Here is a 139,330-nt window from a genome sequence, read left to right on the forward strand (position 1 = left end):
GTTCTTGTACCTCTCTTTCCAGACTGTCGCTAAGCTTCTCGCATATGTTCTTTCCCACCGACGTCTGACGAGACGGGAGTTGGCTCCAAAGCCGTTCCAGAGCGCGCCACTTCTTGCAGGGTGGAACACCACTGCCGCTACATATGCGGTTGAGGTCAGCTTGCTATAGTAGTCGTTCAGCTTCTTCCATCCGAGCTTGATGTAAATCTTCAAAACCCTGCGAGTTCTTGCGTCCATGTCATTGAACAGGTGAACCTCTTTCATGGTCTGATCTTCGTTCTCTTCGATTATAACTCCCTGAACTGCTAGTTCGAGGTGGTCAAGGAGCATCTCTACCACCGGGAAGTACTCATCGAACCCTCCTGACGTGGAGCGTTTACCAGCAATACCCTCGCCCTGGAGTTGCTTCGAGGCGATCTTGAATGGCTGAAGGATCTTCTGAACCGCAACAACGACCTTCCATTCTTCAAGGAAAGTTGTTCTTTCAGTATCGCTGGTTTGTCCTGTTCTTTGCCGCCTTTGCCAAGCCATCGTTCCTCGATGATGGAAAACATCCTGTTCAAAGCCGTACGCTTCAGCAGAGCGCGTGAGGCCATCGCCTCATCGGATTGCCAGCGAGTGCAGACGTTTTGAACCCACGTAAGAATAGGTTCAGTAGGAGCGGTTTGCCGTTGAGCTTCGTAAAGACCTCGAGAAGTTGACTGCTCGTTCGAAGAGCAATGCCAATATTGTGAAGTTTGCCAAATGGCCCAAACTTGCGGTACTTGTCCACTTCTTCGCCATTGATGATGTCGGGCAGTACGTCCTGATCCTGACTGCCTTCTGGGACTGTTTCAACCTCGAATCCTTCTTCCATGCTCGGCACACAGAAGTCGTCGTCGGTCGCCAGCTCATTGATAGCGTCGGACAACTGGCGCTGCTCTTCCTCTTCAGCCACAAAGTCCTTATCGCCCCAATGAGCAAGCAACTCGTTGAAATTATCCCTTTGCTGCCGTACATCATAGCCCTGACGGCCAGGTTCAGAAAATGAGGGCGCAGCGGATGCGACGCTCTTCCCTGTCGAAATCGAACTCAGCGGCAAGCGCTTCCACAGCCGTATCATTATTCGTAGCGTTGTCAAGCGTGTAGTACCCGATTCTGACGCCGGATAACAGTCAAGATTGTCAGCTAACGGACCCAAGAAGTGTTGACTGTGGTTCTATACCTGTCTTCAAGACCAAACGCGCATATTGTATCTGCAACTTCATCTGCAAGCGCTGCTCCAGTATGGCGTTTCGCGAGAGCCGGCAAAGCCAAGAGGATTCCCCATTGGTTCCAATCTTGGTCGATAAAGTGGGCGTTGATACCGAGGAATGATGTGTTTTGTCGGGAAGTCCAGCCATCAAAGGTAAAATGAATCATACTTCTCGCTCTTTGAAGCAGCTCGCAAAGCGGACCAAGAGCGCGATTATACTCATCTAGTAGCAGATTCACAAGCGTTTTGCCAGTTGGTATCTGGCCTTCCTGGAGAGCCGGGTTGTTGTAGAGAAGGAGTCGTCTGAAGCGCTCAGAGTTTACGACATTAAAGGGGAGGTTATGATATGTAAGCCAGTCGAGCAGGAGCAGTTGATTCATCTTCGGATCGAATAACGTATGCAGATTGCTGAGAAGAGTCTGATCTCGAGGGTTCGTCGGATCGGCGCGAAGCATATCAAGCAGGTTCCGTTCTGCACCTCCACTCCCGGTAACTGAGCCTGCACGTTGTCTAGAAGGTGGCTGACAAGTTAGCGGGCATGATCGAACGACGTGGAGATGGGGTACGGAGAGGTGGCACAAACCACGACTTTGTGCTCCTTCCTCAGATGTCGGACGACGCTTCCCCCAGTCGAAGCGATGAAGACGTAATGTGCTGTCTTCGGCCTGTCCCGGAGGAAGCATCTCTCGCAGATCCATACGATCTTGTGGGGCCGTGACCTGTTGTCCTTCATTCTGAATCCGAATTGCCACCACCACGTCCGTTCTCGAGAAGGGTCGTGGCAAATCGTGAGCCGGGAACCGCCCAAATTTATCAGTCGTCCAAGCTTCATAATCTGGAAACCCCATGGGTGCATATTTAGTTGATGCTGAACTGGTTGTCGGCTCGGAAGGCGGCGGCGTGGAGGAGGCGATCTCTATGTCCTCATCAAGCGCGTCCATGGTGGGAAACGTCCGTAAACAATGTGGGCGAGGTCAAATCGAAGGGTGCGAGGCTGATAAGGTCGAATCTGTATGAAGTCTACTCGGACAGGCTGAGGCCCGAAATAATTCCTGGTTGCGACGCGTACTGATTCCGTTGAACGGGAGGACTTGCAAACGCAAGAGACGGAGAGATCAATTTACTTTTGTCGACACGCGACGCGCGGCAACAAGATAGATATGACTGGCTGCCTGGGACCCCCGGTCGTTTGCCAGGGTGTTTGGCAGACGCGTCGGGCGGCAGCATCGTCACGCATCCAACCTACGCAGCCTACCCTGGACACCTTGTATGGACATGGCGAACGACGATCAAATCGATCGATTGGAGGTTGGATCGATACGATATCGATCGAGCAGGACTTCTAATCGATCGATCGAAATCGAAATCGATTCGATTAATCGATTCGATCAAATCGATTGTACGATCGATTTCCAAGCCTGGATTCATCAATCGGATAGGTTAACGTACATGCTTCGGGATCTACAACGCAAGAGGGACAGTACGAAGAAACCAGTTGACGTTCTAACGGATAACATGACACGATGGTTGTCCCATTATAAGATGATGGATCGAGCCCTTCTACTGCACGACTTTCTTGACGACCTCGTCGCATTGGAACAGTTCGAATATACCCGAAGCAGGTCAAAGAAGAAAGACATGCCTGCATGCCTCCGAGATTCTGACCTGCTGACCGGTAACGACTGGACAGTGATCAGCCACTTTCGGAATATTCTTAAGCACTTCGAAAATGCCATCAAGGCCCTCGAGGAGATGCCCAGATTCGGGTGCGTAAGGGCGGCAACCTCGTGGCATACGGAACAGCATGGGATATTATCCAAGCATTCGAATATCTCCTTGAACGATTGGAAGAGGCAAAGGAATTCGCCAAGGATGTGCCTGATTCCGAGCATTTCGCGATAAACGTCGAATTGGGGTGGAAGAAGTTGGAGAAATACTATATCAAGTTGGTTGAGTGCCCGGTATATTATGCTGCAGTCGCTCTCCATCCCGCCTTGCGACTGCAATGGTTTGAGGAGGCTTGGGCTCATCGACCTGAATGGGTCCTTGAGGCACGACGGATTGTTCGGGGCATCTGGGAACGCGACTATAAGTCATTAATTCTCAGCGATGACGAGGCTATTCCGATGGTTAAACGTCGAAAGGTTGACGACTTGAACGAGTTCCAACAGTTCCGACTGAGGCACCGGCTACAAGCTGGTCAGACGGCCACAACCCGTCGTGGGCCACCTACTGCCGATGAATTCGATCGCTGGACTGTTGATATCGGCGCAGATGACGGAGACATCACGGATCCGTTCCAATACTGGCAACTCAAAGAGTCAACGTATCCCAGACTTGCTCGAATGGCCTTTGATATGCTATCTATACCGCCAATGTCAGCAGAGTGCGAGAGGGCGTTCTCATTTGCTGGGCTAATGGTCACACGACTACGCAGCCGGCTTCAGGCTAACACGATCAATGCAGGCCAGGCAATTCGGTCTTGGCTGAAGGCAGGGCTAATACCCGACTACCAGGGGATTATTGATGCTTCAGTCGATGACGATGTCTTCCCCGAAGAGGTGCCCCACGAAGGACGAGAAGTTGATGGTGTTGAGGACCTTAAGTAGCTTACTAATAGGTAGGGTAGGGCATCAACTCCATCAATCAACGCAATCAATTCAACGAGGGCTTGGATTGCTCAACTCAACGAGAGGTTCGCTGATGTAAGCCGTCAATCTACTCAATTTGACTCTTTGGTTGAGTTGATTGAGTGGTTTGCCACCCTGGTTGCGGTGCAGAGGCGTGCAGAGAGAACTACGGCTAAGCCTCGGAAATTTATGTCGGACCAGATAAGTGTTGTCTTACGCTGGAAGACCTGATCTTTTGGACGTACTGTAATTAGATTTGATTCCCGTGTCTCGTACTAGGGGGCCGAATCCTTATTCTGATACCTGTAATGGAGACATCTGTTAGAGCGTTCCACTTTGCATGGTCAAGCGATTGGTTGCTTTCCACAGTAACTCATCTCGTTGTGGGGCTTAGGCGGACCTTGCCGACGGTGCTTGCTTATTATAATCTTCGGGTCTTGGAAGAGATGGGACCATGGGCCCTTTGATGTCCTTGATTATGCGTCCTCTCCGTCTTCCATTGTGTCCCGAACCTCTACTGCATGTACTCGAGGAAATGCGCACCGATCTGCCGTCCAGCCCGACAGCTGTTGCTCCTTGGGGGAACTGGCGGGACCTTTGCTCCGATGGATGACTCGCCACCACTTGGTATAACTGGATTCGCAATTTCCAAAGCCAGTGTGGTGTAGCCGCCTGGTCACGTGCCGTCGCGTGCCGGGAGCTCCCGAGACAGCCCTGTTAGCGAGACACGCTAACCTGGTAGCAGATTCGCGTCTCACGTCTGTCTTGTCGGACTCAAATGAGTCCCAATTCCCGCTTGATTTGCTTTGGCGTGCAGTCCAACGCATTCGGAATCTGTCAGCCAACGCCCTTGGTCCCTTGCCCGCCATGCCAAGGAGTGCCAGGAAGCGTCCAAGCGACGCGGTCGATGGTGCAGGCGGGGGCGAACAGCGTGGGTCTCGAGCCAAGCGGCCCGCGCTTGCAGCAAGCCAAGGGTCCCGCGCTGTCTCAGGCAGTGTCAACTCCAAAGAGTGCCCCTCTTTGCCGCAGGGTCCGTCGCCTACGCTGCCGGCAACGACAAACAATGTGGCAGACCCTGTGCCGGCTGGCACCCAAGAGCCTGACCGGCTCGACCTGACCCAGGAGGACGACGGACCGCTAAGGGAGCTTTACGGTTCCTATGGTCTGTTCCTCCGACTTGTCAAGCTCGAATCAAGCTGACCCTGGCCTAGATGGCAAAATCGTCGGTATTCGGTATTATTCGGGATACGCATCCCCCGGAGAGGCCGTCCTCTGCCACAGAGAGCCCCAGAATCAGGCATGCCACGCTTTTCTGAAATGATGGGAACAGTCGCTGACCTTGATCAGTACGACCCCAATGCCATTCGGGTTGACAACGTCATGCATTGCCAAATCGGCCATTTGCCCCGAAAAGTCGTCGAGAAACTTGCCCCGTACATGGTACTTGCCTTCTGTATATCTCTGCCATGCCTTGTCACGCGTACTCACCGACCTATAGGACTCTGGGGACATAACTGTGGAGGCGGAACTGACTGGTGAAAAGGGCATGTTTGACTGCCCTGTGCGCCTCGTCTTCTTTGGGCCCAGCGACCCAACCGAGCGTGATCGGATCGAAAAGGCACTCAAGGCAGACAAGCTCGTCAAGGCGACCCAGCTGAAGCACACTAGAAAGGAGGCCGAGGCCGTGAGGATCGCAATGGGATTGAGGGCCGGCGGCGCGAACTATGGCATCGGCACCAAGGAGTCAATCGCCGATAAGATGGAGACGACACTCGAGGAACTCATGAAGAAGAGTGACGTCGCCGAGTTCCGCAAGGGAGGGGACGCCATCAAGCCTTTCGCCATCGACGAGGAGCACTTGTCCAACATGCCCCTGGCCGACCAGCCAGCAGAACTAGCGTCGGCCCTTCTGCCGTATCAACTTCAGGTACGTCCACCATGCCTCAGAGCCTTTGGTTAAACTCAACTGACAACCCTGCAGGGCCTGGCGTGGATGACCTCCAAAGAAAACCCCAAGCTCCCGGCCAAGAAGACGGATAGACCTGTTCAGCTGTGGGCGCACAGTGCCCGAGGCAAGTATTGGAACATTGCGTCTGGATTCGTCACCCAATCCCCTCCCACGCTCTGCTCCGGCGGCATTCTTGCCGATGACATGGGGCTGGGAAAGACCCTCCAGATTATAAGTTTGATCCTGACAGGTGGCCCTGGATCAACACTCATTGTTGCCCCTGTCAGCGTCATGAGCAACTGGAAGCAACAAATCGAGAGACACGTCAAGTCCAACCAGGCACCGAGCGTCTTGGTCTACCACGGCGACAAGAAGCTGACAGCCGCAGAGCTCATGCGATACAATGTCGTCATCACGAGCTACGGGCGGCTTGCCAGGGAGCTCGACCCCAAGGTCCAACGGGCTCTCCTTGATCAATCCATCACATGGCGACGGGTCGTGCTAGACGAGGGTCACACCATCCGAAATGCCAGGACCAAGGTTGCCCTGGCGGCTTGCGAAATCAAAGCAAAGTCACGTTGGGTCCTGAGCGGAACCCCCATGTATGTGGCTTGCTCCTTTGGCGGACATGGGTAGCCGACTAACAGATTTCAAGCATAAATTCCGTCAAAGACTTGCACTCGTTGGTCAAGTTTCTGCACCTCACAGGGGGGATCGAGCAGGCCGAGATCTTCAACACGAATGTCACCCGGAAGCTGTCTGACGGCGACCGCAGCGGTGAGGCTGTTCTTCAAGCCCTTGTCCAGGACATTTGTCTTCGGCGCAAGAAGGACATGAAGTTTGTCGATCTCAAACTCCCGGGTAAGAAGGAATATCTACATCGAATCTCGTTTCATTCTTCAGAGAAGCAGAAATACGACTCGTTGCTGTAAGCCTCTTTTCTGCTGGCAGGCTTCGTGGCTCAGTACTGACATGCGACAGTTCCGAGGCCCGTGGAGCTCTGGCGGAGTTTCAAAACAAGTCCGATCGTGGACAGAAGGGTCGGTTCCAGAATGTCCTGGAGCGCCTGCTTCGACTTCGACAAGCGTACGTACAACGAGGCTCTCGAGCGACGGCGTTTCTGACTTGACCAGATGCAATCACTGGACGCTGTGCAGGGAGCGAATCGACGACCTGATGAAGCTGCTCGAGGATGAACAGGTCGTGGCCTTTAACGACAAGAACCGAGCGTTGCTGCAGGAAGCCCTTCGGCTTTTCCTCGAGAGCCAGGAAGAATGTGCCATTTGCTACGAGAACCCGGCCGGTCCAGTCATCACAAACTGCAAGCACGTCTTCTGCCGCGCGTGCATCACCAAAGCCATCCAGTTTCAACATAAATGCCCCATGTGCCGCAATCCTCTGACGGACGAATCTCTGCTCGAGCCGGCTCCAGAAGGTGCATCCGATGACAATTTTGATGCAGACACGCAGAGCTCAAAGACGGAAGCGTTGCTTCAGATTGTCCAGGCCACCATCAAGAAGCCAGCTTCCAAAGTAATAATATTCTCGCAATGGACGGCGTTCTTGAACATTGTTCAGAACCAATTGACAAATGCGGGCATCAAGTTTAGCAGAATCGACGGAAGCATGAAGACGGAGCAGCGCGATCGAGCAATCGAGGCGCTGGATACTGACCCGGACACGCGCGTCATGCTGGCCAGTTTGGCCGTCTGCAGTGTCGGTCTCAATCTTGTATCTGCGGACACGGTGATTCTTTCCGACAGCTGTGAGTTTTTGTGCTTGGCCCGTCTTCTCACGTCGCGGTCACTAACAACTCGAGCAGGGTGGGCACCGGCCATTGAGGACCAGGCCATCGACCGAGTCCACCGTTTGGGTCAGACGCGCGAGACGACGGTCTGGCGCCTCATCATGGAGAACACGGTCGAAGAGAGAGTCCTGGATATCCAGTCTGAGAAGCGTGAGCTTGTCGGCAAGGCGTTCCCGGATAAGAAAAAGGCGGGCGGGAAGGCCAAGGACACGCGGGCCACGGATGTCTTGAAGCTGCTGGCCTAGACGAGACGGGGGGTTGAGGGCTTGTTGAAGCGATTCACTCGCTGAGCATCATGTAGGTCTTTGGTAGAGTTGCTGTTCAATCTAGACTTCTGTCTTGCTTGTCTGATGCCGTGCGGCATGCCTTTGCCGGGGACAAGATGAAGCTTGGAGCGACTTAATACTGTACTCCGCACATGGGGGTAGATAAGATTGGCCGGCGCATGGTGGGGGAAAGACTTGTTGTCCCCGCTAAGTTTTGGGCGTGGATAAATCCATCTCTCGTGCAACCTCCAACCAACCGCCCAAGGCCCGGCAAGCACTTCGCATGCTCGCCGCACCAAGAATTCACCATGGAGACTCCTAGCTGGCTGCCGAGTTTCCTGCCTGGCACTGCCATTGACGGTACCTTGACGTGCTTCCTTTGCTCGAGTCGGCGCACAATCTAACCCGTCTGCAGACCTGGTCGGAGTCTGGCACGCTCACCGGACGTCGCTTATCCTCTGCGCATTCTTCGTGCTCGTTTCGATTCGGATCCTGCTGTACCGACACGATGAAAAGGTGGAACTCATCACCCTCAAGCATATTTATCATGAAAACGAGCCACGTACGGCCTCGGCGCAATCCATCAGCACCCCCCCCGAAAAGACAACCGCCACCAAATCCAACGGCCCACGAAGAATAAAGGGTGGCCTTGCCAAGAAACCTGAAAGAGAGCATGTCGACCTGACGCGTCCGATCAAGCTCGTGGTCTTCTTCTCATCCGTTACGACCAAGACCGACAAGATTGCTCGCGAGTACCTGACCAGTCTAGACAAGGCCGCCCAAGAGCTGTCCCTGGAGACAAACCGCCAGTTCCAAAACCCCGAGCTGCACGATCTCTCGGAAATTGATTTTGAAGACTTTTTTGTTTCACCCCCAAAGTCTCCCGACAATGCCTGCTTATTTTACCTCTTCCTCATCCCGAGCTACAACATCGACACCATCAACGACACCCTGCTGCAACACATGGAAGAGACTCACCATGACTTCCGCATCGACACGGCGCCTCTTGCGTCTCTGTTTGGATATTCGGTCTTTGGCTTCGGGGACAAGGAGGGCTGGCCCAACGAGGCAGAGGGGTTCTGCTTCCAGGCAAAGGAACTGGACAAGTGGATGTCAAAGCTGACCGGGCGAAAACGAGCCTATCCCGTCGGCATGGGCGACATGACGGACGACCACGCACAGCGGTTCGCTGAATGGGCAGCCGGTATCCGAGAGGTCGTCTGCCACTTCGCAAGAAATGCAAATCTGGGTGAGGGCGTCCGCGGAAGCGGAGACGCTGTTGAGAGCGACGAAGAAGACGGGGCGGATGAGGATGATGAAGAGGGGCTCGAGGACGGCCAGAGCAGTGAGGAGCAGACAACATCCAGGGCATTGGATGACGTTGAAGACCTGGGCAAGATGCTGCGCACGACCAAAGACGGTGAAAACACCGGGAATCCAAGGGCCCCGCTGGCTGTCGACTTCACCACATCCGGCTCGTCGACAAAGAAGAAGACTCAGGCCCAGCCCCCGGTCGTCAAGGAGATGGTGGCAAAGAACTCTCCCACATACGCAGCTCTGACAAAGCAGGGCTACTCAATTGTTGGGTCCCACTCCGGCGTCAAGATCTGCCGCTGGACCAAGTCGGCGCTGCGAGGACGCGGCAGCTGCTACAAGTATTCGCTGTACGGAATCAACTCGCATCAGTGCATGGAAACAACACCGTCTCTGTCCTGCTCCAACAAATGCGTCTTCTGCTGGAGGCACGGCACGAACCCAGTCGGGACGACGTGGCGCTGGGTCGTGGACCCGCCTGAGATGATCTTCGAGGGCGTCAAGGAGAACCACTACAAGAAGATCAAGATGATGCGCGGGGTGCCCGGCGTCCGCGCAGAGAGATTTGCCGAGGCCTTGAGGATACGGCACTGCGCGCTATCGCTGGTGGGGGAGCCCATCTTCTACCCGCACATCAACGAGTTTCTGGCTCTCTTGCATGCCGAACGAATCTCGTCGTTTCTCGTCTGCAATGCGCAGCATCCAGATCAGCTGGCCGCGCTCAAGGCCGTCACGCAGCTGTACGTGTCCATCGACGCGTCCAATCGGGAGTCTCTCCGCAAGATCGACAGGCCGCTTCACCGAGACTTCTGGGAACGGTTTCAGAGGTGCCTCGATATCCTGCGAGAAAAGCGCTTCCGGCACCGCACCGTGTTCCGCCTGACCCTCGTCAAGGGATTCAACGTGGAGGATGAGGCCGAGGGATACGCCCAGCTGGTGGAGCGGGGCCTGCCTTGCTTCGTCGAGGTCAAGGGTGTCACGTACTGCGGCACTTCGACGTCGAGCAACGCCGGGCTGAGCATGTCCAACGTGCCCTTTTACTGGGAGGTGTGCGAGTTCGTCAAGGCCTTGGAAAAGCGGCTCGTCGCCAAGGGCCTCAAGTACGGAATTGCCGCTGAACACGCCCATAGCTGCTGCATCCTCCTGGCCAGCGAGCGGTTCAAGGTAGATGGGAGATGGCACACTCACATTGACTACAAAAGATTCTTCGAGCTGCTCGAGGAAAGGGGCCCGGATGGCGAGTGGACGCCGGAAGACTACATGGGGGAGCCGACGCCGGAGTGGGCTCTGTGGGGGAACGGCGGCTTTGATCCTCGCGACCAAAGAGTGGATCGCAAGGGGCGAGAGATTGAGAACACGGTGGTACGCGAGCAGCCGCCGGGCGAGGTATGGTAGAGGTAGCCTCGACGAGCATCACAAGCTGGCGCAAACGGACCCAGTCGTGGAGTATAAGTCATGATGCTAGTGCGAAGAAGCTTCCCGTTGTGGTGTTCCCCCTCGTCGAGCTCTACACCAATGGCGGCTGTGAATCTGACCGCATACTGTTTACACAGAGCTCTATGCGAAGCTTGAAAGGCAACGATATGGTACATGAGAAGGCCGTCTCGCCCCCGTAGATATATGGACCCCTAGGATGTTGTTGGTTTCTTGGTTGCTGTTATTGGTGTAAGTTGAGTGGTGGGTTCCCCGTTTCTCGTTCTCCTAGAGTAATTGGGCTGTTATGAGGGTCAAGGTTCCCATAGTTCTGTTGATGGCATTGCATGCGCAGAGGGGCAAGACAACTAGTCGAGACCAACGTTAGGGATGTCGCCCAGGTCTATGCCAGAAGAGCGCGCGCGAATGTCCAAGCTAGAATCGTAGGCGATCATCTCGGCCAGGATGTCTAATATAGGCTGCCAAGAAGAGTCAGCGGCCGAGGTAGATCGGTTGGGGAAGATGTGGGGAGGAACCTTGGGCACGGTGCTGTCGTAGATCTTGATGAGGTCGCCTGGGGCTGGATACACCTTGAGGCCCTTGTAAAAGGCAAGAGCAGATTCGACGGCCATGGAAGCTGTGCGGAGATGGGTGTCAGCCTGCAAGCTACGGGAACGAAGAAGAAGGGCAAAAGGGCGCCATGACGTACGATCCGAGCTCAGAATTTCTCCGGCATTGACCTGCTCGTTGAAAAAGGCCTCGCGCTCCTCGACGCCGGCGGGGAAGCCCTCGTCCTTGGCCTCGTCGACCTTGGCCTTGAGGGCGTCGCGTCGGAGGCGCGTCGACGCCTCGGCCTCCTCCTTCTCGGTGCGGGCCTGGCGGCGCTCGTTTCTCCGCAGGTTGCGGCGGAAGTCGACGTGGGAGCGGCGGCGGTAGTCGAAGTAGACGGCGTAGGCTGGGGCCGAGGGCTCATGTCAGCGAAAAGAGACGGGCCTGCGTGGGCGATGCGCGCGCGTGGTAGTGGTGCTTTGTGAGCGGCGGCAGTCCCTGGGTCTCCCTTACCGACTGCTGCGGCCGCGACGGATGCGACTGATGCCGTCACGACGGTGGACGTCTGCACCATTCTGACGATGGGCGGGCTGGGCGAAAAGGCAAGGAAAAGCTGGCGCTGCGGGATGCGTCGAGGATCGAGGAGAAGGGGATTGGCGAATCAGTCGGTGTTTGGCTTGCCCAGTCGTTGCGCGAAGAGCTGAGGAAGCTTTGCTCGTCGTGGCTTCAATCGGAGCTGAACCTCTCTTTTTTTTTTCTTAAACTGGAGGCGATGCGAATGACGGTGTGCTGCTAGAGGACCGGAGAGGTACCGTACTCAGTGCCTGGCACTGTGGGGTAAGTTAGGGGAGACTCGGAACAATGATTCGGCGTACCGGCGAGACCTCGGATCAACCTGCTTGCTTGGTCGGGGTCCGTCGAGGGTCGGATGGTGAGACGGCTCTACACCCAGGCTCGAGTAGTACAACACCAACGCTTTGTCCATCGAGACATCATCGGCAGCACCTTGCTGCAGCTGCGTCGCAACCATGTCTGAAGAACGCAGCAAGATATCTCTCCGGAGCGGGCCCAAGCGAAAGGGCCGCCCGACGATTAGTGCCCCGAGGCAGATCTCGAGCCCCATGCCACAGGATGAGGCCCTCAAAGGCAGTGCGGGCAGGCCCGTCGAGCCCGTCCCCAGGCCTCGTCTGCGTCCGCCGCCCATGGCTGGAGGCAAGGTGCGAGGGAGACACTGATAGCCTCCATCCTTGCCAAGCCTTGCTGACTCTTTCCCAGACCTCGAACCTCGTCAAGCAGCGGTACTCGACGAGATTCAACAATATCCCGACAAGCCTCGCGCCCCCCATGCCCTCCGTCCCGGCAATGCCCACCCAGGATCGCCGGCCACCCCCATCCCGCATGGGCGCCGCCCCCGTCATCAATATCAAAGCGCTGCGAGACCCCAATCTCGTCCCTGACCAGTTCGTCTCGGCCGTGCTGGGCGACGCGACCGAGGATCAGATCCACGACTTTGAAGAGTCGCTGCGCAAGATAAAGGGCCGGGCCGCGGCCGATCTCCAGCAGAACCTGATGCAGAACCGCACCCAATTCATCAAGATCAGCAAGGAGGCGGAGAAGCTCAAGGGCGAGATGAGGGCCCTGCGTAACTTGATGGCTGACCTCAAGACCAACACGGCCGCTCTGCGGGCTGCGTCGCTCAAGAACAACGAGCAGGCCGGCGGCTCCGGACGTGCGCCTGCGGGCTTGAGCAAGCGAGACAAGCGGAGCTCGGTGGCGGACAGAAGCGCACTCTGGAACTCGCAGATGCAGGCCTTGTACAAGAACGTCGAGGGCTCGCAAAAGTTCCTACCCAACTCGGCCGGGCGCCACGTTGTCCAAAACGCCGGACCCTGGGTCGAGTTGGACAATGCGACGTACAAGTCTCGAAGGGCGATGCAGGTCTTCTTGCTCAACGATCACCTCCTCATTGCGTCCCGCAAGAAGCGCAAGGTGGACGCGCCAAACGCGGACTCGCGGGGACCCATGATCAAGCTCGTGGCGGACCGCTGCTGGCCGCTGCTGGACATTGAAGTAGTCGACATACCCGGCACGGGAGAATCGGCGGGGGGGCGGAACAAGCTGGCCGACGCCATCATGATCCGCGGTGGCGGCCAGGAGTCCTTCATCTATCGCACCGAGAAGCCGCAGGACTCGGAGAAACAGAGTCTCCTGCTCAATGTCCGCAAGGCGGTCGAGGAGCTGCGCAAAGGCCTGCGGTCCGAGATGGAGGCCAACAACAAGGCCCGCGAGACCATCAACTACTTTGCGTCCCGGGACCCCGGCCTGCTACAGAAGACGGAGCTGCTGGAAACGCTGTCGGATATCAAGGACATGCTCATCGAGGTGGACGGCAAGCAGCAAAACCTCCGGTGGGTCGAGGGGCAGATGGACGAGCTGGACATTGACATTGCCCTTCAGCGGGTTGAGCCGGCCGTGGCGCTGGTGGAAAAGCTCAAGGGCCTCGCCCGAAGCCTCAGGGGCAACGTGATGGCGCAGGACTTTATCAACTTCAAGGTTGAGGAGCGCGGCACCAAGCTGGCCGGCGTCATCCTCCGGGACCTGGAGACGACGCACACGCAGCAGCTCAAGACGAAGCAAAACGTCAGCTGGCTTACGAGGCTCGGCTTCGAGGACCAGGCCAGGGAAGCATACATCGCCGCCCGGAGTGGAATCATCCGCAAGAGAGCAAGGTGCGTACGGGACTCAAGGACGTCGCGGGATTGACGAAGGGCGCGGGCTAACCCAACAGATAGGCAGTGCATTTTCCAGGGGGACCTTCACCTCTACATCTGGCAGCTCTCATTTTCCTACTTCAACATCATCCATAACACGGTGCAGTGCTTCCAGAGCTGCTTCCCGCCGCCCATGATGAGCGCGTGCGTCAAGTGGGCCAAGGAAGAGGTGGATGCCTTCAACGCGATTCTGGCGAGGCAGCTGAGCAGCACGGAGCGTGGCGGGCAGGTATGGACGCAATGCATGGAGCGGGCCAGGGAGCATGCCAAGGTACTGTCGCAGGTCGGGCTCGATTTTCAGAGCCTCGTATGCCGGGGCCTGGACGACGAGGGCGCGGCTGCGGGCGGCGGGGACGGGTCCGACCCTGGCGTGGGACTGGGACTGGCCTCTTGAGGGGCCCAGGGGATTGACGACGGGTACGAGGGCGACGAAGAATGAAAGATGACGACTGGGAAGAGAGTGAGCCGAGCCGCAAGTGAAAATCGACCTGTGCGGATTCATGTACCGAGACGTTTCTTTTTGGATGACCGCAATCAGGCCTGCCTGTCGTGATGCCATCGGCGCCGGGCATGAGGGCATGATGAGCCACAGGGGGTCATTGGTGGCTTGTACACTCACTACGCAGCAAGATGTCATGGCCGGCACATGCGAGATTCCCCGGTGTTTCAGCAACGCCTTTCTTATTTGAAATGATGCTTTATTTAGGAATGGAACAAGACAATTGTGCTGTTTTTACACGTCGGACGGAAGCAGAACAAGGACTGGAATGCAGCGGTGCACAGGCGGTACCTACCTCGGGCAGCGTGCCTACGGATACCCCCCGAGGCGCTAGCAGTGGAGGGGAGGCTGCCAGCAGCCTAATAACAGCCAGACAGGTGGCACCTCGCCTCCCGGCTTGTGTCAGTGCTCCTGGGGGGGTAGAGGGTACTTGCCTATGAGCGGAAGAGCCGCTGGCAGGTCGAGTACCGCGTACCGGCTTGCTTCGATTCCCAACCAGAGCAACAGAAGGGGCAGGACGGGGAGCTGCAAAACCCACCGTCTCCGAATCCCCCTCTTCCCCCATTCTCAGCAGTAGCAAGCAGCCTCATCATCAGCAGCAGTATCAGTTCAGCACCGGCAACAGCAACCACGGCGGAACAACACCTGTCAACTCTCCACGACCGACGACCATCTCTCACCCCCACTCGCCACATCACGGCGGTGCAGCGGCAGCTTCGCAGCTTAACCTCCCTCGACGATTCTGCTCGCGCCCCCAAGGCCAGAAGCCTCCCTGCTGCCTCGCTCACTGCCCCCGCCGATCGCGACCCAGACGTGACGCCAACGTCATCTCTGCACACTTGCAGCATTCTCTTCCTTACCCTCGCGTTCCGCACTCTCGCTCGCACGGCACCACCACCATTGCAGCCGCGTCATGGATACCAACATGGAGGACGTCGGACGGGCGCCCGCTGAAGCATCGCCTGTGCAGAGCGAGCCCGCCACCATCCCCACGCTCGACGGGTGGATCGAGGGCTTAATGAGCTGCAAGCAGTTGGCCGAGGGCGACGTCCAGAGGCTGTGCGATAAGGTGAGCCCTTTGACGAGAGACGTGACGGGACGCGCAGCGCTGGGCACCAAGCCCGTCATCGGCCGTCGTTGTACCTCCCGGCCCCCGTGGCGGCTTGTCGCCCATGACGCTGCGCTCTCTCTGACGCGCCCGTGAGGGGTTGGGCATCCGTGCTGATCTACGATTGTATAGGCGCGCGAGGTTTTGCAGGAAGAGTCCAATGTCCAGCCAGTCGTACGTACCAGACGTCCTTACCCCTCGACTACGAGGGAAAAAACGGGACACTGACCGGCGTCGCGTTGACAGAAATGCCCCGTGACGGTTTGCGGAGACATCCACGGCCAGTTCCACGACTTGATGGAGCTGTTCAAGATTGGCGGGCCCAACCCCGATACCAACTACCTCTTCATGGGTACAGACTCTCTCTCCTTTTGCCCTCTCAGCCAAGCTCTCGATGCCCTTTCCCCCATTCCATCATCCCTTGGTCCCCCGCATCCTCTCCGCCCCACGATGCTGACGGACTTCTTAGGCGACTACGTGGACAGAGGCTACTACTCGGTCGAGACCGTCACCCTGCTCGTCGCCCTCAAGATTCGCTACCCCCAACGCATAACCATTCTGCGCGGGAACCACGAGTCGCGGCAAATCACCCAGGTCTACGGCTTCTACGACGAGTGCCTGCGCAAGTACGGAAACGCCAACGTGTGGAAATACTTCACCGACCTCTTCGACTACCTGCCCCTCACCGCCCTCATCGACAACCAGATCTTCTGCCTGCACGGCGGCCTGTCGCCCAGCATCGACACCCTGGATAACATCAGAGCTCTGGATCGCATTCAAGAGGTTCCCCACGAGGGCCCCATGTGCGACCTGCTGTGGTCCGATCCCGACGACCGATGCGGCTGGGGCATCTCGCCCCGCGGCGCCGGCTACACGTTTGGCCAGGACATCTCGGAGGCCTTTAACCACAACAATGGTCTGACGCTGATTGCGAGGGCGCATCAGCTCGTCATGGAGGGCTACAACTGGTCCCAGGACCGCAACGTGGTGACCATTTTCTCCGGTGCGCAGAACCCTCCCCCCCAAATCGCCTTGGCGGACAGGCAGTCGCCCGGGACAAGATGCTGACGAGTGTGTCATATCCAGCCCCCAACTACTGCTACCGATGCGGCAACCAGGCCGCCATCATGGAAATCGACGAGCATTTGAAATACACCTTGTAAGAACAACGTCGGATGTGAGACGGCCGGTGAGCGCGAGAACTGACCATGCACAGCTTGCAATTCGACCCGTGCCCGAGAGCAGGCGAGCCAATGGTCTCGAGACGTACGTGTTGTCCTTTTGGGTCAAGATGAGAGCGGAGAGCTAACTTGTCGCAGGCACACCCGACTACTTCCTCTAATGTTGCAACACCATGTATGCTCGTATGGAGCTCGCGTCGCCAGCCTTGCGGCCGCAGTATAAAAGAATAGACGGGTTGCCGCGGTTGGAGTCGAGACTACCTGACTGTGTACACTAAGTGTCCGTGCCAATATACAGGACACAGAGCAAGCAAACAGCCTTGACGAGTCTACATGTGATACGAGGAGGGGGGCAGGGGCGCTGCACAGACATGGCCAGCCTGGCGGGAGATTGGCGACGCACATTATAGAGTGGGCAAGGCGAGAAGGGAGGGAGGGAGCCCTCTTTATACAAGAAGACGAAGAGAGCAAGGCTTGTTGCAAGTGCAACGCCTTTATTCCACTGAACGCTCGAGTCCTCTATGTGAATCGTGATCAATGACTGACGCTGCCCGGCCCTGGACGCACATTCCCCTTGGCCCTCGGGATGCCGACTACTTGGTGGTCGGGCGATGGTGTAATGGGGCAAGATAATTTTGATTTGGAACAGGCGCCCACGCGGGTGCTCTGAAGTTATTAAAATCGTTTACTGAAACGCTATCGGGAGACTTGTCTATCCCCATGTCTATCCTTTTATATGCAACCAGCCAGGTTGCAACGCCCGTTTATCGATTGTATATACACACGCCGTCGTGCCGTAAATCATAATCAACTCTTGCGGATATGTCGTGAATCGTTACCCCCGCGCCGAGGCCTCACGCTGCTGCGCGATGTCACCCCGGAGCCTCTCATCCCAGGCCATTTGCTGCCCTTGCTGGTCGTCACTGGCAAAGCCGTCGTAGTTGGCCGACTTCTTTTCGGCGGCCGGGACGCCGGTTGAGTAGTGGCCGGGCTGGCTGCTGCCGTCGGGGATATGGAAGCGGCGATCGAAGCGGGAGACGACGTAGGTGAAGACGACGATAAGCTCGATGAGATAGCTGAAGCAGTAGAAGCAGGCCTTGTGGTGGAACCAGGCCGGGCTGTCGGCGGGCCGCTGGACAAAGGCGACGCCGGCGCGGAAGCCGGCTCCGAGAGTGAGGATGAGGGAGGTGAAGAGCAGCAGTCGGACCTTTGTGCGCATCGTGCCGGAGCCAAAGTTTTCGACCGAGTGGCCGCGTCGGGGCAGCAGCATGGCGACAAGGGCGATGGGGATGGGGAGGAAGGCGAGGACGGCGAGGAAGACGACGGCGACGAGCTGGACGTCGCGGAGCTGGGCGTGCTTGGACGGGTCGAGGGTGTAGAAGCTGTAGACGATGGAGACGATGACCATGACGAGGCACGCGACGACGGACGCGATGAGGGAGCGGAAAGCGATGCGGACAGGCCGACTCCATCCAAGACGGGGCTGGAAAGCACGCAGAACCCTCTGGACAAAGAAGAGGTTGACGATGAAGAGGGCAATGACACCGGCGTTTGCGAGGATGGAGGCGGCAATGGCGACGCGGGCGTTGCGCGGGTAGCAGGCCCAGACGATGCGCATGAGGTTTGAGGAGACGCGGGCCATGGAGAAGCCGAAAAGGACGGCGGAGAAGACGAACTTGTGGCCGCGGTGCTTGTTGAGCTGGAACATGGTCATGTTGACGGCGGCCGACAGGGCGAAGACGAAGGCGAGGACGGCGGAGACGGGGATGTCGAGCGTCGTGGTTGGCATGCCGCCGAGGGAGGCGCCTTGAGGGGGGTAGGGAGGGCCCTGTTTGGAAGAGTATGGTTAGACGTCGTGTCGAGACTGGGAAGTGGCGAGAGTGGCGGCTGGCTACGATGAGGATGAGAATGAGTCGGGGGGGGGGCGAACCTGTGCTCGCAGTTGCGCCATGGCATCTGGCTGGCCGCCGTGTTGGCCGCCGGCGGACATTGCTGCTGTGTCGAGGGAAAAGCTATGGGCCAGAATGGAGAGTAGTGGGAGAGGCGGAAGCTGTGTAAGTGCTCCTATTCTTGGTCTTCTCCTCCACCTTTCTCCTGGTGGTGTAAGTCGAGGGGTACAAGACGGGAAGAACTGGCGATGGAGCCCATTCATTCACCTTGGCAGCTTGGACATGGGAGGAATAGGGCCAGAAACAGGGAAAGCTTGAAAAGGGGGCCGTCATGGTGTCGGTTTTAAGCCAGCTTCTCCCCCCAAGGGGCGCCGGCCTCTGTAGGCGAGGGCGGGTCCGTCGGGGCTCGCGCATCGCCAGATCCGGTGTGGGGTTCGGGCCTGGAGCTACGCTTGTGTGGTGGTCACGCCGGCCCCGGTTCCTTTTTCTCGGGGGGGCCCCTTTTTGGTCATCTTCAACTGGCTGCTGATTTTACGTTTGCGCTTGGGAATGGGGGTCGGTGGCTGGGCTGCAGCGGGAGACTGATGTCATGGGGGCTCGTCTGTTGTCAGCTGGTGAAGTGGTGATGGCGACCTCAGCAGGCGAGATTTCGGCCCGCTGTCTTTTGTCGTGGCGCCCTCGGACATGCTAGCTGCCTGCCTACTGTACCTTGGCTGCATTGTGGGCGAGACCAGCCGGTCCGGTGGTCTCAGACACGGGCTCGTTGTACCCAGCAACAATGAAAAGAAAGATAATAAGAAGAGGCATAAGCCTCCGTCGGCTGTGTTCGGTAAGAAGAAGAGGAAGAAGAGGAAGAAGAAGCCGGTTGTCGTGATGGCAACATGAGGCATGGCTTGATGAAGAAAAGAGGCCAACCAGGCTGAAAGTAAGTAACAGGCAAGAAGAAATGCCAATGATGCTGGCTACAGTACCTACCGTAGGGATACAGTCCATACACACAAAGCTGTCGGCGGGTCGGAGGGCCGGAGGACCGGAATTTGCCGAAGGGTGGCCCTACTGTGCACGTACCTTGGCCGGAGGGTCGGCGCCTCGGGCTGCCGCGAGCGCCGATGATGGATGCCGGCGAGAAGCTTGACTTTGCAAGGTCAAGAACTACCGGCCGAGCAGGATAGTGCTCGCTGTTTCTTGGTAGCCGATGCCGATGGAGCTGTGGCAGTCGGACATTCGACGGCATATTTGCCTAGACATACGTATCGGGGAACCACCTGTCGAGGAAGCCGAGGATCAAATAGTAAAAGAAAAAACATAGGGTAACTGCTACTGGGGCGTGCGTGTTGATGACATCCCGTCTTGCTACAAGTTGCAGTCACACCAGCCAAAGGCAACGCCTCATGTCGAGGCTTCCAGCCTGCCTGCTCTGCGTGCTGCTGCTGCTGACCCGTCGTGAATGACCCGAGCTGGGCGGATACAGGGTAAGATGGCAAGACGTGATCTGGGAAAAGCGTCAAGTTGGGCCGAGTCTTGGACAGGCAGGACAGGTAAGCAGGCGCAGCAGCAGACGCTCTCTACGAGACGCCAACAAGACTTTCGACCTCAGCAGAGTCGCTGCGCTGAGACAGAGAGTGGCAGAGCCCGAGCCCCGACGGCGAGACACGCAGCGCCCTCGCCCATTGGCATCATGGGGGTCCCCGGGGTCGCTTGCGGCCGATTACATGCGTCCGACGCCTCTACGGAGTGCGAATACAGTCATATGCTGTCTGTACAGATGGAGCAGCCAGCCGCCTCATTCATGTATTTGTCCTGAAATGCGTAGGCGTGAAGAGCGCCGCATGGCACGGGCCTTGAGACAGCAGCGCCCATGACTTGCCTAAATATAGCGCCTTGGAAAGAATCCTCTCTCCAAGCTGCAGCGTCGAGCTGCGGAGAGTCCCAGCTGCGGAGAGTCCAGGAGCGCCATGCTTTTTTTTTTTCGTTGGCCGTCGCAAGCGCGACGTCGACGACGGAGCTGCCAAGGAAGACGCCGCCGCCTCGGGACCTTGCTTTTTTTTCATCGTCGTCGTCCTCTCGCATGATTTGCGTGTTTTCCCTTGGGTTTTTGTCATCTGGCGGAAAAAAAAAAGACGAGCAGTCCATGATACCCTGTGCCATTACCCGCTCGTGCGTGTCAGTTCAGCCCTTTTTTATTTTTATTTTTAAAACAGCCTGGAATGCGGCTCCGTGGGGAAGAGAGACGACGGGCCCTCTTTTGGGGTCTTGTACTTTCAAGGTTCCGGGCTGTTATAGATGTGCATGCAGGCGGTGCGGATGATGCGGTGGGAATATGCATGGCTAGGCTAGCAGCAGCACAATGCATAGAACAAACGCCTCGATACCTAGGTAGGGTAGGTACTGACTGTACAGTGCAGATCTTGTCATGGCAGGCTGTACGGGGTACGGAGCATGGGAATACGGATCCCAGGCACGGCTTCAATGTTGGATGCTGTGGGCGTCCAAAAGCATTGCCTGCATGTAGTGGGTGTGCATGCACAGCGCCCTCACCGGCTATTCACTGTTCTCACATTCACATTGCAATGGCATGATGTTTGATTTGCTCCCCTCTCTCGGAGTCAAGATGACGATGGTAATTAAAAGGCAAATTACAGCACACATGCGCTGAATGACACCCGGGCCCTTGGAGGTATCCACCAAGTACCGAGCCAGGCCCTGGCGCACGGGCGACGCACGCATGGCGCGCTCCGCGGTACCGGTCTCTACCTGTGGGGCCCGGCCATGCCGCTCAGCTGTCCAAGATTGCGCGCACCCGCGTCGTCTTCAGGGGGGTCTGATGAAACTGCTGGGGAGTGCTGGGTGCTGGGGAGTGCTGGGTGCTGGGGAGTGCTGGGTGCTGGGGAGTGCTGGGTGCTGGGAGTGCTGGGTGCTGGGTACTGGGTGCTGGTGCACTTTGCACACTGGACCTGCCGCCAGTCGCTTGATAAGCTATCCGTACTAACTACTTGCCACTGAGAAGAGACAATTGGCCCGTACGCCCTGAGCATCGGCGCTTGCTCTAGGCCAACTAACTAGGTAGGTATAGGAGGATGTTGTTTATACATGCTACAGAGCTAGGACAGACTGACGGCGGGCGCCAACACCTCCCGGGCCCCCCGGGGTTCCTCTCGGTGGCTCCCGTCCAGGGTACTTTGCAGGTACCTTGCCGTCCGTTCTTTTTTTGCGGATTCTCCGTGTTGCATGAGATTGTATTGGAAGCCCTTTGCTTTTGACATGCGGCAAGACTCTCCTCTCATAGGTACAGCTGCACGTACCTTGCTGCATCGAGTTGCGGAGTGCAGCCCACCAACGAGCAAGCGCCTTATCTGCTCGCAGCTGCTCCGTACTACCTACCACCGTTAGTATTTGGTAGCAAGTACGTACAGAGCAGGTACGGAGTATTAATTACTTACAGTACCTACCTAGGTAGGTAGTGCTTGTATTGTCGCCCAAGGCGCTCTCGACGGGTACGGACGTACGGACGGTTCTTGGCTAGTAGGAAACAACCACCAGCGCAACCCAACGCAAGAAACACCAACCCGCGCTACTAAACCCTGTCCGTCCAGCTCGCTCTCTTGTCTCTCGCGCCCACCCTCACTTTCCTCCGACTCTCCTCCTCTCCCACCACCACCACCGCCGCCACCACCTCCACCACCACCACCACACACTCCCACAGCACACAGGCGCGCGCGCAATCCCCACGCACGCCCTCTTTCTCTCTCTCTCTCTCTCTCTCTGTCTTTCTCGCCTGGACTGACGGCCTCTGTGCGCGCTCGTGCATCGTCGTCACCCTCCTGTCTCTTCTTGGACCGCCCCCACCCTTCTCTCTCTTGCTTTCCTTTCTTCTTCTTTCTTTGGCCTGGATTCCTCTTGCTTCTTCCGCTGCTTCTGCTGTCTCGCTCACCTCGCGCTCGTCCTCCCGCTGCTGGAGCCACGTCTCGACATCATCGCCTCCGCGTGCCCTGGCGACTGACTCGCTCCCTACTAGTCTAAGCCCTACTTTTGTTTGCCTGGCAGACCCCTGCTTCCTCTCTTCTTCCTCTTCCACTCTTCTGGCTGAGCAGTCTTCCTCTCCGGCGCCCGCACCGAGTCGAATTGCCCGCCACGCCTGCTCGGTGCACGCCTCGCCCCTTGAGCGACCCTAATAAGCCGACGACCCTCCGCTCCGACGCCCAGGCCACACTGTCCGTCCAGCTTTGGCCTCGCCTGACTCTGCGACTCTCCACCTCGAGCTCGACCTCGCGCCTAATTCCCAGCCGGCACTTTGGTTGCCTCGTTGCCATCAACGAGACAGCAAGCCGCACCATCGCTTTTCCTCCTATGCCGTCCGCCTCTTCTTCTTACGACTCGACGCCGCCTCGCCAACAACGCATCCTCGACGCCGACTCTCACGCTTAATTGTTTCGCCTATCAGTCTTTTTAATCTCGTCCTTCTGTCGAATATTTTGCCCGTTTTGGTTACCACTTAATCTGTCCAGCATCTCTCCGTCGGCAGCACCTTGCGAAAGCTCTTCACGACTCTGCAGCACATCCACTGTATGGCCTGTCAACGTTAGCGAAACCATTGCACGCCCGTCGACGCAGCCTCTTCGCGGTCCCCTTACCGGCCCTCGTCCGCCGTCTGGACCTCGTTGGCTCCTGCGCCGCCCAAGGCCACAATGCCGTCCTCAGTCACGCCTGAGGCCCGTTCCTGGCAGCCGCTTACAGGTGCAAGGAAAAGGCAGACTGATCCTGCAAGATCCATGAGATGCAAGGCCCTGGCTCTGCTCGCGGCCCTTCCGGTGCTGGCAATCGCCCAGGCCAACGACGCTTGCATCTCCTTGAAGGACTCTAGGGCTTGCACGGCCTTTCAGTCTGCCTCCGTGTCCAAGAACGGTGCCCTAATACAGACCTAGTAAGCTCAGGCCGCCCCCGTTCTCACTTCTCCTGTTGCTAAACCGGCTGCCGCAGTCCCTTTTTGCAATTCGTCTCCGATAGCGCGTCCTTCGACTATCAGTTGACAGATTACGTCAAAACATCTTATGTGAAAGACAAGTAAGCAATGTCGACGGCCCGCCGACCTGGCCATGACTGTGCCCTGCTCACACTGCCCTAGATACCAGAATGTCTTCGGCTGCGGCGGCATAAACTTTACCAATCCCGGCAATATGTACGCACGATACACGACCACGGTGCTGTGCAATTCTCTCGTCCAGCGTTCCGTCAGCGACTGCAAGTTGTCGCAGCAAGACTCGCGACCCGTGTGCGCCGACACGTGCGCTGAATTCGCCCAGAGCGAGGCCTTTGTCTCGGCAGACGAGGACCTCTGCACCAGTCCCAATTCAGACCTGAACAAGCTGATCAGGGCCGACTTTACCACGTGCTCTCTGCCCGACGGCGCCCTCTCGGGTCGGTGCGTCTCCGGCTCCGACAACGAGCCCGAAAACTGCGGCTTTGGTAATAGCACCGTCGGTCTCTGCTCGTACTGCGCGGCCGGCGGCATCAACTCGACCGACACGTGCTGCTACGGCGCCAATGCAGAAAAGCGCTGCCGAGGCGTCCACCTGCCCTCTATCACCCCGACCCTGACGTTTAGCACGCCGACGGCAACCTCTTCGCCGACGGACACGTCAGGGGCCAACACCAGCGGCACCGGCGGCGGCCGCGGCCTGAGCGGCGGTGCAATCGCCGGCATCGTCATCGGAGCTCTTGCTGGCCTGGCCATATTGGCCTTTCTCCTCTTTCTCTGCATCAGGATCATGAGGCGGAGGGATGGGAGTCAAAAGGGAAGCATCTTCAACCAGCCGTCTCCGGCTAGGAGAGGACCGGCCGTGTCACAAGCGAAGCCGACGCCCGAGGGCTACGAGGTGCTTCCCGGGGGGCGCGTTGCACGCATGTCGGCCTTGGAGGGGCACTCTGGCGGCTCGCCCCCCCATCACCATAACACCAGTCAAACTCGCCTCAATGACGACGAAGGCGCGTCGCCCGCGGTCGCCGGGTACGCTGTCGGGCACACCAAGAGCAGAGACTCACCCTCGTCGTCGGATGAGTACGGCGACAGCCCGCAGTCCGGGCCACGCGGCATACTTCGACCGCCGGCTGCCTCGCGAAGGAAGGGCTCCCTGTCGAGCGGGTCTCTGCTCGAGGGCCATCAATCACCCAGCAGCGGTGCCGAACACTCGTCACCCATTGGCATGGCCAGCCAAAACTCGGAGCAGTTGCCCTTTTTCAAGGACTACTACTCTCAAGACGACATTCACCCCGGGGACAAGGTGGCTGTTCTGTGGGCCTACCAGCCTCGGGCCGTTGACGAGTTTGCTCTGGAGCGCGGAGACATGCTCAAGGTGGCGGGCATCTGGGACGACGGCTGGGCGACGGGCGTCATGGTGGACGAGCGAGCGGAAGAGTGGGATGCCAGGCGACAGGCGCAACGCGACAGCGGCGTCTCTAATGCGACGGAGCCGCGCGGCAACTCGCCGATATCCACGCAGCGGGAGATGAAGGCGTTTCCGCTCGTCTGCGTCTGCCTTCCAGAGCATTGGAGGAAAACGATTGAGGGCGATGTCTCGACGGACTCGGCGCCCGCTGGTGCCGGAAGAGCCCCCGCGGACGGACACTGAGGCTCGGCCGTCTGCCTGGACTGCAGCATGGACGGATTGCAGCACCGACCCTCTTGTATATGGTCTCACGATGGCGACTCTTTTTTTCGCGCGCATTGGCTACGGCGGTCCTCTTGGAGTGGACGCCTGTCGGTGGGCGAGGAACGTTAACGAGATGTACGAGCTGCGATTCCCTGATTTGCCGGTATACCCGATGGGATGGCGGTTTTGACTTGATTCGATCCTTTAGCGTGGCTTTTCTGTTGTTTTCTTCGAATACCCGGTGCGAGCTTGAAAAGAAGGGCTGTTTTTAGATGACGAGGAAGAGGCTATGGAGTCGAGTCCTAATGAGGGTTGAGGCGACCAAGGAGCGAAGAGTTGTCGATGTGGCTGGTTGGTGGCCGTCGGGCTGCAGCCGGGAGGAGCCGAGGATGAAGTGCTGGAGCAGAGAGGCGGGAACTTGGATTTCATCTCTGTTGGCGGCCATGCGAAACCTAGAAACATTGACATAGACAGGCCGAGAGCCGAATCCGTCACCTAGTTTCGATAGCAAGAGGGATCCCGATGGCAGACCTGGCTGGCGGTGACTTGTCATGCAGCCTGTGCTTGGATGACTGCACGTTGCTTCGCGAATGCCGACCCTATGACACTAGGAGGCGACTGCATGCATATAGTACGAGCTCATTGGATGCGTGCCTGAGCCCTGGACTCGCAGGCCCGCTCGCCACGGCGGGGTTTTGAATTCTTCCGGCGGGGACGATCAGCGATCCAGCGATCCATCCACCCATCCATCCATCACAGCGGAAGCCTCATTGAGCTAGCAAAGCCAGCAGCAACGACGAGCAAGCACAAGGCAACTGAAAAAGCGCCCAATCCTCGGCCTATCCCACCCATCCACCGAAACGAAGCCATGGGGGACCCCTCGGCGAGCCCCGAAGCCCTCGTGCCGCGCTTCCAGCTCGAGCGCGTGCTCAACCAAGGTGCGTTCCCTCTCCCCCCTGCCCGCCCTCCCCCTTTCCCCCTCCCCGCCGGCCCCCTCCCGTACCCCTCGGGCATATCGAATTTGAGCGCAACTCGTGGACTGACGGGGAGCCGCACGCCACCCCGCGCAGACCAGGCGGGCCGGCGCGTCAGCATGCTCGGCGCCATCGACGGGCTGCCCGCGCTGCTGGTGCTGGAGCGCGCGCCGTTCCCGGCCTCCGGGGCGTACCTCGGGCGGCTGCCGGGGTGCCTGGCGCGGGTGCGCAATCTCGGCGCCAACGACGTCTACAGCTGGAGCATGGCGCGCACGGGCAGCGACGGCGGGGGCGGGGGCGGTGAAGGTGGCGGCGATGCGGACGACGGCTTCTTTGCCGACCTCAAAATCAACCTCATCTACCCGTGCACCGAGACGCACGTCAAAAAGTACAGCAAGCAGGGCGTGCGCTTCGTGGCCGAGACGCCCGAGCTGTACCGCGGCGCGGTGCGCCCCTACATGCAGAGCAAGCGGGAGCAGGGCCGCCTCAACTGGGTCTTCAACATTATCGAGGGCAGGACCGAGGTCGACGACGTGATATACAGGACCCGGCTGGGCGAGGCCGGCGACGAGGGCTTCCTGCTGCTGCCCGACCTCAACTGGGACCGCTCCACGCTCGAGGCGCTGCACCTGCTCGCCCTCGTCGAGCGCCGCGACATGTGGTCGCTGCGGGACCTGAAAAAGAAACACATCCCGTGGCTCGAGCACATGCGCGCCCGGCTCGTCTCGGCCACCGTGTCGACGTATCCGTCCATCCAGCCGGACCAGCTCAAGCTGTACGTGCACTACCAGCCCACCTACTACCACCTCCACATCCATATCGTCCACGTCGCGCTCGAGGCGGGGGCCACGCAGGCCACGGGAAAGGCCGTGGGGCTCGACAGCATCATCGAAACGCTGCGCGTCATGGCGGGCGACGCCGAGGCGGGCATGGACGGCATGACGCTGAGCTACATGTTGGGAGAGGCGAGCGAGCTGTGGACCGACGTCTTCGGGCCGCTCAAGACGACGAGCGGTGGAGCTTCTCAATAGCAACGACCAGGTCGTTGACGCCGGACCCGTGAGGGCAGTCTTTCCACTCGCCGCCGTCGCGGATGCAATAGACCTCGTTGTTAAGCCGCAGCGTGCAGCTAATTGTGACGTTGACCTGGCCCTCGTCAGTTTCCAAAACCATGTCGTCTGCATGCATGCCAACTCACAGCGGCCGTGCGCAGGACGCTGGTGCGGAGGAGCTCGAGGCCATGGGCGCCGTCGTCCCGCGTGGCGCATTCGTTGAGGGCCTTGAAATCGATGGCGTGTTCCAGGGCACAATCCTCGATGAGGGCACGGTTGGGGATCTCTTGATAGTCCTTGGTCAGGCACATGATGAAGCCGAGGTTGATCTTGGGATCGGGGTACAGCTCGCGGGCGCAGAGCTCGATGATGTTGCCCAAGCACTCGGACGGGCCATGCTTGCACTCGATGCCGTCGTTGGCAGTGGGACTGTGGGGGCTTGTCAGCTGCGAGGCCGTCGATAGAAGGTGCGAGGAGAGGGGGCAGAGTCGTACGTTCCGATGTAGTTGAGCTTGAAGTCGACTTTATCGTGTACCTGTTGCATGGCCGGGAGGATTAGCTGCCGCAGGGCGTCCTGTAAGTGCAGTAGTCAGCGTCGGCACGTCTGGGGCCGTAAAGAGCATGCATACGCGGGTGTCGGGGCATTTGCTGATGATGTGCGCCTCGAGAGGCACGAGTCCGCTTTTCTTGAGCGCACCGCCATCGGCGACGGGGGCGAAAGAAGGGTGCCAGGCAAAGGGGCGAGCGACGGTGTAGAAGCCGACAGCGACGATGAAGACAAGGAGCAGGAGCAGGCGGACGACGGGCCGGGTCCGGGTAGGCATGGCGGCGTTTGGATGGAGGATGTTGCTGTTGGTTGTAGCCTTGTCGTCCATGACGGGGGAACGACGGTGTGTTCCGTCGCGCGACAGAGAGAAGGCGTAAGTGGAACCGGGGGGCGCGTTTCGGTTGAATGTAGATCCGGTGGTGAGTTTGAGAATAGCCTTTGATAAAGTGGAGGGCGATGAAGGAGATGCGGAGAGGAGGGAGATGCGGAGGAGATGGGCGGAGGACAGCTGGCACGGTGAGTATCTGGTCAGGTGCGCCGGCATTGCTACGGCCCGCGTACAGTGTAATTGTACAGTGCGACACACCGCTACGGAGCCCCCATTTATGCTTAGGTACAAAGTACTCTGTACCGACCTGTTCTCCGCAGAATATATAGACTCGCAACAACAAGTCTTTCTTGGTCAAAGCACCGTCGCCTGACGATGCATCATCCAACGGGACCCCCACCAAAGGGGAGCATGTCGGTGATTTGCGACCTGGTAGCAGCCTCTCTCGTCCCAAGGTCGTCGTCCGACGGGCCGATGGCGCTTTGTCCATGGTCAGGCCATGGCACTCACTCTGCCTGACGAGGAGGACACGGCATGATTGCTCGGGCTTCGGCTATTGACGACGACGGCGACGACGACGGCGACGACGACGACGACGATGCCCTTTGTGCCCCGCATTTGGGGGCGGTGGAAACCCAGTGGCTGCAGGCGTCTGGCAGATTGACGAACCGCGACGAGGGACAGTTTGGTTGGGGTACCATCACGAGCCTCTCGGGACGGGTCGCATGTTGCATTGCTCGGCGGCGGGCTGGCCGACTTCTGGATCTACGCGTCGCTCTCGCACAGTTACTCGCGAGCCGTGGGCCCATGTCCCTCAGATTCGTGGGGGCAGCGACTTGCTTCGGCGTCCAACGGGATGGGCATGGACAGTTGCTGCTGCTTGTCCTCTCGGCTGATTGTTGGCTATTCTGCATGCCCCCAATTGCTGCATGTGCTCAAGCATAACCAGGGGAGCCGGCGTGACGAAGCCGTGCGTGCCTTGCATCATTGAGTTTTCCGGGCGGTGGATAGTCGCGGGAAGAGGTGGGGGCAGTGAAATGGATCAATGGCACCGTTGCCCACGGCCATGGACACGCCAAGTGCCTGGCCTGGCCCTGGTTGACGGGCAGCCTCACAACCGCGGGCGTCGGTTGTCCATGTTGTTGGGCTTCGTTGCTGGGCAAAGTAACAAGTACAGAGCGCCGGTGCTCGTTCAGCGCCTAGCCGGGTACTTGGTACCTCCAAGGTAGCATAGCGCGAGCCTCTGCACCGGTCCCACGTTGCATCCAGGCCTTTTAGGGCGCTAAAATGGCAACCTCGGCGGGAGGAGGCCTGGATTGGCCTGGCTTGGCCTGGCCGCCCCGGATCTGGACCTCCCCTCGTCCTCCTCCACTCTGCCCTATTCCTGGTAGCCAAGGTATGGATGGACCACAGACGGCCCTGTCCATGAGGAGCGACTGACGAGGGACCAGAGCGAGCGAGCGAGGGGCCAAGCAAAGAAACAAAACATTTGCGTGGGACGGAATCGTCAACCAAGACAGCCGGCACCATCACCACCCAAGGCGACTGACCAACCGACAACAACAGACAAAACGGCCCGTATGGGTCAACGCACGCGTCGAAGCGCATGCCGTGCAGGATTCCCGCATCATGCACCTCGCTGCCCTTTGTATATAAGGCCCGGCCGCCAGCTGCTTCTTCCTCCCTTGCCACGCGAGCCTGAGATGCCGAGCGTCGTTTGACGATTGCTTCCTCCGACATCGCCCCGAGCCCGCCATGGCCCCTCCCGCCGCCCCCTACTCCTCTAGCGGGAGCCTCGACGACTTTCTCGACCCCCTCCGAATCGACCTCGACCGCTGCCACCACCTCTCCCGTCTCTTCTTGGCTAACTTTGCCCACCTCGCCGCCGAGTCGCGCGACCAGTTTCTGCCCACGCCCATATCCGAGTCCATACTGCGACCCGTCGCCGACCACGGCCAAGGACGGTAAGCACTCGAAGCCGCCGCCCAAGACGACGCCAGAGCTGACCAAGCCTTTACCCAGGCACCTTGCTATAGACATGTGAGCTCCCAGACCCCGTGAGGTGTGAGACGGACCTCACGCGCTACAACTAGCTAACCTTGCCTGTCGCAGAGGCGGAACAAACCTCCGCGTTGGCTTCGTTCAACTCGTCGCAAAGCCCGATGTCAATGGCTTCGCTTCCAATGGGCAGGCCAATGACCACAACGGGCCCGCAGCCACATCATCACTCCCCTCGCCGCCTAGCCGCATCCAGCGCCACCTGGAAAAGTCGTGGCCCATATCCGATCAACTCAAGAGCGACAACGCCGACAGCCTCTTCCGTTGGATAGGGAAATGCATCGCCGAGGTGGTCGACGAAGGGTGTCGGGCATTCCAAATCTCTCGCGACGCGCCGCTGCCGCTCGGCGTCACCTTTAGCTTCCCGACCGAGCAGCGTTCCCTGTCCGAGGCCACCATCACCTCCATGGGCAAGGGTTTCGCCCTCCCGCCCGACGTCGAGCTCGGCGCGCGCCTCCAGCAGGGCTACGACAAGATGCGGGCGGCCACCCACCTCCCTCCTATCAGAGTCGTCGCCATCGCCAACGACTCGGTCGCAACCCTCGTCTCCTTCATCTTCAACTACGATGGCACCGCCCATCGCCGGGCCGCCATGGGCCTGATCCTCGGCACCGGCAGCAACGCCACGGTTCCCCTGCGGTCCAACCACCTTCATCCCAGCAAGCGGCCGCAAAAAGTGAGCGTCCTGCCCGGCGAGGCAGTCGACGACGTCAAGATTGCCGTCAACACCGAGTGGAGCATCAGGGGGACAGAGCCACCGATGCGCCAGCTGGGGTTCATCACCCCGTGGGACGACCAACTGAGCGCCAAAAACGAAACCCCGGGCTTCCAGCCGCTCGAGTACATGACGGCGGGCCGATATCTCGGGGAGCTGGGCCGCATCATGCTGCTCAGTTACATGACCGAGACGCTCGGCCTGCCGTCAAAAGTGCTGCCGCCGGCGCTGCTCGAGGCGCACAGCCTGACGACGACGTTCCTCAGCCACTTCAAACCGCTGGGGCCGACGTCGGCCCTCGTGTCCAAGCTGAGGACAACGTTCCCGGAACGCCAGCAGGAGACGGGGTTTGCGTGGACCGAACACCTGGCCGAAGCCCTGTACCGCATCGCCAAGGCCATCGAGCTGCGGGCAGCCGGCATCACGGCGGCCGGCATCTTGGCCCTGTTGACGCTGGCGGAGGAGCTGCCGGCCGAAGGGGCGAGCGCCGAGCCGTCCGCGGGAGAGTTCGGGGTGGGGTACACGGGCGGGTGCATAGTACCCTTCCAGGACTACTTGGCAGACTGCCAGAGCCTGGTGGACGGGCTGGTGGTGAAGAGATACGGCAGGGAGTCGCGAGTGCGGGTGGCGCTGAGCCCCTGCCACGACGGGGGGATAACAGGAGCTGGCATCCTGGTGGCTGCGGCTCTCAGTAGCCAGGAAGCCGGAGGTGCGAGCGGCGTATGACATGACACGTCCCGTACAGTACGTGGCTGTACGGATATATACGATGCATTCGACTTGAGACAGACGGCAAGGATGGACCAGTGTGGGACTCGTTTTAGGCCAAAAGGCTGTCTCACCCAAATCTGCAGCTGCCGCGCATGCCAGATGCATGCATGCTGCCTCGGCACCCGCCATGCATCTCGACCAAGAAGAACTACTACTTTGTACGAAGACACGAACTCCCTGTGCATGGTGGCAAGAAGCCAGGCTCAATGCTCTGTATACGAAGCAAGGAAAGGAGCCTCGAAGAGTCCGCGACATGGACCATGAGCGGACACGCGATGAGGCGTTAATTAATCTATGTGCCACGCCTTCTCTCTCCCTGACTCTTATTCCTTTTCCTGTCTCTGTCGTTTTTGGATTTGACTCCCTCCCCGCTCCTGCGAGGTGCGCTCTGGGCAAATCAGCGGGCAGCACGTCGCGAAGCAGCAGACGATAGCAATCCGAGGTGATACAGACTACCGGCCGTTGGTGGCTGCGGCATGTATGAGGGTCTCTTGAGCATTCCTAGAGCAAGGGCATGTGCAGTAGCGCCATTGCGACGGTCGTGATAGTCATCTTGCTCCGATGCCGGGCGCCGCGGCAGTGGGGGGCGTCTTGTTCCCGTCTATCCGTAGTCCGGCCCTTATTGGGGGGGGGGTGGGGACCTTTTTCTCCCCCATTTCCTTGTCCTTCTCTTTCTCCTCTCTCTATCTCGCTTCCCCTTCCTGACTATTCGCCCCCTCAGGTTGTTGACTGGCAGAGTGCAAGAGCCGGTCGCCGTCGACTGTCATCTTGGGTCCGTGTAAAGGCCAAGAGAGGAAGAGAAGAGAGAAGAGAGGCCAAGACGTGGGACGAAGCGGACAAGAAAAGGTAAAGCAGAGACCCCCCCCCCTCCCCTTTTTTTTGTTGAATTTAAAAGCAGGACTCACAAGCTCATCCGCCCGCCCGCAGCTCCGATGGCTGGGCTGGCAGACAGCCCTGCGGCGGGCGGTGCCTCGGTGCGCTCGCCGCCGACGGAGACTGCATCCGGCGAGGTCGGCCTGGACGCGGACCAGCTGGACCGGCTGTCGCGGTCGCTGCCCTCGGCCGGGGCGCTGCTCGAGCCGGAGCCGAGCTACCTCGCCGTGATCCGGCCCGTCTTGTCCAAGCAGCAGCAGCAGCCCACTGGCAGCAACGTCGCGACCGCGGCGGAAGCCAGCGACGACGACGTTGCGCCCATGTCCCCCTCGCCTTCAACCTCTGCCCCATCCCTGGTCTCTGCGCCCGCGCCATCGTCGTCTTCCTCCGACGGGCTTGACGGACCCCCCGGAGAGACGTCGCCGCTGCTGCGCCCACGCGCGGCCTCGCACGGCGACGACAACGACGACGACGAGCCCCTCCCCCTATTCCTCAACGACATGTCGCCGGGCCGCTTCTGGCTCGTCTTCTCGCAGGTGCTCGCCGCGCAGTTCATCGGGTGCTTCGACGGCACCATCATGGCCAGCTCGCACCCGGTCATCACGTCGTACTTTGGCGCCGCAAACTCGGCCTCGTGGCTGTCGACGGCCTTTCTGCTGGCCTCCACCGCCGTCCAGCCCCTGCTCGGCCGCCTGTCCGACGCCGTCGGCCGCAAGCCCCTCTTCCTCGGCTGCATGGCCGTCTTTGCCGTCGCCACGGCCTGGTGCGCGCTGGCGACCAGCATCGAGAGCTTCATCGTTGCGCGCGCCGTGTGCGGCATTGGCGCCGGAGGGGCAGTTACGCTCGGGAGCATCATCACCAGTGACTTGGTGCCCATCGAGTGCGTTTTTGCCCCCTGCATGAGAACAGCGCCGTCTGGGCATGATGCATGCTGACCTCGCCGATCCGCAGACGCCGAGGAGCCTACCAGTCGTACATGAACGTCACGTACGGCGTCGGCTCCGCGCTCGGTGCCGCGCTGGGCGGCGCCATGGCCGAGGCGCTGGGGTGGCGGTGGGAGTTTGGCGTCCAGATCCCGCCGCTGGTGCTCTGCGTCGGCGTCTCGGCCGTCGTCATACCGCGCGGGCTGGGCGTCGCGCGCCACGAGGGCGGCGGCGTGTGGCGGGCGCTGCGGACGTTTGACGCCGCGGGCTCGTTGCTGCTGACGGCGTCGGTGTCGTTTCTCATCCTCGGCTTGGTGAGTCCAAGGGCCCCATTTGAGACCATGGCCTCTCCGAGGCAGCCGAGAGGGAGCAGCGCTGACGAGGGAGAAACCAGAACCTGGGCGGCAATGTTCTTCCCTGTAGGCACACTCGCACCCCTATTCCTCGCGGCGCTGCTCCCCGAGTCGACTTCGCTGACCCAGCTCGATGACGGAAAGGGGCTCACCCCCTCGTCGTGACCTCGCTCGTCGTCTTCGCCCTCTGCTTCCCCTGCTTCATCGCCGTCGAGTCGCGTGTCGCCAAGCCCATCATGCCGCTGCACCTGATCCGCCGCTCGCCACGCGCAAACCTCATCTTTGCAAACTTCATCGCCGCCCTCGTCTCGAACTCCATCTTCTTCAACATGTGCGTGCCTTCCCCCCCCCCGTCTCCCCTGTCGTTGGCCTCCTTGTCCCCGCTGCCGTCTTCCTTTCCGGGAGGGGACTGGGAAAAGAGGAGAGAGAGAGAGAGAGAGAGAGAGAGAGATGATCTAAAAGGGGTCGCGAGAATGAGAGCGCGTGAGAGACAAACAGCCCCCTCTACTTCCAAGCCGTCCTCCTCTCCAGCGCCACCGCGTCCGGCCTCCGCCTCGTCCTCCCCTCCGTCGTCGCCTCCATCGCCGGCACCAGCACCGGCTTCGCCATCACCTGGTCGCGCCGCCTCAAGTGGCCCCTCGTCACCGGCACCCTCTTCTACCTGGCCGGCTGCCTGTGCCTGTGCCTGCTGCGCCGCGACCTCCCCTCGGCCCTCTACCTCGTCGCCCTCGTCCCCTCGTCCCTCGGCCAGGGCTTCCAGTTCCCCGGCACCTTCATGGCCATCCTCGCTTGCTCGCCGCAGTCGGAGCAGGCCGTCGTCACCAGCACCCTCATCCTATGGCGCAGCCTCGGCATGGTCCTCGGCGTCGCCTCCAGCAGCCTCGTCCTTCAAAACGCCTTGGTCCATTACCTCGACCGCTATGTTCAAGGGCCCGATCGTCTCCACGTCATCGCCCTGGTCAGAGCCTCTGTCGACGCCATCGCCCGCCTCGACCAGCCCTATCGACTCCAGGTCGTCCGCAGCTACGAGGCTGCCTTGCGCCTCACCTTTGTCTGCTGCGTCGCCATGGCCGCCCTCTCCGTCCTGCTCATCTGGCCCGTCAGGCTGCCGCGGCTGGCGGCGAGGAAGCGCCAGGCATGACAGAGGCAATAGATATGCTCTTGTGTATCATCGAACTCGCGGCCATAGATTCCCGTGAGATAAAGGGTGTTATGTCTGAAGTTTGATTGCTCTTCTTTACCCTCCTATCCTGATCCAGGTGATGAGACGATGCAAACCGCAATTTCTTGTTGTAAAGTGACAGGCTTCTGGCGCTCAGCGGAAAGCCCTTGCTTGGAGTCAATTTATTGCCAATTCCGTTCACGACAAATGCATCGCAGACTGGGCCCGCTCACCAGCCACTCAGTGGTACCCATTCACGCCGCCCGCCCGCAGAGCGTCCAGCTCATCCCTGACCTTCCTAAACTCATCCTGCGCCTGTCTCTCGCGCCGGGTCACGAGACTGACCTCCTCCCTCAGCGCCTCAAGCCGCCGGGTGACGGCCACGTCCTCCGAAATGGCCAGCGTCTGGAACCCGCCCAGCGCATTCCGCGCCTTCTCGAGTGCTTCCCATGCGTCCTTGACTTTGTCCTTCAGCATCTTTTGCCGCTTCTGGTAGCCGCCCAGGTGAAGAGCCAGCTTCTTTTCCATCTTGGTTCCCTCCTCGGCAGAGGCCATGATGGAGTCTTGGGCGGACTATAAGAGGGGCAAAGTTAGCATCCAAAATCATAGACGTCGTAAATGGCAACAAAGATCAGAGCAAAACTCACGTCAAATGCGGCGCGCATGGCGGACTTTTGCTCCTCTTCGTCGTCATTGTAGCAGCCCAGACCGAGCAGCGTCGAATCCGGCGCGCGGCCGTCAAAGACACCCTGTATCTCTGCAAGGCTGGGGCGAGGCTTAGTTTCCGACAGGATCAGGAGGCGCGCGTCGGCGAGGGCGCTGTCGTCGATGTGATCGATCGTGTGAGGAGTGCCCTTGAGTTCAGACCCTGGCAAGGGGTATTTGCTCGCATCGTGGGCCACGAGCGCTGCTGCCTCTCTTGCAATCATGGCCGCGGCAGGGTCCGTCATCTGATCGGCCGCCTTCGCCAGATGCGTCAAGTCGACAACCAGCGGCCGCGGGAGGCCGCGTTGCATGACTTGAGATCTCCGTCTTCGCTCCAATTCTTCTTCCGCCTCTCGCCTCTCCCGCTCTCTCCGGTCACGCTCGGCCGCATCTTCCTGCCGGGCTTCCTCGGACATGCCCGTTTCTTGCTGGTCATCGGGAATTTCGAATTCCCACTCGGTGTCTTTGGGCCTGGGAAGCGAGGCGAGACCCGCACGGACTTGGTTTCGCGCCGCCATCTCGTGCATTCTCACGTCCCGAGGGGTGGCGGAAGTCGGGGTCATGGCACCGTCCTGGTTCAAGGCGAATGTGTCGCGTGGGGTTCGCATGGGCGTTTGCCCCGGCCGGCCCGGCGTTGCGCCGACGCCGTTGGCGCCCCTCAGGGGTGTCGACATGGGATTCGGCGTAGCCACCGTCTGTTTCCGGGGAGCGATGCCCTCGAAGCCCGTCGAACCTGCTCCTTCATGGAGAGGAGTGTTCTCGCCGCCCAGCAAAGCCGACTTGGTCTCGTTGAGAGCTCGTATGTTTCGAATCTCGTTGGCAATGTGGTCTTCCTGTGCTGGCGCCTTTGGCGTCCGGATCGGAGCGTTGGTGTTGAGTGTGGAATACGAGTTGACCAAGCCTCGGGTCGCGTCATTGTCGCTCTCCCTGGCCATTGTGTTGGCCGCCTCGCCCATCTTGCCCATCTTGATTATTTCTTCCAGTTCGCCGTCGTTGACCTGCGGTGCCGGCAGGTTCAGGGCGCGACGCTTGCTATTCTGCTCGGCCTCACGCAGCTTCTGCATCTGGCCCGCCTTGATAGCCGCCTTTTGCGAGTCCGACATGCCTTCCTTTTCATTCTTCCTCCTTTTGCGTTCGCCATCTTCATCACCATCGCCCTTTCGCTTGGTTGCAAGCTGCTGCTTCCGAGGATCGAATGCCTGGCGCTGCAGTTCGTTGCGGGACAGTTCGTCGAGAGTGTCGTAGAAACCGGGTGCGGCCTTCTTCTCGAATGGGATGTCGGCGTTGTAGTCCATTTCGCCCTTCTTGCGAGTCACCACCTTGATGTTGATGCCGGCCGTCTTGAGCTCTCGGCGCTTCTGCAGCGAGGCCAGACGACGGGACTCCTCCTGCTGACGCTCGCGTGCCTTTCTCTTTGCTTTTTTGCCCTGCGTGTTGGCGAGGCGGGCTCGAGCCTCGCTCAGCATTTCCTTTTCGTCCTCATCGAGATCGATGGTGTCGGGGCGGGCGGGCTTGGTCTCCGGGTCTGGGTCGAGCTCGCCCGGGCGAAGCCTCCTGGTGTCAGCAGCGCTGGGAGCCTGCGTCTCGCCACCCTCGGGGCCAGTGAGGCCAAGAGTCGAGGACTCGCGGGCCTCGGCTTCGTCGAGGAGCTTTTGGTATCGCTCGAGGCACTGGTTGGCGGTGCGGCCGACAATGGGGGCAATGGTGCGCCACTGGGTGGGCATGATTTTTGCGAGGTGCAGAAGCTTCTCATCCTCTTCCTTGCTCCATTCAATCTTCTTGATGCTGGGGTCAAGCCATTCGTTCCAGCGAGCTTTGCACTGCTTGGGCGTCTTGCGCGCCAGCAGCGAGGACACGCGTGCCCACTGGTTGAGTCCATACTTGGAGACGGAGGCCTTGAGGATCTCGTCCTCGATGTTGGTCCACACCCCTCCCTTGACGACGGGCATTTTGGCGGTAGGCAGGTAAGCCGTGGTTGTTTAACGGAGGAAGTGGGAGTGGACAAAATGCGCCAAGACGAGGCTGTACTGTATGGAGTATGGAGTTCAGCTGGGCATTGCTGAGTCAGATGTTGATGACATAATCACAGATGATCGACTACCAGCCGTCGCCGTTGACATTTGCAAGTCACAAGAGAAGGACGACATGCCGAAGCATAGATGGACGAAACATAAATACATCAGCCAGTGACTGCCCCCCCGCTCCTTTGCGTCCTCAAGATTGGATGAGTCCCGATACATTTGGAATCAACGAACTTGTCCCGCTGTTTTGCTATGTCACGTGACTCCCGTCCTCAATCCCGATCGTCGGTCGAAACCGGTCTTGACCCAAGAGCTGTCCTGGCCACTTGACAAGGCGCCGGCTGCCACCAACTTAGGCGACATGCAAGCAGTGAGCAAAGTCTGTAGCTGGGGAAGCTGGCCGGCTCGCTGGAGCATCGATTTTCTCTGAGGCGGAGGCTGCGGTGAGCTCTAGTCTGACTCTGCGACATTTCCTGCCTCCATATCTGCCTCATGCTTACACACAGCGCTGTAGCTTGCCTGGGTACGCATCGCGGAGCATGACGCCATGTCGTCTCTTGCCTCTTGCCCATGCCGTCGCGTCTTGCCCAACATCGTGGCGCATGACGCCATGTTCGTCTCTGGCTTCACTCGCGTGGCATTAGCCCCGCAGATGCCTCTCCATGTATAAAGTTGCCTCGCTGAAACTGGGCTGGAGTTGCTACCTAGCTTCCAGTGTTCCTCATAGGTCCTTTGTACAGTTATGCTCAACCAAGTGTCTTTGGATTTTCCTCTTCTCCGACTAAATGACGTTTATGCGGTGGACAATCCGCGGCCGGACTCGTTGCTTTGTAAAAGCCTGAAAGGCATCCTCATGGCGGAAAAAGAGCTCGCTGCACCATGTCGGTATATGAGCCAATCCCCGGGTCTCCCGTTCAAAGTTTCAAACTACAGTCAAAATATGATTGGATGAGATAAACACAACTGTCTGCCAACGCATTCACACATCGCCTTTGAGTCGAGAATACCAAGAGCCCGGGCGGATATAAGCGACTGGGCAAGCAATCGGTTGAGGCAGTCATACGTACGAGTGGACGGCCAAGTGGACAGTCGAGCAGACAGACGGACAAGCTCACCTCAATCGCTAGGAATGAAAGAGACCACGACCGCGGCAAAGTAGAGGGCCCTGGCGCCAAACAAAAAAAGCCGACGACATAAACACTGGTAGCATCGCTAACCCACCACCACAGGAAACAACCAAGAACGGTCATGGTGAACCTCACAGCGAGCCAGAAAGGCAACACGCGCCATGAAGTCTTTGTAACTCCCCATCTCCCTGCCCATGTCCATTTCAACATGGTTGCTGCGGTAATAAGGAGTCATCGCCATCGGTGGACAGTGTATCCTGCAGAAACCCCTTCGGCGAGCCATCGATTCCATCATGAGTCCGGATATCCGAAGATCAACTGACACATCAGCTGCAAAATCGTCGATGGGCGCCTGATTGTGAAAACAAAGAGGTCAATACTACCGTGTGAGAGCTTGAAGAGATTACAAGACGCAATCCCTAGCGTTCTGCAACTGCTCGAAGAGCATTACTCGCCGAAACACTGCTGTCTCCATTATTGATGGACGGCTTCCTTCAAACATGTCTTCACCGGGTCAGGCGCTTCGGACAATTATCAACGTTTGCTTCATCGCCGCATCAGGGACAATCGTCCTCCGCGCACTGGGGATACGACGATCAGCTCTCCTACCTGGACCATGTGTTTGGCTGTACGTGGTGCTACGCAGATTTTGCATTTGGAGTTGGGGGTTTGCCTGATACTCGCCGACGCTTCATTACCTTGACTAGGTGGAAAGATGTGGGCAGCGGAGAGAGCCTCGACGACCCAAGATGGAAGTCGCATCTCCTTCAACAAACTGGGGTGCAACCTTTGATCCGGAAAATGGGCAGGGGCGTGTTGGCCAGGCGTTTGAGAAGTTGAGAAGACATGGAAATCCTGTCTTTTATGGCGACGCTCCGCCCATCAATCCTGCCAGCATAAAGGATTTATGGACGTATATTTATGAGAAAAATGACAAGTTGATACGAACTTCAACTTGTACATAGTGCAGAACTGATGATCGACCCTAGCTAACGGCATAAATTCAACCTCATTCGGCTCAGCTGGTATGGCCTCACGAGCTAGAGAGGACTTACACCAACCTCACTTTGGAGCTCGGGCCAGGACAGTTCCCATCTTGGAGTATGTACCTCCCGCCGAGACCACAAAGTCCTCGACCTGGAGGCCGGCCTTGGCCTGAAACACGCAAATGATGTCGGAGCCTCCAAACAAGAAGCACGAGATATCGTCTCCCTTCTTCACCACGTCGCCCTTTCTGACCGACAGCTTGACGGACGACACCATGGCCATGCCAATGGGAAGCACCGCAACCTTGCCCAGGACGGGGTTGTCAATGACCACGACGCCTCGCAGCTGCAGGAACTGGTACCCTGGGGTGTTGGGGGCGTCGGGCCCGCACATGATGCGGATGGGCCGGCACTGCGCGTCAACCTCGAGGTAGGCCGCTCCCTGGACGTTCTTGGCCTCAATCACCTTGCCCGAGACGGGCGCGTGCTGGCGGTGGTAGTTGAAGGTGTTGAGGAACGCGTGCATCCAGACGCCGCCGCCAAACTCGAGCGCGTGCTCGCTTCCCTGCAGCAGCGAGCTGATGGTCCACGGGAGGTTCTTGATGTTGACGATGCCCTCGGACTCGATGCTGATGATGCTTGCGTTTTCTACTGTAACGGGCTGAGCCCGTGAGGGTCTCGGCTCCGCTCTCGACAAGACCCACCGGAGCTCCGCTTATAAGCTCGTGCCATCTTCGAGAGCTTTCCTTTCTTTTCTTTTCTTCTTCTTTTCTCCTTAGCTTTAGGATACTCGTCGCAGTCGCTCAGCTAGTTGTCAACACACTCAGTTGAGACCGTTACATTATCCTAAAGCTCCGCTCATCGTTAAAGCCTTTGATCACAATCAATTGGCAGCGCTGTTCAGTTCCCTTTGTGGGTACGCGGAGTGGCAGTAGCTTGGGCAATCCTGTGTGGAACGCCCGCGACGAAAGTGCGTGTGTGTACGGCGCCAAAGCCAGCTTGGCTCGCGTCGCGTAGCTCTCATCTCCCGAGCAAAGGACGTGGAGCGTCAATCTGCTCTCCGTACGGCGTGCGGTTGAGCGAGAAGTACGTGATTGCTGCTTGGCTCCCAGTGTGGACGGCAGCAGCTGGACTAGAAGCCCTGTGCAGAACGTCCAGCCGTGTAGGAAGGAGCCTTCGAGGCGTTGATAGCGTTCGACCGTTGTCGAGATATCCCTTCCGTATCAGACTTGCTGTGTGATCAAGTCGCCCTCAGTCCTGAGAGACGAGGAAAATCTTCAGTCATGGAGGCAATCGATTCCCAGCAAGGTTCTTTTGAGCCTCAATCGATGATGCAAGCCCTGGCTGCAGTGATGGACAAACTAGAAAGTGTGTGTGCAAGCCAAGAGGCCGAACGCGAAGAGATGCGATCGCAGATCCGAATCCTCCAAACAGCCGTCTCAACTCCGACTCCGGCAAATGAACCAGTCGCTCCTATCGAACCGATGTCCGACAACACGCCTCAATCGATCGAGACATCCGAAAGAATCCCATCAAAGAGGGTAAAACCAACCTTGCCTGATCCGCCGAAATTCGATGGAACCAGGAAAAACTTCCGTCCCTGGTTCTTAGAGATGAAAGCGAAATTGGCTGTGGACCGACAGGCATTCGACAATAAAGAAGCACTCTTCGCCTATGTGTACTCCCGGTTGGCGGGAACAGCCCAGAACATGGCCGCTGCTTATTACGAACAGGGCGGTATCGATGGTGCTCGCTCCCCAGATCTGTTTCTCGACTACTTGAACCGTCGGTACGGGGACCCGAACGCAAAGGCACGAGCACTGGATCGACTTCGATCGTTGAAGCAGAAGCCTGATGAGAGTTTCGCCAGTTTCTTCCCAAAGTTCGAGAAAGAGCTTGCCGATAGTGGCGGTGGCGAGTGGGCCGACGTGGTGCAAATCAATTACTTGGAAGGAGCAATTAATAATAGGCTCAAGTCGAGTCTCGTCAGTGCCGTCAGTCTCCGAAGGATTTCAACAGCTACGCCGAGCTACTCTTGACGATTGGCTCGCGCCTAGATAGCCTCAATTTCCACCAACGACAACAAGGCCGCGAGCAGAGGTCAAGAAAGGAGTATGGTCGTTTATCCGAACCGCTCGAGTCCCGACAAAGCCCCGTCACCCGGATCGCCAACCACGTCGTCCCCCCCGTCCGATGATCAGATGGATTGGGAACCCGTGAAAGCAAATCGGTTGATAAACGGCAGGAGGGCCCCGGAGGAAAAGCAATTTGTTCCGTTGGAGGAGCGCAAATGTTACGAGTGCGGGAAGCTTGGCCATCTTGCGGCCAAGTGTCCCGGGAAGGAGCGGCGGCAGCAGAGAGTCAAGGTCCGTGTCGAAGAGAAGACAAGAAGCTCGAGAGCAAAGCACCAAGAGCCCGCGGAGAGTTCTAGCGGGGACCTCCGATGACCATTCGGAAAACGAGTAGCTCCTGACGAAAATCGCCGTCAGGAGCGCGCAAAGGCTGAGGCGGAATGGGCAACTCAGAAGGACGAGATGGACTGTGAAGGCCTCTACGTAAATTTCGGTATCAATCGAGAGTATTTCACCACGGCCTTCGTTGACTGTGGTTGCCTGTGTTATGGGACCATCAGTGAGCGCCTTGCCCGCAAGCTTCACCTGCCGCGTATTCCGATTAAACCTCGAGCGTTGGAGCAGGTCAACACATTCTCACCCGAGGCCATCTGTGCCGTGACCTACTTCGACTTCGATATCGACGGGTACCAGAAGAAAAGAGCTTTTTTCTACGTTGTGCGAGACCAGACCGATCCTGTGATTCTGGGCAAGAAGTGGTTGAACCAGGAGGATGTCACCTTGCGATTATCGCAGAACCTCTTGCATATCGGGACGCACGACCATTGGGTGAAAGGCCGAGACCCGAAGGAGGAGGAACGGTGCAACATACGAGGACAGGCGGCGTTCGTGTTCGCCGGAATGGTTCGCCGAGCAAGAAAGTTCAAGCATCGAGACGATGGAGTGCGGATCTTCGCCGCAAGCCTGAAAGACATTGAGAAGGCATTGACTCCGAGGAAGAAGTCAGACCCGAGAGAGAAGCTGCCCCGTCACTACCACGAGTACCTATCCGTCTTCGACCGCGACCAAGCGGACCAACTCCCACCGCGTCGTCCGGGGTGTGATCACAAGATTCAGTTAGAGAGAGGTCCTGATGACAAGGAGAAAGAACCGCCGTGGGGACCATTGTACGGCATGTCACGAGAAGAGCTCATTGTTCTGCGAAAGACTCTCACTGAGCTACTCGACAAGGGTTTCATTCGAGCAAGTAGTTCTCCAGCGTCAGCACCAGTTTTGTTCGTGAGGAAGCCCGGTGGTGGTCTGCGCTTTGCGTGGACTATCGAGGATTGAATGCGATCACCAAGAAAGACCGATATCCCTTGCCGTTGATCGAGGAAACTTTGCGGTCGCTGTCCAAGGCCAAGTGGCTCACCAAACTTGACGTTATCGCAGCATTTCACAAGATTCGCGTCGAGGAGGGAGACGAGTGGAAGACAGCATTCAGAACACGTTACGGACTCTACGAATGGCTTGTCACGCCATTCGGGTTGACGGGTGCTCCGCAACGTTTCAGCGTTACATAAACCACACGTTGCGAGATTTCCTCGACGAGTTCTGTTCCGCTTACATTGACGACATCTTGATCTACTCGAGCGGTTCGCTCGCAGATCATCGCAACAAAGTCAGGCAGGTCCTTGCTCGACTGCGAGATGCAGGCCTGCAGATTGATATCGACAAGTGTGACTTTGAGGCAAAGAGTGTCAAGTACCTGGGCTTCATCGTCGAAGCCGGGAAAGGTATCCGCGTGGACCCGGAGAAGGTGCAGGCAATTCAGCAGTGGCAGCGACCCCGTTCTGTCAAAGGCGTCAGAAGCTTTCTGGGGTTTGCCAACTATTACCGGCAATTCATTCCCAGATTCTCCAACATCGCCGCGCCTCTAACGGCGTTAACAAAGAAGGATGCGGTGTTTGCGTGGTCGAAGGAGTGCGACAAGGCCTTCGAGGAGTTGAAGGCTCTTCTGACCAGTGCGCCGGTCCTTGCGCAATGGGATCCGGATAGAGAGACGATTGTGGAGACGGATTCATCCGGTTATGTCACAGGAGGGGCGCTCTCGCAAAAGGGCGATGACGGCATCATGCGGCCTGTGGCCTTCTTCTCAAAGAAAAACGCACCGGCGGAGTGCAACTACCCAATCCACGATAAAGAGCTGCTGGCGATCATTCGCTGCCTTGAGCATTGGGACGCCGAATTGAGGAGTGTGAAGTCCTTTACCGTTTTGACGGATCATCTCAACCTCCGTTACTTCACCAAGAAGCAGCAACTGAGTGAACGTCAGGCGCGATGGGCTGAGACGCTATCGCGGTACAGCTTCACCATCAAGCATCGACCGGGCAAAGAAGCCGTCGTACCGGACACGCTGTCTCGACGAGAACAGGACATGCCGCACAGCGCCGAAGATGATCGGTTGCAAGGACGACGTGTTCAGCTGCTGCAACGTAACAAGGGTGGCCTGGTGACAAAAGTCAAGAGCGGTTATGTCACCAAGGGCGACACGGATCAACCCGATGACGCAACAACTGACCAAGACGACTCAATCGAAAACCCTTTCTCGGACCCGGAACTGCAGAAGTTATGGGACGAAGGTGTCAAGAAGCACAATCGTTATTGGCTCATCCGAAAGGCCGTACAGCAAGGCGAGAGGCGTCTGCCGTCGCATTGGGGACTGCCCGTGATGCTCTCGGAATGCTCGATTGACGATGGACAGCGGCTCTGCTGGCGAGAGCGAATTTGGGTGCCGAACCACGAACCCTGCGCACGCGGCTTATGCAGGAGACGCATGACTCAACGCTTGCAGGACACCCCGGACGGGACATGCTGAAGTCCTTGTTGAGCCGCAAGTTTTATTGGCCAGGCCTCGATTCAGACGTGCGTCAATTTGTGAGAAATTGTGATGTGTGTGGCCGAAGCAACATTTGGCGAGAGAAGCGTCGCGGTTTATTGAAGCCGCTACCTATTCCAGACAGGATCTGGTCGGAGCTGTCAATTGACTTTGTGACAGACCTGCCACCAACCAAGTCGAACGGTTCGACCAACCTTATGGTCGTGACGGACAGACTGTCCAAAAGTGTCGTTCTTGAGTCATTGAAGGACATCACGGCCGAGACGACGGCCAGAGCATTGCTACGGAACGTGGTGCAACACCATGGCGTGCCGCGCGCGATCGTCACTGACCGTGGCACGCAATTCACCAGTAGACTATGGCAGAGGCTCTGCGAGCTGCTACGCGTGAAGCAAAGATTGTCTACGGCGTGGCATCCGAGACTGACGGTGCAACAGAAAGGGCGAATCAGGAAGTCGAGAGATATCTGAGGATCTTTGCTGCTTATGCTCAGGATAACTGGGAAGAGCTGTTGCCAGCGGCCATGATGGCCATCAACAATCACAACTCGACGTCGACAGGCCTGAGCCCGTTCTTTATCACGCATGGGTATCATGTTGACCCGATACAAGTCAAGGAGAAGTTACGGACGGACGGAAGGTCCCCAGTGACCAGGGCTGAAAGCATTGTGCAACGATTTCGAGAGGCAACGGAATGGGCCCAGGCGGCAATTGCGTCAGCGCAAGAGCAGCAAGAGAAGAACGCCAATTCGCGAAGACAGCCGTCAGACCAGTTCAAGCCTGGAGACAAGGTATGGCTGCGACTTCGCAACATCCGATCCAATCGGCCATCCAAGAAGCTCGATTGGCTGTCGGCCAAGTACACCGTCCTGGAGACCATTGGGTCACACGCGTGCAGGCTGGACACGCCTCCGGAATACACAACGTGTTCCACGTGTCGCTCTTACGCTTAGCAGCGGACGATCCGCTACCGTCACAGACGTCGGATGACTACCGCCCACCGGCCATTTTGACGGACGATGGCGAGCTGTGGGAAGTGGAAGAGATTCTGGACAGGAAGAAAGTCGGAGAGAGTGGAAAGTGTTGGTGAAATGGGTCGGATGGATAGGTCCGACGTGGGAGCCAGTCAAGTACGTCGCAGACACAATAGCACTGGCTAGGTATGAAGAAGTTCATGGGAAAGTTGGATCGAAACCACCCCAATCGAAACGATCGAAACGGGGAGGAAGGAGGGGTTATTGTAACGGGCTGAGCCCGTGAGGTCTCGGCTCCGCTCTCGACAAGACCCACCGGAGCTCCGCTTATAAGCTCGTGCCATCTTCGAGAGCTTTCCTTTCTTTTCTTTTCTTCTTCTTTTCTCCTTAGCTTTAGGATACTCGTCGCAGTCGCTCAGCTAGTTGTCAACACACTCAGTTGAGACCGTTACATCTACCGAGTTGTCGTAGGTGCAGTCAGCTGGGTAGACAATGACTCTATCGTCGTTAGGCGAGTCGATGGGTCTCGCGCCGTGCTTGAGGTGGCGGGCAAAGAACTCGTTAAAGGTTCGGAATCCGCCCGAGGGAACCAGGGCTTCGTCGAAGTTGTACTTGGGCGAATTCTTAAACGTCTCCAGGGACTCTTCCGTGAGGGAGGCCGGCGTGTCCATGAAAAGCCCGATGAGCTGGGCGTAAACGACGATCCAGGAAGACAGCCAGGTCAGCGGCTGGCCGACCTGGTCCGGATAGATTGCCGTCTGGAGCCCCAGCAGCGGCGGCTGGTGGAAAATAAAGTAGAACATGCAGAGGATGTCGTAGATATCCTTGCCCTCAAAGTTCTCGTGCGGGATCCATTTGAGCAGATCGTTGGAAAAGACGAGGAAAGAGCGGGCGTCTTTGATTTTCAGCTTGTCCATGAACTGGGGAATCTGCTTCCGCGCTGAGACCACCGCCGCTTGAAGGGCACCCTAGTGGACCTCTTCGAGATAGCCGACGAGCACAATGATGATGGGGTTGTAGATGACTTGGTCGACATCAATGATTGGCACAGGCGCACGGGGGCGAGATGGCGGCGGCTGAAAGCCGATTTCGCGATCAGGAGCAGTGGGCAGACCAGACATCTTGTTCAGGTTCGAGGGTTTTTGGTGTATGCAGAAGTGCAGATGGAAAGCTGTCAACTATTGGGCTCGCTTTGGTGAGAGGAGATGGTCTCTGCCGAGATTGGCGAGTCCTAGGTGATTTATAGGTGTGGACGTGTAGGCACCGACATGGGATTTGAAAAGGCGAGCTTCAGTCCACCCGTGGCTTGTGATGTCTGCTGCCGAATTTTTCCGGCAGTTAATGACCCAGTGTGGCACAACATTGCCTGGCGAGTATGAACATCCACCGTCATATCCAGGCTTGGAAATCGATCGTACAATCGATTTGATCGAATCGATTAATCGAATCGATTTCGATTTCGATCGATCGATTAGAAGTCCTGCTCGATCGATATCGTATCGATCCAACCTCCAATCGATCGATTTGATCGTCGTTCGCCATGTCCATACAAGGTGTCCAGGGTAGGCTGCGTAGGTTGGATGCGTGACGATGCTGCCGCCCGACGCGTCTGCCAAACACCCTGGCAAACGACCGGGGGTCCCAGGCAGCCAGTCATATCTATCTTGTTGCCGCGCGTCGCGTGTCGACAAAAGTAAATTGATCTCTCCGTCTCTTGCGTTTGCAAGTCCTCCCCGTTCAACGGAATCAGTACGCGTCGCAACCAGGAATTATTTCGGGCCTCAGCCTGTCCGAGTAGACTTCATACAGATTCGACCTTATCAGCCTCGCACCCTTCGATTTGACCTCGCCCACATTGTTTACGGACGTTTCCCACCATGGACGCGCTTGATGAGGACATAGAGATCGCCTCCTCCACGCCGCCGCCTTCCGAGCCGACAACCAGTTCAGCATCAACTAAATATGCACCCATGGGGTTTCCAGATTATGAAGCTTGGACGACTGATAAATTTGGGCGGTTCCCGGCTTCACGATTTGCCACGACCCTTCTCGAGAACGGACGTGGTGGTGGCAATTCGGATTCAGAATGAAGGACAACAGGTCACGGCCCCACAAGATCGTATGGATCTGCGAGAGATGCTTCCTCCGGGACAGGCCGAAGACAGCACATTACGTCTTCATCGCTTCGACTGGGGGAAGCGTCGTCCGACATCTGAGGAAGGAGCACAAAGTCGTGGTTTGTGCCACCTCTCCGTACCCCATCTCCACGTCGTTCGATCATGCCCGCTAACTTGTCAGCCACCTTCTAGACAACGTGCAGGCTCAGTTACCGGGAGTGGAGGTGCAGAACGGAACCTGCTTGATATGCTTCGCGCCGATCCGACGAACCCTCGAGATCAGACTCTTCTCAGCAATCTGCATACGTTATTCGATCCGAAGATGAATCAACTGCTCCTGCTCGACTGGCTTACATATCATAACCTCCTTTAATGTCGTAAACTCTGAGCGCTTCAGACGACTCCTTCTCTACAACAACCCGGCTCTCCAGGAAGGCCAGATACCAACTGGCAAAACGCTTGTGAATCTGCTACTAGATGAGTATAATCGCGCTCTTGGTCCGCTTTGCGAGCTGCTTCAAAGAGCGAGAAGTATGATTCATTTTACCTTTGATGGCTGGACTTCCCGACAAAACACATCATTCCTCGGTATCAACGCCCACTTTATCGACCAAGATTGGAACCAATGGGGAATCCTCTTGGCTTTGCCGGCTCTCGCGAAACGCCATACTGGAGCAGCGCTTGCAGATGAAGTTGCAGATACAATATGCGCGTTTGGTCTTGAAGACAGGTATAGAACCACAGTCAACACTTCTTGGGTCCGTTAGCTGACAATCTTGACTGTTATCCGGCGTCAGAATCGGGTACTACACGCTTGACAACGCTACGAATAATGATACGGCTGTGGAAGCGCTTGCCGCTGAGTTCGATTTCGACAGGGAAGAGCGTCGCATCCGCTGCGCCCCTCATTTTCTGAACCTGGCCGTCAGGGCTATGATGTACGGCAGCAAAAGGGATAATTTCAACGAGTTGCTTGCTCATTGGGGCGATAAGGACTTTGTGGCTGAAGAGGAAGAGCAGCGCCAGTTGTCCGACGCTATCAATGAGCTGGCGACCGACGACGACTTCTGTGTGCCGAGCATGGAAGAAGGATTCGAGGTTGAAACAGTCCCAGAAGGCAGTCAGGATCAGGACGTACTGCCCGACATCATCAATGGCGAAGAAGTGGACAAGTACCGCAAGTTTGGGCCATTTGGCAAACTTCACAATATTGGCATTGCTCTTCGAACGAGCAGTCAACTTCTCGAGGTCTTTTACGAAGCTCAACGGCAAACCGCTCCTACTGAACCTATTCTTACGTGGGTTCAAAACGTCTGCACTCGCTGGCAATCCGATGAGGCGATGGCCTCACGCGCTCTGCTGAAGCGTACGGCTTTGAACAGGATGTTTTCCATCATCGAGGAACGATGGCTTGGCAAAGGCGGCAAAGAACAGGACAAACCAGCGATACTGAAAGAACAACTTTCCCTTGAAGAATGGAAGGTCGTTGTTGCGGTTCAGAAGATCCTTCAGCCATTCAAGATCGCCTCGAAGCAACTCCAGGGCGAGGGTATTGCTGGTAAACGCTCCACGTCAGGAGGGTTCGATGAGTACTTCCGGTGGTAGAGATGCTCCTGACCACCTCGAACTAGCAGTTCAGGGAGTTATAATCGAAGAGAACGAAGATCAGACCATGAAAGAGGTTCACCTGTTCAATGACATGGACGCAAGAACTCGCAGGGTTTTGAAGATTTACATCAAGCTCGGATGGAAGAAGCTGAACGACTACTATAGCAAGCTGACCTCAACCGCATATGTAGCGGCAGTGGTGTTCCACCCCTGCAAGAAGTGGCGCGCTCTGGAACGGCTTTGGAGCCAACTCCGTCTCGTCAGACGTCGGAGTGGGAAAGAACATATGCGAAGCTTAGCGACAGTCTGGAAAGAGAGGTACAAGAACATGGCTCATCGGCAATCCTGCGATGGTGTTTCAGCGGATACGACTAATAGTGGCTTGGACTATATTGAGCGTCGATTGGCGTTTAGTCGATCATTGGCTTGCCCTGAGCCTCGAGGGCGGCAAATTAAAGGACCAAAGCAGTCAACCGCCTTGCAAGAACAGGACGAGCTTGATCAGTACCTATCAGAGCCGCCGGTGGAAAATATCGCATACAAAACGGACCCAATCGCTTGGTGGAAGGACGTTGGTGTTGCGCGGTTTCCTCGGCTGTCTTATATGGCTGTTGACTACCTTACCATCGCGTCGTCTTCAGCAGGAACGGAAAGAGATTTTAGCAGCTGTGGGAGGATGATAACACCACTGAGATCTCGCCTACGACGCCATATTGTGGCGATGGCGCAGTGTCTTCGTTCCTGGAGTAAAGCTGGCATCTATCAGCCGACACTTCCTCTTGGTCTGCTTGAAGGGGACAATTGGAGGCAAGTTCTTCAACTGATGGGCAAGATCACCTAGATAGGGATGATTTTTAGTATTGATCGATTCGATCGTCGATCGATTCGAATCAAACAGCGATCGATCGATATCGATCGATTGAAGGTGACGATCGATAAAATTCGATCGATCAGGCTCGAAAATCGATCTATAAGATCGATTTCCAACTCTGGTCATATCATGCCTTGGAGCGGGCATCGATATGATGCACGGGCAAGCGACCCAAACCAGATTCAAACCCTCCTCACTTTCAGATTGAAAGAGAGCCCGAGGTCGTAGTTGTTGCCGTGATCCGTAGCAACGGCTGCAACGGCACAGAACTCCCACCTCGGTCCCGGAGTTTGAGTTCCGGGCGAGATGGCTTTTTGATTTGACGAGATGGAGCAGAACGCTGGGAAGTATCCAATCGGACCGAGCACCCGTTGCAGCGACGATCCGCCTTCCAAACCGGATGCTGGTCAAGGGGGAACGGCCATTGGGCGAAGTGACACACTGTTACTATCCTACCCGAAGGCGACTGTCGCCACCGGCCTGCCTCATTGTGAGTGCCTCATTGTGAGTGCCTCATTGTGAGTGCCTCATTGTGAGTGCCTCATTGTGAGTGCCTCATTGTGAGTGCTCAGTCGCCTACCTCAGGAAAGCCATCGATGGCGGGAGACGCGACTAGTAAAGGTGAAAAGGCCCCCACCTCGGAGAATTGCGTGGTTGATGACCGTGCCTGTGATTCGTATCAATAGCGATAGGCGTGTATGAATGGCACTGTTCGAAAGCACAAACGCCCAAGAGACGTTGATTTCACATGTCCATCACGCAGCTGCGGCTTGTCCAAGACCCCGGTCGCCAGGACAATGCTCATGATGGTCAGCGGCGCTTTCTTGCGATTATCGACAATGCTGATGACGTCAAAGGCGATGTTGCCCACCTCGCCCAGTACCACCGCAAGGGCCGCAGCGTCGGCCCCGAGGTTCTTGGACTCGAACGTCCTTGGGGTTGGCCGGATCCTCGGTCGCGTAGCGGTCTGGGACGGGAATGTTAAAGTCATAGCTAAGTTGGCGTAATCTAGCTTGCTGCGCTCTTCGGGATCGCCGTGTCCTGGAGGAGGGCGGCGTAGAATTCACCCTCCTTGACAAGAGTCTATCATGTGGAATTCATCGGCGAGTTGCCATCCTTTCCCAGGGAACCGTAGCCGCGTTTGGAGTCGCCGGGCGGGGAAGGTTCCTTCGCCTTGCAGTGCTTGAGGACAAGCTCTTGGGCGCGACTGACGAGAGAGTCCCTCTTCAAGGACACGGGCGCCCGCTCCACCCCAGACAGGCCGACCTGGAAGACGCCTGCATGGTTCAGGAGGGGATCAATTCCGCGACGAGCCAGCATCGCGCCATTATCAATGCACGGAGCATCGAGGCCAGAACCGCAATACCTGTCACAAACCTCGCCCTGCCCGAAGCAGTAGGTGCAGCTCCTAGGATACGGCTTGCATTCTTACACCTGCCGGCCTGACCATGTTGTTGATGGGAAAAGGCCAAAAGTACCAAATGAAAGCCGCCGCAGCGATCGACAGTGACCTATCCATGGGCAGCGACGCCCTCATCATCTGGAGGAAGCCAAGATAGTCGGAACCGTCCGTGTCCAGGCCGGGTCGAGTTCCTGGGAGGTCAGGGGGGCCGCCGGGATACTCACAGTCAAAGTCGACGTCATCCGGGCCGCTGTTCTCGATCATTTTGACGACATTATGGACGAAGTGGCGGCGGTTAGCCGGCTCCGAGGCCCGGCGCAGGACGTCGCAGGTTGCAGGGCCGGTGGAGAAGACTTAGCCACTAAGGGATGTGATGTTCTTCTTAGAGAGCTTGTTGAAGTCGTATCGCTGCTTCGCATTGTCGTTGACGGACACACTTAGGTTGGGGTTGGTGTCTGAAAGCCCCATGAATGTGTGTATAGTGCGTGTCTCCCAGGCTGGCTGCTAACATGCAGGGACCAAACCCTGGAGTTTCACAATATCGCCCTGCACGCATGATTCAAAGAAGTAATTGTCTTCACCGACCGCAAGCCACGTACTGGATATCATTCCATCGCGTCAAAATATATGCAAACGCTTGCCATTGCCGTGGAGTCGACGGCGTCCTTGGTTTACCGCTCCGAGGCCATTTGGACCGTCCACGAAGGGAACATCCATTGGTGATGCACTGTCCAGCGTATTACCGTATAATCGTCGTGTACGTTATCGAGTGCTATGTAGTCGACGCTTGCGAGCTGTTGGGTCGGGAGGTAGGTCAACGGTGCTATTTTTGTCGGGACAGGTTTCAAGCTGAAAAGGAAGTCGTCCTGGCAGGCTGGGCGCGCACGTGAAATTCTGTATAAGTAAGTACTCCGTACCCCCCGCAATCAGGGCCTGAGAGACCAATCTGGCATCTTTCCATCATTTGGGTTCCATGGAATCCATCGCTTCCGCTCTCGGTTCCATTCCGGCCGTGGTTTGGGGTGAAAGAGCCATTGCTGCTCTCGGGTCTCGAACTGTTTGCGACGCAAGTGTTGCATATCAACATCCCATACTCGCGCTAAGCATGCTACTGTAGAACTATATGCTCATCATCGAGGATGCAGACTACGAAGATGCTGTACAGCAGTTACGATCAGCAGGCTTCCGGGACTGGGCCTGGTCGTACGGCTCCATAGACCCCAAATTATACAAAGGGAGGTTACGGGAGGGTATCTACCGTCGCATCGTCCGCGAATACAGCAACCTAGACCGGAACTCAACACGCTTCCTATTCCCGCCAGACCGGCAGAACATGGCATCTCCTCCAGAACAGGAGTACACAGAATTATCTCCGGAGCATCAGTACCCAACCAAAGTGGTTCTACTCCCATCATCGTTCACCCACATTCGTATCAAGTCGGCTCCGGACGGTGCGCTTACTCGCGACGGCAATATCCTCTACCCGGATAGTTCCCTTCTCCTTCGAAGCTTCGTTCAAACACTAGTGCGGGAGCCCGTCGCGGGTACGTGGACGTCGAGTCTTTGCATGTGGGCCATCTCATACGTGTATGGGGAGCTCATTCTTGATGATGATGTCTTGGACTCGTGTGGTGACGAGGAGGCCAAGGCTTGGTTCAATGAGCGCATCCGGAGGTTCAGTGGTGGCATAGACGGCGTCACATGTACCAAGCGCCTGGGAAGAGTAGGCTACGATGAAGCCCTGGCTAGAAGAGGACCAGCCTGACATGCTGGACAGGAAGACGGCTGCGGCTCCTGTAGTTTATTGCAGCAGTGCGCCGACGACGCGATGGAGCAACGAGTCGGGTATGGGAGCTATAGGATGCTGGGATGATGATGCCAGTCGTCCCAAGCGGTCAGGACTCAGGAGAAACGACGGGTCAGTCTGCACGCGCGCTCAGTGGGGGGACGAGTTGGGGTCAGGCGATTGTTTTCTTGAGCGGCAACGATTCGGCGTAGGGATGCCGCGCTGCGTCATTGTGAGATCCTCGTCGTCTAGGTATTGAGATGGTTGGGTCTCGACGTGGTTGTTTTCTTGCCCATGATTGGCCCGGCGCCTGGATGCATTGTGGCGACAGCCGCAAGCCACCAGCCCGCGGCTGTCGCTTGGTACCGGCGCCTTCTCCGTATCTCCGCCAGCCCAAGGATCCGGACGCTTCAACCGCCGTGAGGCGTACAACAAATGGCTGCAATAAAGACAGACTTGACATCACTTGGCGTCGGTTGGCGAACCTTGGGCGCACAAGCACCCGGGCCATTGACTCCAGGTCTGTCGGGGGATGGTATGTCTTTGGGCTTCAGCTGTCAAAAAAGGCAGGGCCCTGGGACATGCTCACGGCGGAAATCCAGCTCGTCGTTGTTTGGCGTGAGCTGCGCGCGAACATGGCTCCAAACTGCATGAACCACCGATGAGACTGACGTTACGACCATGAGGGTGGCGTCTCCATGTCTGAGCTGGGGCGCACATTTCACGACGCCAGAACCAAAACAAAGCATGGCAGGAGGAGCTATCAAGATCGACTTGATTTTCAATCCGGGCCATCTATTGCACCGTTCTAGGCATATAGCTGCGGCTGACTGGTTCTCGGGCCATCAAGCGGAAGCACCATTTGCAAGGTTGTAAGCTGCCGCGCGTGTCATCGACTTGCTGGCTGGCGGCTCCAGCCGGTGGATGGCCCAAGCACCACCACCTAAAAAAGAATGGCTGCCTGTGCCCCCTCCCGCCGGACGCTTGCGCCGGATGCTTCAGCCGGACGCTTCAGCCGGCCCCTGGCGGCGCAGTAATTAAGTGCAACCGAGCCCAAACCTGCTCTCGCCAACGCTCTGCCCCCCCGACTACACGTCACCGAGCGTACTGCGTGTGCACAGTTTACTGCCAAGGCAAGGGCCCGACGCTTTTGCTGCATCGATAACTACAGTAAAGCTTAGCCGTTGATCGCCTGTTAGCGCCTCCGCAACGTGTTCAGGCTAAAAAGGACCTCCGCTGTTATTAGTTGAAGCTCCTCCGCAAGTCCGCTCCGTGCCCCGTCCTGCGGGTACTGCGGGTAAGTTACATGCCTGCCCACCTCGGACACGCCACAGCTGCCGTACCTGGGGCACAGGAACGACGCATTTACCTCCCCAGACGCCCCGTTCCCGTCTCATCCGCGACGCCAGCTGTTTACCCACCTCCTGCTCTTCTCTCTGACCTTGTCCCCTCCTCACAAAGGTGTCTGGAACGACTTCGTCCTCGTCTCTCAGCCGTCGCGCAACGAGACATGGGATCTTGCCATCGTTGTCTCGGAGCCCCGATGCTCTCTTCTGCTTGATCGCCCTCGCCGCGCCGACCAACCCGTCGCCGCTCCGGCGCATCCGTCTCGACAACCATGGACGGCGCCCGGCACCATCGCCAAGTGTCGCGGGTCGGGGAGCTGAGCCGTCTCGAGCCCGAACCCGTCGAGGCATCCCCTCTGCTCGATGCTGGCGCCTCGGAACAAGACGACAATGGGGCCTCGGACAACAATCCCAAGGCCCGTTGGAGTGGCTTCGACGACTTCGAGGGTCTGCCCTGGTGGCGCGCCCCTTCTGTACGCCATTGGCATGACCAAAGCCGAATGCCGTGTCCTGGAGTCTAATTGCAATGCAGGTCTTCTGGCTGCTCGCCCCATTCATCCTCTTCACACTGGCCTTTGGAGGCATCATAGTTCCCAAGCTTAACCTGTAAGCCAATTACCCTTCCGCTTGCCCGATTGGACTGCTGACCGCGCCACGCAGCATTCTGGATCTTGTCTGCCAGCGCTATTTTGCAGACAAGGCCCTCGCCGACCCCGAGCATCCCATAATCTTCGGCGGCGACAACCCGCAGTGCAGGATCCCAGAGGTCCAGAAGGATGTCGCGACCTTTATGCTCGTCCTCAACTTCGTCACTGGTGGCTTGAGCGCCTTTGTCGCCCCCAAGTTCGGCCACATGTCCGACAGGTATGGGAGGCGACGGCTGCTGGCGCTGGCCTCGTGCGGCGGCTTGCTGGCCGAGCTCGTCACCATTCTGGCCGCCAAGTTTCCCCAGACCATCGACTACCGCTGGCTCATCTTGGGCGCCGTATTTGATGGCATGACGGGATCCTTTACCGCCGGAAGCATCCTCAGCCAGTCGTACACGAGCGACTGCACCCCTCCGTCCAAGCGCGCCGTCTCGATAGGCTACGTCCAGGCCTGTCTCTTTGTCGGCCTGGCCTTTGGTCCTCTGCTAGCCGGCTATTTCGTCAAGTGGACCGGCAGCCTCATCTCCATCTTCTACGTCACCCTCGGCTGCCACGCCTTCTTCGTGCTCTTTGTCGGCTTTGTCATACCCGAGTCGCTCTCCAAGAAGAAGCAGCTCGCGGCTCGCGAGAAGTGGCAGAAGGAGAAAGAGGCTCGCGCCATGCACATGGGCTCCTGGCTGTCCGCCATCCTCAACTCGAATCCTCTGGCGCCTCTCCAGATTCTCTGGCCCACCGGCCCGGGGACCTCGACGCGCCTGCGTCTCAATCTTGTGGCGCTTGCCGTCTCCGATGCCATCATCCTCGGGGCCGCCTTTGCCGTTGGTCCCGTTCTCGTGTTGTACGCCGAGTACATGTTCAAGTGGGGTAACCTGGAGACTTCTCGCTTCATCTCAGCCCTGTCCATGGTGCGAGTCGTGGTCCTCATGGGCATCTTCCCCCTCATCAACTACGTTGGGCGCATTCGCCCCGCAGCCCGCCGGCACAAGCTGCTGGGCATTGTGCCGGTGGAGAGGAACTCGGGAGCCGACCGGCTGGATATTTGGATCCTACGATTCGCCCTGTTTTGGGAGGTTGTGGGATGCTTGGGATATGCCCTTTCCTGGAACGAGATGCTCTTTGTCGGTTGCGGCATGATCACTGCGTTCGGAGGGCTCGGGAGTGCCACAACCCAGGCGGTCGTGACAAAGCATGTGCCCGCGGAGCGGGTTGGCCAGATCCTGGGCGCCATTGGCATGCTGCACGCCATGAGCAGAGTCGTCGGACCGGTCGTCTTCAACGGCATCTACGCTGCGACCGTGGGGACGTTTCCGCAGGCGGTGTTCCTCGCGCTCTGCAGCCTGTTTGTCATTGCTCTTATTTGCAGCTTCGCCATCGAGCCACACGGTGAGTGCGGACCATCGCCCAAGGTTATGGCCGGTACACTGATTGGGTTGTCGCAGTTCACTGGGAAGAAGTCTCCGACGAGGCAGAGGAGTCGCTCAACCCTGCGCAGCAAGCCTTCGACACCAACGCCGATGCGCTGCGGGTTGCGGAGGATCAAGTCCGCGTTCAATAAGGGCCTTGGCTCGCGCCTCGTACGACTCTTGAGGAGATGACGATTTTTCTGTGTATTTTATTTGACGGCCAAGCGTGGATACTGTGGGCTCTGTTGCGCGTGGAGGCTAACTTGCCGCCCGCACGAAACCATGGTAGACTTTGGGTCCAGAGACCAAGGAGGCTTTGCGGATGAATGTCTTGGAGTATTTACCGGTTGGCTCTCGTCGGCAGGACAAAGACTTATAAACTATACTCAAAACACCTCCACTTGGGGGTGCCCCTATTTTGCTGGTGGTCAAATGGTATTTGCTATATTTGACAGTTCCTGATGAAATCTTTTAGCGTAGATGAACTTTGGACAATGACTGAAGTGTTGACTGTCTGTCCATCCATCGCCTTGGAGGGTTGCAAGGGGCTTCAAGGGATTGTCCGATGGAACGGTCGCCTCGACTGGCATGCCCTGCAAACCTTGATGTCCCGCTGATCAGCCCGATGAACCCCCCCGCGAGCCCCACTGGGCAAAATTGAACCCGCGTGCCGCCGAGACCGGCTCCACACACGTCACCGGTTGGGGGGCGAACGCGAAAACCCAACCAACAACTCTCACCGGCCGCGACGGTGCCCCCTGCGCCCTGATACGAGAGAGAACCCTCCATTACTCAGGCCTGTCGCGTCCGCTTGACCTTTTTTGGTGCATGGCAGTATGCTTGCCGCGCGGCCGCTGCTGCTGCGAGGAGCCAGGCCATTCGCGGTGCCTCAGATCGTCCGGCGCAGGGCCATGACGATGACCTCGGAAGGCCCCGTCAGCTTTGGGCCCTATGAGGTGACCAAGCAGGTGGGTAGTTGCGATTTGTACCTGGTTTGGATTGCAGAAGCAAGCTGACAACCAACTCCCGCCGCGCACAGGTCTTCCTCACAACACCGCTTTCCTTCGCCCTCGTCAACCTCAAGCCCCTCATCCCCGGCCACGTCCTCGTCTGCCCCCGCACCGCCCACGAGCGTCTCACGGACCTGTCCCCTGGCGAGACGGCCGATCTCTTCGCCACCGTGCAGCTCACGCAGCGCCTCCTCGCGCGCACCTACTTTGGCGACGCCGGCGCCGCCGCAAAGAGCAAAGAGCCCCCCTCCTCCTCGTCCGGCAGCAGCGATGAACCCGCGCGGCCGGCGGGCAGCTTCACTGTGGCGGTGCAGGACGGCCCGGAGGCCGGGCAGACGGTGCCGCACGTGCACGTGCACGTCATTCCGCGGACGAGGGACGACCTGGGCGAGGGGGCTGCCGGCGACGACGTTTACGTGCGGCTGGCGGCCGAGGCGGGCAATGTTGGTGGCGCGCTGTGGGACCGCGAGAGGCGGCCGGTGCCCGGGGGCGGCATGCCGAGCATCGAGGATGCCGACAGAGCCGTGAGGACGCCGGAGCAGATGCACGACGAGGCCGAGCGCTATCGAGCGACGCTGCGGGACATGGGCGTGGAGCAAGGGGATCGCTCGGCAGCAGGAGGCTCTGCTAGCATCCCCTCGAGATGAAGCTGAGATGCAGGTGGTTTTGAAGACTTCGCAGGCCACAGGGCATGCCTACAGTTATCTTCAAGTTCTGTACTGTGTGTTTGGCTTTGTCCAATGCGCGTACCAGCATTTTGTGCTGAGTGTTAGCATGCATCTCATGCCTGCGGGCCGCAGATGCACGGTTTGCTTTGGGTCTAATTCGGCTCGGGTTCCTCTCGGGGATGCCATCCGACACCGTCAAGAGCCCTTGGCAATTTAGTCCAGGGCAAGCCAATGGAAGGCGGATCACTCATCGACACACTAGATAGTGGCAACATAGCTACAGACCAGTAATGGCGGTGCCAGTGCCGCTATGGGGAGGGGGCCGGCATCTGCGGTCCTGGTCAGTCGCAGGTCCATCGGCGATTCTATTATTCTGTAATGTACAGCACAAAGGCAAGCAAAGAACACACAAATTCACTTGCCAGATCACAACTCAGTGGCGAGAGTGGTAGACGCCACGAACGAGACGCTGCAGAAGCCGTTCACGGACGCCGTCCAACGTTGGCCGGTGCAGCTCGTGCCGAAGGCCAGTCGATTTGCATCGCGGGACAGAAGCGGCGCAAGGTGCCCTACGCACGTCGCACATGGAGAAGCGCTCCGTGGTGCAACTCGCATCTGCCGCGGGAGCAGTGGCGCCCGGCATCATATTGCTTACACATATCCCCGGCTGTTGTTTTACATCGTATATGTACGAAGTAGGAAGCCAGAGACTTGCTGTCTCGACAAGCATACACGCGTGTGTATGGCGCCAACACACCCACATCTAGACGAGGAGGAGAAAAGGCCCGGTAACCAGCTGCCGCCAGCCGCACTTGCTGCGAGGCGACCGCTAGTCTGGGCGGGGTTCTGGAGGCTTGATGTGCGCTTTGCGTTGCAGGGCAGCTGTCGAGGCCCGGCCATGGACCGTGGCGGGACCAAGTTGCGTTTCATCACCAGAAGATGATCAGCCGGCCAGAGCAAGCCAGAAGTCGATATGTAGAAGGCACCTTGTCTGACACGGAAAAGAGTCGGTGAGAGAGGCAAGAGGGGGGCAAGAGGGGAGCGGCGAGTTTTGGTATAGCGTAAACAGCCGTCAAGAGAAGCCGTTGGTCATTCCGCCAGCCAGACAGACGAGCGATCCTCGTCTGAAGGGCAGCTTGGGGCTGACGGTGCAGGGTGGTCGCCGTGGCTCCGAGTGGATGGCGGCCGGTGATGGACAAGTCATGGAAAGAAACGTGCCCGATGTTGACGGCGGAAGACGGAAGTGGAGGGGGGTGTACCAAGTATGCGAGTGGTTGAGAAAAGACCCCACCCAGTGCGATGGAAGCCGTGCGCGGGAGGGCGGGAGCTAGCGCATGGCTGCCCCCCCCGGTCGACCTTGTTGAGGAACCTCGATGGTCCATGTTGGCCCCGCTGGCTCCGCTATCTCGCCCTCTCGTGGCCGGCCAGCGGCAACCACCCACCACCAACAGCTGGAGATGGTTGGTAGATAAGGTAACCAGAGACTGACCTGCCGTGTCGGGACCGGGCGGCTTTCCAGAGTGTCATTGCATGTATTGGGACGGATTCCAGAGGTTGCTGGCTGCCTGCAGGTCCCGCGACTTGGTCTGCATGTCGTGGGCATACGACGCACCCTCAGTCCAGTGCTTCTTGGTAGCGAGTCTCGTCTCGCACGACTGACGTGTGCGTGCAAGAACAGTGCGGCGTCGCTGCCGACGCTAATGTGGACAGCAGCAAGGTGTGCAGAACCGGAGCCGCCAACACGCTCCGATCTGGCCCGGTTGCACGGCGCCATCTCCGCCCACCACCTCTTGTCCCAACAAGCACCGGGCGGCGTCTGCACAGCGTCTGTTGCGGGGCCATGTTGGCCAAGGAGACGCTCCTTGATGCTGCGCTGGATCGACGAGGCGAGTTCTGTAGGCAAGAAGTGTGTGATGATTCGCGTGCAGTAGTGTATCAAAACGTCCAGTCGCTGACGTTGTCGTCTGACCTCGGGCCTGTGCGGGTGGTGGTGTGTGGAAAAAGGGAGAGGCTGATAAGGAGTCCATATATGCACTTAGGCGTGGGCGTTTGCTTGGCGTGTTGGGTCTCCACTGTACGGATATGCACGTATGCAGTCTTTCATGCAAGTGCATGGAGCACAGCATGCACGGTAGCATGCGGCTGGTGCCCCGCCCCGCGTCATTCTCCTACGCCCCTGTAATGCAACCTACGGGTTGGCAGGGGTTGGCAGGGGCTGGCAGGGGTGCAATAGCCTGTACGGACTTGACTCGACCTCGACGCGTCGTCGACTTTGGTCGCGCGCAGAGTTGCTTGGGCTCTTCGACGTGACTTGTTGGGCTTTGGTGGCCATATACCGGTATCTTGGAACATGTCTGCTGCCAAGGGCTCTGGTGTGCATGGGCTTGAGTCCGAGGTGGCCACGGGAGTGTCGAGGCACAGGCCTGCTCGGAGTATTACCCGGATCCAACTGCCACCATCAGGCAGGGCCGTTTGGCTGGCGGGGCTGCCCAAGTCAACAAACTTGCTCTCGGGTACGTACCCATTTGCCATCCAGCTGAGGCGAGATGCACTTAACCGGGTGGATGCCCCCCGGCATCGCAGCGCTGGCTTGCGGCCGGTCGCCCGCAACAGCGGGCACAATGCGCAGACAATCACCGTCGAGTCAACAATGCACTCAACGCCAGTCCGATTGCGGCCAACAGGCACCTTTGTCGCCCATGCAGCACCGAGTCGAGGCGACGGAAAAAAACATCCAGGGTTGGTTGACAGCTTTGTCGTCGAGTGTCTGAGACATGCTGCTGGCCGCACGGTGAGACATGGCAAAACGAGGCAGCAGGCTTTTTTGCATGCAGTCACCACTCACACTGTCTTGCCACATGCAGCTCCAATTGAGCCATCTCGCATGCTTCGCTTTTCTTCATAACCGCCCCTCGAGTTGCATGCGACACTAGGCCCGGTGGAGGGGGCGTGTGCATGGCGGGCGTGTGGATCCTCGCTCCTAGACGCCGATGGCCCGCCTGGCCTTGAAATACTCTCGCCGCCGCTTCCCCTCCTCGTCGCCCATCTCGAATCTTCTGCTCCTCCACCGCCAACCCATTCGCTTGTCCTTCTCCCCTCCCCCTCATCCAGCCCCGTGGCAGCTGCTTCTTTGCCTCATCTTGCAGAGATTTAATCGTCGCATCTCCAGTGTCAACACAAAAGCGCTTGTCTCGCTGCATCGCCTCGACACGGATGGAATAAGAAAACAAATATCTCAGGCCATCGCCCCACGCTCTCGCCCCACGCTCTCGCCCACAAGACACGCCACCCGACGACGTACACAAACACACGCGCTGACCGACTTGGTGCCTGTGTTTGCTGTCGTAAGCGCTCGCCTCGCGGAGAAGCCATGACCCTAACAAAGCAGGCCCGTCTTCGCAACCCCGACGATTTCCCAACTCTCCAGCTCTTCTTGCTGGGTAAGCCGACCGCCTCTCTACTGCCGCCCGCGCCTCGCTAACTTGCCACAGCCATTGTTCGCCTTGCCGAGCCCATTGCCCTGACCTCCATCTTCCCCTATGCCTGGCCTCTTGTCAAGAAGTTCAAGATCGGCAATGAGCAAGATGCATCCTTCTACGCCGGCCTCCTCATCTCCTCCTTCTCCCTCGCAGAAGCCCTCATGGGCATGTACTGGGGCGGCCTCTCGGATCGAATCGGCCGCAAGCCCGTCTTGATGCTGGGATGCGTCGGAACCATGTTGAGTATGATCATGGTAGGCTTCGCCTCCAACATCTGGGTCGCCTTACTCGGAAGAGCCATAGGTGGTCTTCTCAACGGCAACATCGGAGTCATCCAGACAATGGTCGGCGAACTCGTTACCAAACCTGAACATGAACGTGAGTCTCGTCTCCCGACCGGTCGCCGATCCGCAAATGTGCTGACCCACGTCCAGCTCGCGCCTTTGCCGTCATGCCTTTTGTCTGGAGTATCGGGACCATCATCGGGCCGTGCATCGGCGGCACCTTTGCCGATCCTCACTCGTCGTGGCCCAAAGCTTTCCCGGCAGGTGGCCTCTTTGAGCGCTTCCCCTACCTTCTTCCCAACCTCCTCTGCGCCGCTCTCCTCCTCATCAGCATCGTCCTGGGCTTCGTTCTTCTCGATGAGACACACCCTGACATGCAACCCCGAGTGCTGCTGCCGGCAGACACCTACGTCTCGGAGGAGACTCCGCTGATCGAGACTTCAGATGCCATGAAGCGCCCGGCGGTCGACTTGCGAGCGGAGACGTATGGCACTATGCGGAGCTTCAATGGCGAGCCTTGCGAGGACGAGCGGCCCGAGATGTCACTGGAGAAGGCTGGAATCGTCAAGACTGTCTGGAACAAGCGCGTCGTCGGCTTCATTGTCGCCTTGTCCATCTTCACCTATCACTCCATGACTTACGACCACCTCATGCCAATCTTCTTCGAGGACGAGCGTCTGTCCCCGGCGACTCTCGCCCGCATCGGCCTGGCGTCGCCCAAGCTCTCTGGCGGTCTGGGACTCTCGCTCCGCGACGTGGGCATGGTCATGGCTGTCAACGGTGTCATCGCCCTGTTCGTCCAAGCCGTCATCTTCCCCTTGGCGGCAGAGAGGGTCGGTGTGTACAGACTCTTTCTCATTGTCACAGTGTTGCACCCCATTGTCTACGCAATCGTCCCCCTGCTCCTCCTTGTACCCCAATCATACATCTTCCCCGCCATCTATGCCTGCCTCGCCATCCGCAACATACTCTCCATCACGCTCTACCCTCTCCTCCTCATCCTCATCAAGGAGGCTACGCCTTCCTCGAGCGCACTGGGCAAAGTCAACGGGTTGGCTGCCAGTGCCGGCGCCGCATGCCGCATGGCGGCCCCGCCCATTGCAGGCTTTCTCTACACCTTTGGCAGCAAGATCAACTTTACTGCCTTGGCCTGGTACGGCAGCGCTGTTGTCGCGGTGATTGGAGCCGTGCAATGCTTTTCGGTGCCACGCGAACAAAGCTCCGACATGTCCGAGGAGGGTGCAGTTGCACAGCACACGCAAGAATCAATGCCCATCATCACTGAAGTATCAGACGATGAGGAATAATGACACTGGGGTCCGAGAAAAAGTTATGAATTGCAACGGCACAGCCATATGCTACGATCCCTACCCATACCCCTGTTGAAGACTGCCGTCCACCCTCGCCACCTGCTCTCGTACCCGAGGCGTCGAGGAAACAGTTGACGATGTTACAGTTTCAATTTCGGCTACTCGGAGTTTAAAAAGGTTATGTTTGAGAGAGATGGGGTCTTGATGATTCTTTATGTGGCGCTTTTTGTCATGTTTGGGAGGTGCTTTGGCTAGGATATATCCATGGGAAACCGTCGAGAGCATGAAGCGCTGGCATGGTTTGGGGTTTGGAGTTTGACGCCAAAAGTGTATTCTATCTTGGCGGCTGCCTCAAATAAAGTGAGGCAAGCCAGGTATATAGCACGTTGACAATAATTGACGTAGTTCAAGCCAAAACTTGTGCGCGACGTGCCAGACGCTGGTGAGATGGCATTTGCGGATTGAAAAGCCGCGAAATGAAAGGCCAAGAAAGAATGCAACTGTCCAGGATGGTAGTACGGAGGGAGGTCGAATTTCGAGATCGTTTGAAGGGCGATTGGCTAATGATGGGAAACGAGACGAAATCACTCATCCGTTGCTCGTTGGAGACCCAAAAAATATATTAATAGTCTTGCCGCTTCTGGAAAAGTCGGCAGAAACGCCCGGAAAATTTCAAACGTCAACTGAAGCCACTTGGGGCAGAGAGTCAGTCCACCACCGACGAACAAGTCGATCCGCTCTAGGGTGTTTTCTTTCCAAAAGCGCGCGAAGCAATCCGTGGAAGGGCCGGCTTTCATCAATTAGATAGACAAAGTCCGAGTGCAAGGGAGGGGGCGGGACAGAGCAACGGGCGAGGACCGGCGGCGTCCCGCAAAATGCACGTCGACCAGCTCACCGAGGAAATGGAGAGGGCCATGAGCGTGTCCAAGCCAGCGGGCAAGGCTGGCGGCCCGCCGTCGCCGTCGTCGTCGCAAAGCGTCACCAGCGACAGCACCAAGCCGGCGCTGCCGCCGAGCATGGCGGCGGCCAAGGAAGACAAGGGGAGCAAGGGGAGCAAGACGGTGGACGAGGCGTGGGCGGAGCTCAACAAGTCGCCGCTCTTCATGACGGAGCTCGAGGAAAACGACGACATTGCGGCGCTGCAGGCGCTCAGCTACGAGGGCACGGCGCTGGAGAACGCGGCCGACTTCAAGGAACGCGGCAACGAATGCTTCAAGGTCCGGGGCTACGTCGACGCAAAGGAGTTTTACGCCAAGGGCATCGCCATCCTGGCCGCCGAGGAGCGCAAGCGCGCGCGCGGCGAGCCGACGACCGACCCGGCAGGCGAGCCGGACTCGGAGGAGGAGGTGGGCCGGCAGAGGGAGATGCTCGAGGCGCTGTACGTCAACCGCGCGGCCTGTCACCTGGCGCTCGACAACTTCCGCAGCTGCTGGCTCGACGGCGCCGCGGCGCTGCGGCTCAACCCGCGCAACGTCAAGGCGTGCTACCGCAGCGCGCGCGCTCTCCTGGCCGTGGACCGCATCGCCGAGGCCGACGACGTGTGCGCGCGGGGGCTCGCGCTCGAGCCGGACAACGCGGCGCTCACGGCCGTGGCGGCCGACATTGTCGCCCGGGCGCGCGAGCTCGACGCCCGGCGCAGGCGGGAGGCGGAGCGCGCGGCGCGTGACGCCCGGCGCGCAAAGCTCCTGGCCGCCGCGCTGGCGGCGCGCAACATCCCCACGCGCTCCACGGGCCAGGCGCCCTCCGACATGGGCGACACGCGGCTCGCCCTGGTGCCGGACCCGGACGACCCGCGCAGCACCCTGTCCTTTCCCGCGCTGCTGCTGTATCCGCTGCGCCTCGAGTCGGACCTCGTGCAGGCCTTTAACGAGACGCACTCGCTCGATGACCACCTGGCCTACATGCTGCCGCCGCCCTGGGACCAAGGCGGCGACGGCGGCGGCGGCGGCGGCGGCGGCAGCGGTGGGGAATATGCTACCCCGGACGCGGTGTCGTGCTACCTCGAGACGCGCACCGGCGGCCTGCTCAAGATGGGCAAGCGCGTGCCGCTGCTCAAGGTCCTGGCCACAGGCAAGATCGACGTCGTCGACGAGGTGCTGCGCATCTTTGTTGTGCCCGTTGCAAAGGCCGATGGATGGGTGGCCAAGTTCAAGGCGCAGAGGGCGGCCGAGAAGGGCGCCGCGTCGGCGTCCACGTCATGACGGGGGGATGAAGACTGAGAATGAGGCGGATGGATGCCCGACAGAGGCTGCACAGACGCGACTTGATCTGTCGAGACTGCGTACCCGTGTCTATTTTGAATGTCTATCAGACCCAAAAGATAGTCGGACTCTCGACACCCAAGAGAGAGCCCAGGGTCAGTGGCTTCCGCAGCGTGACTCCAAAGAAACAACAAAACCGGAAACGAAACCCTCTCTAGCTCTATTTCTTGCATCAGGTCTGCAATAACCGTCTGCTAGTCATCCCGCCCCGTTGCATTTGTAAACGCAGCCGGTCTTATCAGAGAGGCACTTTCTCCACTTCTGTGTGTCATGTCGCCAACGTCTCGCACAAATCCCAAGAAAACAAGAGACCTCATTTATCCACAGCATCTTCAACTCGCGTTTTCCGTTCTTGCGTGTCTGAGGTGTGTCGCATGGCCGCCCACGAGAGGATCCGCAGCGGCGCCCAAGCCTGTCGTTTGTAGCTCAACCAGGACCGCCGCCGCAGCGTATTCTTCTCTTGCGCTGCGGGCCATCTTTCCCTTCCGCCCATGATCGTCGTTTTCGTGTTTCTGCCGTACCGTGGCGTCAAACCCCACCCTGGCTGCCTTTGCTCTCGTCGGAGCGTACGCATCGTTCGAGCATTCTTGATCTGGCCGCCGCCGCTTGATGACCCAGGGCTCCGTGGCCGTTCCGGGCCCTATCACAGCCCGATTTGGGGAGTTGGGGACCTGGGTACGATAAGTAGGTTGGTACATCTGATGTTCACGGGTCGAGCGGTTGATTGGAGGGAGGCCAGTCTCACTGCCGTAGCGTGGGCGTCTCGTTCCCGTGTTGGCCTCCCCACGGACCGAGATTCCAGGATCAGGAGGCGGGTTGCAAGTGGCAATGCGAGGAGCTGCCCGGGCTAACGGGCGAGGAGAGGCTCCAAACCACGAATGTGCGTGGTGAACAGGCCTCAGAAACGAGTCTCCTTCAAGCCGACGCTGGCTCACAGATCCGTTCAGAGCCGCTTCCTTTCTCGATTCGTAGGCGTGACGGGATGCTTCAGCCTCCATCGTCGCCTCGACGACAAGTTGATGGCTGATGACCATGTCTCCGAAGAACTGAGAATCGGGCGGCGTGCATTCCAACGGGAATTCGGGGCCGAATAAGGGGATCAAAGCCCCAGCGATATCGTGGCAGAACGTTGCACAGACGGCTCGGGCACATCGATACGGCATCCAGTACCCTGGGATCTCGCATGAGCTCGAATCATGGCGCCGCGAAATGCACGACATACCTTGAGCGCTTACTGAGCCCCCGGTGATGCTGGGAGATATCTCTCGTAGCCCCGGGTTCTTCTCCAGCATCTGGGACGGTTTGGTCCATTCAAGAGGTCAGCGCCGTCGTTCACCGGAGTGTTGGATCTAATGGCCTACCTTCGGATATCCCAGACATTTGAAGAACGGCGTCATGCGGACGAGGCCTATGTTGTAGTCCCACATGACCTTGTAGGTGGCCTGTTGGCCGGGAACCCGAAACTCGTACTTGAAGGCTTCGGACTTTTCTTAGTTTGGGGGGGTGCCGAGGGTATCCGACGCAACTAACCTTCAATGCTTTCCCGGCCAGTCTTTTCGTAAAAGTTTTTCTTCGTACTGTTGTATGGGATGTGTTCACTGCACTGCTGTATTTGACCAAACGAGCTGATCTGATAAGCCACGATTTCCTGCATGATGTGTGCGCCGACATCTTCGAACGGCGGGAATCTAACGGGGCCCTGGGTTCTAGACTTGAGTAGCGATGCGGCGCTTCGGAGAACCGGCCTTCCGAGTGTCTGTCGGGCGTCCATCCTGCCTCTGGCAGCTGCGGTTCTGTCCAGGGCCGAGGCAGACATGGAGGCAGGAGTTGATTGAGGTGAGCAATGAGGGCCTGCATTGGGAGACGCAGGATTGAGAAGAGACTGGAGCGATAACATGGCGAACGCGGCGTTTGCAGGCCGACGAAGAACAACAGTGGTAAGCAACCAGCCGACAAGCTTAGCGTGTCGCCGACGAGGCACCGGGACAACGACACATGGGCAAGGCAAGAGAGGTAACGCTGCATAACAAGAAAGATTTCTCCTCGCCCAGGGAACATGGAGTCGAAACTATAGCGGGGACATGTCTGCCCTCAGCCATCCAGGCCGGGCAAACAAGTAGGGGGGAGAGCAAGAGGGCAGCTCCGTCGGCAGCGCTTCGCTTGTCTGAGCGAGCCGCGGCAAAGGCTCAAGTCACTCTGCTTCCCGGCCCAGAAACGGCTCGTAAGACAGCTCGCGTGGGTCTAACACGGCCGATGCCAACGAGGTCTGCCGTCCGTGGATCAGATATGAGCTCCGGGCTCCTGGTGCTGCTCCGTCATCTCCCTTCCGTTTGTGGGTCTCGGCCGCCCATGTCACGGACCCAACAGACGTTCATCCCAAGGCTGGCGCCCTCAATGGCTCGGTGAGACTCATCAGCCGCGACAAGACAGCGGCTGCTGGAAGAACAGCGATAAAGCGCTCTTCCGTGGAGGGTCTTGATGCCAGAGTCGATACCAGCTTGGCGGCATGGTCCAACGGCCGGCATCGCGCGCTGACGCATCAGACGAACGCAAGCATTGCTGGGACCCCTTTACCGCTGCCACCCCCTCTCCCGCTGCGGCATCGCATCAGCGAAAGAGTGGGAGCGTGATGGCTCCGATGGCGGACAGCGTACGCCCACACCAGGTCACCGTGGCCGGCCAAGGTGACACCTAATCAACGTGTTTCCTCCTAGCCATGGATGTGCTACTCGAGCGAGTTCAAGTCAGCATCCTGGGGCCGAAGTGTACAGGGGCTGATGCCCAGAGCATTCGTCGACGCGCCCCCTCAGGAGGGCTAGACAGTATGTAGAGGGGGCGGGAAAGAAGGTACAGAAACTTCCTGCATGTTGCACCGTGGTACCAGACGAGGAAGTCGGTTGTTTGACATCGGAGCCAGGAAGAGCTTTTCGACCTTGACAGCAGGGGGGGCGGGATTCTGCATGACGGGAAGCAGCTGCAGAAAGCGGCCGATGACACATTAGCAGCATTCAAAAGCCGAGCCGGCAAGCAGACTGTGCACTCGTCAGATGCGCCCGCCAGCCAATCAAGCGCTGAAAGCCGGGAGAAAGTGGCGCCATCGAGGTGTGGTGTGAGTGGCATTGAGAGCATGGGGTCTGGTTGGGCTGCCGGCCGCCGATCCAACGGCCTCGCCAGTGGTGCCGTGGGAAAAACTCGTCGTTGAGCAACAACAACAACAATAACAACAAATGGCACAGGGGCAGGTGCGGCGGCTGTGCTCCGTGTCTGCTGGCATCGGTGCTGTCAAGGCCGTCAAGCCCCTGCAGTTGTCGGCCGTAAGTCGAAGCCATCGCCAACTCGGACTCGGCCCGAAGGTTAGTCCGAGCAGCCCTTGACCTCGTACGAAGAACTTTGCGCCTCGCCGGCTGCTGCAAGCACCGAGCAGAGAGCTAGAACTCTCCGACTCCGCCGCGGTGTAGGCATGCACAATGCGTGGCGATGTGAGCTCTTATTTGGACTGCGCAAGTCAAAGAAACGATGCAGATGGCGTGGGTCCCTACTACGGGGTGCTGCCGATGGTATGGGAATAAAGCCTGCGATAACGAGCTGCATGCCACACATTCCGACATCTCACGCATGCCTCTCTGAAGCTCATCAACACGACATTCCAAAGCCTGAATTAGAATGCTTTTCCTCGGTACGAGCAGAATTCTGGAATAATTCTTCCAAAAATGGCCCGACGGCGACGCTGCTACATGGGGGTTCGTGAAGCTTAAACTATGCAATTTTGAAGCAAGACACGGGGTAGAACCAGATGACAGGCGCAAAGTGAAACATTTGCCATGGACACGTTACGCACAAAGGCCGTCGAGTACGACCAAGCTGTGCTTTCTGGTGGAAGACGACGGATGCGTCGATGCGAGCTATATCGCGAGCCGGGGGTTGAAGCAAGAAAACAAGCCATGCCGTGCTCTCTCGAGCTGCGTCATGTCGTTTGGCTCATTGAGTGGCGAAATTGGAGAGTGATCCTTTCGATTCGGCTGCAGGCGACCGTGGCAGAGTGAGAGACGGCTGCGAGGAGACGTGTTGCAAACAAGCATGCTGCAAAGGTAAGGTGGCACTGAACCGGATCAAGGGAGTGACGACGATGACTCGGATCTGCCTGCAACTGAGAGAGACGAGCGTCAGCTGGCCAATCCTTGACAAGAGCACCGCAAGGAGATTGCCACGGGCAGTCGGTGGAGGCAGAACGAGGGGAGGTGATGGTGGTGCTCGAACACGTGACAGGATAAAACCGGGGTCCTCTTCACGGATGCCTGAGGCAGGGATATGGCTCCCTCCCTTGCCCCGTGCCACCCTCCCTCGGCCCACCCTGGGCCACAGGCGCATTAGTGGCCCGGCGCGTCGAGAAGACTGTTTACACGAGAGACGCCGCTGCACCCACAACAACAACATATCATCCCGCTGGGCTTCTTTAGTCCGAGTCATGTGAATCGCTCCCATCGTGGCGCGTCCTTCTTTTTTTGCCTCGCGACTCTTTCTGCGAGCGCCTTCGATCTGCCGGTCGAGCCGCTCCTTTTCCCCACCGCCCGTTTCGTCAACAACTTCGCTCCCTTTTTCGACGACTCTCTGGTTGACCACCTCGAAAGTGCCATTGCGCAGGCACAACCGGCTCGCCTCGTCCAAGATGGACTCCGATCCCATGGACGAATCCGTATTTAGCCTGGGCGAGGAGTCCGACGGTTTTGTCCCAGAAAAGGCAAGTCATCTGCGTGCTCAATTCACCACGCCAGATCCGAGTGTTGCCAGCTGCCAGCCATCCCCCTTGGCATTCTCGCTAAAACAGCTCATGCCTCAACACTCCAACTGCCTGCGCATGATTCCTCGTCAATCGCTACGTGTCAAGCGGAATCACGGCATATTCATCGCACGCCACGGCTGCCCTCCGTGTTGCTGGTGCGGATGCGACAAGACTTGCGTCTTGACATAGCTGCTGACTCTCCATTTCTAGAAGGTTAAGCCCGCTGCCGCCAAGAAGATGGTGCAGCCAACCTTGAAGGCCAAACCTGCGGCCAAAAAGCGCCAGAAACCCGACAGCGACGACGACTCCTCCGTGGCTGAGGCTTCTGGCTTTTCCAACACGCCCCCGAGTTCCAAGAAGCAGAAGAAGGCCCCGCCAGCCAAAAAGGCCACCGGAAAGCCGTTGGCGGAACTCGAGAATGATAGCATGGTCATGGATGCTCCCTCGAAGCCCAAGACGAACAAGACTGCCACCGAGACGTATCAAAAGCTCACCCAGCTCGAACACATCATCAAGCGCCCGGACACCTACATCGGGTCCGTCGAAAAGACTGATCAGCAAATGTGGATCTTCAACAAGACGACGTCCCAGATGGAATATCGTAACATCACCTATGTGCCTGGCTTCTACAAGATTTTCGACGAAATCCTGGTCAACGCCGCAGACAACAAGCAGCGTGACAAGTCGATGACGGCCATCAAGGTCAACATCAACCGAGAGTCGGGAGAGATAAGCGTGGAAAATAACGGCAAGGGTATCCCAATCGTCATTCACGAAAAGGAAAAGATTTACATCCCCGAACTCATCTTCGGCCATCTCTTGGCCGGTTCCAACTTTGACGACAACGAGCAAAAGACCGTCGGTGGCCGTAACGGATACGGCGCCAAGCTGTGCAACGTCTTCAGTACCGAATTCACCCTCGAGTGCCAGGACAGCGAGCACGGCAAAAAATACAAGCAGACGTGGACGCAGAACATGCAGAAGATGCACAAGGCCAAGATCACTTCGGGCAAATCTGCAGACTTTGTCCGCGTCACCTTCAAGCCCGATTATGACCGCTTCGGAATGCCCGAGGGCATCAGCGACGACCTAGAGGCACTTCTGTACCGAAGGGTGTACGACATGGCCGGCACGATCCGCGGCGTTAAGGTTCATCTCAACGGGGAGCAGATCAAGCTCAAGGACTTCAAGGCATACTGCGATCTGTATGCTAAATCGATTGCCTCTGAGAGGAGCATGGAGGAGGGTGGTGCACCCACGTGCACCGTCGAGATTGACAAGGACAAGACCCATCCTCGCTGGGAGGTTGGCTTTACTGTCTCCGACGGCACGTTTCAGCAAGTGTCGTTTGTCAACTCCATCGCAACGACCTCGGGCGGCACGCATGTCAACTACATCGCCGACCAGATCACGGGTTCACTGCTCAAGGCTCTCAACAAGAAGCAAAAGGGGCACAGTTTGAAACAGACTCATCTCCGCAACCACATCTTTATCTTCGTCAACTGCCTGGTCAACAATCCCGCCTTTACTTCGCAGACAAAAGAGCAACTCACGACCAAGGCGACCCAGTTTGGTAGCAGATGCACGCTTGGTGAGGACTTCCTCAAAAAGATCGCCAGGTCGGAGGCACTGGAGAACATCATGGAGTTTGCCCAGAAAAAGGCCGACAAGATGATGTCCAAAAGCGACGGTAGCAAGCGCTCGAGGGTCAGCAACGCCAAGCTTGTCGAAGCCAATCTTGCGGGTACGAGGCGTGGCCACGAGTGCACGCTCATCTTGACGGAAGGTGATTCCGCCAAGGGCCTGGCTGTTTCTGGGCGAGCCATTCTCGACCCCGACCGTATCGGCGTGTTCCCACTTCGTGGAAAGCTGCTCAACGTCCGAGACGCGTCGATTGATCAGATCACCAAGAACCAGGAGATCCAAAACATCAAGCAGTTCCTGGGGCTGAAGCACAAGCAGGTGTACACAGACACCAAGAGCCTTCGCTACGGTCACCTCATGGTCATGGCCGATCAAGACCACGACGGTAGCCACATCAAGGGCCTCCTCATCAACTTCCTCCAGGTTCAGTTTCCCTCGCTGCTCCAGATCCCCGAGTTCTTCCGTGAGTTCATCACGCCCATCGTGAAGGTCTGGCAGGGCCCCAACCCAAAGAAGCCCACCAAGTTGAAGTCGTTCTTCACACAGCCTCAATACGAAGAATGGAAGGAAGCTCACAAGGCTGAGATCTCCCGATGGCAAAGCAAGTACTTCAAGGGTCTGGGGACCAGCTCCAACGAAGACGCCCAGGTGTACTTTACAAATCTCGATGAGCACTTGAAGGAGTTTCAGGTAATGAAGCCGGATGAGGCCGACCTTTTCGAGCTGGCCTTTTCCAAGAAAAAGGCCGATGCCAGAAAGGAGTGGCTGGGGAACTTTGTGCCAGGCACCTTCCTCGACCATTCCACCAAAGCAATCACGTATAGCGACTTTGTCAACAAGGAACTCATCTTGTTCAGCATGGCTGACAATATGCGATCAATTCCCTCCGTCGTCGATGGATTGAAGCCCGGTCAGCGTAAGGTTATGTACGCTTGTTTCAAGCGAAACTTGGTCAAGGACAAGAAGGTTGTGGAGCTGGCGGGCTACGTTTCGGAACAGACTGCGTACCACCACGGCGAGGCTTCGCTGCAGCAGACCATCATCGGTCTGGCACAGAACTTTGTCGGGTCCAACAACATCAACTGCCTTGAACCAAGCGGCAATTTCGGTTCACGTCTTGCCGGAGGTTCCGATGCTGCCAGCCCCCGTTACACGTTCACGCGCCTCTCGCCGTTTGCGAGGAAAATCTTCTCCGCGCTGGACGAGCCAAGCCTGAAGTACCAGTACGAAGACGGAGAACGCCTCGAGCCTGATGTGTACGCTCCCGTCATCCCCATGGTGCTTGTCAATGGCGCCGATGGTATCGGTACGGGATGGAGCACGTCCATTCCAAACTACCACCCGGTCGACATCGTCAAGAACTTGAGACGCCGCATGGGCCGTCTCGATGACAACGATTCCGAAGAAAAGCCATTCGAGCCCATGATGCCCTGGTTCCGGGGTTGGAAAGGCAACCCAGAGGCCGCCGGCCCGGACCGCTTCAAGTTCAACGGTCTCGCTCAGCAGAATGAGCAGAACCCCAACGAGGTCTTGATCACTGAACTGCCGATTCGCATGTGGACCGATGACTTCAAAGCAAGACTCGAGAAGATCATCAGTGGCGTCGACGGCGCGAGCTGGATCAAGGACTACAAGGAGTTTAACGACCACAAAACTGTGCACTTTGAGATCATGGTGGATGAAAAGTACATGGGCAAGGTGCTGGAGGAGGGACTGCTTGAGCGTTTCAAGCTCACCAAGCAGGTAGCAACCTCCAACCTGGTGGCCTTTGATACTCGCGGCCAGATTCGCAAGTACGAAAAGGTGGAAGAAATCATGGAAGAATACTACCATTATCGGTTTGCCATGTACACGGAACGAAAGGTACGTCGTCTGGAACATGGGGACGCGGCTGACCCGACACTGACATGACGCAGAAACATTGGCTCAGTGTTTATCACACCGACTACCGAAGGCTCAAGAACCAAGCGCGCTTCATCCAAGAAATCATTGACGGAGTCTTGGTAGTGAGCAAGAAGAGAAAGGATGTCCTGGTTCAAGAGCTTCGGGACCGCAAGTACGAGGCGTTCCCTCGCGGGCAAGTCGCCAAGAAGAAGAACGCGGAAGACGACATGGACGGCTCGGACAATGAGGACAAGGATGACGTTGGTGAGGGCGGCGCTCGTGACTACGACTACCTACTCGGGGTGAGACTGGCCCCTTGTTGAGGATATTGTCTGGAACTCACGCTGACACTGAACTCGATAGATGCCCATCTGGTCCCTGACTGCCGAACGCCTCGAAAAGCTCAAGGCCGCCATTGCCAACAAGAAGGCCGAGAATGACGAGCTGTCGGCCAAGAGCGAAAAGGACCTGTGGTGCGCTGATCTGGATGGGTTCTCGGTTGAATGGGACAACCAACTTGCCCTCGACGCGGAAATTCAGACGAGCATCCGCCGGATGGGGCGACGCGTGTCCAAGAAGATCGGCGCCGGCCGCGCGCGCAAGCCCAAAGGAGATGACGACTACGCGCCGGAAAAGAAGGGCAAGGGCAAGACAAAAGCCCCGGCCAAGGCGGAGACAAAGAGCTCGCAGAGATTTGCTGAAATGTTCAGTGCCAAGCCGAAGGTGAAGAAGGAAGCGACGCAGGAAGCCGTGGAGTTGTCTGACAACTTCTCGGACGACGACTTTGCGGCCCTCGGCAGAGGCAAGCCCACAGGCGCCAAGAAGTCTCAGCCTCGATCAGCCTCGCAGTCTCAATCACAGCCTCCATCGCAATCGGAGGAGCCAGAGGTCGGGCGCACCAAGCGGGCGGCCGCGTCAAAGGCCAAGACACTATTTGAGGTATCCTCGGACATGGACGACGACGAGATGCTAGGAGACATCGGAGCCATGGTCAAGGGCATATCCAAGCCGACAGGAGAGCCTGACGGGAGGCTCAGTCTCTATGCCATGAACCGGCCCGAATCTAGCCATGGCAACGGTGGCGCCGCAGCGTTGCCGAAGCTGAAGACGAAGGCATCCAGGTCGTTTGACGTGGACAGCCCTGACGACACCAACTATGAACTGCTGGCCAAGTCGTCGCCACACAAGACGGCAACAAAGGAGGACGTGGCCGACAGCTTCCTGTCCGACGATGACCCCATTGCGCCGTCCAAGGCACCGGCGGCAAAGCCATCGTCATCCAGAGCCGCGGCGTCCAAGGCAGACACAGGCCTGGTTCCAGTCAAGAAAGCTCGAGCCGGGCGTCCGGCCGGACCAAAGAGCAAGCCCAAGGCCGACGCCAAGCCCAAAGCAGCACCTAAAGCCACGATGTTGTCTCCCGCAGCCAAGGCATATGCGGTCAAGAGGGGGGTGAAGAAGAGCGTCTTGGACTTGGAAGACGACTCGGACGATGACATGGCGGATGCGCCGTCTCCCGAGCCGAAGCCTGCAGCACGAGGCAGGCCAGGAAGGGCGGCGGCTTCGAGGCGGCGGGTGGTGATCGACGACGACTCGTCTCTCATGCTGGAAGAAGCCGACGACGACAGCGACGACCCATTCGAGGTTGACGACGACGATGACTAGAGGTACAGCCGCCGAGAGGAAGACAGGTGCCAGTCCACGAGATGACCTGCCGCGGAGTGACGAGTGAATTGGCCGTGGCCACGTACTGGACAGGTCAAGGAGTGGCTTGGCGTTGGGGAGTGAGAGGTGGGGTGACATCATCTTGTCAAGGTGCTTATTTTTTATGTTTGCTCGTGCTAGATATTCTGGAACATGCCACTACCGGTCGCTGCCATGGACCAGTCGCGAAGGTGCTGGGCTGCACGGTGAAGTTGTAAGCCAAATGTGTAAGCGTACCAGATAGGCAAACCGTCGGCTGAGAGGCGAGTTTTGACGGCTATGGAATTTGGCCTACAGAGTAGCCATTGGCTAAGGTCCTCCAGGGGCCAACTTAGTGCTTACACACTATTAGGGTGGGGTCGAAAAGGCGTAGACAGATGTGAAAGTATTTCAATTAATGGAGGTGGCATATACGGAGGAAACAGGGCGTCAAACACGCATTCTACTGCCAGTGTGTGAAGCAAGAAAAGGGCTTAAACCACTACAGCGTCGTCACAACTGAGCGACTCCTGAATCAATATGTGTTTTACTTTCCCGGCTGAGCTCTATCGGGTCGATCTAATGCCATGTCTTTTTATATCCTCATCAGTCGTATTGTTCGCTCTCCACAGTGTTGCCAAATCAACATTATCTGGACTGTGGTGATGTCAAGAGCTGGCTGGGCGGTAATGGGCGCTTGATGTATGCGAGCCCAAGCGGCCTGCTGCTTGCTGATGTGGCAATGCCTGATTAGAGCTGTCTCTGCCGAGGCAGCCACGCGCCGTCCTCCTGGACGGCAGCGTGTCGCACAATGCATGGCCCGACGAGCCCTTGACCCCTACCAGAGGATTCTTTTGGCAAGTGGCCGCGTCAGCTCCTAGCTCCGGCCTGTGATGTATGTCGGAGAAAGTTGAAAGGCATGCACGCCCGATACAACATTTGTCCAACCCCCTCCCTAATAGTGCCGATTTCACGAACCTCCAGCCCTCGCAACGAGGGTCCTTGTCAATGGAGAAGCAGAAATCATGTCACTTCACTTAAGATAGTTTTATATGAGAACCTTTGAAATGGATCGCAGTTAGCCCAACATTGGCCGTCTCTGCCATTTGAATTTGAAAGTGGCAGGACGGGCAGAAGAGGCGCATTTCCAACCTTGGTTCCAGCGCATGCAGCCCGAGGACGGACTATAAGAAGGGGGGGTGGTGCCCCCGGCCATGATTTTCAAAGTCTTTCTTAACTTACAGGTTCTTCGTCTTCATTCTTCGCCGTCAAGTACTGTAGCTGCGACTTGACGCTGTATCAACATGGCATCCGTCTTTTATCCGCTGGCGTTGATATTGTTCCTGATTTTTGTCGGCTATACGTGGACGATGTCACCCCGGTTGCCACCTGGACCTGCACGATTGCCTTTCCTAGGGAATACTCTTCAAATGCCCAAGGCATACCCGTGGAAGCAATTCCAGCAATGGAGTAAGATATACGGCGATATCTTCTCCTTGCAAATCGGACAGATGACAATCATTGTTCTCGGAACTCACCAGGTTGCAAAAGACCTCCTGAGCAAGCGGGCCGTCATCTACAATTCCCGTCCTCGACTAGTGATGGCCGCAGAATGCGTAAAGAAAAATTTCGGAGCTGCTCTTCTACCTTATAGCGAAACATGGAGACAGCGCCATAAGATACAGATGACGTTTCTCAACACGCGCAAGTGTTGCCTATACAAGCCCCTGCAGCATCTCGAAAGCTGCCATTTACTCTTCAACCTGCTGTCTACCAACGATTTCGAGACAGAACTACATCGTTACTCCACCAGCCTCATACTCACGCTGCTATACGGTCGGCGCATCGTGACCGGGCAAGAGCCAGAACTTGAGCAGATCGAACAGCTCCTCTCGGAAATATTACAAAGTGCCTCGTTCGGAAATTGGCTCGTCGATGTATTTCCTCTGTTTAATGTTCTTCCTCGCATGCTAGCCAAGTGGAAAAGAATAGGGGACGACTTGCACCAACGGCAGTCTGAATTATACGAAGGTAGTCTCGAAGGCGCCGTGAAAGCCGCTCCGTGGAACTGGAGCAAGCAGAGCTACCTGATAGATAAACCTCCCGTATCCAGCAAAGAGCTCGCGTTCGTGCTTGGAGATATTTATGAGGCAGGGAGTCATACCACGACGGTCTCTCTAATAGTCGCAATCCTGGCATGCGTTTCTCACCCCGAAGCCATGCGCCGTGTTCAAAAGGAACTTGACGAAAGGGTTGGTACTACATGCCTACCAAGCCTTGATGATGCACCCAGTCTCCCATACACACGGTCCTTTGTGGAAGAAGTTCTCCGGTGGCGAACCCTTGCCCCTCAAGGTGTCCCCCACTCCCCACTCAGGGACGACGTCTACAATGGATATCTTATACCCAAGGGGGCCACTGTTATCTCAAATCAATGGTCTTTTAACATGGACGAAAAGGTTTTTTCGTCTCCAGACGACTTCCAACCTGAGAGGTGGATGGACCATGCCGACCTCCCTCTAGCAGCGTTCGGCTTTGGCAAGAGGACTTGCCCCGGACAGCATCTCGCTCGAAGCTCGCTCATGCTGGTCATTTCTCGCCTACTTTGGGCGTTTGACATCACCTGGAAACAAGGGCAAGGAAAACAGCCTGCACAAATTGATATAAGACAAGAAGGAATCGCTGTCAGACCTTGTTCTTTTGGGGCCGAGTTTAAGGTTCGGAGCTCCGTTCATGAGAAGCTTATACGGGCTGAATGGAAAATTTCTATGGCTGAAAACCTATCGGATCTTTTGAATGGGATCGGCCAGCGGTTCGCAGAAACTTGAAAGGAGTTGCCTCATAGCCGTCAAGTCTCAACTCAATCCCGATTTCAAGTTTCCGTCGATGACTTTACAGTTATTAGCCATGGCCGATTTCAACCCGGCACCGACTGCAACTTGGTACCGATTCGGACCACGTGGAGTTATATATAGCCATGGTTGTACGAGCGCTCGACCCGAAACAAGTCAAGCCGCGGGATATCTAATTTATACCTCTTAGGATACGGATATCCCTAGACCTTATATTATGCTTAAACATAACGTTATCGTTTGATTTCTTAGCTAGTCTATGCGCATGACTTTAACTAACTTATGCATAGCTTTAAGACTAAAGTAGCAACGGACGAAGGGCTGAAGCGGGTGGCCACGGGCTATAAAAGTTATATAAACGCGGTACCTAGGTTCTAGCCTATCGATGCCTCACGAAAAGAATAAGCGGAGGCACTTAAAAGAGCGTTGCCTAAGGGAAGTTAGCGAGGCGGTTAGCCGCTAAAAAGACAGCGTATATTATTAGTATCTTATTAAAGGGGGGCTATTACTAGTTATTAGGTCTTTATATTAAAGAAAGAGGGTATAGATTACGCTATCTTACCTAAAAGAAGGAGTCTATAGGTATAACTATATATATATATTATTATAGAGTAGGTAGAGGCGTATATATAGGTGCCGTCTATAGGATAATATTAATAAGCTATATAAAGCTCTTTTATAAAGGAACCTCTTAAGAAAGCTTATTATTATATCTTTTTAGCTAACTTTTTAAAACTAAGCTTAAAATATAAAAAAAGTATATACTTTATATCCTTATAAATAGCGTATTATACCCCCTTAAATATAGCCTTATATAGCTATTAATAGGTATATAATATACTACTAAAGATTATAAATTAAGCGAAGTTTTCTTTTATATAAGTAGAAAACTCTTCCTAGCCCTTACTAACTAAGGCTATATACCCCCCGCTAATAGGACTTAGCTTAGACCTAACCTAGGACCCTAGCCTAGGCCTAAGGCGGGCCCCTTTAACCCCCCCCTTAACCTAAGGGCCGAAATAAGTATCTTAAAAGCTAGGGCCTACTTAAGAGAAGCTTAAGAAAGCTAATACTTTTTAAAGACCTTAGAAGAAAGGCCTAAGGCCTAAGACTAAGACTAAGAGGATACTAAGATAGAAGATAATACCTAGCTTATACTAAAGACTAGCCTCTTTAAGCCTAGCCTAGCCCTATCTTAGGCTAGTTACTTCTAGCCTAACTAGCTTTTAAAGTAAATAAAAGGGTAAAAGAGAGCTACTCTTAATAGCCTTATTAGCTTTATACTTATCCGACCTATATTTTAATACTTATAGTAAACCTAGCCCTAGCCCTAGTACCCTTCTCTTAAGGACTTATTATTCTTAAGATATATAAGTAATAGCGGAATTTTAGGAAATTAAGGAATTATATAACGCTATATAATAAAGGGGAAGAAGGAATATAAGGTAAGATTTTTAGTAGAATTTATTAGTAGTATATTAGTATATAGAAGAGGTATTAAAGTTAATAATTCTCTATTTATTTATTAGCGGACGTCTAGTCTTTTATAGATAATTATAGCTAAATAGGGGTTCTTATTAGGACCGGGCTTTAGCTTCCTAGAAGTCCTTTATCCAACGGATTTAGTAATAATTTTTATATAACTATAAGTGTCTTAGTTCTTATATTATTTATATTTAAAGGAGGCTTATTATATCGGGGATCTTAGTATATTTTAAGCTTATTCTACGCTAGGCGTTATTTCTTCGACTCTAGATTAAACAATAACTAGTAACCTATTTAATATATAATAATATAAAAATTAACGAGCTTTTCTTACTTTATTAGATAGTAATTTTTCTATAATTAATATACTACTATTAGCTTATATAATCGGGAGAGAATACTATAGCTACTTTATTTATAGTAGGAAAATACGTTTCCTTATAGCCTCCCTTAAAGAGTAGATTTATATACTCTTTACTAATTTATTTATAGTAGTATATATATAAGGTAAAAACCTATTATAGGTAAACTACTCTTATACTTAGTAGGATATATAAAAACCTATTATTTTTTAGGAAAAAACTCCTTAGGTATATACTAATAGGGAAACCTATAGTAGGAAAAATCTATAGTTATATAAATTAAAGTCTTTTAAAGGTAAGGCTTATAATATCTAAGAAAATTCTAATTAATAAAAACCTAGTAAATAAATTTCTAGGAAACCTAATAAAAGGGAAAACCTAGTAAGGTAAAGATATAAAAAGTATAAAAAATATTTAAAGAACCCTTTTTTTAATTACTTAGGAACTTATTTTAAGGATAGAACGTATTATGCACTAGTCCCTTAGTACGGGGCTAGTACGTTAACCTTGCCGTCTGCCCGGATCCGGTGCGGGTCTAACGGGTAATTAAACGGACTAGCTACTGTACGTAGGTTTTAAACGTATTATACGGACTAGCTACCGTACGTTGTTACGCGCGTTAAATACGGACTAGCTACCGGTCTTGCGAGTTAAAGTAAGAGTAGTAATAACTGTCTATATTCTTCTCTGCCCGCCTAAAATCTAGCGGGTTCTCTATCCTCTATATATACTATAGCGAGCGTAAGACCTTACTCGGGGCTTTAACTAAGTAATATCTTAACCTTATAATCGTGCGATAGTGGTGCGGTGTCTTAGCGGCATTTCCTAGTGTTTTCCCTAGGTAGGCACGGGTATTTCTCTATAATTTCCCCGCTATATTCTCGTAGTAACTTCTTAGGGAAATATCAGTATAGTCCCTAAGGAACTTATTATTACTCGGGAAATTATAGTATATTCCCCGTGCAATATGTCCCTAGGGGAAATCTCCGTGAAATGTCCGTGCAATCCGCTTAGTTATCGTTTCCGGGAATTCCGGGTGATTTCCCGGAGTTTGCCCGGTGGCTTCCGGGTTCCTTCTTCCGCGGGGAGCCTTAGGGAGTTAGGGGTGTCTTCCTTAGGGGAAGCAGATATCGTTCTAGGTACCTAGATTGTCGACTATAAGGTATCCCGTAATAGAACGTCTTTAAATTTATAGAGTAATCTAGGTCTTAATTCCTTAGTAAAAATATTAGTAATATTATCTTTTAATTTAATATAAAAGACTCTTATTTCCCTTTCTTTTATACTTATTTTAGTATAATAATAAGCTAATCTTATATACTTAGACCTTTTATAGAATTCCGGATTTTCTATTAGTTTAATAGTAGTAGTATTATCTATTAGAATAAAAGGTATAGTATTAAGAATTTTAATAGATAGATCCTTAGTAATATTTTTAAAAAGTATATTTAAATAAATAGCTTCTTTATTTACCTCCTTAAGGCTAATATATTCTACTTTATAAGTAAAAAGGGTAATAGCTTTTTACTTAAAGTAAGCCTAGCTTATTATATTATTATATATAAAAAAATAGTAACTAAAAAGGATTTTCTATTTATTAAATTTAAAGCCTAGCTTAAGTTAGTAAAACCTTTTATATATAAATAAGTAAAAGGGATATTATAATTATATTTAATTACTCTTATAGTATAGTAGTTATATACTTAAGAGGACTACTAGCTATAATACTAAAGTTAGTTTAGATCTAGCTAAGGGTATAATTAACTTTTAGTTAAACTAGTAAACTATACTAACCTACTTATTAATTAGCTAATTAGCGCTTTTAAAAGCGCTTTTAAATATACTAGTAGTCTAGCCCTACTATAAGTAAGCTAGCCTAGACCTTACTTACTTAAACTTAGTAATTATTATAAAGTAAGTAAAGGTATATATATAGGTACTATCTATAAGATAATATTAATAAGCTATATAGAGCTCTTTTATACGCGGCTAGCCTAAATATATATATATAAGATCCGGCCCTCTATACGTAACTATATAGCTTAGGCTATAGCCTAAGCCTATAACCTATAATAGTTAAAGACTCTTATATAATGCCCTCCCTTAAGCGCGGCGCGGCGCTACCTTATTAATAGCTTCTATACTATTAAGCCTATACCGCTAGCTCTACCCTACCTTTTCCTATTAATTATACTAGCCCTACTAGCCTTATTATCCCTATACTTATTAGCCTAGGTAGCTAGAACCTAGCTTTATACTTATTAGCTAGCTAGCTATTTAAATAAGAGTATAACCTATTATATACGCTCTTAGGTAGCTAGCGGCCGGCCTAGACCTACGTAAGCCTTAGGTTACCTATCCCCTTAGCCTTAGGTAGCCTCCTCTACCTAAGGGTATATAAAGTAGTATCCCTCCCTTTTTCTTTCTCTTCCTTTTCTTCCTTCTTTAACTATAATAATAGTAGTAATAAGTAAGTTCTACTTTACCTAAGGCGTTAGTTCGTTCCTAGCTATATAGGCCGCTTTATTAATATATACTTATAGTAATAGCTATAATAATAATAATAGCTTTAATAATAATAATAACTTTAACTAATAAGTTCCTTGCCTTATAAAGTAGGAGGCTATAATCTATAATACTAACTTCCGCGATAGATATATCTACCTCCCCCTCCCCTACCTCCTCCTTCTTAAAGCGTATAGAGTTATTTATTAATACTATACTAAGTATAGCTAATAATAGCTCTACCGCTACTACCGCTCTTACCCGCGCCCCCGCGACTACGCCTACCGCCGCTACCTCTACCTCTACTATACTAGCCGCCCTTATATCGCCCTTCTAAGTAATAACGCCGTCCTTACCGCCGCCTATAACGCCCGGCCCCTTTACCCTTACCTTTACCTCTACTACCCTTATAAGTCCGCTACTTAGTAAGTATAGTAGCTATTTTCCGTTAACTTCTTAAAGTATAAACGCTAAGTATAGGCTAGAGCCGCTTACGCGGCCCCTTATATATAGTATATATTATAAGAGCTCCCTTACGCTAACTAAGTTAAGCGCTACTATAGCGGTAGTTATTATTAATATACGTATACCGGCCGCGCTTATAAAGCGGCGCCTCCTATCTTACTCGCTATAGTATTAGCTTAAAAGGCTAGTATATATAGGTAGTTTAACGGGGACGAGGGTATATACCTAAAGCACGCGTAGTATATAGCTAAGGATTAGTAAAGTAATTAACTATATAATTATCTAATCGTTAGTCCTATATATAGCTCTAAGGGCCTTAGGTTATAAATATAAGTTATAGAGATTTCTTTACTTTATACCTCTTTATCTCTATTAAAGTCGCGTAACTAACGGTATTTACTTTAAAAGGGAAAAAAACAAATTTTTTAAATTAACTATAATTAAGGAAGATACTTAATTAGATAATTAAGGTCTTTATAAAGCCTTTAAGTATACTTAGAAGTAAGAAGGAAGGGGAGTACTAAAAGTCTTATATCTTTAATAGGCTAATATTTATAAAGGTATAATCTTACCTATTAAACTCCTCCTTAGCGACTTTCTAACTTAAGATACTAATAGAAAGGGCGCGATAATAAGAAGTAAGGCTCTCTTCCTAAGTATATAAGTAAGTAAATAAACTATCGATAAAACTTTTCTCCTTTACTATAATTTCTTCCCTTTATATTATTTATTCCTCCCTTTACTTATAAGCTACTTATTTAGCTCTTTCCTATCTTTACTTACGTACTTCCTTTATTAAGTAATTATCTACTACCCCTTATATACGCTCTTAAGTATTCGCGCTTATTATTCTTAAGGGCGTTAAGGAAATAAAGTAGTTAATATCTTTACTAGTCTATAGCTTTAAGTATAGCTAGATTAAATAAGCTATAAAGTCTTATAAACTAGTTATTATTATATTACTAGTAGTCCTATATATTATTATTAAGATTATACTAAGGACCTAGCTAGAGGTATCTAGAACTTCGGTATTAAATAGGAGGGAAAAACTAAAGTGCCTAAGGGAAAACCCTCCCCTCTTTTAGTATAGGTCCGCCTCGAACGAGGTCGTAGTAGTAGTATATATAAAATTTACGCCGGCTGCCGCGGGCTCCTCCCGTATATTCGCTCTTCGGCGTAGGCCCTCTTAGGCCGTGGCCGCTACTATCCCGAGCGGCCGCGGCCCGGGCTTACTAGCCCGGGCCTAGGGTTATAGGTAATAGTCTTTCTCTAAGGGCCCGGCTCGCGAGCACCTCTATTCTCCTTAGCTCCCGCGTCGCTACTACGTAGCCGCGTATACGTCGGCCTATTAGTCTATTAGTTAGTAGGGCAGGTACTATCCGGTTGCCGGGCCGGGCGCTAGTATAGGTCGCTCTTAGGTAGGGCCGGCTAATCGAAATTCGGTCGGCCGGCTCCGCTAATCGAAAATCGGTTCCTATCCGGCTACGTAGCTTCCCGATCGGGGGCGCGGCGGCTTATATTTACCGTCTAGCGCGTAGTTACTAATTTTGCGCGCCTAGCCCGCGTATATATATACCTACCCTCTCCCCTTAGTTTTATACCTACCTCCCCCTACCTCTCTATCTACCCTCTCCTTTAAAAGCCCTGGTTTCTTACCCGCCTCGTCTCTATATCCTAGGTCTTACTAGCACTATATAAAGTTCGTTCGCTATCGTTTCGTAATATCTAACTAAGAAGCTAACTTAGGTAATAGCGGTTCGCCTCTTATAAAACCCCCTCCTTATAAGAAAGTCGCTACTATAGCGGGATCGGAGCGCTTTATCCTATATTTTATATATATTAAGCGCCTTACTAGCGAGCTTACCTATAAGTCCTTCGCTAGCTATTAAAACTAGTCCTATAAGTATTAGTCCCGCTTCTTTCCTAGGCTAGTCTTACCTTTAGTGCTTTTTACTAACTTTACTAACTATAAAGGCTAAAGCGTATATCGCTTACGCCGACTCTAACTAGTCCTATTACTAAGTAAGTAACCCTTTCCCGCTATAGTATAGTCTAAGTTTAGTGCTAATCTATATCCTAGATTACCTTTAAAGGTAAAGAGGCCGCCTATACTCTTTACTAGGCTTAGTCTAAGGTCGACTGCCCCTCTCTTATTAAGGGCTTAGTATAGGAGCGCCTTTACCGCGCCGCTCTAGAAACCTATATCCGCGCCGGTTAAAAGGCCCCCGCCGCTAAGGGTAAGGGCGCGTTAAGCGAGTCCGCCCTTAGTCTAGCTATAGTCGCTAAGAATATCGAGATACTCGCCTTAGCTTTTACTTATTTTATAGATAATACCCGCTATATATATAAGTCTTTAGAGAAGCACCTAAGTAATTTTAGCGATACTATTAAGACCTTAGCCTAGGTTAGGCCTAAGTCGCTCTTAGTTACTTAAAAGACTCTTATAGTAGTTAACGATCTCGCTAACTATTTCTATCCTATCGCTAGCGACGGTCTCGATAGTAGGGATAATAGTAGTTTTAATCTTCTTAGCCCCGGTCTAGCCCTAGCCCCTTTTAATAAGGGGAAGGGTAAGGGCAAGGGTAAGGCGGCTACCTCGTTTACGGCTCTATCTAAGGCTAAGGCTAAGGAGACCGTCGCTATCCCTATGCCTATAGTCGTCCCGAAGCTAGTATAGGAGCCCGCCTCGTTGCCCGCTATCGGTTTTAATACCGAGCTATAGCTCGGTAGTTCTCCTATCGCTAAACCCGCCCTAAAGTATCCCCGTTTTACGTCGTATAGCGACCCTACTAGCGCTCCCGACTTTATTTAGTAGCGTATTTATAGTCGTCGCGGTTTAGTCCTAGCTAAGATCGTCGCTAGTCTTAATATCGATTAGATCTATAGTTATAGTATAGGCCGTAGCGAACGCCTCCGCGCCGCCGCTAGAGTAGGTCTTACCTTAGTATAGACCTTAGTCGTTACTCTATCTTATAAGCTAGCTATCTAAGCTAGCTTTAGTTTAGGTTTAGGGTTAGGCCTAGCTAGCTATCGTTAAGCTTCTTATAGTAGTAGTAGTCCCTATACTCCTTATAAGTCCTAGGTTACTCCCTCCTATACTCCGCGTGCTACCTTAAGGGGGTCCTATTATTCCTATCGCGATAGCGAGGCGGATATTACTACTAATAAGTTAGGCTAAGGTTATAGTTTAAGGGCTAGTTATTAGCTCTATCTTAGTTTAGTTTTAGGTTAGGTCTTATTTAATTATAGTCTTTTAGTAGTAGGTCTTATTTTATAGCTATTAAGGCTAATATAGTTAGGTCTTATTAGTTCTATTCGGTCTATAGTTTAAGTAGCGAGGTATACGCTTAGTTTAAGTTTAGTTCGGCTAATACTATAGTCTTATTATTATAAGTCCTCTCCCTTTCTTAGGTCGCCTTAGTAAGGGAAGTAGTTAGCTAGGGTAGTCTTAGTTAAGGCCGCTCTATCTCTAGCGCGACCTTAGTCTTATTATCTAGCTTATCTATATATAGCCTCTAAGCTAAGTTAAACTAGCGGAGCCTACCTAAGCGGAGGAGCTATTACGCTAGCGGCGCTACTATCTTTTTCCCTTAAAGGCCCGCTCTTACGTCGCCTATATCCTAGGCCTATATTAAGAGGGGCTCCCTTACCTCTTTTATTAATAAGTAGTCGATTATCGTATAGTAGATAGTATCCTATTTTTATCTATAGGTATATATTAGCGAGACTATACTAAGGACCTATTAGTTAAAAAGGAAGTTATTAAGCCCGATCTTTCCTATATATATCTAAGTAATTACTATGCTAATATACTTAAGGAGGCCCTTATAGCGATCTAGCGTTATCGCCTTATCGAACTATAGTAGGAAGTCGGCGGGGTAGAAGGTAGTTTAGTATTATTAGATCGCGTCTTCCTTAGCGTTCTATTAAGCGGCCTATTCCTTATTTAGCCTTTTAAGTAACTTAGCTTTATCTAAGAGGTCGTCCGATCCTATCTAGCTCTAGACCCCCCTTATCTCCTCCGCGAGGGGGGGCCTACTAGGTAGTAGCGCCGCTAGGGGCCTGCTCTCCCTCTAGCGTCGCCTCCTCTTAAGTATATCCGCGACTATATTAAACGCGCGTTAAATTTAGCTTAAGAGCCCTAAGTCTTCTAGCCTCTAAAGGGTATCCGTTATTCTTTAGTTTAGGTAGAGGTCGATTAAGGGTACCTACGCTTCTACTTTTACTTAGTAAACCGGGGTCGCGTAGTAGGCACCCGTTACTACTTAGAGGTAGGCTAACTAGTCCCGTACTAGGTCCCGCGCGATCCTATATAGTTTCCCCCTTATAGGCGTTATCTTATAGAATATAACTATAGCGTAAGAGATTAAGGACCGGATTACCTTATTATAGACTTCCCTAGCGCGCGGTAGGGTATAGCCTTATATAAACGCTACGAGCTTAGTTAGGGCTATAGTCTAGCGCTTTATCTTCGCTTAAAGCTATTTTAGGTATGCCTTTTAACGTAATTTCTAGTATACCTAAACCCTTAGTAAGCGGGCCTCTTAGACCGGTATTACTACGTTAGCCCTAAGGCTAACCGGTATCGTTATCGCTTATCTCCTCCGCGTAAAGTATATTAACTCGCTTTTTAACGGTTCGAAAGTAACCGCGAACTTAGTCGCCTACTCTATATATACCTTCTAGGCCTCCTCTAAGCGCGCTACTATAGTAGCCTCGTTAGGTCTAATACTAACTATATTTATATCGTTAGCGAAGCTAACGGCGTAAATACTATATATTATACCGAGCCTCTTATATAGAGGGGTTATATAGTATAGGAATAGGATTAAGGATAAGGGGGAGCCCTAGGGGACTCTTAATAGTACCTAAGTTAGTTTTAAGGTCCTTTTATTAAAGTAAAAGGTCGATCTTCTATCGCTTATAAAGCTTTATATTAAGCTTATAAGCTATCTAAGGTATCCCTTAAGCTCTAGTTCCCTTATAAGCTTATTATAGTTAACCGTATTAAATACGCCCTTAATATCTAGCTATAAGAACGATACGATACCCTTATAGGCCTAGGTCGTATATACTAGTTCCGTTACTAATAAGATCGCCGCCTCTATAAAGCGTTCCTTCCTATTCCCTATTTATCCTTTTAATAGGATATCGTTCGCCTCCGCTACCCCCGCGATCCTCTAGGCTAGTATCTACTTAAGTACTTTTCCTATTATAGGTAAGAGGGAAATAGGTCTCTATCCCCTTACTATATAGTAAGCTTCCGGCCTCTTACTAAGCTTTTAGATTACTATTACGTTCGCGCTATAGAACTAGCCTAGGAAATATAAGAGTTAGGTATAAGCGTTAAAGATCGTAGCTAGTCGCTAGACTAGGGCTAGTCTATACTTCTTAATAAACCCTAGGGGGACGCCGTCCGGTCCCGCCGCTTTCTAGCTTACTATCTTACCTAGCGCCGCCGCGACGTCGGCTAGTCGGATCTATTAATCGACTATAAGGGTCGCCTCGGCTATAAGCCGGGGTAGCCCTTAGGTTATGCCGGCCTTTAGTAGGAAGAACTTAGCGGCTAGTATCTAGGCCTTCCCTTTAAAGGTTTCTATTAGTCGGTCCTCGCCCTCCTTAACTAGCGGCGGGATATAAGTTAGTTCCGGTAGTAGCTTACTACGGAGTCTAGCCTACCTCTCTACGTTCTAGAGCTTAGTATTATCTACGCTAAATTCCTCTAGGAACTCGCGCTAGTAGGCCCTCCTTACCTCGCGGACGGTCTACTTTTAAGCTATAGTCGCCTTATATAGGTCTTCTTAGTTCGCCTTACTCCTTTCTCGCTTATACTTCCTCCTTACCCTCTTAGCCTCGCTTATTGCCCTTCCTACCTCTAGGGTAAACTATACGTTACCCTTAAGTAATACTCGCCCTTAGTATAGAACTATAGCTTTTACGATCTACGCGAAGGTAGCGAAGACGTAGTCTAGGTCCCGGTTAATATCCTTAGGCGTCTAGAGCATTAGCTAGAGTAGCCCTAGCCGGGATATAGTCTTAGCTTTAACTAGCTTTACTTTTACTTCTTTTTACCTTAGGGCCGGTTTAAGCGCCTAGGCCTAGGTATTAACCTATAGTATAATAGTCTAGGGGATATAGTCTAACCTAGATAGGTTTAGGTTAGGCTTAGTATACCGTGTCTTAGTCTCTAGTATTACCTAAGCTAGGTCGATAGTACTATCTCTTTAGCTATAGAAAAATCCTATATACTCCTTTCTTAAGGTAGTAAGTTTAAGTTATAGTCTTATCGCCTCTTATATTAGTTATATCGCCCTATCTAAGGTTCTATTATATCCGTCCTAAAGCGGGTAGTAGATATTAAAGTCCCTTACTATTACTATAGGGTGCTCTAGGTCGATTACGCTTAGGTCCTATAACGCCCTAGCCCTTGCGGCCCTTAGTAGTAAGTAAATCGCTCTTAGTTTAGTACTATCCCCGAAAATTACCTCGCTTTAGTCTAGTCTAGACTAAGGCGACTATATCCCCGGCCTAAGCCTTTTATATATATATAGCGCGTACCTCCCCTCCCTATAAACTAAGCTATAAAGCGCCGCTCTAGGGGGTAGGGCCCCGCCTCTTAGTATAGCTTCTACTTCTTATAGTACTATTAGGTTAAAGCCGGCTTAGTAGTAAAGCGCTAACCGAGCTAGCTCGTATCTCTTCTATATATTCTAGTATAGTACTTTTAGTTATATATAGGTAGGGTCGGGGTAAAGGGGTTCGTCTATATAAGGAGGGAGGCGCTTTATCTCCTAGCGCTTCTTTATCTATTATACCTACGAATATCGTTCGTACTTAGTTCGGCCTCCCTAGCCCTATTAGCCGGCGGGTGTCTCGAGCTCGACCTCTTATCTTAGCGCGGTCTACCCGGTCCCCGCTTCTAGACTATAGGCGGCTCGGGGACGCCTTAGGTTTCGACGGTAAGTAGTACTTATTGCTCGGCGTAAGTCTAAGAGTTCGCGAACTATTAAGGTTATCGCGGGTAGTTTTCCCTCGCCTTTTCCTAGGCTTTATTTACTACGGGGTAAGTTCAGGTCTATAATAGGTAGTCTCCTTAGTATAAGATATAGTTATAAGGGATTTCGCCCTTCTTAGCCCTATATTTATCCTCGCCCTTATTATATACTATACTCCTATATTAGCCGTAAAGTTATATCGATATATACCGCTTAGTAATATAGCTATACCTATAGTAATTATAGTATCTCTATAGTTAGACCGACTTATCGTAGGGTTTATATTAAAAGATTTATACTTTAAGGACTAGGCCTAGGTCGTAGAGCCTATTAGCCTCTTCTAGGCTACCGACCTTAATAAGTATAGTCGTCGCCGTCGATATCTTAGATCGGGGGCATAGCGCCTAGGCCTAAAGGACCTTAACTTTATTCGCCTCTATAATCTTATAAAGTAGTCGCTCCTTATCTACTATTATTACCCCTAAGGGGACATTCTTAGCGACTACTATATACGCGCGGCGGGTAATCGTAGCTTTTAGTCCGAACGCGGCCTTAACCTAGCCTTAGTCCCTTTAGTAGGCTCTCGCCGAGGTATTAAATATAACCGCGATATCCCCGCTTTAGAGGCGCCTCGCCGCTATAGCGCTCATGGTCTTTAGGGCCGTGTTTACCGCCTTTACTATATCCTTTAGTTCGCGGCCTAGGATTTCGGGCGGTGCCCTAGTAGGGACCACGATAATTTCGCGTTTATAGCGCGGTAGGACCTGTTTTACCGCGGCTTCGTATTAGGTCGGTCCCCTAGTCTTAGCTACGACCGCGGCCTAGGTTCGCTTTAGGCCCTCCGGGCCTAAAGCGACGCCTAGGCGGAGTTCTTCCTTAATAGCTATAAGGAACGGTGTTCCTACTATAAATAAAGCAGCTATAATATACTCTCCCGATTATATAAGCTAATAAGTAGTATATTAATTATAAATAAAACCTTATCTTATAAAGTAAGAATCGCTTATTAATTTATATATTATTATATATTAAACGGGTTGCCGGTTATCGTATAATCGGGAATCGAAGGAATAGAGCTAGCTTAGAATACTAGCTAAGACCTCTTAAGAATACCGGCACGACTAACCTCCTTTAAATACGAATATTAAAGGAACTAAGACACTTCTAGATTTACTTAAGGTATTACGGAATTCCCTAGTCTTAGGGCTATATAGCAGCCTAAATCTAGTCCTAAAAGGTTCTTCCGTTTAGCTATAATTATCTATATAAGATAGTATATCCGCTAGTAGATAGAGATAGAATTATTAACTTTAATACCTCTTCTATATACTAATATACTACTAATAAATTCCGTTAAAAATCCTACCTTATACTCCTTCTTCCCCTTTATTACGTAGTCTTACGTGATTCCTTGATTTCCTAAAATTCCGCTTTTGCTTATATACCTTAAGAGGTTATAAGCCTAGCTTACTCCTTTTAAGCCGGGAAATTAACTACTTATACCTTTAAAATTCCTCGTCGAAATATTTAATTAAAATTCCTTTCGAAATTCCCCCTAACTTCTTTTACCTTCCTACGCTCTTAAACTCCCGTCTAGACTTCTCGATCCCTACGAATAAAATAATACCGAATTTATATAAAATAGGTAGATAGAAAGAATATAAATTTACTAGACTTAAGGGAAATTTAAATTATACCTTATAGACTATAAGGATAGAAGCTATCCTTATAAAAGAAAAGCTTATTACTGCTCTAGAGTAAGTAAATTATATATAGACTACGGAGGCTTTATCTATAATATTCCTTTAAGTCGAAGATAGTCCCTTAATATAAATTCGGCATCTAAAAAATGCTAAAGAAGCGTGGGATAAGCTTAAAAAGCTATATAATCCGTCGAACTTTTCGTCGAATTATCTGCTTATTAAGCAGCTCTTTAATCTTAGTCCCTCGGACTCTAATTTAGAGAAATACCTTTATAAGGTAAAGGAAATCTACGAGGATTTAAAATCCTATAATATAGAAATTCTAAAAGTTATTCTTATAGCATGGATTCTTAATTGCCTTAATAAGGAATTTAGAAGCTATATTATAAATATTACGTAGAGCCTTAGGTATAATTCTACGGCGTTTACCCTCGAAACCCTTATAGCTAGTCTTTTAGACAAAGCTAGAAGAATAGAGGATATAGACGAATCTTCGGAGAAAGCCTTCTTAATACGAAGGAAGCCTTAGAAATCCTATAGAAATTCTACGGATACTCCTTATTATAAGGAATATAAAAAACCAGGGCATTTTATAGTAAATTGCTATAAATTACACCTAAATAAGGCTCCCGCTTATTAGGTATTAAATAAAGGAAAAAAGGACGATAGGACTCGAATTTCTAAGAAGAGAAAATCTTCTTCTTCTTCTTCTTCTTCTAGGAAGAAATCCCCTTCTAGTAGCATTTCTACTACTAATAAAAGAAGGAAGGCTCGAATTACCGAGCTAGAGTCCGATTCGGAAGATAGTAATAAGGTCTTAAATATAGCTTCGTAAGAAGAAAATATAGACCTAGATATCGACCTTATAGACCTCTCTAGGGCCCCGACCCCTATATATACGTCTAAGGATTTAGAGGTAATTTTAACCTCTATAATTACCCCTATAGCAGAAGCTAATAAAGACTCTTTTTTAGGACCTCTAAAAGCCTCGATTCCTAGAATAAAGGAATTAGTCTTAAAGGTAAGAGAAGGAGGATTTCCTAGTTATAAGAATAAAAGGATCTTTGATTTTATATATAATACCGGAGCTACTAGGCATATAGTATCTAATAAGAATTTCCTTATTAACTATAAAGAAATTAAGTCTAAAGTTTACTAGGGAAAAGCTTCCTTTATATTAGTAAAGGAAAGGGGACTTAGTATTTAAGTTCCGTATAGTAGAAAAGGTATATCCTTCGAGACTGCTTTTATATACCGAATTAGGGGTAAATATACTATCCTAATCTTATTTTAATAATACCTATGCCTTAATAGGAGGAAATAAAGTCCTTTTATTAGATAATAAGGCTAAGGTCCTTACTAAAGGATTTCTTAGAAATAAATTATATTATATTCCTATAGAACCTTTATTAAAAAGCTAATCGATCCTTATTACGTCTTTAAAAGCAAAGGATATAGATTTTTATACTTAGCACTTACGCTTAGGGCATATAAATAGTAGGGCTATTTTAGAAATATTAAAAAGATATAATAAGGATATAAAAATGCCTCTAGAAGAGGAAAATAAAATAAGGCAGTGCAAAATATATATTAGAGCTAAAGCAACGAATAGGGTTAATAAATAACCCTCGTATAAGTCTTATTCCTATTTAGAAAAATAGTATTAGATATTTAGGGGCTAATTAAAGTGCCTACTTATAATAAATATTACTATTATATTTCTTTCCTAGACGTAGGAACCCGATATCTAGAAATATACCTTCTTCGAAGAAAAGGGGAAGCTTTAGATAGGTTCCTAGAATTTAAAAATAGGGTAGAAAATAACCCTAAAAATACTAGGATTAGAGAAGCATTTTCTAATAATGCTAAAGAATTTATATATAAAATAAAGCTCTACTACGAAAAGGAAGGAATTACCTTTAATTCTAGTCCTCCTAGGACGCCTAAATCTAACGGTAGAATAGAAAGAATAAATCGTATAATATTAGAAAAAGTACGAGCTCTTTTATTTACTGCTAGGCTTCCTAAATACCTATAGGGAGAAGCTGTTTTAATAGCTACCTATTTATATAATAGATCACCGTATTCTACGATAGGATTTAAAAGTCTTATAGAAAAGAGGGATAATATAATACTACCCTTCGAGACCTTAAATAAAATTAAGACCTTCGGAAGCCTTATATATTATAAAAATAAAGACCCTAAAGATAAGCTAGATAATAGAGCTTTTAAGGGAATAATAGTAGGCTATTTAGAAAATGCATATAAAATCTAGGATTTTTCTAAGAGAAAGATTACTATCTCTAGAGATATTGCTATACTAGAAAATAAATTTATAAAAAATCTAGAAATCTCTAGTAGTAATAATACCTTTAATTTTAATTCTATTCTAAATAAAGATAAGCTAGAAAGCTATATCCCTATAGAGGAAGCTACTAGAGAACCTAGAGATAAAAGTCCCTCGCCCTATATAAGAAGAGTCTCTAAATAACGATCCTATTCCTACTACTAGTAAAATAGTAGTAGAATTACCTAAGAAGCTAGAAGGGTTCGATTCTAACTATATCGAATACCCTAACGTTAATTTATTTCTAAACTGCGATTTTATAGAGTTAATTCTAGCTAGTATAGAAAATCAGGATCTAAAAATTCTAAAGACCTATAAATAGGCAATAAATAGCCCTAAAATAGTATTTTAGAAACATACTATAATTAAGGAAATTATCTAGCTAATTAAATATAAAACTTAGGGATTTTCCTACCTCCCTAGGGATAAGGAGGCTATAGGAGGCCGCTAGGTCTATACTATTAAGAAGGATAGTTAAAATAATATAATAAAATATAAAGCCCGTTTCGTAATATAGGATTTAAGCAGATCTATAGCTTAGATTTCCTAGATACCTTCTCGACTATAGCTAGACCTAAATCTATTAGAATTCTACTTATTTTAGCTATTATCTACGAATTCGAAGCTTTATAAATAGATATAATAAATACCTTCGTATATACCGATATAGATAGCGAAGTATATATCGATCTTCCTATAGGCTACGAAGAATACGCTCTTAAAGAATATTATTTAAAATATAGATTAGCTTATAGAGCTAAAGGAATTAAATTAACTAAATTCCTAGACCTATATAAAACCGGTTAAATTAAAGCAAAGCTAAAGAAAGCATTATATAGCCTAAAATAAAGTCCTAAGCTCTAGTATAATTATTTAAAAATTATACTAAATAATCTCGGATTTCTTCCTCTTTTAATAGATAAAGGAGTATTTATAAATAAGGACTATAGTATAGCCTTAGTAATTTACGTCGACGACTTTCTTATAGTAGGGCCCTTTAAATCTATAATAGAAGAAAGATTATTTAAAGAATTATCTAAATTCCTAGATTTTACTATCTTAGGAGATATAAAAGACTTCTTAGGTCTAAATATTATAATAAACCGAGAAAATAAAGAGCTATATATATCCTAAGAAAATTATACCTTAAATAAATTAAAGGAATTTAATAAAGAAGGTTTAGGAACTTCGAATTTACCCGCTATAGTAGGCTTTAAGCTTATAAAAGCAAAGGAATTACCTTCTAAGGAAGATATATTATAATTTTAGAAAGAAATAGGATCTTTATTATACTTAGCCTTATTTACTAGGCTAGATATCTTATATTCTATAATTTCCTACGCTAGATTCGCGGCTAAGCCTAACTAAACGTATTTTAAGGCTTTAAATATAATTTAGAAATATTTAAATAAATTCCCTAGCCTAAAGATTAAATATAATTGCAATATCCCTTTTACCTATCTATATATAAAGGGTTTTACTAACTCTAGCTAGGCGTCGGATTTAACGGACGGAAAATCCTTTTCCGGTTACTATTTTTATATATATAATAATATAATAAGCTAGGCTTACTCTAAGTAGAAAGCCGTTGCCCTTTCTACTTATAAAGTAAAGTATATTAGCCTTAGGGAGGCAAATAAAGAAGCTATTTATTTAAATATACTTTTTAAAAAATATTACTAAGGATCTATCTATTAAGATTCCTAATACTATACCTCCTATTTTAACGGATAATACTACTGCTATTAAATTAGTAGAAAATCCGGAATTTTATAAAAGGTCTAAGTATATAAGATTAGCCTATTACTATACTAGAACCAGTATAAGAGAAGGGGAAATTAGAGTTTTTTATATTAAATTAGAAGATAATATAGCTAATATTTTTACGAAGGAATTAAGACCTAGATTACTCTATAAATTTAGAGACGGTCTATCCTTAATATAAGTTCCTAAGCAATTAAAAGGGGTTTTTAGATATTTCTTATGCTTTCTATATCTTTCCCCTACTAGGTTTTTCCTTTTTTAGGTTTCCTAGAGAAATATTTACTAGGTTTTTATCTATTAAGATTTTCCTAGCAATAATAGGTTTTACCTTATATAAGGTTATCCTATAAATAATTATTATAACTATAGATTTTTCCTACTATAGGTTTTTGGTTTTTATATATCCTATTAAGGTATAAGAATAGTTTTCCTATATTAGGTTTTTACCCTATATATACTACTATAAATAAATTAGTAAAGAGTATATAAATCTACTCTTTAAGGGAGGCTATAAGGAACGGTGTTCCTACTATAAATAAAGCAGCTATAATATACTCTCCCGATTATATAAGCTAATACGTAGTATATTAATTATAGATAAAATCTTATCCTATAGAGTAAGAATCGCTCGTTATTTTGCATGTTATTATGCATTAAACGGGTTGCCGGTTATCGTATAATCGGAATCGAAGGAACAGAGCTAGCTTAGAATGCTAGCTAAGACCTCTTAAGAACACTAGCACGACCAACCTCCTCTAAACACGAATATTAGTAGAACTAAGACACTTCTAGATTTACTCGAGATATCACGGAATTCCCTAGTCTTAGGGCTATATAGCAGCCTAAATCTAGTCCTAAAAGGTTCTTCCGTTTAGCTATAATTATCTATATAAGATAGCATGTCCGCTAGTAGATAGATAGAGGATAAATAACTTTAATACCTCTTCTATATACTAATATACTACTAATAAATTCCGTTGAAAATCCTACCTTATACTCCTTCTTCCCCTCTATTACGTAGTCTTACGTAATTTCTTAATTTCCTAAAATTCCGCTTTTACTTATATACCTTAAGAATCTCTTAGAATAATATAGTTATATTAATAAATCTATTTATACTAAGGAACCCTTATAAGAAAAACTTTACTAAAAGTTATTAAACCCTAATTAAATAGTATCCTTTATAGTTATTTAATCTTACTATTAAACTACTAAGAAACTCCGCTACCCTATAATATCGCTTATATATAATTAAGTTCGTTCGCCGCGATAGCTTAGATTCTATATATTAGCTTATCGATATAGCCTTTTATACTTATCTTTTTATTTAGCTTAAAGAAATACTAGTCTTAGTATAAGATTTTATTTATTTATAGGGCTTCTTATATTACCTTATACCTTTACTTTAAAATTACTTTAACCTTTAGGTATTACTACTTAATTATCTTAAAGTATAGCCTAACTATACCTTTAACTTAGTATTAAATTATTATTAAGGCTAAGTAGCTATATTCCTACCCTTCTTACTAAGTAGTATAAGGGACTAATATATAAGTAAAGTTATAAGGAACTTAGAAGATATAAAGAAACTACCGCTATACTTATAGGAATATATAGAGTCTAGTATACTATCCTTCTTTTTAAGTATTAAAAATAACTAAGTTTCCTTCCTTATAGTCCTAGAAAAACGCTCCTTAATAAAGTCCCTTTTTATTTAGTCCTACTAAAAAGTTAATAACTTTAGTTATATACCTTTATTTATATATAAAGTAACTAAGGTTAAAGGTAGGAGCGGTAAACTTAATTAAATACTTTTTATTTTTTAGGTATTTATAGTACTTTATATATCTATCTTTTATATCTTTAATAAGTTCCCCTTAGTAGTTAGTATAAACTAATAGTAAGTAAGGTAAAGGGTATATTATATTCTTAATACCTTTTATTAAGATCTTAATTATTATATTAAGGCTAAAGGTTATAGCTTATTATTTATCGATAGCTCTATAAAGAAAGTTATATATATTAATAATATACTCTTCTTAGTAGTATTACGGAGTAAGTAGAGGCGTATACGTAGGTGCCGTCCGTAAGATAATATTAATAAGCTATATAGAGCTCTTCTATACGCGGCTAGCCCGCTCCTATACTTATAGGATCCGGCCCTCCGCACGTAACTATATAGCTTAAGCCGCGGCCTAAGCCTATTACCTATAATAGTTAAAGACTCTTATATAATGCCCTGCCTCGAGCGCGGCGTAGCGCTGCCCTATTAACGGCTCCCGTATAATTAAGCCCGTACTACGGGCTCTTCCCCGCCCTTTCCTATTAATAAGGCCGGCCCTACTAGCCCTATTATCCCCGCGCCCGTTAGCCCGGGCAGCTAGGACCCAGCTCTATACTCATCGGCCGGCTAGCCGTTTAAATAGGGGCGTAACCTATTATATACGCCCCTAGGTAGCCAGCGGCTAGTCCGGACCTACGTAAGCCTTAGGTTGCCCGTCCCCTCTACCTTAGGTAGCATCCTCTACTAAGGGGTATATAAGGCGGCATCCCCCCTTTCTCCCTTCCCTTCCTTCTCTCCTTTCTTTAACTATAGTAGTAGTATTAATAGGTAAGTTCCGCTCTACCTAAGGCGTTAGTCTATTCCTAGCTATATAGGCCGCTCTATTAATATATACTTATAGTAGTAGCGGTAGTAGTAATAATAGCCTTAATAATAATAATAACTTTAACTAGTAAGTTCTACGCCTTATAAAGCGGGAGGCCGTATTCCGTCGTACTAACTTCCGCGATAGTTATATCCGCCTCTCCCTCTCCTACCTCCTCTTTCTTAGAGCGTATAGAGTCGTTCGTCGACGCCGTACTAGCCGCGGCCGACGATAACTCCGCCGCTGCCGCCGCTCTTACCCGCGCCGCTACTACCGCTCCTACCGCCGCCGCCGCCGCCTCTGCTACGCTATTCGCTCTTACGTCGCCCCTTAGGGTAACGACGCTATCCCCGCCGCTACCTATAACGCCCGGCCCCTCGGCCCCCGCCTCTATCTCCGCTACCCCTATAAGTCCGTAGTTAGGCAAGCGTAATAGATATTATCCGCTAACCTCCTATAGTATAAGCGCTAAGTATAGGCCGGCGCCGCCCGCTCGGCCCCTTATATACGTTATACGTCGTAGGAGCTCGACTACTCCGACTAGGCTAGGCGCCGCCGCGGCGGCAGCTACTACTAGTACGCGCGAGCCGGCCGCGCCTATAAGGCGGCGCCTCTTATCCTGCTCGCTACGGCGTCGGCTTAGAAGGCCGGCTTGCACGGGTAGGCGCGGGGGGCTACTAAGAAGCGCCTTACCGCCGCCGCCGCCGCCTACCGTAACCTCCGCGCCCTCGAGCGATAGGGCCTTATGCTTAAGTAAGTCCTACTCCTCCGCTCCCTTATTTCCGCCTCTAACGCACCCGGCGCTAAGGATACTACCTCCGTCGCCCTATCGGCGGTCCCCTTAGCCGTGCCCGCCTCCGCTACCGCCGCTGCCCCTACCGCCGCCGCTAGCCGCCGCCCCTCTACCCCCGGAGCCGCCGCCGCCGCCGACTAGCTTATAGGCTTAGAGGGCCGCCTTAGCGCCCTAAAGACCGCCGCCGCCGCTAATAAGAAGGAGGAGGCCGATAAGGACAACGATAATAAAGATAATAATAATAATAACGATAAAGAATAGGCCTAGGTAGTCTAAGGGCTCTACCTTATAATAAACGCTATTTTTATCTCCGCCTATACTATTACGCTTATATTACCTATATTACCGTAACTACCCCCTCTACTATACTTACTTTATAGTCCTAGCCTAGGCTACTATTAGTAGTCCGCTAGTTTATTGTTCTTATCTATCGTTCTAAATAAGGCTTTAAACTTATCGAGGGCTATAGTTCTCGTAAACTTATATATAGGTTCCTACGTAGGGTCGAGATACCCGTGCTACTTAATAAGGACCTCCTAGCGTTTCCCCCTACCGACCTTTTTCTAGCGCGCGGCCCGTATCTCTTTAACCTTAAACTCGTCCTCTCCCTCTACCTCGATTACGGGCGGTTAAGCGTCCGCTACTTCTTATCTAGGTAGTAGGTTAAAGGAGGCTCTATAAAGGAGGTCTACGTTAATCTTATTATAGACCCCCGTTAGGAGACTATCGAGCTCTATAACCTATAGGCTAATAACCCTCTATACTATAAACTTTACGTATAACTAGTTAAGCTTCTTCTTTAGCTATACCGACCTATAGTTATAGAGGTCTAGCTATACCTTATCTCTTACCGTAAACCTATTTACTAGGGCCTTAGTCTTATTAGCGTGCTACTCTTAATCTTACGCCGTAGCGGCTATCGCGGATTAGTAATAATCCGTAGTCTCTTATAGCTTTTATATAAACGCGGAGGCGCGGCCCTTTAGTAACGAATTACTATACTACTCTACTACTACGTCTATAGTAAAGGGAACTAGTAAGGGTAGTTTAAAGCTATACGTTATAAAGAAAGGGGCTATCTTAATAGAGGTATATAGTTTACTATTTAATATAAGTTAGGCCGTGGGGAGCTAACGGTCTTAGTCTACTTAGTTACGGGCTACGACGGCCTATAGGTAAGCCTATACCTCTTAGTTAACCCTCTTAGGCCCTCCGTTAGTCTATAAGTAATATACTATGCTAAGTAGCTATATAATCTAAAGCAGCTAGTATAGGTACTACTAAAAGCGGCTAGTCTAATTTAATCCCCTATCGCTTATAATAGAGGCTAGCTAGCTATATAAGCGGGCCTAGTACTATAGGAAGCGCTCTACGTAAGACTTTATATCTATAAACGGCATTAGCTCTAATACTATAGACTTACTAAGTCGGTCCTTAATTACCTATATATAGCGGTTGCCGCCCTCTATAAGTAGGAGGTCCGTTATAAAGTCTATTTATATATACGTATAGAACTAGTCGGGTACCGGAAGCTACTTAAGTAGCCCCTTAAGCTACGCCCTCTAAATCTTAGTACGGCCGTAGATATCGTAGTTATAGAGGAAGCGGCAAACGTAGTACTATAGGAGGGGCTAGTAGAAATCCCTCGCGAGGCCTACTACTATACCCTGCTTACCTAGGTAGCCTACGATACTAGAGTTATAGACGAGCTAGACTAGCTTCCCTTAGAGCTCGTTCTATTCGTTTAGCTCCGGCGGTTTATCCTTCTCCCTAGCTTCTATAGTATATAGCGCGCCTAGCACCTATAGTCTCCCCCGCTAACGTAGGTGCCCCTATAGGTCGATATAATAGTCGGCTACTTATACTTTTAGCTTTAGCTTTAGATCGAGGCATCGAGCGCTAGACTTAACGGCGCGGTTCACGCTCTTATAGGTACGGTCTAGAGATAACATCCTATCCTATAAGCGCTAGAGGACCTTATCTTAGAATACCCGCGCCGTACGCGCCCCTAGGCCGGTCTATCCCTCCTCGCTAAGCCGAGGTAAAGGTACGGGGGAAGGCTTATCCGTTAGCGCCGCGCCTTCCTCTACTAGGGAAGCTCCTATATAAGTCTATAGCGCTTCTTATAGGATAAGCTATAGATCCTAGGCCTTAATGTCCGCTCCCGTCGGCCGGTCTTAATCCCTCCGGGAAAGTATATCTAGGACTACGGAGTCCCGCCCTAGCCGGTACTTAATCGAGAAGTTAAAGCGTAAGAGATACTCCGCTTAGCGGGCTTACCGCTCTAAGAGGTGCTAGCGAGTTATAAAGTACTAGAGGTTCCTATAGTCTATAAGAACCTCGAAGCTCTTATAGCTTTAGAGCTCCGCTTACTATTACTTAAGGTAGCTAATAATCGCTAGTATCTCCTTATCGTAAATAGCGTAATTCCGCTCCGCTAGGGTTAGCTTATAGGAGTAAAACGCTACCGGTTACTTCCGCCTATCTACCTCCTAAGAGAGCGTTCCTCTAAGTGCCTAGCCGCTATAGTCTACTTTAACTAACGTAGACCGGTCGAAGTCCTACTAAAGTAGTACCGGGGCTTAAGAGAATAGGTCCTTAAGCGTACGGAACGCTCCTTCCTATATAGGCCCCTAGCGAAAGGCGGTCTACTTCCCGGTAATCTTATTTAGGGGCATTATAATATAGGAGAAGCCCTTAATAAATATCCTATAATAGTTCGCGAACTTAAGGAAGCTCTATACGCCTATCTACGTAGTTAAGGTAGCTTAGTCCTAAATCGCCTAGATCTTTACGGGATCCGCCTATATACCTATACTAGCGTAGATAATAAAGCCTAGGTACTTAACCCTCTTAACCCTAAATTCGTACTTATCTAAGTTAAGGTAGAGCCTATAAAGTTAAAGGCGCTCTAGGACCCTCTATACTTTCTATATATAGTCCTCGTAGGAGCTGCTCGTATAGATAAGAATATTATTTATATATATAGAGGCGAACTCGTCGAGAAAGTCCTAAAGCACGTTATTAATATAATACTAGAAGGTAGCGGGCGCTCCTAAGAGGCCGAAGGGCGTTATAAGCTACTCGAATAAGCTATAGCGTATACGGAACGCTATCTTCTACTCGTTACCCTCTAAGATCTATACCTTATAGAACGCCTATTTTATATCTAGCTTCGTAAACTACTTTGCCTTCGAAAGGTTATAGAGCGTATCTAAGATTAAGGGCAAGGGGTAGCGGTCTAGCCTTATAATTACGTTTAGAGCCCTATAGTTATAATAGAACTATATCCCGCCCCTTAGTTTACGTATAAATAGGACTAGCGCTCTTACTTTAAAGCTACTTACTTAAATAAAACCCTTATCTAAGAGGTCCCTTAGCGTCTTCTTTAGCACTAGTAGTTCCGCGTATAATATACTATATAGCGGTCCGAACGGTATAGGTAGTTCCTACCCCTTCTTATTAGTACGGAGTACGATCTTATAGTCTACCCCTAGCTTATATAGGTTAAGCTTATCCGCTTCCTAGGACTTAAATAGCGGTAAGAGGTCGTAAAAGCGCTCCGGTATCTACTACTATAGCTTAGAGGGCGACTTCGGCTTCTTTACCTAGAGGGCCTTATCGATATCCGCTAAGCTAACTACGTAGACCGCTATATTAGCCGCTGCCTAGCCTTCCTCCTACTTTAACCGTCGTACGGTTCCTATAAAGATAGAGGCAAGGACTTCTTATACTAAGTATAAAGCTCGCACGCTTAGTCCTACGCCTATAAAACCGTCGTCGTAGCAGACCTACCGTTACGTAGGCCTAAACTATAGCTTCTTCTAGTATAGAACCGAGTATAACTCTATATATAATAACTAGGGTTTCCCGAGGATTAAGGGAAACTCTAGTTAAGGGATTATATAAGCTACGATAAGCTTACGGTAACCGTCGACCTCTATAGCTAGCTATATAATGCCCTTAATTACCGTACCCTCTATCGCGCCTAAGGCGCCCTTTACTCGCTTTAGGGCGATCTTTTCTACTAGCACTTATATCTCTCGTATAAGCGCCTTATTAACTACGGCGTAGTATTAATAGCCCTCGTCTATAAAGGCGGCGACGGGTAAGGAGTTATTAACTATAACTTATATTAAAGTAGGCTCCTCTTCTATATAGGCGGATAATTCCTCCTTCTCCTTTACTAGTGCTAGTAATTAGGGCTCTAGAGCCCGTCTTTACTCTAGAGCTACTCTTTTTCCTCTAGGCCTAAGGGAGCGGAGTCCTCTTTATCGTCTAAGGCAAGGAGCGGTTTTATCTTTACTACTTAAACTACTATAGGCCGCTTAGCTAAAAGGAAGGGGCATTTTAATATAAAGTATATAAACGCGGCGTAATATAAGCAGCGGCCGTTAGCCTTCTTTTTCTTAATTTCCTCGCTCGTTACCTACTTCGCCCGCTACTTAGAGAGCGGGATAGTATAAGGGATATTTAAAGACGACTTCCTACCGCGTTTAGCTCGGTCTATACGGGTAGCCGATATTAAGGTATCTCCGTTAGTATCGATAGTCGGCTATTCCTCTTATAGAGGGGCGGTAATCCCGTTACCGCTATACGGCGTGCGCTTATAAAGCTTTTAGAAACGCGGCGTCTACTCGTAGCCCTATACTACCTTTATTAACCGGCTTACGTACTCGCCGTAGTTAGTAGGTATAATTACGGGGATAAGTAGCTCTTATAGGGCTAGCGTAATCGAGTTTTATAACTATATAAGCTTCGCGCTATCTTCCTATACTATAGTTCCCGCTACTCGTAAGAGCGTCTCTTTAAAGTTAAGGAGGAATTCGCTAAAGGTCTGCCCGTCCCTTTACTTAAGGGTCTATAGCCTATCCTATGCCTTCTCCCGCTCCTATACGTTGCCGAACGTATATATAAGGTATTAGAAGAAGTCCTATAAGTCGCGTCTACCTCTAGGGCCGCCCTTATCTTAGAATCTAGAGATCCGCTATATCTAGGGCTCTAGTAGCGTATAAAGGAGCGAATACCACGCTATATTACGATAGCCGTTTAAGCCCTATTTCTCGTCTATTATAAACTTCGTCTATAGCCGGCTAAGGAAGAAGTAGAAGGACTTAAGCTTACCGTCCTAAGTCGGCTAGGGAAGCGGCTTTTATATCGGTAGTGCCGCCGCCGTAACTAGTATTACTAAGGTCGTAGGGGTTAACGCTAGTCTCGTAGACGGCTCCCCTAGTATAGCGAGAACCTCGTTCTTCTCGCTAGCTATCGCGCTTTTAATCGCTTCTAGGATAGCTATAATACTTCCTATCCGCCTAGGGGGTAGCGGGGTGCTCCCTTAGGGAAGCGGCACCCTTTTTAGGGAGATATCTATTAGATCTATTAGTTAATAGCTTATACTATTACGGAGTAGGTAGAGGCGTATACGTAGGTGCCGTCTATAAGATAATATTAATAAGCTATATAGAGCTCTTTTATACGCGGCTAGCCCGCCCCTATACTTATAGGATCCGGCCCTCCGTACGTAACTATACGGCTTAGGCTACGGCCTAAGCCTATTACCTATAATAGTTAAAGACTCTTATAAGTAGGCCTTATTCCTAGTAAATCTATTTATCTTTTTAACGCCCTTATATATTATCTAAGCGTCTTTAAGGGTAATATCCTATTATTTAATAAAGCCTATTAATATTAAGTACTAACGATCTTTATAAATATATTAAAAAGGTTACTTCTACCTATAAACTTCTTATTAGTCTTAGTTTATAAACTTTTCCTTATCTTTAGCGTAAAAGCGCCTTTTACTACCTTTTACTTTAACTTTACTATAATAAGTAAGTAAAATAAAGCTCTTACTCTTAAATAGTAGTATATTAAAGAAGATAGCGGTATTCTTAGGAAGGTCTATAGCTAAGCCTAAGATATTATTTAGGTTCGCCGCTATATCTTAGGAAAGGGTAAAGTAAGTAAAAAAAAGGAAGAAAATAAGATTAAATAGTTAAGGTAAGTAGTTTTAAGTTATAACGCTAAGAGGCTAAGAGGGTATTATATATATATATAAGAGTTATATTAATAAAAGGGATTATTATAAGTAGGGAAGTATATAGAGTATATATATATATATATATATATATATATAAAAGGAAGAAAAAGAAAGGAAGAAAGAGGGTATAGTAAGAGGAATAAATAATTATTAAAGCGTATAGTTATTAATTACTTTAGCTAGCCTTTATAGTAGTAAGGTCTTAGGCGTATTTAAGGGTTATACTTAAATAGCTTCTTTTACTAGTTATCGATTAAGGAGCTATTTAATCTCTACCCTTTTCTTTCCTTTTTTACTCTTTTTATTCCTCTTCTTCCTCTTTTCTTCTTTATCTTCTTTATTTCTTTAAACCGCTACCTCTTATCTTCTCTTTTTATAACTACCTCTTCTTCCTTATTATATCTTATAAGACCGCTAAACTTAAGACTAAAGAGCTACTAGATATCGTTAACCTCTTTTTAACTACTCTTTTATAACCTTTCCTTATTACTACTACTCTTCTTACTTAAAATTATTATACTAAGGTCTTTCCTTTTTATATAAAGTACTTTTAAGTAATAACTATCTAATTTATTTAATCTCGCTTAGCTCGTTTTAACCGTCTTTTTTTATAGATCTATAGTTACTTTAAGACCTAAGTTTATAGTAGAAATAATATCGGTTACTAAGGGTTTCTAATTTATATAGAAATTACCTTTAATTATAGGTTTTATTAAAAGCTCTTAATATTATTAAGATTAAAGCGCGCGGTCGCTCTCTTTTCTCTTACTTTCTTAAAAGCACGCTAAGTTAGTATAATTAAATTATCTTCTATACCCTTTATTATAAACGTTAGCTAGTAACTTATATCCTTATAGAAATCGTTTATTAATATAAATACTTCTTTTCTTAGCTTAGTTTAAAGTAGTAAGAATACTTTTAAGTAGTCTTAATTACTTTATATAGAACTTATAACCCTTACTTTTATTAAAGGTATATTCGAACTTATTAAACGACTATAACTTCCGCTTATAAGTATATTATATTTCCTTTTTATAAGTATATCTCTCTTTTAAGTACTATTAATAGCTTTTACGCTAACTATATTTAAGATTTAACTAAAGTACTTATTTATAAATAGTAGTACTTCCTTAAATACTATAAGGCTACTTATAACTTTAATAGATTTACTAACTATATATATAGTTATAATTTCTATACTAACCTTAAGACTAATAAATTTTATAATAAGTATATTAATAATAAAACCGCCCTTTATCTTTTTTATAATATCCTTAATCCCTTTAGTCCTACTAAGAATTTAAAAGAAAGGAAGGAAATTAACCTTATACTTATTTTACTTAAAAAGAGATTATATACGTTTAATAAGCTTACTCTTAAGTAATAATTAAATAGTCTTTAAGTTCGCTTTATAGTAGTTTATAATAGGTTTACTAAGAGTAAATAGCTTTATTTAATTACTATTTTTAATAGTAAAAGTTTTTCTCTTAAGGTTATATATATTTAATTTAATAAGTCGAAAATATATTAAAATTTATCTTATAAGCGCGTTTATTTTCGCTATAGTAAGTCTCCCTTTTTATAATAAAGAATAAACGTCCTTATTTATAAAGTAAAAAATCTTAATCTTAAAGGAAGTAAGTAATAAGAATATTTATTTTCTTACTTTATTATTTAATTATATCTCTATTTCTTTTCTTTAATATAGTAAAGGATAGGTTATTATTAAGGAAGGGTAGGAAATATTATCTTTATTTACTTAAGGAGCTTTAAGTAGAAAATTTAAAATAATAAAGTAATAAGTAAAGCGCTTATAAATATCTTAGCTACTATAGTTATCTTTTAATTAAATAGTTAGATAGTACCTTAGTTACTAGTTAGGTTTTAGCGTGCTTCTTATAATAGTTATAGATTTTTATTTCTACTACCTTTTCCTCCTTAGCTCCTTTTTACCTCCTCCTTTTCTTATTAAATTAGCGTCTTTAAGGTTCTTATATAAAGATCCTTTTTTACTTTACTAAGTTATAGTAGCTAAACCTTAATTATATACCTTAGGCCTTTCTTAGGTATCTATAGTTACTCTTTTTTCTCTTTCTAGCTTTAATCCTTCTAAGGTTTATTAAGAAGTTATTACGACTATAGTACTATTTAAAGATAAAAATAGCGTTAATTATAAAGTAAAGCCTTTAAACTACTTAGGCCTATTCCTTATTATCGTTATTACCCTTATTATTATTATCGTTATCCTTATCCTTATTAGCCTTCTCCTTTTTATTAGCGGCGGCGGCGCTTTCTAAGGCGCTAAGGCGGCCCTCTAAGCCGGTAAGCTAGTTAGCGGCGGTAGCGGCTTTAAGGGTAAAGGGGTAGCGGCTAGCGTTAATAGTAGCGGTAGGGGTAGTAGTAGTAGCGGAGGCGGGCATAGCTAAGGGGACCGCCGATAGGGCGATAAAGGCGGTATCCTTAGCACCGGGCGCGTTAAAGGTAGAAGCGAGAGAGCGAAGGAGTAAGGACTTACTTAGGTATAAGGCCCTATCGCTTAAGGGTATAGAGGTTACGGTAGGCGGTAGCGGCGGCGGTAAGGCGCTTCTTAATAGCCCCCCGCGCCTACTTATACGAGCCGGCCTTTTAAGCTAACGCTATAGTAAGTAGGACGGGAGGCGCCGCCTTATAGGCGCGGCCGGCACGCGCGTATTAGTAGTAGCTACCGCCGCGGCGGCGCCCGACCTAGTTAAAGTAGTTAAGCTCCTACGACGTATAATATATATAGGGGGCTAAGTAGGCGGCGCCGGCTTATACTTAGCGCTTATACTATAGGAGGTTAGCGGAAGACGCTTATTACGCGTGCCTAACTATAGACTTATAGGGGTAGCGGAGATAGAGGCGGGGGCTAAAGGGCCGGGCGTTATAGGTAGCGGCGGGGACGGCGTTATTACCTTAAAGAGCGATATAAGGGTAGCTAGCGTAGCGGAGGTAGTAGCGGCGGCGGTAGGCGCGGTAGTAGGGGCGCGGGTAGGAGTAGCGGTAGCGGCGGAGCTATCGTTAGCCGTGCTTAGTATAGCGTCGACGAATAACTCTATACGCTCTAAGAAAGAAGAGGTAAAGGAAAAGGAGGTAGATATATTTAGCGCGGAAGTTAGTATTATAGATTATAGCCTCTTACTTTATAAGGTAAAGAACTTATTAGTTAAAGTTATTATTATTATTAAGTGTAGGAATGTATCTATCTAGTGGTGTGACCAACCATGGTTGGCACGTGACCCGTACGGTCACGTGTGCGGCTGAGGGCAGCGTGCCCCCTTTCTCCACGCTGGCCTCTGCCTCCTTAGATAGAGAATCAAGACGAATACAACATCAGGTTAACCCTAGTACCGTCTCATTGCAGCAGCTGCCGCAGGTGCCTACCCACACTGATCAGTGACCGGCCCACGCCCGTCACAGACAGCTAAGTAGAAGAGACAAATTCCTCAACCTTCGAAGGTGCTATAGTCCGCGTCACTTTACTGTGGCCCTGAGTAGCGCTCAGAAGAAGGTTATTTGTGCTAAGAACAAGGAATCTCCCGCTGGTTTGCCCAGCCGCGCGAGAGTCCTTCCAACTGTTGATTACGATCGCCCGCTAGTTTGCCTAGCCGTGAGCACCGGAATCGACAGGCGACCACATCGCAAACAACTAGTAAGAACGTTCGACCCTTGACGTTAAGTAGCAAGATCCCCGTCAGTTCAGTCTGGCCGCGAACGACCTACTTAGTACGCGACGCTCGACCTCCTATTAGCGACAACTCGTATACGAAGAGACCAATACGAACCCCACATCGTCTCATTCATTTGATCACGATAGCCCCGACCGCCCGAGCTATGTCCCCAGAAGCCCAGCTCGAAGAAATATGCGACCAGATGCAGGCACTAGACATCCAAGCATCCGCATTCCGACAAATTAATATCGACCTTTGGGACAACGATATCACACACGACGAAAAGGACAAGATCGCAGTAACGACATATGTGGCAAAGTTCATATTCATCGTTCAATCTGGCAGTGATCAAGGATACGACCTCCTTGGTTACTTCCAACAGCATTTTGAAGAATGGACCGAAGACACATGGGACCGCGCCCGAATGAATACAAGAGAGCCCTCAGAAACTACTAAGGAAAGAGGTATCTACACAGGTTCACAAAGGGAAATTCGCAACACAATTTCTCATATTACAAACTATCGAGAACCCACAAACCTGGCCAGAGCAGGAGTTTACGGAGATGGTGTTTGATGAGAGGACTGCTGCCTTCAGGAGGCAGACAGCATTACTAGGATCAAATGCTTCCACTAATCCCCATCCGTCTCAACCTCCTTCACCATCAGTTACGCCCTTAGCAGCACCTCATCAAGGTCTTAACGAACCACAACCTATTAAGACCCTAACGAGCCCTCCTAACGCACCTACTCCTGCTCCGACTATCCAAGATAAACCTGCTCCGACCTCTCTTACTATTCATCCGACTTCCTACCGCTTCCAGAACCCCGATCTCGTCAACCCGTCACCAACTCCATCCCCGAACACTTATCCGGCCCTGCAACCTTTGGAGAATACATGAAACTCCCCCCGGATAACATCCCGAACGCTATCGTCGATAGCGACATCCAGCAGAAGTTTATGAAGACCTGGAACAAAGATCGGAACTACACAGGAGAGCCGTACGATCTCCTTGATGATAAGCTCCGCCTCTTCTTAAGCAACTGCTCTCATATCCCAGTGAAACCATCACAATTTCACGCACTCTTTCCCCGGATCCTTGATGGAAGAGCCCAAAGATTCTATCTTGATAAGATCACATGGGCTACGACGTTCCGACAAGCGTATGATATCTTCAAACAACACTTTGACACGGAAGTCAACCATGTCCACTACCATACTGACTGGACAACAATAACCTTCAACTCCATCCGTGCCCAAGATGCTTCGAAGACCCCCCACGAAGTGCTTCAAATCCTCTTTGATAAGCTTCAGCTCTGCCAACGAGCCCTTGGCAGGGAGTACGCAGGAGACCTTCTACTGCGTACAACGCTTATGAAAGCATGCCGTGGAGTACCCGAACTCCAATACGCTCTTTTCAAACCCGCCGATAACGTCGAGCACCTTCTTGCAGATCTTCGTGCATCCGTTGAAACCCATCTTGCCCTCATAACAACTTCTCAATTTCCCTTGACTTTGCTGGATCATTTGATCATAACGATCCACACCATCAGTACTACCTCGACCGTCGATACAATAACAACCGCTCTCGAGGTAGATACGGATATTCAGGTCAACGACCCAGCCGCGGATACAGACAAAGCTACAACCGTGGAAACTACCGGCCTCAAAGCCGTAGTAACTACAATCATAGCTACAGTAACCGAAACTGGACGAAGAAGTGTTTTGTTTGTGGACAAGAAGGCTGTTGGTCAACTAAACACTCTACGGATGAACGACAAAAGGCCAAGGACCAACATATCACTCAATGTCACTTCATAGGTGTACAACTCACGGACATCGGAGGCTATATTCTAGACTACGAAGGTCATGAGATGAGCAGCTTTGATGACACTGAAGATACATGGGAAGAACATGACAATAGCACCAACGATCACCCGGAACAATGGCAAGCAAGCCAAATGCTCTGTCAACAGGCATTCAATCATTTGATCACAGGAGAAGACGTCTATCAGACGGATCAAACCGTTGTTCCAGCCTCGCAATTTATTATTGAAGATCGCTATTCAAGGATAGATTCCAAGGTATCATGATCGACACAGGTGCAGCAACATTCTCCACAGCAGGATATTCTCAGTACATCGCCCTACAACGAGAAGATCCTTCTGTAGCTCTCGACAGCTCTACATCCGGCCAGGCCTCCATCAAATTTGGCAACGGCGACACGATTAACTCCTTGGCACAGTTGCCTAAAAACACCCTCGGAAGGATCACGTTCCACGTCCTTCAAACCCCAACTCCCTTTTTGCTCTGCCTTGCTGATATGGATCGACTTGGTATCTATTTCAACAACATCACAGATACCATCAATTGTACTAATCATTGTACTAATCGCCCTACAAGCATTCCAGTCGTACGCAAATGGGGACATCCCTGGTTCTTCCTTACGAAAGATGAAGAGTCCATCTCGTTTCTTACGGAAACAGAGATTCGTACACTTCACCGACGCTTTGGACACCCAGCAGTCCCTAGGCTCCATCACCTCTTGAAGCAAGCCGGGCACAGTGACGTCTCGATAGACACATTAGAGACTATCTCTAAGTTCTGTCACCACTGTCAAATGCACTCACAAGCCCCACGCCGCTTCAAGTTCACCCTTAACGATGATCAAGAGTTCAACTACGAAATCATCGTTGATGTGATGCACCTAGGAACACCACAACGCCCTGTTCTACACGTTGTGGACTCAGCTACTGCTTTCAAGGAGCCAGATTTTTACCGTCAATGTCAGCTAAAGATACATGGGAGACCCTCCGGACCCTCTGGATCGACACGTATCTTGGACCTCCTGATACCCTCCGTCATGATGCAGGAACTAACTTTGCTTCTCTCGAATTCCGGAACGAAGCAAAGATTATGGAATCAAATGCTCTCAAGTACCTGTTGAGACGCATTGGTCCATTGGAAAGATTGAACGCTATCACGCACCCCTCCGACGCGCCTTTAACATCCTCCATGCTGAGATTGGCCACACCACTTCCGCCGAAACAGTCCTTCAAATGGCTGTTAAAGCAATCAATGATACGGCAGGACCTGACGGTCTTGTGCCTACGTTGCTTGTTTTCGGCGCATACCCTCGCGTATCTACAGACTCGCCCCCTTCCGCTTCTACCCTCAAAAGATCGGAAGCTATGCAGAAAGCGATGAAAATGCTCCGCCAACTCTCGGCAGAAAGACGAGTTAAGGATGCCCTCCATGCACGCAACGGCCCGAGCACGACAGAAGTGCTATCCCTCCCGCTGCAAAGTGAAGTTCGCGTTTGGAGAGAAAGACGGTTGGCAAGGACCCTTCAAGATTGCATCGATTGATACCCATAACATCACCATTGACACAGTCAACGGCCCCAAGTCTTTCGATCGACCCTTGTACAACCGTATCTGCGTGATGATACCACTCTTTCCGACCCTACACACGACACAGACCCTCGAATTTCGTTCAGATCTTAATGAACAACCGGCTCAAGACCCCGTTAAGACCCTAACGGACCTGCCTGCCCGACCCGAACCCCGCCCCCGCAAGAGGACGCCCACCAGGATCAAAGAACAAGCCAAAGGATTTGATCATGATGGCCCAAGCCGTAGACCAGAGCTTCTTGACCCAAAAGGAGGAAGATGCACAAGCTCTTTCCCTCAAGCTACGGTCTGATGGCATAATCACCTCTCCTGGTGACCCCTTCGAAGAATCCGATAACAAAGAGATTACTGACCTCGTTGGCCGCGGTGTATTCCAATTTGAACGATACGATCAAATGAGTCATGGAAACTATAGAATCTTTCGCTCTCGAATGGTTCGTGAAGTCAAAGGAATCAACACTAAGCCCTACGAAAAGTCTCGACTTGTTATTCAAGGACATAACGACTTTGAAGACCACCCTCCTGACGCAATCTCCGACAATTCAACGCGTTAGCCAGAGACTCATCCTCGCTATTGCCCCGGACTTCTTCAAAACTACGGCATAACCTCTCCCTCCGTGATATCACTCAGGCATACCCGCAATCCCAGACCAAGCTTTCCCGGACCATTCTTACGTATTTGCCCACGGAACTACAAGGCAAATACCCTAACAGAACAATTATTCGTGTTATTAAGCCCCTGTACGGTATCGCAGAAGCCGGAGTCCATTGGTTCCGCACATATCAGCAGCATCACCTCGAAAAGCTGGATATGTCTACCTCCACCTATGACTCCTGCCTACTGATTTCGAATACTGGCCCTGACACGCTCGGTATTGTTGGAATGCAAACTGATGACACCCTCATCCTTGGAACGAACAACTTTTCTACCCGTGAAGAAGAAGAGCTACAAAGGCAGAATTTCGTTCCAAGCCCAAGACTGACATCACATACGGAACAACGGTTGACTTTAATGGTGCAAGACTGACGTTGCTGAATAATAACCCCCTTAAGAAAGGATCCCTTTTACTTCAACAGAAGGGACAAGCAGCAAAAATGACCACCATTGACCCTAAAGCAATTGATCGTCACCAGCGCTACGTTGAGGAACGAGCGCGAGCCTCATACATTGCTTCAATTGCTCAACCGGAAGCTTCTTTCGATGTTTCAGTCGCCGCCCAAGTACAGACCCCTGAGGATAAAGATTACGCAATTTTGAACAAGCGACTGCAATGGCAAATGGATCACCAACTACGTGGCCTCACGTACAAACCAATTGATCTAGCTACTGCAAAGCTGATGGTTTTCACCGATGGTTCTTTCGCAAACAACAAGGACTTATCCTCCCAACTAGGATTCGTCATTGCCCTCGTTAACGAGACAAACCACAAAGAAAAACAGTTCGAGATTAGTGGTAACATCGTACACTGGAGTTCAACAAAGTGCAAACGTGTTACCCGTAGCGTCCTAGCATCAGAGATATACGGTATGGCCAACGGATTCGACATAGGCATCTCCCTTGCGATGACTATGAAGATAATTACGGAACGACTCAACCTTCCTCCTATCCCTCTCATCGTCTGTACGGATTCGTACTCTCTCTACGAATGCCTAGTCAAGCTCGGTACGACGAAGGAAAAACGATTGATGATTGATATCATGGCCCTTCGCCAGTCATACGAGAAGAGAGAGATAACAGATATTCGTTGGATCAACGGCGCAGACAACCCAGCAGATGCAATGACGAAAGCATCACCAAACCGAGCCCTGGAACGCTTCATCGATACCAATAGTCTGACAATTCGAGTCGAAGGATACGTACAACGTTCCTAACCGCTCCTTATACCTATGATCAAATGATTGCTCCTATCAGGAAGACCCTTCACTTCTTCCCAGATATCTACAGCTAAGAACAAGACGTCGGACCCACTTTTTGGCAATAATGACACACGCCCCTCGGCACATTCCTTCACGGCCTTAACGCTACTATCCTTTAGACCCGTTCAAGGTGTTGCTGTGCTTCTCACAGCAAAAGAAGAGTTGCCTGTGTAGGAATGTATCTATCTAGTGGTGTGACCAACCATGGTTGGCACGTGACCCGTACGGTCACGTGTGCGGCTGAGGCAGCGTGCCCCCTTTCTCCACGCTGGCCTCTGCCTCCTTAGATAGAGAATCAAGACGAATACAACATCAGGTTAACCCTAGTACCGTCTCATTGCAGCAGCTGCCGCAGGTGCCTACCCACATTAAGGCTATTATTACTACTATAGCTATTACTATAAGTATATATTAATAGAGCGGCTTATATAGCTAGGAATAAACTAATACCTTAAATAAAGTAGAACTTACTTATTACTACTATTACTATAGTTAAAGAAGGAAGAAAAAGAAAGGAAAAAAGAAAGAAGGATACTACTTTATATACCCCTTAGTAAAGGAGGCTACTTAAGGCTAAGGGGTTAGGTAACCTAAGGCTTATATAGGTTTAAGCTAGCCGCTAGCTACTTAAGGGTATATATAATAGGTTATACTTTTATTTAAATAGCTAGCTAGCTAATAAGGTTAGAGCTAGGTTATAGCTACTTAGGCTAATAAGTATAGGGATAATAAAGCTAGTAAGGCTAGTATAATTAACGGAAAAAGGGTAGGGTAAAGCTAGTAGTATAGGCTTAATAGTATAAAAGCTATTAATAGGGTAGCGCCGCGCTACGCTTAAAAGAAGGTATTATATAAGAGTTTTTAACTATTATAGGTTATAGGCTTAGGCTATAGCCTAAGCTATATAAGTTATATATAAAGGGCTAGATCTTATACTTATATATATAGGCTAGCTATATATAAAAAAGCTCTATATAGCTTATTAATATTATCCTATAAATAGTACCTATATATATACCTCTACTTACTTTATAATACTTAGAGATTATACTAATATTTCCCTAAGAAGTTATTATAAGAATATAGTAAGGAAATTATAGAGAAATACTTATACTTACCTAAGGAAAATACTAGGAAATACCGCTAATACGCTATACTACTATCGTATAATTATAAGGTTAAGATATTACTTAGTTAAAGCCCTAAGTAAGGTCTTATACTTACTATAGTATATATATAAAAGATAAAGAACCTACTAAATCTTAAGCGGGTAAAAAAGAATATAGATATAAGAGTCTTTAACTATTATAGGTTATAAGCTTAAGCTATAGCTTAAGCTATATAGTTATATATAGAGGGCCGGATCCTATATATATATATATAAGCTAGCCGTGTATAAGAGAGCTTTATATAGCTTATTAATATTATCCTATAAATAGTACTTATATATATGCCTCTACTTACTCTATAATAGTATAAGCTATTAACTAATAGATCTAATAGATATCTCTTTAAAGGGGGTGCCTTTTCCTTAAGGAAGTACTCCGCCCTTCCTTAGATAGATAGGAAGTATTATAGCTATCTTAAAAGTAATTAAAAGCGCGACGGCTAGCGAGAAGGACGAGGTTCTCGCTATACTAAGGGAGCCGTCTATAAGACTAGCTTTAACCCCTATAACCTCTATAACGCCGGTTATAGCGGCGATACTACTAACGTAGAAGCTGCTCCCTTAGCTAACTTAAGATAGTAAGCTAGAGTCCTTTTACTTCTTCCTTAGCCGGCTATAAATAAAGTTTGTAACTAACGAGAAATAGGGCCTAAATAGCTATCGCGATATAGCGTAGTATTCGCTTTTTTATATACTACTAGAGCCCTAGATATAGCGGATCTTTAGATTCTAAGATAAGGGCGGCCTTAGGAGTAAACGCGACCTATAAGACTTCTTTTAATACCTTATATATACGTTCGGCAACGTATAAAAGTAAGAGAAGGTATAAGATAGGCTATAGACCCTTAAGTAGAGAGATAGATAAACCTAGCGAATTCCTACCCGATTTTAAAGAGACGCTCTTATAAGTAGTAGGGACTATAGTATAGGAAGATAGCGCGAAGCTTATATAGCTATAGAATTCGATTACGCCGGCCCTATAAGAGCTACTTATCTTTATAATTATACCTACTAACTATAGCGAGTATATAAGCTAGTTAATAAAGGTAGTATAGGGCTATAAATAGACGCCGCGTTTTTAGAAGCTCTATAAGCGCTCGCTATATAGCGGCGATAAGATTACCGCCCCTTTATAAGATAAATAACTAGCTATCGATATAGATAGGGATACCTTAATATCGGCTACCTATATAGACTAGGCTAAACGTAGTAAGAAGACGCCGTTAACTACCCCTTATACTACCCTATACTCTAAGTAGTAAGCAAAGTAGGTAATAAGTAAGGAAATTAAGAAAAGGAAGGCTAATAGCCGCTACCTATATTATAGCGCGTCTACGTACTTTATATTAAAATGCCCCTTCCTCTTAGCTAAGCGGCCTATAGCGGTTTAAGTAGCGAAGATAGAACCGCTCCTTACTTTAAACGATAAGGAGGACTCCGCCCCCTTAGGCCTAAAGGAAAAAGAGTAGCTCTAAAGTAAAGATAGGCTTTAGAGCCTTAGTTACTAGTATTAATAAAGGAGAAGGAGGAATTATCCGCCTATATAAAGGAGGAGCCTACTTTAATATAAGTTATAATTAATAACTCCTTACCTATTACCGCCCTTATAAATAAGGGCTATTAATACTACGCTATAGTTAATAAGGCGCTTACGCGAGAGATATAAGTACTAGTAAAAAAGATCGCCTTAAGGCGAGTAAAGAGCGCCTTAAGCGTAATAGAGGGTATAGTAATTAAGGGTATTATATAGCTAGCTATAAAGGTCGATAGTTACTATAAGCTTATCGTAGCCTATATAATCCCTTAACTAAAGTTTCCCTTAATCTTTAAGAAACCTTAGTTATTATATATAGAGTTATACTTAGTTTTATATTAAAAGAAGCTATAGTTTAGGCCTACGCGATAGTAAGTCCGCTATAATAACGGTTCTATAGGTATAAGACTAAGCGTATAAGCTTTATACTTAGTATAAGAAGTCCTTATCTTTATCTTTATAGGAACTATATAACGGGTAAAGTAAAGGTAAGGCTAAGTAGCGGCTAACGCTATAGTCTATATAGTTAGCTTAGCGGATATCGATAAGGCCCTTTAAATAAAAAAGCTAAAGTCGCCCTCTAAGCTATAATAGTAGATACCGGAGCGCTTTTATAACCTCCTACTACTATTTAAGTCCTAAGAAGTAAATAAGCTTAACCTATATAAGCTAGGGGTAGACTATAGGATTATACTCTATACTAATAAGAAAGGGTAAGAACTACTTATACTATTTAGACCGCTATATAGTATATTATATATAGAGCTACTAGTGCTAAAGAAGATACTAAGGGACCTCTTAGATAAGGGTTTTATTTAAGTAAGTAGCTCTAAAGTAAGAGCGCTAGTCTTATTTATATATAAACTAAGGGGCGGGATATAGTTTTATTATAACTATAGGGCTTTAAATATAATTATAAGGCTAGACCGCTACCCCTTACCCTTAATCTTAGATATACTTTATAACCTTTTAAAGGCAAAGTAGTTTACGAAGCTAGATATAAAATAAGCGTTTTATAAGGTATAGATCTTAAAGGGTAACGAGTAAAAGACAGCGTTTTATATACGCTATAGCTTATTTAAGTAGCTTATAACGCCCTTTAGCCTCTTAAGAGCGCCCGCTACCTTCTAGTATTATATTAATAATATATTTTAAGACTTCCTTAATAAGTTCGCTTTTATATATATAGATAATATCCTTATCTATATAAGCGGCTCTTATAAGGACTATATATAGAAAGTATAGAGGGTCCTAAAGCGCCTCTAGCTTTATAAGCTCTACCTTAACTTAAATAAGTATAAATTTAAGGTTAAGAGGGTTAAGTACCTAGGCTTTATTATCTATATAAGTATAGGTATATAGGCGGATCCTATAAAGATCTAGGCGATCTAAGACTAAGCGGCCCTAACTATATAAATAGGTATATAGAGCTTCCTTAGGTTCGCGAACTATTATAGGATATTTATTAAGGGCTTCTCCTATATTATAATACCCTTAAATAAGATTACTAGGAAATAAACTACTTTTTATTAAGGGCCTATATAAGAAGGAGCGTTTTATACGCTTAAGGACCTATTCTTATAAGCCCTAGTATTACTTTAGTAAGACTTCGACTAGTCTATATTAGTTAAAGCGGACTATAGTAGCTAGGTATTTAAAGGAACGCTTTTTTAAGAGGTAAATAGGTAGAAGTAATTAATAGTATTCTACTCTTATAAGCTAACCTTAGTAAAGCGGAATTACGCTATTTATAATAAGGAGATACTAGCGATTATTAGCTACCTTAAGTAATAATAAGTAGAGCTCTAGAGCTATAAGAGCTTTAAGGTTCTTATAGACTATAGGAACCTTAAGTACTTTATAACCCGCTAGTACCTCTTAAAGTAGTAAGCCCGCTAAGTAGAGTATCTCTTACGCTTTAACTTCTTAATTAAGTACCGCCCTAAGCTAGACTCTATAGTCTTAAACGCGCTTTCTTAAAGGGATTAGGACTAGCTAATAAGAGCGGATATTAAGGCCTAGGATCTATAGCTTATCCTATAAGAAGCGCTACGGACTTATATAGGAGCTTCCTTAGTAGAGGAAGGCGTAGTGCTAGCGGACGAGCTTTCTTTTATACCTTTACTACTAGACGAGCTTTCCCTTACGCCTTTACCTCGGCCTAGTTATTACGACTATAGTCTAGTCTAAAAGTATATAAGTAAAAGCGGAATTTTAGGAAATTAAGGAATTACGTAAGACTATATAATAGAAGGGAAGAAGGAGTATAAGGTAGGATTTTTAACGGAATTTATTATTAGTATATTAGTATATAGAAGAGGTATTAAAGTTAATAATTCTTAATCTATCTACTAGCGGACATACTGTCTTATATAGATAATTATAGCTAAATAGAAGAACCTTTCGGGACTAGATTTAGGCTGCCGTATAGCCCTAAGACTAAGGAATTCCGTAATACCTCGAGTAAATCTAGAAGTATCTTAGTTCTATTAATATTTATATTTAAAGGAGGTTAGTCGTGCCGGTATTCTTAAGAGATCTTAGCTAGTATTCTAAGCTAGCTCTATTCCTTCGATTCCCGATTATACGATAACTAGCAACCCGTTTAATATATAATAACATATAAAATAACGAGCGATTCTTACTTTATAGGATAAGATTTTATCTATAATTAATATACTACTTATTAGCTTATATAATCGGGAGAGTATATTATAGCTACTTTATTTATAGTAGGAACACCGTTCCTTATATCTAGCGAACCGCGGGGACTAATATATATTATAAGGTAACGTAATATAAGGAGTAAGGAATATTAAACGGACCGACGGGCTAATTAAGTTTAGAGCGACGGGTTACTTTAGCGCTCTAACGCTTTACGGCTAGGATCATAGGATCGCTCTAGCGATCTAGCGCTCTTAGACGATAAGATTACCTAGCGCTCTCGGCGATCTAGGGAAGCTCTCGAGATATATAAGGAAGGAACGGAATACTCCTTTAGATAGATAGCTCGATAGCTTTTAATATATTATAATTATTACGATCTCTATTATAATCTTATCTTTAATTCCGATTACTTAATTACTTAGTTATAGTCTATAGTCTATAACCTCTAACTTATTATTAACGTAATATATTTATTATTACTTAGACTACGCCCTATTATATCTACTAATATAAACCCCTTAATAGGTTTATCCTTTAGGAATAATATTAATCGTTATATATTAAAAGCTCTTATTTAGTATAATACCGCGTTACTTTAAGTAATATCGTAACTATTAATATACCTATATAGTTATAAGAATATACCCTTATATTCCTATTTTACTATTATAAAGAAATAATAAGTATAGGGAGGCTTTATAGAATAAGCTAGTAAAAAGAGGCTCTATAATATAGTCTAAGGGAATAACCCTTAAAAGACAAAGACCTCTACTAGATAACTATACCTTCCTCTAGGAAAAGCGGGTTAGGATAAGCCTATCCTTATAAACAAAAATATATATAAAATGCATAAGTTAGTTACGAGTAGAACGGATACCTTATTGCTTATTTTAGCTTAGCGGTTCCGAAGATATCCGCGATATAAGAATAGGTAGGGCATAGAACATTCTAGTTAAATCCACTACTTATACTAGAACCTATAGTCTTACGTTAACTATTACGCTATAATTAGACTACCTACTAAGTTAGGAAGATATACTATAGATAGATCTTTTTAAGTACTATAGAATGTGCTAGAAAGCTAACTAACCGGTTTACTAGTAGGTAAGTAATAGTCTATAAAAGACGAAGGATTTCCCTAGGAGTAGTAGATAGAATAAGTAAGTTCGTAAGTATCTTTTGCAACGCTATTCTTTTAATATATTATTTAGCCCCTTATATACTTATTATAAATTCCGGACGAAATCCTACCCTATACTCCTTCGACCAACCTTTCCGCTTACGTTATCGATTACCCGATTCTACGCTTATTGCTTATACCTTCTTATAGGTTATAAGCCCGGCTTCTCTATAAGTCGGGTAATAACTTCGAAAAATCTTCGAAATTCTAATACTAACTATACGACCTCGAATTATCTAAAATAGGCTCTAAGGATAAGTTCGAATTTACTAAACTTAAGGGTAGTTCTAACTATACCTTCTAGGCTATTTAAATATAAGCTCTTTTAGTTAAAGAGAAGCTTTCTACTACTATATAGTAAGAAAATTACTCGAAAATAAAAGAAGCACTTGCTTTAATTTTTCTTTGTATTAAAGATAGTCCTTTAACCTAAATAAAGTATATAATAAATACTAAAGAGGCGTAGGATAGGTTAAAAAACCTATATAACCCTATTTCCTTTACCTCGAATTACCTACTTATAAAAGAGCTTTTTAATACTTTAGTAGGGGATTTCGAATCCTTAGAAGGCTACCTAAATAAGGTAAAAGAGGTATTCGAAGAGCTAAAATCATAGAATATTATAATTCCGGAAGTAGTTATTATAGCTTAGATTTTAAATAGCCTTTCGGGCTCGTTTTCTAGCTATATAACTAATATAACGTAAGCTCTTCGAAATAACTTAGAAGCTTTTAATCTAGAGTCTCTCTCTAGTAGTCTTATAGACGAATTTAAGAGGACTAAGTCTCTAGAAAATCCTCCTAAGCAGGCTTTCTTTACTAAGAAGCCCTAGAAAAAGATAAAAATTATATTATAATACACTTACTATAAGAAGAAAGGGCATCTAGTTAAAGATTACTACTATCTTTACCTAGAAAAGGCCCTTAAAGGCTTTTCTAAAAATTTAAAAAATTAAAAGAAAGGAATACCTTCGAAGAGGCCTAGAAAACCTTCTATAAAAGGAAATCCTATCGAATTAGACTCTTACGTCGATAAGAAGACGAAAAAACCCTCTTCTTTATATATATCGGAAGCAGAAAAAATAGAAATCGATAATTAAACGGATAAAGAACCGGAAATCGATTTTTCTATTCCTCCTCCTACCCCTAGAGGCTATAAAAGCTCCGAAGAAGAAGCAGAGGTATATATCTCTTCGAATATCCTTAAAAAAGCCGTATTTAATAATAGGCAAATAGGACCTTTAAATTCCTCTTAAATTAAAGACCTTATATATAAGGTAAAAGAGAAGGAAATCCCTTATAAAACCTTAGAGAATAGAAATTTCTATAATTTTATATACGATACCGGTGCTACTAGGTATATAGTATCGGAAAAGAAATTCCTTATTAATTTTCGAACTATCTCTACTAAGGTTAATTAGGGAAAGGCATCCTATATAATTATTAAAGGCTATAGAGATCTTCTTTTTAGATTTCCGAAAAATAAAAGGCTATTTATCTTAAGAACCTGCCTTTTATACCGAATTAAGGGTAAATATTATAAGCTAATCGTATTTTAAAAATACTTATGCCTTTATTAATAGTAAGGAAATTTTCCTGCTAGATAACTAGGCTAATATTATATCTAAAGGAAAATAGTAAGATAACCTTTATATCTTCTCTTTAGAAATTCCTTTCTTAAAGAAGAAGACATTCCTATATAATATTAATAATATAAGGAATAATATAAAGGACCTTAACTTTTATTTATAGCATTTAAGGCTAGGATATATAAGTCTTAAAGCCTTACTAAAAACCTTTAAAAGATATAATAAAGAAATAACTATCCCTAAGAAGGATATTATAAAAATTAAAGAATGCGAGGCTTATATTAAAGTAAAGGCAACTAATAAGAGGAATAAATCCCTATCTAATAAGGTATATAATTACCTTAATAGAGTTACTATTAATATTTAGGGACCTATAAAGACCCCTACTTATAATAAATACACCTCCTTTATATCCTTTTTAGATATAGGGATAAGATATTTAGAAATATCTTTAATAAAATCTAAGGCAGAAGCCCTAGATAAATTCTTAGAATATAAAGCCTTAGTTAAAAATAACCGGGATAATATTACTATAAAGGAAGTCTTTTCGGATAACGTAAAAGAATTCCTATATAAAATAAAACCCTACTACTTAAGAAAGGAATAAAATATTATACTAGCCCTCCTAGGACTCCCGAATTAAACGGAGTAATAGAGAGGATTAATAGGACTATTTTAAATAAAGTCCGAGCTATTTTATTTACGGTAAAACTGCCTAAATATCTATAGGGAGAAGCTATTCTAATAGCAGCCTATTTATATAATAGGACCCCTTACTTATAAATAGGCTTCTAAACTCCTATAGAGAAGAAGGAAAATAAATCTCTAGCCTTAGAAGACTTAGAGAAAATTAAGACCATCGGAAGTACTATTTATTATAAAAATAAAGACCCCTTAGATAAGCTAGAGATAAGAGCTTATAAGGGTATTATTATAGGCTATACCGAAAATGCTTATAAAATATATAACTTTTCTAAAAGAAAGGTAATAATTTCTAGAGATATTATTATCCTAGAAAATAAATTTATAGAAAATTAAAAGGAAGAAGACCTTAAGGACTTCGACTTTAATACCTTACCTTCTATAAATAAGGTCCCGGATAATTATTTATAAAGGGAACCTATATATAAAGAAGGCAATAACTCTTCTTTAAAAGAAGAGGAAAATAACCCTCTTATAAAGAAGGAAGATAACCCTCCTATAGAGAAGGAAGATAACCTTCTTATAGAGAAGGAAGATAACCCTTTTATAAAAAAGGGAAATAATCCTCTTTTAGAAAAGGGATTAAATAAGGATCTAAAAATCTATATTAATATACCTAAGAAGCTAAACGGATTTTATAAAGACTATATCGTATACCCTAAAATAAACACTATATTAAATAGTAAAAGTAAAGAGATTATTCTATCTTTACTAGAAAATAAGGATCCTATAGAGCCTAAAACATTTAAATAGGCTATAAATAGCTTAGAAGCTATAGAATAGAAAAGAGCTATGTTTTTAGAAATAGAAGAGCTCTTAAACTAAAATACCTAGGAATTAAAGCCTCTTCCTAGCGATAGGGAGGCCCTAGGCGGCCGTTAGGTCTATAAAATAAAGCGGGATAATAATAATAATATTATTAAATATAAAGCCCGCTATATAGTATAAGGATTTAATTAGGTCTATAGCCTAGATTATTTAGAAACCTTTTCTACGATAGTAAGACCTAAATCTATTAGAATGCTACTTATAATAGCTATTTCTAATAATTATACTCTACTATAATACGATATAAAAAATGCCTTCGTATATACCGAAATAGATATAGATATTTATATAAAAATCCCTATAGGCTACGAAGAGCTAATACTTAAAGACTAGTTTAATAAAAACTAGTATAAGTATAATATTAGCTATTTATAGTTTCTAGAGCTATATAAAAAGAAAAGGCTAGTAGTAAAATTAAAGAAAGTATTATACGGCCTTAAATAAAGCCTAAAGCTCTAGTATAACTATCTTAGCTCTATATTAGCTAAGATAGGATTTTCGGCCCTTCCTATAGATAAAGGGGTATTTATAAATATATAATATAAAATTGCGATAGCAATCTATATAGATAACCTCTTAATAATAGGGCCTAATAGAGGTATAATAAATAGTCTACTTAAAAAAGTAGTAGATTATATAAAGGTTTAGCCTCTAGGCAAACTAAAAGACTTCTTAGGAATATATATAATTATAAACTAGAGTAGAAAGGAGATATTTATATCCTAGGAAAAATATACTTATAATAAAATACGAGAATATAATAAAGAAGACTTAGGGACTTTTAATACGCCTACTATAGTAAGAGGAAAGCTTAAAAAGGCTACTATAACGCCTTCGTAAAAAGAAATCCTTATTTACTAAAGGGAAATAGGGGCTCTATTATATCTAGCTATAATAAGCAGGCTAGACATTTTATATGCTGTTATTTCCTATACTAGATTTGCTTCTAATCTAGATAATACGTATTTTAAAGCGTTAAATACTATCTAGAAATATTTAAATAAATATCCTAACCTAGGGATAATTTATTATTATAATATCCCTTATACTTATAATTTTATAAAAGGTTATTCCGACGCTAGCTAGGCGTCTAACCTTATAGATAGAAAATCCGTTTCCGGATACTATTTCTATATTTATAAAAATATTATAAGTTAGGCCTACTAAAAGCAAAAATCTATAGCCCTATTAACCTACGAAGCTAAATTTATTGCCTTTAGGGAGGCTAATAAAGAAGCTTTATATCTAAATCGGCTATTTTATACGATAAATAATAGCTTGTCTATTAGAATTTTTAATACTATACCTCCTATCTTAACGGATAATAAGGTAGCTATTAAATTAGCTAAAAATCCGGAATTTTATAAAAAGACAAAGTATATAGACATTGCCTACTTCTATACCTAAGAAAATATTAGGGAAAAGAAGATTCGGATTTTCTATATTAAATCCGAAGATAATATTGCCGATATATTTACTAAGGAACTAAGAGAGAAAAATTCTTTAAGTTCTAAGAGCTTCTTTCCTTAGGGAATTAAAAGAGCCTTAAAAGAAAAGCTTATATCCCTTAATAGAGGTTTTTTAGCTATCTTTTACTTTCTTAGCTTTTCCTCTATATATAACTAATAGGTTTTTTCCTTTAAAAAGGTTTCCTATTAGTAAAAAATAACTTATAAAAATAGGGTTTTTCCTTATTAAAGGTTTCCTATAATAATAACTCTATAAGGCTTTTTCCTTATAAAGGTTTACCTAAAAAGAAGAGAAATAATTATAACTATAACTAGGATTTTTTCCTACTAAGGTTTTTCCTGGAAAGGGTTTTAAAATTTTCCCTTATATTCCTATTATATACCTTATTCTTAATAAGGATAATTCTACTATAAAAGAAATAACTAGTAAAGAGCACTATTTACCTAGTACTCTTTAAGGGAGGCTATAAGAATATACCCTTATATTCCTATTTTACTATTATAAAGAAATAATAGGCATAAGGAGGCTTTATAGAATAAGCTAGTAAAAAGAGGCTCTATAATATAGTCTAAGGGAATAACCCTTAAAAGATAAAGACCTCTACTAGATAACTATACCTTCCTCTAGGAAAAGCGGGTTAGGATAAGCCTATCCTTATAAACAAAAATATATATAAAATGCATAAGTTAGTTACGAGTAGAACGGATACCCTATTGCCTATTTTAGCTTAGCGGTTCCGAAGATATCCGCGATACGAGAATAGGTAGGGCATAGACTATTCTAGTTAAATCCACTACTTATACTAGAACCTATAGTCTTATATTAACTATCACGCTATAATTAGACCACCTACTAAGTTAGGAAGATATACTATAGATAGAGCTTTTTAAGCACTATATAATATACTAGAAAGCTAACTAATTAGTCTACTAGTAGGCAAGCAATAGTCTATAAAAGACAAAGGATTTCCCTAGGAGTAGTAGATAGAATAAGTAAGTTCGCAAGTATCTTTTATAACGCTATTCTTTTAATATATTATTTAGCCCCTTATATACTCGTTATAAATTCCGGACGAAATCCTACCCTATACTCCTTCGACCGACCTTTCCGCTTACGTTATTAATTACCCGATTCTACGCTTATTACTTATACCTTCTTATAATAGTAAACTAGATTAACTAACTCTAAAGCTATTATATTGCCTTAGGATATAATACGCGAGATTATTACCCTTTAATAAGAGGTATAGTTACTTAAAAATAAAGGAGGTAATAGATAAGTTAGGAACCTTAGAGAAGTAGTTAAACTAAAGTAGCTAGGACTATTTAATAGTACTTATAGTACTCTTTAAGACTTTCTTACCTAACTTAAGGCCTACTACCGGTTTTACCTAACGAAACTTTTAAACCTAGTTAAAAAAGTACTTTATATAGGAAATTATTTATTTAGAATAGTACTCGCTTAGTTTAGACCTATTATAAGGGACTATCTCGATAACGAACTAGTATAACGAAATAGCGAAACGGATAAAGTCTTTATTAGTTTCTAAGGATTTAAAGAAGCTATTACTAAGGTATTCGGAATAACTAATAAAGAATAAGAAGCTAAATAGAAACTTTAAGAACTCTAATAAAAGACCTTAGTATCGGACTATACTATTAAATTCTATTAAGTTACCTTAAAACTTAAATAGGACGACGAACCCCTTATATTACGATTCTATAACGGACTTAAGAAAGAAGTTAAGGACGAACTTTATAAGGAAGATCGACTTAACGGCCTCTTAAACTATATCGCTATAGTAGTATAAATCGATAATAGATAGTATATACGATACTAAGAAAAGAAATAAGGAAGAGGAAACTAAAACCCTTCCTATAAAAATAACTTTAGCCGACGCGCTAACTATAAGAAAAAGCGCGAAATATAAATAGCCTAGGTATATATAATAAATCCTAGACTAATAGATTTAAGTATAATATAAAAAGGTAAAGGAAAGTATTTTAACTATAGGAAACTTAGATATTACTCTAAGGAATATAAATAACCTTATAAGGAGAAGAAAACCTATTAAGTACTAGCCTTAGAAGGTAAGAAATACTTAAACGCTACTAATAGATAAGAACTAAAGTATAAACTCCTTAGTTAGACTATATACTATAATAATAAATATATAGTATACTTAAGCGATAAGAATAATACTAGATAGTTCTTAAAGCTACTAAAGAAGACCCTTATAATAATATAATAAAGGGATCCTAAAATATAAAAATAAGTTAAATTCGTAGAACTAGAATACCCCTATCTTAAAGGAGTCTCTTAAGACTAGATTAAGAAGAATAGTAAACGATTCTAAGAAGATATATAAAATAAAAATCGATAATAATAATAGGCAGTCTATAAATAATATAATAAAGAAGATATAGATATAGCCCTTATACTTACGAAACTTAGATAATAACCTAAAGAGGAATAACGAAGTATCGACGATATAAGCTCTAAAAAATAAGAAATACCTAGAGAAATAAAAGATAAGAACGAACTTATACTACTACCCTTACTACTAAGGGAAAATACTACGATTAAAGAATACGCTTTATACTTCGAAGAATTTAAAGAAATACTTAAAATTAGAACCTAATAAATACCTTAAATTCTTATAGAAAACTAATAAGCTATATTAATTCGATATTAACCGGTACTATATAAAGGAGACTATACTATAGCTATTACTATAGTCGATACCTTTATAGCTTTATAACGAGAATAGTAACTATAAGGAGAATTTAAAGATAATCTATAAATACTACTTACTTATAAGTACTATAAGTATATTTTATAGATATTATACGTTTACTTAGATTATATAATATACTTTTAGATAAAGGTATAATATAATGCCTTCTTAGTTAGGTTTAAAGGATAAGTACTTTCGAAACCCTACTTAAGTATAGAACTAGACTACTAGAAAATCGATTAATACTACCTAAATAACTAAGTTATATTATTAAAACCTAATTATAGCACGCTACTTAAATACTATAATAATTACGGTTTATTAATAAGATATCTTTTAAAGATATATAAAATCTATAAATACGCTAAAGTAAAGGAATAGTATAACGCTACTTACTTTAAGGTATCTAAACTATTAATCTTTTAAAGACTTATATAACGAATTAAATATAATAAAAAAGATTATAATAAATATATATACTTAAACTATAGAGTTTATAAATATAAAAAAGTATAAGTATAGTATAAATAATATAATAGTATACTAAAAGATTATTAGTAATATATATAAAGGCTATAAGCTATATTTAACTAAGGAAAAATCGATATAAAAATACTATATAAAAAATAAAAAGACGCTAAATAAAAACTTAACCTTTAATATAAAAATAAATAGAATTATAAAGTATAGTACGTAATTAACTATAAAGTAGTATAATATAAATAATATAGCGTTAAGAAATAAGAAATCTTCGATTAACTATAAGAAATTAGTTTCTTAAGCCTTAATATAATACTATATAATAAAAATATAAAGAAATAATATTAATAATAAATTAAAGAAGAATACTTAAATAAAATAAATAAGGACTAGGTAAAAAATAAGGTATATTATTTATAAAAGGGCTATAGACTAGTATAATATAATAAGATCTAAGGACCTTATATATAGTAACGGTAAGCTATAGCGACTAAATAGTATTAAATATTTAAATTATAGGATATTATATATATATACTTTTAGACTATAGTATAATAAGTAATTATATTTTACTTAAAGTCGTTAATTATTACTAACTTATATAGAGATATAAGATAAATTTATATAAACTTATAAATATTAAAAGAGAGGCCTTTAACTATAATAATAGAATTATTAATATAGAGATTAATTACCTCGATATTAATATCTAAGGCTATAACGAATAAGTTAACTTTAATATTATAGATATTAAAGAATATAACCTTATATTAAGACTCTTATAGCTATAGGAGAGCAACCTATTAATTAACTAGAAAACTAGCTAGCTATATTAAAATAAAGATATAAGTTTTTAGTACTAATAGATTTAAAAGAAAGTAAAATTTTATAATAATTTAGTATAAGAGTCTTTAACTATTATAGGTTATAGGCTTAGGCTATAGCCTAAGCTATATAGTTACGTATAGAGGGCCGGATTATAAGGGAATATATATTATAGTATAATTAGTTAGGTAGTAGAGATAGCTAAAGGTACTACGCTATATATATTATATTCTCCTCGTCGTATAACTAAAGCTTATAAGAAGAGGGATTTCTCCTCTTTAGTTAGAGTAGCGAGTAGTCTATAATATATAAGCGGGGTAGGTATAATTCCCTGCCAATACCCTACCGATATATTAGTACTATATACCTAAGTACTTTATTAGCCTATACCTCTTAGTAGCGCTCTTATAATTATCTCCCCTCCTATATAAACGTCTTAGCTATATCTTTAATATATATTACTTTCGCTACGCTATATATATTCGGTTAGGAAGAGAGGTAGTTTCGGTTATATATCGCGCGTATATACCTATATAAGTATACGTTAGTCTATACTCTATAACGTTAATAGTTATTATACTAGTAGTTGCCGCCGAGTAACCGTTATAGTATCGCCTATATATCGGCCGCGTAACTATAATATAAAGAGCGTATATATATATCTCCTATTTCTTTTATTTTCTTTTCTTCTTTAACTCTTCCGCTTACGATTACTATAGAGTTTTACGCCTTTTTTTATTAATCCCTTATACCTTTTTATATTACTTTTTATCGACGATTTATTAACGATAATACCTTCTACGCTAAAGAAGATAAAGAACTATAACGCCGATTTCCTATGCTATATATAGGAGTAGGTAGCGGCGGGTTCGCCTTTAAAGCGTAAGCGATCGGCCTAGAAGTCTTATAGCGACGCTAGTTCCCCTTTAGCGAAGAAAGCTAAGAAAGGTATAGGGGAATCCTAGTCCTAAGAGACTTTTAGTCTAAGACCTAACGTTAGCGAGGGTCGTGCCCCTATTACCCCGCTAAGTACCCTAACTCCGACTACCGATAAGCCTACCTCTATAGGCCTAGAAACTTATAAGTCTATTACCCCTATTAGCAATACTAATACTAGTAAGGAGATCGTGCTTAGGCGCTCCTAGGTAAGTACCGATAACCTAGCTACTCTATCTCGATAGGGCGGCTCTAGCTAATAGGAGATTATCGCCTAGGCCGCTCCTTAGAATAAGTAGGCCGATATTAACGACGAGGCCTAGCTAAACGAGGGCTAAGACTATCTTAATACTTAGCTAAATAAGGGCTAAGATAACGATAATAGTAATAATAGAAACGGCCGCGATCTAACTCCTCCTACTAACGAACCTAAGAATAGCGGCGCTAGAGATAAAGGCACCTAAGCGGTAGTATAAGGCGGTCGCGCTCCTACGAAGAAGCGTACTTAATCTAAGGCTAAAGCCCGCCTAGTTAGGGCCTATAAGGTTATCCCTTATAAGCTCTAGTATATATATTATTTTAGGACGGTCGTTAAGGAGTATAGTACGACTAAGCCTAAGCTTATCGAGGTACTCTTAATTAGCTATATTTTCTTAGGGGTTTCCTTAACGCGCTATAAGTAATACTATAGATATACCGCGACCTATAACTAAGTAAGTTTCCCCTTAACTTTAAATATTACGATTAATAAGCTAATCCTTTTTAAGGTAGCTACTTTTATATCTAGTAACTAGGCCGATATAGTCGCTATCGTTAAGTACCTATACGAGCTTAATAAGCTAAAGACCGGTAATAAAGATACCGAGGACGATAGCTTAAACGTAGGCGTGCTTATTTTTAAGGAGGCTAATTAGCGCTATCTTACTACTATAGTATAGTATTTAGCCGAGGCTTTCGACGCCGCTAAGACGGCCTATCGTAAGTCCTTTAAGACTATAGGTATATAGAAGTCTACTATTATAAGTTTTATCCGACCTTTTTATTAGCGACCGCCTAACGATATACTAGGTTAAGCGTACTAACTACTATACGCTAATTAATAAGCGCCGCGAGCTTATTATTCGCCTTAACCCCGCGCCCCTATTTAATATCGCCTATATAAGCCCGGAGTACTAGGCCTAGGAATCCTAGTTAAAACTCCGCTTTATCGATAGTAATATAGGCTATACTTCGTAGTAATACGCCTTACTATTTACTAAGGCTAAGGTAAGTATTATACTAATAGAGATAGGTCTTAACGCAAAAGATAAGGAAGGAGCGGAGGATAGGGTAGTTCCGGTATTTCTAGAGGTATTTAGTATAGCGGAGGGGGCGCCTTAGTTAGTTCCCGCTATACTAGCAAAGAAGAGGGGTAGTCGGAAGTAATAGATAGGTCTTATCTTTCTTTTATTTAGCTATAACTATCCTTTTCTCCTTTATTATTAGGGCCTTAGTAAAGTTACGGTTTAGTTTTATTTTCCTTAATAATATTTAATAGGTAGTATAGATAGTTTTCCTTATTCTCCTATTTTACTATTTTATATATAGTTATAGGACGTTTAAGTATACCGATACGTTAATAAGTTAGTAGCGATTTAGTAAGGATTCGTTACTAATTCGGTAGCGTCTCCCTATACTAATAGGTTTCCTTACCTTACTTAGTCTTATACTTCTTTTTCTTAGTTAGGCAAGTAGTATATTCTTTAATAAGGTCTTAGCTATTCGCTATATCTTTAGCCTCGACCTATTAGTTATACTTAGCTAGCTATCCTTTTTATTTAATAAGGAAAAAGGTATCGCTCTTAGATCTCTTTTAGTCTTTAATCTCTTAGACTTCCTATTTGCCTTTATTATCCTCTAAGTCTAGTATTAGTAAGGTTTCGCTATCTTTATAGGTGCCTTTATACTCCTTTTATAGCTCTAAGAGACTAATATAGAAAACGTTATAGAGGTATAAGTACTTCTTAGGGAGTATAAGATAATATACTTACTTTCTAATAGCTTATAGGACCCGAAACGGTCTAATATACTTAGGTAAGAGTTTTCTTTTTTCGTCCTTAAAGCGTAAGTTCTTTATTAATAATACTATAAGGTCTCTTACTTTTAGTATAAGCGGTTAGTACCTTAAATCGTAGTATTTCGCTTACGATTTAATAGCCTTTCCTTAGTATTCCTTAAGCCTCTTTTATAGCTCCTATAGCCTAGTAACTCTTACTCTTACTTTAGGTACCCCCCTTTAAATAATATCGTCCTCGGTATTAATATAAAAGTTTAGTTAGTAACCTATTAATACTTCGTTAGGTAATAACCTAGTTATCGCGTTCTTTATATTATTATATATAAATTAAGTAATATATAGGAGTAACGCTTAGTTAGTTTATTCTAAGTTAGTAAAGTATCTTAAGTAGTACTATATAGCTTAGTTTATTTATTCCGTTTACCCGTTAGTTTATAGGTAAAATACCGTCGATAGCCTATATTTTACTTATAAGATAAAATAGAGATCTAACTAAAACTTACTTATAAATAAGGACCCTCTATCTAAGATAATACCTTTTAGAGGTCTATATACTAATTTAACTTAGTAATAGAATAATTCTACTAGCTTTAGGGCTATTATTATCTTAAAGATAGGAAAGAAGAGGCAATACTTAGTATATCGGTCTATAATTACTAAGATTATATTAACGTCTCGTCTATTATACTATACTTTAGGCAGACCTATAGTAAAGTCTATTAATAATTCTTCCTATAGTCATATAGGATATAGTAACGATTATATAGTACTATAAGGGCGATGCCTCTTAGATACTATACCTTAATATACTAGGTATAACTAAACGTATTTATTTACGTCTTTTATTATTCTATCCTAGTAAAAGTTCCTTGCTAGTAGTTCGCTAGTACGTTAGGAGCTAAAGTATCCTATTAATAGATCGTTATAGAAGAGCTATATTAGCTCTTACTATAAGGCTACTTTTAGAGGTACTACGATACGACCTTTCTATAGTAGTAGTCTATCTAGGCATACTAACTAAAAACCCTTCCTTTTCGAGAAGTCTTTAGTCTTTTTTAGCCTACTAATCGCTATGTTAACCGACTAAGTACGTTTTAGTAACTTTAATAATAGTTCTAGAACTTTTACTATATAAACCTTTATATAGTAAGCCGCTTCTTTAGCGGTTTTCCTTAAGAGTAACTATTTATAACTAGCTCTCTCTTTAGCTTAATCGGCTAATCGTTTAGGTCTTATACCTAAATTATTATAGTTTCGCTATAAATAAGCTTATATATTTTCCTTATATAAAGGTACTTTACTACGCTTATATTAACTTAAGGTTAAGTATCTCTTTACCTATAAAAACGCCTTATTATTTCTCTATATAGATATAGTATTAATAGTAGCTAGCTTCGCTTATAGCTCTGGTAATAGTTCTATAAACGGGGGCTTCTTACCCTTATATCTAAGCATTCTCGATAGCGCGTTCGCTAGGTTAGATTTACCTATATAATACTTAATCGTAAAGTCGAATAGTACTAAATATATATACTATCTTACTTACCTCCTATTTAAGGAGGTCTAGTATATAAACGTCTAAAGGTTATAGTAGTCCGATAATACTTTTACTTTATACGCTACCCCTTTAACGTAATATCGCTAGTATTTAAATAACTTAATAATAGCGAAGAGTTCTTAGTCTAGAATACTATAATTAAGTTCGGCTCTAGTAAACTTCCTTAACTAAAATATAATCGGATAATAACGCCCTTTATTATTAGGTTAAGAGATAATCCTTACTATCACGAATTATAATATATCTATTTTAATATAAATATATCTTTCCGGATTATAATATTAAAGGAGTAGGGCTCCTTAAAAAATATCCTTAAGAGCCTAAAACGCTGCCCTTTTAGTAAGGTTTAGCTCTATACTCCCTAGCTTCTTCCTATTCTTACTCCCCTTTAGTAATATAGTTAGGGGCGCTATAACTCCTAAGTACCTATATATAAATCGTTAGTAAAAATTATAGAACCTAAGGAAAACCTAAATATTATAGTAGGTTATAGGTTTAGGCTATTAGGCTATTACCTTTACCCGTCGAAGGTCTATTAATACCCTATCGATAGATAATATAAACCTAAGGAACTCGACTAACTATTAATAGAAGATATACTTCGATAGTTTTATATAGAGCTCTATAGCCCTTAGCTTTTCTATTACTTATCCTAAGTATTTAGTATATTCTTCTCTTATTTTAGAGTATATAAAGATATCGTTAAGGTAGACTATATAGATTATATTTACGAGCCCCTCGAGCGCTTAATAGATATAGCTTTAAAATATAGCTAGTACGTTAGTAAGTCTAAAGGGCATTACTAGGTATTTAAAATATCTATAACGCGTTTAGAAAGCGGTCTTCTATTTATCTCCTTCCTAAATTTAAATACGTTAATATATATTCTATATATTAATCTTAGAAAAATACTTAGCTCCTTAATAGCAGTTAATAATCTCTAAAATAAAGGGTAAAGGGTACCGATTCTTTTATATAACCTAGTTAAGTCCTTAGTAGTTTATATATAGCCGTAAGGTACTATCCTTTTTTAGAATAAAAAGGATAAGCGCCCTAGCTAAGCTCTTTAACTCCTAGATTATTTTCCTTTTTATCGCGTCTTAGATCTAGTCGCGTAATACTTAGAGTTCCCTTTACGATAGAGGGTAAATCGGTTTATAAGGAGGTTCTATATTAAGGATTAAATTAATTAAGTAATCTATTTCCTTTCTAGCTAGTAATAAATCGGATTTATTAGCTAAGAAGGTATCTTTAAACTAGTAAAGAGTTAGTAGGATTTCGGCCTATTCTTTTTATAGAATCCCTTTATCTTTATCTTTATCTAGTAGTAGGATTAGCTTAGGATTAAGCGCTATTATATATACCCTTACTTCGTTTCTATATTCCTAAAGGAATCTATAGGGGTTTTATAGGGTTTCGCTACTTAATTAATACTTAAACTACTACTATTATTTCTATAGGATAATATAGATACGTTTATCTTTTAAGGTAGTAACTAATAAAAGGATTAGTACTTAATCGTTTAGCGTTAACTTATCGGTACCGATATAGAAATAAGTAATTATCTTTTTAATGCCCCTTATATTTATTATTTAAAGCGGTACTAACTATACTCTATACTCCCTTACCTTACTATTATTAAGCCTTAATAACTTAGGGTATAATAGCGCTACTTATAGTAATCCTTACTATTAAGTAAAGTATATATCTATAAGGTTAACGGTACTATAAGTATCTAAGTATATAGGGACTTTAATAGGGTTTCGCCTTAATATCGTTATAGGAGTTTTAAGTAACTATCTTATAAGTATTAAGTTTACTAAGGGAGAGGCGTTTACCCTAATATCTTACCTTTTCCTTATTTTATAGTATCGAGTTTAAGAGTCTTCGCTAGGGCTTCTACCTTTAAAGAATTAGTATATTTCGTAGATAGGTATCCTAGCTTATTATATTAGAAATATATAATTCCCGATTAAGTAGAAGATCCTCTTCCTCGATAACGTCCCTTAGTTTAGCCCCTAGTAAGTATATTACTAGCTTACTAATTATTAGTCGAATCGGTAGTATTTCCTTAACGATTCGGCCTAGCTTATCGGCCTCTTTAATTCCTTCCCTTATATATACCGCCTTAAGGTATAGCACTACTTTTATTCCTAGTTCCTTTAAGGGTAGAAGTAATATTAATACGTCGCCTCTTATTAGTAGTAGTATCCTAATATCGTTAGGCGACTTATATAAGCTCTTCCCGTTAATAGGTATAGATAGGTATTAAATAAAGGTTAATTTAGTCCTAAAGTTATAGCTCTAGCTTAGCGAAAAACGTAAGAGTATACGCCTTTTTTAATAGGCGTTCGAAATACCTCTTTAAGGAGTTAAGGTATAAGCTAAACTTTAAGGGGGACTAGCCTTCTTATTAGCGAGCCTCCTTTAATTATATCGTTAATAGTATCTCTTTATTTATAGTATCCTTAATTAAAATAAGTATCTATTCCTTAAAGTATACCTAATCTATACTATATTTAGTTCGGTTAATCGGCGTCTATTCTTTAAGGTATCGGCGCTATCTTACTTTATAGTCGCTATATATATAATCTACTATATAGAGGATCTTTATTTTATCGCGACGAAAGCGTCTAAGCGCTGCCCTAAAGGCGTCTTTTAGATCGTAAGTTTAGTCTAGACGTTTTTATATATTAATAGGTTAGGATAATTAAGCGATGTTTTTAATCTTAACCTCGCTACCGCGACTACCGTCTAATTTAAGGGAGTAGGACCGTCGACGCTTCCTTAAATAGATAGCGATAGTACCGGCGCGTTTAGTAATTTCCTCCTCTAATTATATAACGCGATCTTATAGGCGTTTTATCTCCTCTAGCTCCTTAACGCGCGCTTATAAGGCTATAAGCTTTTCTTTATAAGATAGTTATCTTATACCTATAAGTAGCGATATCTTTAATATAGTTATAACGCCGTCCGTAGTAAGGGTTTATTCTAAGGATATATCTTCTTATTCTTTATCTCCTAAGTAGATACTTAATATATATAACGAAGAGGCCTTAACTAGTTAACTACTATATCGCGCTATAGGAGCGTTACGTAGTCTTCTCTAAGTAGCTATCTCTACTAGGTAACTAAAAAAGGAAGCTTTAGAAATTATAAGGGAATACGTATTATAGTACGATTAGTTAGGTAGTAGAGATAGCTAGAGGTACTACGCTATATATATTATATTCTCCTTATTATAAGACTAAAGCTTATAAGAAGAGGGATTTCTCCTCTTCGGTTAAAGTAGTAAGTAGTCTATAATATATAAGCGGGGTAGGCACGATTCCCTATTAATACCTTACCGATATATTAGTACTATGTACCTAAGTACTTTATTAGCCCGTACCTCTTAGTAGCGCTCTTATAATTTATTACTAACTTATATAAAGATATAAGATAAATCTATATAAACTTATAAATATTAAAGGAGAGGCCTTTAACTATAATAATAGAATTATTAATATAGAGATTAATTACCTCGATATTAATATCTAGGGCTATAACGAATAAGTTAACTTCGATATTATAAATATTAAAGAATATAACCTTATATTAAGACTCTTATAGCTATAGGAGAGCAACCTATTAATTAACTAGAAAACTAGCTAGCTATATTAAAATAAAGATATAAGTTTTTAAGACTAATAGATTTAAAAGAAAGTAAAACTTTATAATAATTTAGTATAAAAGTCTTTAACTATTATAGGTTATAGGCTTAGGCTATAGCTTAAGCTATATAGTTACGTATAGAGGGCCGGATCCTATACGTATATATATAGGCTAGCCGTATATAAAAGAGCTCTATATAGCTTATTAATATTATCCTATAAATAGCACCTATATATATACCTCTGCTTACTTTATAATAGTATAAGCTATTAACTAATAGATCTAATAGATATCTCCTTAGAAAGGGCGCCGCTTCCCTAAGGGAGCACCCCGCTACCCCTTAAGTAGATAGGAAGTATCGTAGCTATCCTAGAAGCGATTAGAAGCGCTATAGCTAGCGAGAAAAATAAGGTTCTCGCTATACTAAGGGAGCCGTCTATAAGACTAGCGTTAACCCCTACGACCTCCGTAATACCGGTTATAGCGGTAGTACTACCGATATAAAAGCCGCTTCTATAGCCGACTTAGGATAGTAAGCCTAAGTCCTTTTACTTCTTCCTTAGCTAGCTATAGATAAAGTTTATAATAGACGAGAAATAGGGCCTAAACGGCTATTATAATATAGTATAGTATTTACTTCTCTATATATTACTAAAGCCCTAGATATATAGGATCTTTAGATTCTAAGATAAGGGCGGCCCTAGGGGTAGACGCGACCTATAGGACTTTTTCTAATACCTTATATATACGTTCGGTAATATATAGGAGTAGGAGAAGGCATAGGATAGGCTATAGACCCTTAGGTAAAGGGATAAGTAGTCCTTTAGCGAATTCCTCCTTAACTTTAAAGAGACGCTCTTATAGGTAGCGGGAACTATAGTATAGGAAGATAGCGCGAAGCTTATATAGTTACGGAACTTAATTACGCTAGCCCTATAAGAGCTACTTATCCCTATAATTATACCTACTAACTACGGCGAGTATATAAGCCGGTTAATAAAGGTAGTATAGGGCTAT

At 48.3% G+C, this 139,330-nt stretch overlaps 27 protein-coding genes across 27 annotated transcripts; 18 read left to right on the forward strand and 9 right to left on the reverse strand.

Annotated features, from left to right (window-relative positions):
• Positions 1-484: 484 nt before the first annotated feature.
• On the reverse strand, positions 485-1,967 carry HRG_03625 (Ribonuclease H-like protein; the record flags this gene model as incomplete). The annotated part of the gene is made up of 6 exons (XM_044862096.1): positions 485-555; positions 613-943; positions 1,012-1,051; positions 1,132-1,137; positions 1,205-1,755; positions 1,818-1,967. The coding sequence occupies 6 exons, from the start codon at positions 1,965-1,967 to the stop codon at positions 485-487; spliced, it is 1,149 nt and encodes a 382-aa protein (XP_044723122.1).
• Positions 1,968-4,731: 2,764 nt separating this feature from the next.
• On the forward strand, positions 4,732-7,864 carry HRG_03626 (HIRAN domain-containing protein; the record flags this gene model as incomplete). The annotated part of the gene is made up of 10 exons (XM_044862097.1): positions 4,732-4,827; positions 4,894-5,026; positions 5,076-5,161; positions 5,212-5,304; positions 5,363-5,791; positions 5,846-6,414; positions 6,468-6,740; positions 6,794-6,898; positions 6,946-7,577; positions 7,635-7,864. 10 exons carry the CDS (start codon positions 4,732-4,734, stop codon positions 7,862-7,864), a joined length of 2,646 nt encoding a protein of 881 aa, XP_044723123.1.
• A 329-nt stretch (positions 7,865-8,193) lies between these two features.
• Positions 8,194-10,594, forward strand: HRG_03627 (wyosine base formation domain-containing protein; the record flags this gene model as incomplete). The annotated part of the gene is made up of 2 exons (XM_044862098.1): positions 8,194-8,245; positions 8,301-10,594. The coding sequence occupies 2 exons, from the start codon at positions 8,194-8,196 to the stop codon at positions 10,592-10,594; spliced, it is 2,346 nt and encodes a 781-aa protein (XP_044723124.1).
• Positions 10,595-10,980: 386 nt separating this feature from the next.
• On the reverse strand, positions 10,981-11,735 carry HRG_03628 (MAS20 protein import receptor domain-containing protein; the record flags this gene model as incomplete). Its single annotated transcript, XM_044862099.1, has 4 exons — positions 10,981-11,091; positions 11,149-11,249; positions 11,322-11,567; positions 11,675-11,735. 4 exons carry the CDS (start codon positions 11,733-11,735, stop codon positions 10,981-10,983), a joined length of 519 nt encoding a protein of 172 aa, XP_044723125.1.
• A 454-nt stretch (positions 11,736-12,189) lies between these two features.
• HRG_03629 (vps51/Vps67 domain-containing protein) lies at positions 12,190-14,326 on the forward strand (the record flags this gene model as incomplete). Its single annotated transcript, XM_044862100.1, has 3 exons — positions 12,190-12,378; positions 12,437-13,890; positions 13,954-14,326. The coding sequence occupies 3 exons, from the start codon at positions 12,190-12,192 to the stop codon at positions 14,324-14,326; spliced, it is 2,016 nt and encodes a 671-aa protein (XP_044723126.1).
• Positions 14,327-15,344: 1,018 nt separating this feature from the next.
• On the forward strand, positions 15,345-16,881 carry HRG_03630 (calcineurin-like phosphoesterase domain-containing protein; the record flags this gene model as incomplete). The annotated part of the gene is made up of 7 exons (XM_044862101.1): positions 15,345-15,500; positions 15,672-15,713; positions 15,786-15,891; positions 16,009-16,542; positions 16,626-16,698; positions 16,756-16,805; positions 16,859-16,881. The coding sequence occupies 7 exons, from the start codon at positions 15,345-15,347 to the stop codon at positions 16,879-16,881; spliced, it is 984 nt and encodes a 327-aa protein (XP_044723127.1).
• A 674-nt stretch (positions 16,882-17,555) lies between these two features.
• On the reverse strand, positions 17,556-18,710 carry HRG_03631 (putative family c-likeg-protein-coupled receptor protein; the record flags this gene model as incomplete). Its single annotated transcript, XM_044862102.1, has 2 exons — positions 17,556-18,548; positions 18,651-18,710. The coding sequence occupies 2 exons, from the start codon at positions 18,708-18,710 to the stop codon at positions 17,556-17,558; spliced, it is 1,053 nt and encodes a 350-aa protein (XP_044723128.1).
• Positions 18,711-23,294: 4,584 nt separating this feature from the next.
• HRG_03632 (SH3 domain-containing protein) lies at positions 23,295-25,235 on the forward strand (the record flags this gene model as incomplete). Its single annotated transcript, XM_044862103.1, has 5 exons — positions 23,295-23,530; positions 23,587-23,670; positions 23,732-24,537; positions 24,592-24,613; positions 24,677-25,235. 5 exons carry the CDS (start codon positions 23,295-23,297, stop codon positions 25,233-25,235), a joined length of 1,707 nt encoding a protein of 568 aa, XP_044723129.1.
• Positions 25,236-26,124: 889 nt separating this feature from the next.
• Positions 26,125-27,172, forward strand: HRG_03633 (scavenger mRNA decapping enzyme c-term binding domain-containing protein; the record flags this gene model as incomplete). Its single annotated transcript, XM_044862104.1, has 3 exons — positions 26,125-26,194; positions 26,327-27,005; positions 27,085-27,172. The coding sequence occupies 3 exons, from the start codon at positions 26,125-26,127 to the stop codon at positions 27,170-27,172; spliced, it is 837 nt and encodes a 278-aa protein (XP_044723130.1).
• Positions 27,173-27,229: 57 nt separating this feature from the next.
• Positions 27,230-28,157, reverse strand: HRG_03634 (gamma interferon inducible lysosomal thiol reductase (GILT) domain-containing protein; the record flags this gene model as incomplete). The annotated part of the gene is made up of 4 exons (XM_044862105.1): positions 27,230-27,376; positions 27,429-27,711; positions 27,777-27,856; positions 27,912-28,157. The coding sequence occupies 4 exons, from the start codon at positions 28,155-28,157 to the stop codon at positions 27,230-27,232; spliced, it is 756 nt and encodes a 251-aa protein (XP_044723131.1).
• Positions 28,158-29,912: 1,755 nt separating this feature from the next.
• Positions 29,913-31,656, forward strand: HRG_03635 (hexokinase domain-containing protein; the record flags this gene model as incomplete). The annotated part of the gene is made up of 4 exons (XM_044862106.1): positions 29,913-30,121; positions 30,180-30,197; positions 30,270-30,344; positions 30,402-31,656. 4 exons carry the CDS (start codon positions 29,913-29,915, stop codon positions 31,654-31,656), a joined length of 1,557 nt encoding a protein of 518 aa, XP_044723132.1.
• A 977-nt stretch (positions 31,657-32,633) lies between these two features.
• On the forward strand, positions 32,634-34,991 carry HRG_03636 (major facilitator superfamily domain-containing protein; the record flags this gene model as incomplete). The annotated part of the gene is made up of 5 exons (XM_044862107.1): positions 32,634-33,454; positions 33,526-33,811; positions 33,892-33,916; positions 33,995-34,181; positions 34,349-34,991. The coding sequence occupies 5 exons, from the start codon at positions 32,634-32,636 to the stop codon at positions 34,989-34,991; spliced, it is 1,962 nt and encodes a 653-aa protein (XP_044723133.1).
• A 261-nt stretch (positions 34,992-35,252) lies between these two features.
• On the reverse strand, positions 35,253-37,666 carry HRG_03637 (pre-mRNA splicing factor component domain-containing protein; the record flags this gene model as incomplete). Its single annotated transcript, XM_044862108.1, has 2 exons — positions 35,253-35,585; positions 35,660-37,666. The coding sequence occupies 2 exons, from the start codon at positions 37,664-37,666 to the stop codon at positions 35,253-35,255; spliced, it is 2,340 nt and encodes a 779-aa protein (XP_044723134.1).
• A 2,261-nt stretch (positions 37,667-39,927) lies between these two features.
• Positions 39,928-40,583, reverse strand: HRG_03638 (phosphatidylserine decarboxylase domain-containing protein; the record flags this gene model as incomplete). Its single annotated transcript, XM_044862109.1, has 2 exons — positions 39,928-40,502; positions 40,556-40,583. The coding sequence occupies 2 exons, from the start codon at positions 40,581-40,583 to the stop codon at positions 39,928-39,930; spliced, it is 603 nt and encodes a 200-aa protein (XP_044723135.1).
• Positions 40,584-41,560: 977 nt separating this feature from the next.
• HRG_03639 (reverse transcriptase (RNA-dependent DNA polymerase) domain-containing protein) lies at positions 41,561-45,753 on the forward strand (the record flags this gene model as incomplete). Its single annotated transcript, XM_044862110.1, has 11 exons — positions 41,561-41,845; positions 41,909-42,067; positions 42,134-42,217; positions 42,341-43,201; positions 43,267-43,434; positions 43,476-43,723; positions 43,817-44,218; positions 44,270-44,736; positions 44,814-44,839; positions 44,906-45,124; positions 45,295-45,753. 11 exons carry the CDS (start codon positions 41,561-41,563, stop codon positions 45,751-45,753), a joined length of 3,378 nt encoding a protein of 1,125 aa, XP_044723136.1.
• Positions 45,754-46,193: 440 nt separating this feature from the next.
• Positions 46,194-46,895, reverse strand: HRG_03640 (putative phosphatidylserine decarboxylase protein; the record flags this gene model as incomplete). The annotated part of the gene is made up of 2 exons (XM_044862111.1): positions 46,194-46,703; positions 46,752-46,895. 2 exons carry the CDS (start codon positions 46,893-46,895, stop codon positions 46,194-46,196), a joined length of 654 nt encoding a protein of 217 aa, XP_044723137.1.
• A 1,529-nt stretch (positions 46,896-48,424) lies between these two features.
• On the forward strand, positions 48,425-49,496 carry HRG_03641 (Ribonuclease H-like protein; the record flags this gene model as incomplete). Its single annotated transcript, XM_044862112.1, has 4 exons — positions 48,425-48,621; positions 48,689-48,815; positions 48,885-49,216; positions 49,274-49,496. 4 exons carry the CDS (start codon positions 48,425-48,427, stop codon positions 49,494-49,496), a joined length of 879 nt encoding a protein of 292 aa, XP_044723138.1.
• A 1,553-nt stretch (positions 49,497-51,049) lies between these two features.
• HRG_03642 (uncharacterized protein) lies at positions 51,050-52,036 on the reverse strand (the record flags this gene model as incomplete). The annotated part of the gene is made up of 2 exons (XM_044862113.1): positions 51,050-51,337; positions 51,803-52,036. The coding sequence occupies 2 exons, from the start codon at positions 52,034-52,036 to the stop codon at positions 51,050-51,052; spliced, it is 522 nt and encodes a 173-aa protein (XP_044723139.1).
• Positions 52,037-52,895: 859 nt separating this feature from the next.
• Positions 52,896-53,537, forward strand: HRG_03643 (uncharacterized protein; the record flags this gene model as incomplete). Its single annotated transcript, XM_044862114.1, has 1 exon — positions 52,896-53,537. The coding sequence occupies one exon, from the start codon at positions 52,896-52,898 to the stop codon at positions 53,535-53,537; it is 642 nt and encodes a 213-aa protein (XP_044723140.1).
• A 1,639-nt stretch (positions 53,538-55,176) lies between these two features.
• On the forward strand, positions 55,177-57,106 carry HRG_03644 (major facilitator superfamily domain-containing protein; the record flags this gene model as incomplete). The annotated part of the gene is made up of 4 exons (XM_044862115.1): positions 55,177-55,377; positions 55,437-55,510; positions 55,565-56,934; positions 56,991-57,106. 4 exons carry the CDS (start codon positions 55,177-55,179, stop codon positions 57,104-57,106), a joined length of 1,761 nt encoding a protein of 586 aa, XP_044723141.1.
• Positions 57,107-57,865: 759 nt separating this feature from the next.
• Positions 57,866-58,611, forward strand: HRG_03645 (HIT domain-containing protein; the record flags this gene model as incomplete). Its single annotated transcript, XM_044862116.1, has 3 exons — positions 57,866-57,922; positions 57,994-58,421; positions 58,485-58,611. 3 exons carry the CDS (start codon positions 57,866-57,868, stop codon positions 58,609-58,611), a joined length of 612 nt encoding a protein of 203 aa, XP_044723142.1.
• A 3,391-nt stretch (positions 58,612-62,002) lies between these two features.
• Positions 62,003-63,702, forward strand: HRG_03646 (major facilitator superfamily domain-containing protein; the record flags this gene model as incomplete). Its single annotated transcript, XM_044862117.1, has 3 exons — positions 62,003-62,072; positions 62,124-62,489; positions 62,546-63,702. The coding sequence occupies 3 exons, from the start codon at positions 62,003-62,005 to the stop codon at positions 63,700-63,702; spliced, it is 1,593 nt and encodes a 530-aa protein (XP_044723143.1).
• Positions 63,703-64,580: 878 nt separating this feature from the next.
• Positions 64,581-65,906, forward strand: HRG_03647 (hsp70/Hsp90 co-chaperone CNS1; the record flags this gene model as incomplete). Its single annotated transcript, XM_044862118.1, has 1 exon — positions 64,581-65,906. The coding sequence occupies one exon, from the start codon at positions 64,581-64,583 to the stop codon at positions 65,904-65,906; it is 1,326 nt and encodes a 441-aa protein (XP_044723144.1).
• A 392-nt stretch (positions 65,907-66,298) lies between these two features.
• Positions 66,299-67,782, reverse strand: HRG_03648 (uncharacterized protein; the record flags this gene model as incomplete). Its single annotated transcript, XM_044862119.1, has 5 exons — positions 66,299-66,664; positions 66,902-67,137; positions 67,189-67,258; positions 67,328-67,443; positions 67,497-67,782. 5 exons carry the CDS (start codon positions 67,780-67,782, stop codon positions 66,299-66,301), a joined length of 1,074 nt encoding a protein of 357 aa, XP_044723145.1.
• A 2,850-nt stretch (positions 67,783-70,632) lies between these two features.
• HRG_03649 (DNA gyrase/topoisomerase IV, subunit A domain-containing protein) lies at positions 70,633-75,936 on the forward strand (the record flags this gene model as incomplete). Its single annotated transcript, XM_044862120.1, has 5 exons — positions 70,633-70,746; positions 70,957-74,253; positions 74,307-74,576; positions 74,638-75,634; positions 75,698-75,936. The coding sequence occupies 5 exons, from the start codon at positions 70,633-70,635 to the stop codon at positions 75,934-75,936; spliced, it is 4,917 nt and encodes a 1,638-aa protein (XP_044723146.1).
• A 1,448-nt stretch (positions 75,937-77,384) lies between these two features.
• HRG_03650 (cytochrome p450 domain-containing protein) lies at positions 77,385-78,782 on the forward strand (the record flags this gene model as incomplete). The annotated part of the gene is made up of 1 exon (XM_044862121.1): positions 77,385-78,782. One exon carries the CDS (start codon positions 77,385-77,387, stop codon positions 78,780-78,782), a length of 1,398 nt encoding a protein of 465 aa, XP_044723147.1.
• A 35,326-nt stretch (positions 78,783-114,108) lies between these two features.
• On the forward strand, positions 114,109-114,885 carry HRG_03651 (polyprotein; the record flags this gene model as incomplete). The annotated part of the gene is made up of 1 exon (XM_044862122.1): positions 114,109-114,885. The coding sequence occupies one exon, from the start codon at positions 114,109-114,111 to the stop codon at positions 114,883-114,885; it is 777 nt and encodes a 258-aa protein (XP_044723148.1).
• Positions 114,886-139,330: the final 24,445 nt, after the last annotated feature.

The sequence above is a fragment of the Hirsutella rhossiliensis genome (genome assembly GCF_020360975.1).
Source record: "Hirsutella rhossiliensis strain HR02 chromosome Unknown scaffold00003, whole genome shotgun sequence".
Taxonomy (NCBI): Eukaryota; Fungi; Ascomycota; class Sordariomycetes; order Hypocreales; family Ophiocordycipitaceae; genus Hirsutella; species Hirsutella rhossiliensis.